General features: G+C 45.1%; 2 protein-coding genes across 3 annotated transcripts; one reads left to right on the top strand and one right to left on the bottom strand.

Annotated features, from left to right (window-relative positions):
• The first annotated feature begins 13,507 nt into the window (after positions 1-13,507).
• LOC140740328 (uncharacterized) lies at positions 13,508-88,115 on the top strand. Its single transcript, XM_073069479.1, has 17 exons — positions 13,508-13,639; positions 14,333-14,392; positions 21,374-22,856; positions 23,926-24,113; positions 26,487-26,658; positions 32,546-32,596; positions 34,118-34,226; positions 34,410-34,527; positions 36,814-36,984; positions 46,574-46,992; positions 53,495-54,246; positions 63,385-63,546; positions 77,764-77,909; positions 80,492-80,686; positions 82,972-83,143; positions 83,876-83,917; positions 84,930-88,115. The coding sequence occupies exons 3-17, from the start codon at positions 21,741-21,743 to the stop codon at positions 85,029-85,031; spliced, it is 3,915 nt and encodes a 1,304-aa protein (XP_072925580.1). The 5' UTR covers positions 13,508-13,639; positions 14,333-14,392; positions 21,374-21,740; the 3' UTR covers positions 85,032-88,115.
• A 1,511-nt stretch (positions 88,116-89,626) lies between these two features.
• Positions 89,627-110,664, bottom strand: tm6sf2b (transmembrane 6 superfamily member 2b). 2 transcript variants are annotated; one of them, XM_073068521.1, is made up of 10 exons: positions 110,018-110,663; positions 99,579-99,682; positions 99,113-99,210; positions 97,686-97,789; positions 96,745-96,827; positions 96,073-96,197; positions 94,915-95,016; positions 93,395-93,487; positions 91,483-91,602; positions 89,627-90,446 (listed from the first exon to the last, which is right to left on the bottom strand). In XM_073068521.1, exons 1-10 carry the CDS (start codon positions 110,107-110,109, stop codon positions 90,237-90,239), a joined length of 1,131 nt encoding a protein of 376 aa, XP_072924622.1. In that variant the 5' UTR covers positions 110,110-110,663; the 3' UTR covers positions 89,627-90,236. The 2 variants fall into 2 exon arrangements, with proteins under 2 accessions (XP_072924622.1, XP_072924623.1); XM_073068522.1 differs by lacking the exon at positions 94,915-95,016 and having other exon boundaries at positions 110,018-110,664.
• Between the last annotated feature and the right edge of the window lie 7,885 nt (positions 110,665-118,549).

Genomic DNA, 118,549 nt, shown 5'->3' with positions numbered 1-118,549 from the left:
ACTTTGAGAGCACGAGTTCCTGCTCCTCTAATCAATGTTCTATCTTCGTCAGAGTCAGGTCAGTCACCACTGACATACCACCCAACTGGAGGCAAAGTTCTGCCCTTCATCAAAACCAGTCAACAAACAGCAAGGAAAGCACGACCAAACCCACTCTCCCCCTCCTAAAAGTCGAAGGTAAATCAGAAAGCCTGAGACAATTACGGTGAACACGTTGCAACGAAGGCCGGCAATGTTAGAGAGTGCTGTACTGAGAGCTTTACACAGAGGCTGGGCTGTAGGCTGTAGTGAGAACCTTCCACTGAGTGCACAAAGTATGAGAGCGAGGAAAATTATGAAGCGTTATTCCGCACCATCATTCAATAAGGTCATGATTACCCTTTTACCGCAGTGCCAATTTTCTAACCATGTCACCTGATTCTCTGAAAATGTAACTATCTATTAATCTCTGACTTGAATACACTCAGCAACTAAGCCTTTACAATCTGCTTGTGTGGAGGAAGATTCACCGCCATTTGGGTGAAGAAATTTCTCTCCAGAATAGGCAACTCCTTACTTTGTGCTTATGACCAATATGCAATTACCTTTTTCATTTAATTTTATTATATATATATATATTTCTTATTGTAATTTATATTTTTTAATGCATTGCACTGTGCTTCTGCTGTGAATCAGCCAATTCCACAACATACTCTATCTCAGTGATATTGAAACCTGATTCTGATCCAGAGACCTATTAATTCTGCACCTGCCAGCTTGTACTCCCCCCGCCACTCCACCCAACTTCCTGTTCTGGTTTCTGCCCCCTTCTTTTACAATCCTAATGAAGCGTCTCAGCCCGGAATGTCGAACGTTCATTCCCCTCCAAAGCTGCTGTCTGACTTGCTGCGTTCCTCCAGCATTTTGTGCATGTTGCTTAACTCTGCACTTATCCTGTCAAACCCTGTAGGAACTTTGGTTAGTTCAGTGAGATTCCCCCTAATTTTCTAAACACAAAACAGCATTGGTCCAGTCTGCTTTAGCACTCCTAGGAATCCCTATCCCAGGAATTAATATTGTGAACCTCAGTTGCACTCTCTCCAAATATTTCCTTAGGTAGAGAGAATAAACATGTGAACGGCCAGTTTTCCAGATGTGGCCTCAGCAGGACCTATAGAACTGGAGCAACAGGTCTCCACTCTTGTACTCAAATCTTCTTGCAAAAGACAAAATCCCTTTTGCCTTCCTAATTACTTGTTGTACCTGCATTCTACCTTTCACCGTGCACAGGGACACACAGGTCCCACTCAACACCAGTGTATTTTAATTTCTCATTATATAAATAACAACTATCCTGCTGTTTGTTCTACCAATGTGGATGGCCTCACATTACTCTGTATGATATTAATTTACCAAGCCCGTGATATCTATATCCACTAAACACCCCTGAAGCCCCTACATCTTCCTGATAGCCCAAAAAGTCACATAGCTTTGGGTCATCCATAAACATAGATACATAGCACTTGATTCCCTTATCCAACTCATTGCTGTTGCGTTATGGACACCAACACCAGAACAACTCACATTTCTCCTTGATAACATTGTCCTCCACCTTTGCCTCATGTTGCTGAAATGCTCTTTCAAAAAATGCCTTCATTAATCGCACAATTTAACACTCTTCACTCTGCACGTTAAGGAGGTTTGGCTTGTCACTGAATGCTCTAAAAAACTTCTAAAGATATACTGTTCAAGGGATCCAAATTGGTTGCATCACGGTCTGCTACGACAATTTAAAGCCACAGGGATGTGAGAAGGTACAGAGAGTAGTGGACTCTCCCTAATAGATCACAATACATCATGGGCACATTCCACCCGAGCATCAGTAATATCTACAGAGGGCACTGCCTCAAGAAGGTAACATCTATCATCATCTTTACACAACTGGGAGTAACAGAACTTTGAAACCCAGCACCAGCTACTTCTCTTCGAGCATTTGGTTCTTGAACCAATATTTACCATGTATGGGGTTGGGCCGACTACTTTGATTGTTGAATCAAAAAGAGCAAAATGTATTTCTCAAGATTACCAGCAAGTTGATCATCCTGATTACACTTCTGAAGGAACTGCAGGGTGAACATTTGCCTTCCTCAGAAGAAGAAACATGAAATGACCCAGAAAGAGTGGAGCACATGCTCCGAAGTACAAAATGGAAACACAGAGTTTTACTCCCGGATGGAGACCATTCTGCCCTTCAAGCTTATACAGGTTACTAGTGGAAATCCCATATTTCGCATTGCTGCATACCCCTGAAAGTTATTTTCCTCCCCCAGTCAATTTCATCTTGAAAACCTAGATTGACTGATTCTACCATCAATTCAGATAGCTCCTGATCAAGATCACCTCTGCATGAAAATCTTTGATCAGGGATAAAAGAGGAAACATGTACCTCGAGTCAGAGGAGATCAGGAGGGTCCTTAATGAATACTTTGCTTCACCAGTAAGAGGGACTTTGATGAACAGCATAGAACAGTCTAATATTGACATTAAGAAAGAGGACGTGCTGGAACTTTTGAAAAAAACATTACAATAGTTAAATCTCCGGGGCTGGATAGGCTATACTCAAGGTTACTACAGGAAGTGAGGGAAGAGATTATAGCACCACAGGAGTAGTACCAGAGGATTGAAGTGTGGCAAATATTATTCCTTTGTTCAAGAAAGGTAATAGAGATGACTCTGGGAATTGTAGGGCAGTGAGTCTTACATCAGTGGTAGCCAAAATATTGGAAAAAAAATCTTAGAGACAGGATTTGTGAGCATTTTGAGAAACATGGTCTGATGAGGGATAGTCAGCATGGCTTTGGGAGGGTAGATCATGCTTCATGAGCCTTCAGGAAGTGGCAGGGCAAATTGGTGAAGGTAGGGCAGTGGATGTGGTATTGATGCATCATCAATAACTCTCGGAGACAGGAGGCAAACGATAGGCTTTTATTAGCTGCAAGAAACCACCACACAACATCCTGGAGACTGAGGGGGGGGAGCAGTGCCTCCAATCGCCTTTATACAGGGGTCTGTGGGAGGAGCCACAGGAGCTGTCAGTGGGAGGAGCCACAGGAGCAGTCAGCAGGGGTCTGTGGGAGGAGCCACAGGAGCAGTCAGCAGGGGGTCTGTGGGAGGAGCCACAGGAGCAGTCAGCAGGGGGGGGGTCTGTGGGAGGAGCCACAGAAGCAGTCAGCAGGGGTCTGTGGGAGGAGCCACAGGAGCAGTCAGCGGGGGTCTGTGGGAGGAGCCACAGGAGCAGTCAGCGGGGGGGGGAGGGGCGTGTCCAGACAGGTATATGTAGTTCACCACAGGTATAAATGGATCTTAGTAAGGCATTTGATAAGGTTCTCCATGCTAGGCCCATTCAGAAAATCAGGAGGCATAGGATCCAGGGAAAATTAACTTTGTGGATTCAGAATTGGCTTGAGTATATTTTGCCTGGAGGTCCCTGACTGGTAATATTGCAGAGGGATCTGTTCGGGATGGGGACCCCTGCTCTTGATGATTTTTATAAGTGTCCTGGATGAGTATGTGGAAGGGTGGGTTAGTAAGTTTGGAGATAACATGAGGGCTGGTAGTGTTGTGGATAACATACAAGGTTATTGTCGGCTACAGTTGGGCAATGATAGAGCTGATGGGTAGAGCTGATCAGGCTCCTCCCACCATGTACCTATCCAAATTTCTCTTTAAGTGTTGAAATCAATCTCACTTCCAGCACTTGCACTGGTAGCTCATTCCACACTCTCACCACCCTCTGAGTGAAGAAGTCCTCCCTCATGTTCCCCTTAAACATTTTATCTTTCACCTTTAACCTATAACCTCTAGTTCTAGTCTCACCCAACCTCAATGGAAAAAGCCAGCTTTTCCACTCTATCTATATCCCTCATAATTTTGTATACCTTTATCAAATCTCCTCTAAATCTTCTACATAGGACCATAAGATATAGGAGCATAATTAGGCCATTTGGCCCATCGAGTCTGCTCTGCCATTTCATCATGGCTGATCCATTTTCCTCTCAGCCCCAGTCTCCTGCCTTCTCCCCATATCTCTTCATGCCCTGACCAATCAAGAATCTATCAAAATCTGTCTTAAATATATGTAAAGTCTTGGCCTCCACAGCTGCCTGTGGCAAAGAATCCCACATTCACCACTCTCTGGTTAAAGAAATTCCTCCTTATTTCCATTCTAAAAGAATGCTCCTCTATTCTGAGGCTGTATCCTCTAGTCTTAGACTCTCCCAGCACAGGAAACATCCTCTCCACATCAATTCTATCAAGGCCTTTCACCATTCAATAGGTTTCAATGAAGTCACCCCTCATTCTTCTGAAGTCCAGCAAATACAGGCCCAGAGCCATCAAACACTCTTCATATGACAAGTGATTCGATCTTGAATCATTTTTGTGAACCTCCTTCGAACTCCTCTCCAGTTTCAGCACATCCTTTCGAAGAAGAGGGGCCCAAACCTGCTCACAATACCCCAAGAGAGGGCTCGCCAGTGCTTTATAAAGTCTCAAAATTGCATCCTTGCTTTTATATTCTAGTCCTCTCAAAATGAATGCCAACATCACATTTGCCTTCCTCACCTCAGACTCAACCTGCAGATTAACCTTCAGGGAATCCTGCACAAGGACTCCCAAGTTCTCTTTGCAACTCGGTTATTTGTATTCTTGCTCCATTTAGAAAATAGTCAAACTTTCATTTCTTCTACCAAAGTGCATGACCATACACTTCCCGACACTGACACTTCTTTGCCCATTCTCCTAATGTCTAAGTCCTTCTGTATCCTCTCTACCTCCTCAGAACTACCTGCCCCTCATCTATCTTCATGTTGTCTGCAAACATTGCATCAAAGCCATCAATTCCAATCATCTAAATCATTGTCATACAACTTAAAAAGAATTGGTCCCAACAGAGATCCCTGTGGAACACCTCTCACCGGCAGCCAACCAGAAAAGGCTCCCTTTATCCCCACTCTTTGGCTCCTGCCAATCAGCCTCTGCTTTATCCATGCTAGAATCTTTCCTGTAATAGCATGGGCCTGTGTCTTGTTAAGCAGCCTCATGTGTGACATCTTGTCAAAGGCCTTCTGAAAATCCAAGTACACAGCATCAGCTGATTCCCCTTTGTCTATCCTGCTTGTTATTTCTTCAAAGAATTCCAACAGATTCATCAGGCAAGACTTTCTCTTGAGGAAACCATGCTGACCATGGCCTATTTTATCATGTGTTTCCAAGTACCTTAAAACCACATGCTTAACAATCAACTCCAACATCTTTCCTATCACTGAGGTCAGACTAACTGGCCTATAGTTTCCTTTCTTCTGCTTCTCTCCCTTCTTGAAGAGTGGAGTGACTTTTGCCAGTTTCCAGGCTTCCAGGATCTAGTGATTCTTGAAAGAGCATTACTAATGCCTCCTCAATCTGGTCCAGGTGACTTATCCACCTTCAGACCTTTCCGTTTCCCAAGAACCTTCTCTCTAGTAATAGTACCTTCACACACTTCATGCCCCTTGACACATGGAGCTTCCACCATACTGCTAGTGTCTTTCACAGTGAAGACTGATGCAAAATACTTATTCAGTTCATCCATTATTTTGTTCTCCCCCATTACTACCTCTCCAGCATTATTTTCCAATGACCAGCTATCTACTCTTGTTCCTCTTTTACACTTCATGTATCTGAAGAAACTTCTGGTATCCTCTTTAATATTATTGGCTAGCTTACTTTTGTATTCCATCTTTACCTTCCTAATGTCCTTTTTAGTTGCCTTATGTTGGTTCTTAAAAGCTTCCCAATCCTCTAACTTCCCACTATGCCCTCTCTTTTCCACTTACGTTGGCTTTGACTTCTCTTGTTAGCCACAGTTGTGTCATCTTTCCTTTAGAATACTTCTTCCTCTTTGGGATGTATATATCCTGTACCTTCCAAATTGCCTCCAGAAATTCCAGCCATTGCTGCTCTGCCGTCATCCCTGCCAGTGTTCTTTTCCAATCAATTCTGGTCAATTCCTCTCTCATGCCTCTATAATTCTATTTCCTCCACTGTAATACTAATACATCTGACTTTAGCCTCTCCTTCTCAAATTTCAGGGTGAACTTACATCTTTCTTGTAGGTAGGTGAGCAAAACTGGATAGAATACTTTAAATTAGGCCACATGAATGTCTTACACAATTTCAACAAAACACCCCAACTTCTGTACTCAATAAATTGATTTATGAATGCCATTGTGCCCAAAGCTTTCTTTACAACCCTATCTAACTGTGACACCATTTTCAAGGGATTATGCATTTGTATCCGCAGATCCCTCTGTCCTACCACACACCTCAGTGCTTTGTTACTCACTGTGTAAGACCTACCATGGTTTGTCCTCCCAAAGTGCAACACCTCACACTTGTCTGCACTAAATTCCATCTGCCATTTTTCATCCGTTTTCCTGGCTGGTTCCACTGCAAGCTTTGATAGCCTTCCTCGCTATCCGCTACACCTCCAGTCTTGGTGTCATCCGCAAATTTGCTGGTCCAGTTCACCACGTTATCATCCAGATTGTTGATATAGATGACAAACAACAACGGACCCAGCCCCGATTCCTGTGGCATTCCACTAGTTGTAGGCCGCCAGTCACAGAGACGCTCGTCTACGACCACTCTGGCTTCTTCCATGAAGCCAATGTCTAATCCAGTTTACTAATTCATCCTTAATGCCAAGCGACTGAACCTTTCTGACCAACCTCCCATGCATGACCTTGTCAAAGGCCTTGCTAAAGTCAATGTAGGTATCATTCACTTCATCAGCTCTCCTGGTAACTTCATTGAAAAACTCTATAAGATTAGTTATACACGACCTACCACGCACAAAGCCATGCTGACTATCACTAACCAGTCCATGTCTATCCAAATACTCAGATATCTGGTCCCTCAGAATGACTTCCAGTAACTTTCCGACTACTGATATCAGGCTCACTGGCCCATAACTTTCTAGCTTATTCTTAGATCCTTCCTTAAAACATTAGCTATCCTCCAATCCTCCAGCACCTCACCCATGGCTAAGGATGTTTTAAATATCCCTGCTAGGGCCCCTGCAATTTCTGCTTTTGCCTCCCACAGGGTCCAAGGGACCCTGGGGATTTATCCACCCTAATTTGCTTCAAGACAGCAAACACCTCCTCCTCAGTAATCTACATAGGGCCTATGCCCTCGCTGCCACATTACCTCATAATATAGACTGTGTTTGTCTCCCAAGTAAATGCAGATGCAAATAAATTCCATTTAAGATCTTAACCCATCTCTTTCAGCTCCACGCATCGGTTACCAGTCTGATCTTCCAAAGGACCTGTTTTGTCCCTTGCTATCCTTTTGCTCTTACTGTATCTGTAGAAGCCCTTAGGATTCACCTTCACCTTATCTGCTCGGGCAACTTCACATCTTCTTTTAATGCTCCTGATTTCCTTCTCAAGTGTCCTCTTGCATTTCTTCTACTCCTCAAGTACTTCATTTGTTCCTACCTGCTATGCACCCCTTTCTTTTTCTGAATCAGGGCCTCAATATTTCTTGAAAACCAAGGTTTCCTAAACCTGATATCTTTACCTTTTTTATTCTGACAGGCACATACAAGTGTTGTATTCTCAAAGTTTCACTTTTGAAGACCTCCCACTTACCAAGTGTAGCTTTGCCAGAAAACAGCCTGTCCCAGTTTACACTTGCCAGACCCTTTATCATTCCATAAAAATTGGGCTTTCTCCTATTCAAAATCTCAACCTGAGGACCAGATCTATCCTTTTTCATATTTACTTTGAAACTAATGGCATTATGATCACTAGATGCAAAGTGTTCCCCTACACAAACTTCTGTCACCTGCCCTGTCTCGTTCCCTAGTAGGAGATCCAATATTACACTCCGTCTAGTTGGGACTTTTTTTAATCTAATTAAGAAACTTTCCAGAACACATTTGATAAGACTCTTTCTCATCCAGAGCTTTTACAGTATGGGAGTCCCAGTCAATACGTGAAAAGTTAAAATCACCAACTATAACAACCTTATGCTTCTTGCAACAGTCTGCGGACTCTACAAATTTGCTCCAGTAAATCCCACAGGCTCTTTGGTGATCTATAGTATAATCCCATTAACATGGTTATGCCTTTCTTATTTCTCAGTTCTACTCATAAAGCCCTCCAATCTGTCCTGACTGATCACTGCTGGGACATTTTCCCTGGCTAGTAATGCCATCCCTCTCCCTTTAATCAATCCCACTCTGTCACATCTAAATCAACTGAACCCCAGAATACTGAACTGCCAGTCCTGCCTCTCCTGCAAGCAAGTCTCACTAATGGCTACAATATATGGAGCTCGGAACACCATACTTGACCTTTCAATCACTGACTTTGTATGTAGGCTTAACAACATTTTTCTCCACAACCTCTCCATTCTGGCACTCTGGTTCCCATCCCTAACCACACCCCCCCCCCCCCCCACCCCTGACCTGTGCAGCACTACAAACCTTCCCACGAGGATATTAGTCCCCCTCCAGTTCAGCTGCAAACTATCCCTTCTGTACAGGTCCCACCTTCCTTGGAAGAGAGTCCAATGATCCAAAAACCTGAAGCCCTCCCTTCTGGACTAACTTCTTGGTCACTTGTTAAACTGTATGGTCTTCCTTGGCAGTACTTGGCACAGGTAGGAATCCTGAGATCAGAACCCTGAAGGTCCTGTCCTTTAACTTAGCTCCTAACTCCCTGAACTTACTTGGCAGGACCTCGTCACCCCTCCCACCCATGTCATTGGTACCAAAGTGAACCGCGACCACTTTCCCACTTAGGAATGCTAAAGATTCGATCAAAGATGTCCCTGACCCTGGCACCCAGGAGCCAAAAAACCATACGGAAATCTCATTCACAGCCACAGAATCTCTCTTCTGTTCCCCTTACCATTGAATCCCCTATCACTACAGTATGCCTCTTCTCCCCACTTCCCCTCTGTGCCACAGAGCCAGACTCAGTCTTAGAGACCTGACAGCTGTGGCTTTCTTCTGCTAGGTCTTTATCCGCAACCCCCCCCCCAAACAAATTCCAGGGCAATACTGTATTCGTATTGTTGAGGGGAACAGCCACAGGGGTACTCTACACAGCCTGCCTTTTTCTTTCCCGCTCCTGATTGCTACCCAGTTACCTATGTCCTGCACCTTGGGTGTAACTACAGCGCTGAGTGTCCAGCCTATCAGCCCCTCAGCCCCCCAAATGATCATCCAGTTCCAGCTTCAGCTCCTTAACACCGTCTGTTAGAAGCTTCTGCTGAATGCACTTCTTGCAGGTGTAGTCATCAGGGGCACTGGAGGTTTCCCTGCCTGCCCACGTTCCCGGATTCTGTCTGGCATCCACACTGCTCTAGATCGGCAATAAGAAATAACTAAAGAAAAAATCTACCAACGGCCTGTGCCTCTCCTCAATGAGCCAAAGCCTTAACTCCCACTCCAGCCCCAGTTCACCCACTCAATGGCCGCTCTGCTTAAACCTAAATTCTTTTTATTGGTGCCTAATTATGCGCAATTCAATGTCACCTCGGGAACTGTGGCACGCAAAATGTGCCGACTGCCCCCACTTGCTTCTTTTAAACTCTCTCTCTCCCTCTGCGTAATCCACTGTCTCCTCTGTCTTCCACTTCTCTGCCTCTTACTTCTTCCTCCCTCCCTTGCTAGATGATTATTTCTTCTCCTTTCATTCTCTGTGCTTTCCAATCTATCTCCATATCTTACGAGCAATTTCCTTTCTCTATCACTCTGGCCTGCTATCTCATCTCTCATCTCTCCAGTTTCTCTTTCTCGTTGATTAGCAATGCATCTCTGCATTCTCCTTCAGGCCAGCGAGCTGATACCCCGGCGCATTCAATCATTCCGACATTTCTCAAGGTGACTCTTCGAGCTTGTACCAGAAGATAAAAATACCAAGAATGCCCGCTCTGTGATGGACTAGTCACCAATCGTTGGTTCACACTGCCCCCTGCTGATCTTGGCTCCACAAGAATAACAGGTGGGAGGAGCAGTGCTGAAGGATTGCCACACAGTGGGGAAGACCGCACGAAGGGAGCACTGCATTGTGCCAGGGTCATGTGTTACACTGTGGGAGAAGTCCTGAGCTGCTCTTAATGGGGGAGCACTGGATCAGAGTGCCCAAAAAAGCCACTACAAGATTCCGCTTTCCATTTTTGTGATAATACTTTTATGGTAATTTTTTTTTTGGAAATGTTGAGTGAGGTATGTATATTAATCAGGGTACTATCCTGTTCTCCAAATTATTGCATTGGGCTCTTAGATCTACCACAGGCACTATCAAGGGATGATTTTTTTGTCAAAAGGCAGTTCTGAGAGACAGTCTCACCAGTGGAGAGGCTGTACAGAGGGAGCTCTGCTCTTACCTGCTTTGTAAGGTAAAAGTTATCATGGTCACTGTTTTGGAGAAGAACAAGACAGTTCTCCCAGCTGACCTGGAAGCAATATTAACCGCTTCAGCCAAACCTGAAATTAAAGATAATAACCTGTATCCACTAATCTATTCATTTTATTTCTGTGTTTTCACAGACATTCTCTTCCAAACTTCCTCTGAGCATCAACAACAAAGAATTGCATTTCTATGGAGCCTTTCCTAGGTTATCTCAGAATGTTTCACAGCCAATGAAGTTGCTTTGAATTGCAGTAGTGTAGGAAATGCCCCAAAAGGCACAGCAAGATCCCACCTTTCATATTTTGATAATACTGTCATGGCAATTTTTGTTCTGGAAATGTTGAGCGAGGGATGTATATTAATCAGGGCACTCTTTAGTAAGTGTCCTGTTCACCAGATTATTGCATTGGGATCTTAGATCTTCACCTATTACACCTAGGGTAAATGTCAAGTCCAAAATGAAACACTCCCTAAGTAGCAGCATCGGCGAGCCCTGCACCCGCTTAATACTGCCCCTCCAATAGGGCAATGCTATCTCGGAAATGGCCCTCCAACAATTCAGTGTTGCTAGTGGCACAGTGCAGTTCTCCCTCAGTACTGCCCCTCTCATGGTGCAGCGTGTTACCCATTGAGAATACCCTGCTCTCAGTACTGCCCCTCTCATGGCCCAGCGTGTTACCCATTGAGAATACCCTGCTCTCAGTACTGCCCCTCTCATGGCCCAGCGTGTTACCCATTGAGAATACCCTGCTCTCAGTACTGCCCCTCTCATGGCCCAGCGTGTTACCCATTGAGAATACCCTGCTCTCAGTACTGCCCCTCTCATGGCCCAGCGTGTTACCCATGGAGAATACCCTGCTCTCAGTACTGCCCCTCTCATGGCCCAGCGTGTTACCCATGGAGAATACCCTGCTCTCAGTACTGCCCCTCTCATGGTGCAGCGTTACCCATTGAGAATACCCTGCTCTCAGTACTGCCCCTCTCATGGCCCAGCGTGTTACCCATGGAGAATACCCTGCTCTCAGTACTGCCCCTCTCATGGTGCAGCGTTACCCATTGAGAATACCCTGCTCTCAGTACTGCCCCTCTCATGGCCCAGCGTGTTACCCATGGAGAATACCCTGCTCTCAGTACTGCCCCTCTCACGGCCCAGCGTGTTACCCATGGAGAATACCCTGCTCTCAGTACTGCCCCTCTCACGGCCCAGCGTGTTACCCATTGAGAATACCCTGCTCTCAGTACTGCCCCTCTCATGGCCCAGCGTGTTACCCATGGAGAATACCCTGCTCTCAGTACTGCCCCTCTCACGGCCCAGCGTGTTACCCATGGAGAATACCCTGCTCTCAATACTGCCCCTCTCATGGCCCAGCGTGTTACCCATTGAGAATACCCTGCTCTCAGTACTGCCCCTCTCACGGCCCAGCGTGTTACCCATTGAGAATACCCTGCTCTCAGTACTGCCCCTCTCATGGCGCAGCGTGTTACCCATTGAGAATACCCTGCTCTGGGAACGTTAGGTTAGAGAGGGTCAGGATGGCACTCGAACGCTTCACTCTTTGACTCAGAGGCAACAATTTACTTCTGATGCACATATCAGCACCGGTGTCACGCAGCATACAGACCACTGACTTCATATAGCATCAAAGGACAAGACAGCAGGTGAAACACACACAAAATGCTGGGAGAACTCCACAGATCTGGTAGCAGCTATGCAGGGGATTAAGTAGTTGTCGTTTTGGGCTGAGACCCTTCTTTTTTTATTCTTTTTCAACTCTTTATTCTTTTCCATGGATGCTGCCTCAGCTGTGGATTTCCAGTATCTAAAGAATCTCCTGTGTTTATGAGACAGCAAATGAATTACCGCAACAAAAAATATGAAATGACAGGTTCTTCAAATCCATTTAAAAGTAATTCCCAGAGTGTGTTAACACACAGTCTGTTCCTGCACAAGAATAAAATCAGAAAACTAATAAAGAAAGCCTATTTGTTACCGGTTTAAATTCTTTTTCACACATCTCACTGTAGGAAATCTGATTTATCAGCAAATATGTGTGGGTGTGCAGCATTCTAAAGGTTCCAGAGCTCCCTCAGTCTTCTTCAAAACACTGGAATTGGAAAGGGGGGGGGGGGGGGGGTCTGTTTAATGTCACACCTGAAAGGCAGAAGTGTCAGCGGTGAAAAAGCTCCAGTACCGTCCCTCCAATAATGCAGTCCTCTCTCAACACAATTCCCCCAATAAATGCAAACCTCTCGCAACACCCTCCCTCCAATAATGCAGTCTTCTCTCAACACAATTCCCCCAATAAATGCAAAACTCTCGCAACACCCTCCTTCCAATAATGCAGTCTTCTCTCAACACAATTCCCCCAATAAATGCAGACCTCTCGCAACACCCTCCCTCCAATAATGCAGTCCTCTCTCAACACAATTCCCCCAATAAATGCTCACTTTACACCGTGCATTTCACATTATGACATTCCCTCAGTTCTGTCTAATAATGCAGTCCTCTCTCTCTAAACCCTTCCTCTGACAATGCCCCTTTTATGCCCTCCGAAAATGAATTTCACTCCCAGTACTCCGAGTTTGGGACCATTCTTCCCCCCCAGAATACTCTTTATCCATACTTGCTATGGTAAATTAGAACATGCCATTTCTTCATTCATTTTACTAATCCAATCAATGCAGTTCAAAGCTCTTGGACCTGAATTTGAAGTCACAATCTTTTGTGTGGGAGCCATTGAAAATCATTCACTGTTCCCTGCCTTCATGATAAATATCCTGTATTCATAACAATCAAATACTGTACTGTGGTGGAACAAAACTCTGGAATTCCCTCCCTCTACCTGTCTCTCTGTCGCTCTCTTAAAACTCGTGACCAAACTTGGAGTCGCCACACTTAAAAGTTTCCTTACGCCTTACGGGATCAAATTTAGTTTGCTGATATTCTTATCTACGTCCTTGGACGGCGAGGGGCGCGTATAATTGAGGTTAATAACTATTTTTCCTCTAATCTGATCAGAAATCAGTTCTCTCTTTGACACTCTCTCTCCTGGTTAATATCTAACCCAGTATGCTGGTGTTTCAATAACCGGGCGTCACACTTGTGTCAGAGTTTCGCTCAGATATTGTGTGGTGTTCGAGTGCGACACGAAAGAACACGATCTAATCCGAGACCAGTGGACGAAAGGCAGGTTCGTATCTAGAACGGGATCGGAAATACATTAGGCAGGTGGGTAATCAGTCGCGGGGACACTACCGAGAAGAGACCATAGCCCCAACTTCTGATTATTAAACTGAGTCCAGCTGGTCTACTTTGTCTCTGCGTGCGTTAACGGTTCTCGCTAGAAGTCGATTTGACGAGAAGTAGACTCGGATCCGCCCATTTTGGGGAAACAGCCTGCCTGGGATGTTTGGTGAAGGGGGTGGGGCTCACCAACACCAACGAGCCTCTAACTGAGGGGAGGGGAGGAGGCTTCTGACCCTGAGGTGGAAATTTCCGAATCCTACAAGGGGTTAAATCGTGGAACCTGCTCACTGCTCCCTGTGTCCAGGAATTTTTACTTATAGGTGTCATGATCGAACTGTCCAAGGTTAATCTGACCGCTTTGGGATAAAACCTCCTTGAGTGGGCGTGGAAATTCTTTTTTAATGTATTTGTTTCATCCAGTACGTGTTGACAATAATGGGTAGCTGGAAGTGTGAGAGCGTGCTGGAAGCGCCAGGAAATTACCCAGCCCCAATTGAGAAAATGGTGAGCTTCCTTTGGGCACAGTGCTCCTGAGGTTGTGAGTTCAGGTCCAGGTCAGCATCCCTAATGCAGCATTGTGTGAATTGTTGACTTCCAGATGAAGCAACATTGAGAATTGTTTTTACTTATTTTTCAGGATGTGGGTGTTGCTGGCAAGATTGGCACCTATTGCCCATAGCTAATTGAGCTTGAGAAGGTGAGCTGCCTTTTTGAACCTCTGTAATACACGTTTAATGATTATGAGACAGAGTTCTGGATTGCTGATCTAGAGACAATCTCGGATCCCACCATGGCATTGGGGAGTTGAAATCCAAGTGATTCAATAAATATGGACTAAGCCTAACCACAAAACTATCAGAATGATGGAAACACTCACCTGTCTCAATAATATCAATAAAAAGAGCATTGTAAGAAAGGTGGATGAGCTTAGAGCATGGATTGATACCTGGAAATATGATGTTGTAGCTATTAGTGAAACATGGTTGCAAGAGGGGTGTGATTGGCAACTAAATATTCCTGGATTTTGTTGCTTCAGGTGTGATAGAATCGGAGGGGCAAGAGGGGGAGGTGTTGCATTGCTTGTCCGAGAAAATATTACAGTGGTACTTTGGCAGGATAGATTGGAGGGCTCGTCTAGGGAGGCTATTTGGGTGGAATTGAGGAATGGGAAAGGTGTAGTAACACTTATAGGGGTGTATTATAGACCACCTAATGGGGAGTGAGTATTGGAGGAGCAAATTTGTAAGGAGATAGCAGATATTTGTAGTAAGCACAAGGTTGTGATTGTAGGAGATTTTAATTTTCCACACATAGACTGGGAAGCCCATACTGTAAAAGGTCTGGATGGTTTGGAGTTTGTAAAATGTGTGCAGAATAGTTTTTTTGCAGCAATACATAGAGGTACCAACTAGAGAAGGGGCAGTGTTGGATCTCCTGTTATGGAATAAGATAGGTCAGGTGACAGAGGTATGTATTGGGGAGCATTTCGGGTCCAGTGATCACAATGCCATTAGTTTCAATATAATTATGGAGAAGGATAGGAATGGACCCAGGGTTGAGATTTTTGATTGGAGAAAGGCTAACTTGGAGGAGATGCAAAAGGATTTAGAAAGAGTGGAGTGGGACAATTTTTTTTTATGGGAAGGATGTAACAGAGAAATGAAGGTCATTTAAAGGTGAAATTTTGAGGATACAGAAACTTTATGTTCCTGTTAGGTTGAAAGGAAAGGTTAAAAGTTTGAGAGAGCCATGGTTTTCAAGGGATATTGGAAACTTGGTTCAGAAAAAGAGAAAGATCTACAATAAATATAGGCAGCATGGAGTAAATGAGGTGCTCGAGGAATATAAAGAATGTAAAAAGAATCTTAAGAAAGAAATTAGAAAAGCTAAAAGAAGATACAAGGTTGCTTTGGCAAGTAAGGTGAAAATAAATCCAAAGGGTTTCTACAGTTATATTAATAGCAAAAGGACAGTGAGGGATAAAATTGGCCCCTTAGAAAATCAGAGTGGACAGCTATGTGTGGAGCCAAAAGAGATGGGGGAGATTTTGAACAATATCTTTTCTTCGGTATTCACTAAGGAGAAGGATATTGAATTGTGTAAGGTAAGGGAAACAAGTAGGGAAGTTATGGAAACTATGACGATTAAAGAGGAGAAAGTACTGGCACTTTTAAAGGATCTAAAAGTGGATAAGTCTACAGGTCCTGACAGGATATTCCCTAGGACCTTGAGGGAAGTTAGTGTAGAAATGGCAGGGGCTCTGACAGAAATATTTCAAATGTCATTGGAAACGGGGATGGTGCCAGAGGATTGGCGTATTGCTCATGTGGTTCCATTGTTTAAAAAGGGTTCTAAGAGTAAACCTAGCAATTATTGGCCTGTAAGTTTGACATCAGTGGTGGGTAAATTAATGTAAAGTATTCTTAGAGATGGTATATATAACTATCTGGATAGACAGGGTCTGATTAGGAACAGTCAACATGGATTTGTGCGTGGAAGTTCATGTTTGACAAATCTTATTGAATTTTTTGAAGAGGTTACTAGGAAAGTTGACAAGGGTAAAACGGTGAATGCTGTCTATATGGACTTCAGTTCCACATGGAAGGTTAGTTAGGAAGGTTCAATCGTTAGGTATTAATATTAAAGTAGTAAAATGGATTCAACAGTGGCTGGATGGGAGATGCCAGAGAGTAGTGGTGGATAACTGTTTGTCAGGTTGGAGGCCAGTGACTAGTGGTGTGTCTCAAGGGTCTGTACTGGGTCCAATGTTGTTTGTCATATCCATTAATGATCTGGATGATAGGGTGGTAAATTGGATTAGTAAGTACACAGATGATACCAAGATGGGTGGTGTTGTGGATAATGAAGTAAGTTTTCAAAGCTTGCAGAGAGATTTAGGTCAGTTAGAAGAGTGGACTGAAAGATGGCAGATGGAGTTTAATGCTGATAAGTGTGAGGTGCTACATTTTGGTAGGAATAATCAAAAAAGGACATACATGGTAAATGGTAGGGCACTGAGGAATGCAGTAGAACAGAGTGATCTAAGAATAATGGTGCATAGTTTCCTGAAGGTGGAATCTCATGTCGATAGGGTGGTGAAGAAAGCTTTTGGTATGCTGGCCTTTATAAATCAGAGCATTGAGTATAGGAGTTGGGATGTAATGTTAAAATTGTACAAGGCATTGGTGAGGCCAAATTTGGAGTATTGTACACAGTTCTGGTCACCTAATTATAGGAAAGATGTCAACAAAATAGAGAGAGTACAGAGAAGATTTACTAGAATGTTACCTGGGTTTCAGCACCTAAGTTACAGAGAAAGGTTGAACAAATTAGGTCTTTATTCTTTGGAGTATAGAAGGTTGAGGGGTGACTTGATAGAGGTATTTAAAATTATGAGGGGGATAGATACAGTTGACGTGGATGGGCTTTTTCCATTGAGAGTAGGGGAGATTCAAACAAGAGGACATGAGTTGAGATTTAAGGGGCAAAGTTTAGGGGTAACACAAGGGGGAACTTCTTTACTCAGAAAGTGGTAGCTGTGTGGAACGAGCTTCCAGTAGAAGTGGTAGAGGCAGGTTCGATTTTCTCATTAAAAAAAAATTGTATAGGTATATGGACAGGAAAGGAATGGAGGGTTATGGGCTGAGTGCAGGTTGGTGGGACTAGGTGAGAGTAAGCGTTCGGCACGGACTAGAAGGGCCAAGGTGGCTTGTTTCCATGCTGTAATTGTTATATGGTTATATGGTTATCCTCAATCTATTGGCTTTATTCCGTCTGCACTATATGTGACTCCAGACCCATTAATGTGCTTGATGCTTGACTGCTTCTTCATAGGCAATTGTGCATGATGGTTTTTCAGCATGTTCATTGCTCCTGTTGTAGAGCTGAGTGCTAAAATTGAGAGAATATTGATGGGAATCTGGGGAGAATAATATGGGATTAGGGCATTAGGAATAACATGGCAGTAAGGCAAATGAAGGTCAGTGCAAGCTGGATGGGCCAAAGAGCCTGTTTCTGTACTGTGGGATACTATGGCTAAATGACAAAATCTTCTACAATGCTGTTGGCTCGGACATTCTAGGACTTAGACCCCAGTGCTGGTGAAAGAATGGTGATAAATTTCTACATCACTAAGTCTACTCTGTCAGGTAGATATAAACAAGTGCTTGGCCTAAAAAGGAAACGAGGGAAGTTTCCTGGTCTTCAGGCTAATATTTGCCCCTCTGCTGTTATTACCAAAGGCAGATTTCCGTTCTTTGCTATGTGTTGGGAGCTGTCTGCCCTACTTTCTCCTCCACGATAAGGACAGCCCTTCAAAACCACTGCTCTTTGAGACATTGTGAGAAGATACTATTTATGAAGTTCTGCCCTCTTGTGCAGAAGAACATAAGGACATAAGAAATAGGAGGGAGATTAGACAATCTGGCCCATCGGGTGTGCTGGGACATTCAATGAGATCATGGCTGATATGACCATGGATTCAGCTCCACCTATCTGCCTTTTCCTATAACCCTTAACTCTCCTGCTACGTAAAAGTACTCAATGAGGTAGCCTCTTGTGCTTCCCTGGCAGAGAATTCCACAGATTCGCTATTCTCTGGGGAAAAATTATTTTTCCTCAACTCCATCCTAAATCTATTCCCTCAAATCCTGAAACTATGTCCCCCGGTTCTAATCTCACTACCAGAAGAAGCAACTTTCCTGCCTCCATTGTATTATAATTCTATAAGATCCCCTCTCGTTCTTCTGAATTCCAGTGAGTATGGTCCCAGGCAACACAATCTGTCATAGGCAAATCCCCTCAATTTCAGAATCAACCTGGTGAACCTCTTCTGCACTGCCTCCAAAGCCTGTATACTGAATCTTCCCTCAAGAAGACCGGAACTGCATGCAGTTCTCCAGAACGCGGCCTCACCAGTACAGTTCAAAGTATGCATACGTTATACAGCCTGGAAATTCCTCTCCTTACTGGCAGCCATAAAACACAGAACCCCATGAGAACCCACATAAATAAGACTGTGAAACACCCAGTGCGCAGAGAGAGAAACACAAATCGTGCAAACAATAAAAGTAAGCAATTAGTATTCAGAACAAAAGTGAGTCCATAGACACAAAGCATAACCTCTCTGCTCTTACTGTAAGTCCAGTCTTTCCGGCAGTAAAGGTCAATGTTCCATTTGCCTTCGTGATAACGTGGGAATACTGTAAAATAACAATGTAATCTCACATTTTAAATGTTTTCTCTGAAGACCAGCCTAGAAATACATTGTTTGGGGATCTCTCAGTGGAAAATATCCCACAGTAATGCATAACTTTTAAACTGTTTGTAGCTTCAAAACCGGCTGCTTGCAAACTGTTTACCAATTAATGCATTCGATTCCAACTTCAACCTAGGCAAAACTAAGCAGGAAACAGCCATGTTCATATGACAGTCTATATCGAAATGTAATGCAAACAATATTTAGAAATAAATGTACAAGTAAACAAAGTTCCAGACTGCTAAGTTTTATAAGCAGACAATTATCCAATGAACTACAAGAAGCCTGCATTGGTCAATTTGAAAGTCACAGTAGAATAAAAAACTATTCCAACAGATGTCCTTTCAAGGATTTATGGTCACTGTGTCTTATCCAGGATTTAGCCAGAAACATGTTCCATTCCCATCCTATGTCACTTAAGTCAAACTCCAGAAACAAATACAACTTAAACATCCCCACCAGCCCTCGTCCCCCTCTGACTGTGAGTACCTAACAGCGAGCTTCACTCAGTCTGGGCTGTTTTCTGGCACGGTGGCAATCACCAACCAACAAACGGAGCGTGTGTCGCTTTTCCAAATTTTTTTCCCCTTTTCCAATGTGCCACCATCAACAGCAATATTTTCTGCTGCCGGATCCAAGTTCTACCTTCAACATCATCTGTACTAAAATCCATAATGTGTTGATTCTAATTGGCTGCATCACCATCTAATATGGGTGGGGAGGGGTACTGCACAGGATCTATATAAGCTGCGGAGAGTTGTAAACTTCACTCCATCATGGGCACCAGCCTCCTTAGTATCCAGGACATCTTCAAGGAGTGATGCCTCAAAAAGTTGGCATCCATCATTAAGGACCCCCACCAGCCAGGGCACGCCTTGTTCTCAGAGCTACCAACAGGAAGGAGGTACAGAAGGCTGAAGGCACACACACACACACACACACACACACACACACACACACACACACACACACACACACACACACACACACACACACACACACACACACATTGATGCACCATCAATAACTCACGCTGAGACGTAGGAAGCGAGGTATCGGCTTTTATTGACTGGAAGAATGAACAACACTACATCCTGGGGAATGAGGACGAGCAACAGCCCACAGTTGCCTTTATACAGGGGTCTGTGGGAGGAGCCACAGGAGCAGTCCAGACAGGTATATCTAGTTCAACACACACACACACACACACACACACACACACACACACACACACACACACACACACACACACACACACACACACACACACACACACACACACACACACACACACACACACACACACACACACACACACACACACACACACACACACACACCCGATTCAGGAACAGTTTCTTCCCCTCTGCTATCCGATTTCTGAATGGGCATTGAACCCATGAACACTACCTCACTACGTTTTATTTCAATTTTTGCACTACTTATTTCATGTAACTATTGTGTATATAAATATTGTACTGTAATTCATGTTTTTTTCTATTATTATGTATTACATTTACTGCTGCCAAAAGGAAACAAATTTCATGACATATGCCAATTCGGGTTCTATGAAACTTTTCAGAATACTTTACTACTTTGGAAGTTCAAATTGTTGTTAAATAGAACAAGTCCTTCTTTAACAACAACCATGGTGTAAACTAGATGCAGTGAGGTTGACCTGAGGCCAGGATCAGAGTCTCTGTGCCAGCAATAAACTACACTCTTAATAATTTCTGTGTGTGGGAGTCCTTCACTGTCATATTGGCCCATATCCCTCAACTTCTTTTCTATCCAAGTACACGTCTAACTGCCTTTTAAGTATTATAATTTTATGTGTCTCCAATATCTTACAGATAGTCACCAACCCTTGTGTGAATAACCTGCCCTTCAGATCATTAAATTTCTCCCTTTTCACCTTAAGATTCCCCAGCCCTGGGAAAAATATACCTGCCCTCAGACAGTGCTTCAAAGTGTATATCCCAGCATGTTTATCTAAGTGTGTGTGTGTGTGTGTGTGTGTGTGTGTGTGTGTGTGTGTGTGTGTGTGTGTGTGTGTGTGTGTGTGTGTGTGTGTGTGTGTGTGTGTGTGTGTGTGTGTGAGAGAGAGAGAGAGAGAGAGATCATTGTCCTGACTATCTGAGGTCTTTCTGTGAGGAAGTCCAGCACAGTGGGGTATTTAGACCGAGGAGTGGGTGTTTGTTCACTAAAGTCCGTGGGACAACAGTGTTGAATGCCAAACTAAAATCTAGAAACAGCATTCTTACATACCTAAGTGCCCTTGTTCTCTAGGTAGGTGTGTGTGTGTGTGTGCGTGCGTGCGTGTACCTGCCCATGTGTGTGTGTCCAGTGAGAATTACAAGTAAGAGGACTACAGGAGAAAAAAGCCCGAAGAGATTTAAGTTTGGATTGTATTCTGTTTAGGACTGGCTCTGCACTCACTGCTCTGTCCAAGGAAGTGAAGTCATTGAGGGCACCATGCCAATCCATGGAATGTTAAAACTACCCTCAGCTTTGAAGTAGGAAAGAACAGAAGTTCAATTCACACACTCGTAAAGCACAGAAGGAGGTCCTTAAAGCTCGCTGAGTCTGCTGCAGCTCTTTTGAAGATTCAGTTCACTACCCAGCTTTAGCCCTAAAATATCTTTCTCCTTCAAATGTTTATTCAATAGTTTTTGAAACCTAAGATGGTGAACTAAAGCTGCCAACAGCTTTGTTAAACAATCAGTACTTTTTGCACAGTCCTTTTGCAATTTCTCAGAGATAAAGAGATAAGGCAGATAGAAAGAGGATGTCGTCAGATCAGACTGATTATGACCGGGGCTGGCCAGCAACCAGTGCTGAACGTGTCGAGCGTCCTGGCCTACAGAGGCAGGTGCTGCCCACACACTTAATGTTACACGCAGGTGCCTGCACCAGCGAGGAAGAAGACTCTTATAGCTCAGTGGCCATACCACCACCACTCCCCCTGCAGCCGCCGGTGGGCTCGCCGGATGAGGAGCTGCCCATGACTGACATCAAGCCAAAGAGAAAGTTCATCCCCGACTCTTGGAAAAACTTCTGGAGGGGCCGCAAAGGGCGGGACAAGTTGCTGCTTGACCTCAGTTCCTCGTGGGGAGTAGAAGAGTGCTCGCCGCCGGTGTCGCCCTTCCTAAATCGCCGCCAGGACGCTTTGGCAAAGGGCGGCCTTTCGGAGGAGAAGCCCAGGGGTGAGGCTGAAGACGATGGTTGCGAGACGTCCAGATATGAACCAGAATCCATGCCGGCATTTTCAGAGAAGGAGCCCGAGACGGCCCAGAGCTACATGGAGCGGATGCACGTTTACCAGCTGAAACATGCCTACATGAAGTCATGGCCAGGGTTGCTGAGGGTACTGGGAGTGATGGAGCTACTGTTCGGAGCAATGGTCTTCGCTTGTATATGTGCATACATACAGAAAGACAGCCAGTGGTACAACTTTATTGGTGGATCTTTCCCATCCTACGGACTCGGGAACAATTATTACTATACTGGACCCAAAACACCTTTCGTTCTGGTCATGGTTGCTCTGGCCTGGGTTGTGACAATAGGCCTCCTGCTCTTGGGACTGTCCCTGTATTATAGAACTATTCTTCTCGACTCGGGCTGGTGGCCGCTGACAGAGTTCACCATGAACACCTGCCTCTTCTTTTTGTACATGGCAGCCGGCATTGTCTACGTCAACGGGTTAGGCCTGGGAGGCCTGTGCTACACCATGCTGGCCAACAATCCTCTCTACTACCAGCTGTGCCGTGTGGAGAGTGGACAGATTGCTGCCACGGCCTTCCTGTTTGTCAACATGCTCCTGTACCTGGTCAGCGCGGGTGTGTGTCTCAAGGTGTGGCGTCACGAGCTGAACAGAAAACAGCGGGAGGCTTTGGCAAGTAAGGTAGGCTGTGCCCCATCAGTGACCAAGACAAATATTCGCACAAACTCTTTCCTTCTGACCATTCAGGGAAGGTATTACCTCAGTCTAAAACCATGACTCATCTCTTCACAATGTATAAAAAAATTTCAACACAACTCTTATCAAAAACACAAAACATCCGGTGTGACTTTGACCCAATAATCCATTCTTTTCACTCATTCTCCTTAATCTGAGTAGTATTTACCATGGTGACCATGATCTCATCTTCCATTGTTTCCCCACTCTTATTCAGTCCTTTTCTTCTCGATTTAGTCACCATCAGAAGATCCACTGCAGTGGCTTCTCTTCCTGTTCCCATATCATTCACTTATGGATTGCTCCTTGGTCCCTCCTATTTCTGTCCCCCCCAAATACCCCCATGTCCACTGACAGTCCACAGCTCTATTTGACACCCTCCCTTGTTTTGTAGGTTACATAGACATTCGGGAGCAGGAATTTCTTCCTGTTAGGCATTGGTACATTCAAACCATTGTCCCTTTTCCCATCACCTTTTCACCAATCGATAGAAGCTGTTTGAAACTAAATCCATCTGCTCACAAACTTGGTCTTGTGCTTGAGCCTGGGATAAGTTTCTGATACCATCCCCAACCCCAAAGTGCTGCCTCTCTCCATCACTGCTTTGTCCCATCTGCTGCAGTAACTCCCGTCAGACTCCTGTCTTCCATCTACCCTAAGCTTAAACTCATGGGAAACCATGTCGAAACTTGTCCGAGTCCAGGCTCTCTGACTCAGACTGGTTCCTGTCCCTCAGTGTCTTCACTTGAAAATTTTCAACCTTGTTTTCAAATTGTATATCCTGTGTAGATCTGTAGCGATTGACTCCTGAGCACTATCCTTATGTGGTTCAAGAGGATCTGAAGGGTCCCCTGAACCCTGAGTATAGGGTGGGGGTGGGCAGAACACTGATTGGGTGGGGGCAGAACGTGATGAGGTGTGAGCAGAGCTCCGTCTCCCCACTCAGATGAAAAGATCAGATTTATTGGCCATGCCCGAGTTTTCCGCTGACGTGTCATTCTGTTGCTTTCTGTAGCGTGGAACGGTCCGGGTGATCACACAGAGGCGCCCGTTCTTATTCAAGCGCATGTCATTCCGGACAAAAGCATCACGACCTCCAGATGAAGAGAACATCCCATCAAGGTCCAATGGTGCACACACCCTGAAAAAGTCTATTCCAGCTGGATTTATTCCGAAGCCCCTCATTGTTCCTGATTATGTAACGTAAGGAAGATAGTCTTGTTGGTGAACACAAAACAATTATTTATATAAAAGAGTTAATGTTTCTGGCCAACGCATGGGAGACACAGTGGCATGAGTACAATCCCGTAGCCTCCATGTTGCAGGTTCGATCCCGACCTCCTCTGCTCTGTATGGAGGTTGTACGGTCCTCTTTAACTAACTGGAATTTCTCTGCGTGCTCTGATTTCCTCCTGTAGTCCAGGAAAGATGCAGGTTGTGAGTTGCCCCTAGTGTAGATACAATCTGGGCGGAGTTAATGGGGAGAATATGTTACAGAGAAAATTAGTGGGGAAATGAACATCTTTTTTAACATAATAGAACATGGAAGAACTGACACAGGAACAGATCCGTTTGGTTTATGGTGTCTACACCGACCATTGTGCCAGTCTAGATTAATCCCATCTGCCCGTACAAAGGTCCATGTCCCTCTGATCCCTTCCTGTTCGTGCCACTGTTTAAATGCTGCTACGTATCTGCTTTCACCACTAAAAGTGATTAGTGTGTGACAGCATAGACTCGATGGGCTGATTGTCCTCCTTTTTCCAATTTTTAGGGATTCTTGGAAATATAGTCCCACTTGGTAGTCATTTCTGTGAAGCAAGTTGTAATAATGTTAGAGGCTTAGGGGAGATTGCAGTAGAGTTTCACCAGGATGTTGCCTGATGTGGAGAGTATTAACTCTAAGGAGAGATTGAATAAATTTTGATTGTTTTCTCTGGTGTATCCAAAGTTGAGGAGTATACGGTTATCAGAGGCATTGTTAGGGTAGATGGTCAAATCTTTTTCCCAAAAATGGAAATGTCACATGCTCAAAGACGTAGCTTTAAGTTGAAAAGGGAAATATTTAAGGAGATTTAAAGAGGCAAGTTTATTTACACAGTGGTAGATGCCCGGTATGCACTGCCTTGGGAAGTGGTAGAAGCAGGTATGTGGCAACATTTAAGAAGATTTAGACAGTGGCACGAACAGGAAGGGATCAGAGGGACATGGACCTTGTACGGGCAGATGGGATTAATCTAGACTGGCACAGTGTCGGAGTAGACACCATAAACCAAAAGGATTTGTTCCTGTGTCAGTTCTTCCATGTTCTATATTTATGTTCTGTTACGTTAAAATGATGTATGGATATATGTTGAGTTGACATGACTCATGTCTCTTCTAATCAGTCAGTGCATGGAACTCAAATGAACCTCTGGTATTCAAGATTATTTATTGTCATTCCTCAGTAGACGAGTATAAAGGGGAGCAAAATGATTGTTACTCCGGATCCAAAGCAGCATAAAACACACAATAAGCATAAAGAACACAATTAAAAAATCACAATAAGTATAAATATAGAAGCAATGCTATAAACACAATGTACAAGTATCTATTATATACACAGACTGATTGTACATAAAATCACACTAGCTGATGAGTAAGTGGTGGTGTTGTGGCGAGTTAATGGGTTGAGGTATTGATCAGCCTAATGGTTTGGGTGAAGTAACTGTCTTTGAGTTAGTGGTCCTGGTGTGGACGTTAAGTTTCCTCTTCCCTGATGGGAGTGGGACAAGTTGTCCATGAGTCCTCCGTGATATTCCTGGCACCTTTCTATAGATAGGTCCTTGACGGTGGGTCTGCTGGTGCCACCCATCAAGGTCCAATGGTGCACACACCCTCAACAAGTCTATTCCAGCTGGATCTATTCCGAAGCCCCTCATCGATCCTGATTATGTAACGTAAGGAAGATAGTCTTGTTAGTGAACACAAAACAATTATTTATATAAAAGAGTTAATGTTTCTGGCCAACGCATGGGAGACACAGTGGCATGAGTACAATCCCGTAGCCTCCATGATGCAGGTTCGATCCCGACCTCCTCTGCTCTGTATGGAGGTTGTACGATCCTCTTTAACTAACTGGAATTTCTCTGAGTGCTCTGATTTCCTCCTGTAGTCCAGGAAAGATGCAGGTTGTGAGTTGCCCCTAGTGTAGATACAATCTGGGCGGAGTTAATGGGGAGAATATGTTACAGAGAAAATTAGTGGGGAAATGAACATCTTTTTTAACATAATAGAACATGGAAGAACTGACACAGGAACAGATCCGTTTGGTTTATGGTGTCTACACCGACCATTGTGCCAGTCTAGATTAATCCCATCTGCCCGTACAAGGTCCGTGTCCCTCTGATCCCTTCCTGTTCGTGCCACTGTTTAAATGCTGCTACGTATCTGCTTTCACCACTAAAAGTGATTGGTGTGTGACAGCATAGACTCGATGGGCATGTGCCTATGAAGGGCCAGAGAGGTTTCGCACAAAGTTCAGATCTGTCTCCATGCTAATTGCAACTCATTGCAAACTTGACTTCACTTTCGCAGGAAGTACCCGAAGATTGAGGCTGCAGATGAGAGAGAGCGCTACAAGGGAGTGTTCAACGACCAGTATGCAGAGTACAGAGAGCTGCACAGTGAGATCCACGCTGCCAACAGGAAGTTTGCAGAGCTGAAGACCCTGATAGAGAAACTGCCCCGTTACACAGAGACATCAGAGGTCAGCGAAAATTAGACATGCTGTACTGCCTCCAGAATAGGTTCACAACCCACTAGGACTGCCTGGGGTTTTTGAGAATCAAACATTAATCATTGGGACACTGCTGTGAGCCCATAGAACTTAGAGAGTTGTAGCAGTTATAGGCCATTCAGCCCTTTAAGACTATTCTATCATCAAACACGACCATCCACATTGGCACCTTGTTCCCACCTTCTCCCCGGATCCCTTGATCTGCTTAACATCAAGAAACATTGCTGCCTCCTTGGATATCTTTAATGGCTTGTCCTCCTTTGTTGTCTGAGTGGAGAATTCCACAGGTTCACCATCCCCTGAGTGAAGTGATTTCTCCTGATCTAGGCCCGTTATCCTGACATTTGTTAGCCCTGGTTCGAGACACCTCAGCCTTTGGAAATATCGTCCCTCTTTCCAGTCGGTCTCGTCCTGTTACAAAGACTAGAGGTTCCGACATTCCAAGGTTCATTTATTATAAAAGTATACAACTCTGAGAGTCTTTTTCTCCACATAGCCACAAAACTGAGAGAGAAAGAATAACAATAACAAGCCACCCTCCCCCCTCCCGCACGAAACGCAACAAGGACATCAACCCCCAAATCCCCCTCCCCCACACAAAATAAAATGAGAAAGAACCGGCGTAAACGCAGAATATGAAATCCCCTCTTATCTCTAAACTCCAAAGAATACGGGCCTGTCAGCTTGGCCATTCCAGGGAGCGGTGTGGTAAGCCTCCAGCGCACTCTCTCCGTGGTAAGAACACCTTTCATCAGGTAAGTGCCAAGGCTCTGTCCTCCTGTACTTGGTCCTCTTGCACCGAAGCCAACTGCTTACTGCACCCGGACACTTGCTTTCAGCGATGATGTGCAAGAGCACCCAGGTCACACTAATCTTCCCCCTTTCACACCCATCGCAGATAACAAATCGCCTTTCTCCTTTCAAAACCAAAGCTGATCACCTCTCATTGATCCATATTACACAGCGTCCGACTCGCACTTGGCCACTCACCCAACTTGTCTAATTCACGTTGTAGGTCTCTTGCGTCTTCTTCACAACTCACGTTGCACCCCTTTCCCCAAATCTGGCTCACCTACAAACTTGGAAATATTATATTTGGTTCCGCCAGTCAAATCATTAATCTGTATTGAATAGTTGGGGCCCCAGCACCGATCGCTGGGCCCACTAGACTATGCTCCCCCTGGAAGAAAGCTTGTTTATTCCTACCCTCTGTTTATCTGTCAGCCCATTCTCAATCTAAGACATGGCACAGATGGGATAAAATGAGCTTTATTTGCCTATGCACATGTAAACACACAGTGATACGTGTTGGGTTGTGTTGAGAACATGCTGGGGGCAACCTGCAAATATCGTCAAGCTTCTGGTGCCAATGTAGCATGCCCACAACCTACTAACACTAACTCTTAATTCTTCGGAATGTGGGAGGAAACCGGAGCACTCAGTGGAAACCACATTGTCACGGGGATAAAGTACAGACAACGGCCGGAATTGAACCCCAGACTTACAGTTGTAAAGTGTTGCACTAACCGCAATGCTGTCATAAGAAACATCGTTTTTTTTTATTAAACACGCCTGTTCCATTTTCATAGAGACTGCTGGGGCTGGGAGGCCATCTGATGAAATCTCCAGGAATACATTTTGACCAGGGTTGGTAAATCAGAGCCTGCTGCAATTGCAGGACATCTAATCTGGTTTTCTTGTGTATAAGGCCCCTCCTCAACAGCCTGGGAACACAGCAAGGGTCGGAGTGCCTCCCCAATAACCTGTCTCGGCAGCTAACGTGTCCACCTCCCTCCCTGTCAGCCTCTGGGGAGGAACGTCAAATTGAGCGAGGAGGGAGTGGTGGGGGAGAGAAAGGCGAGGTGGGAGGTGCGGAGAGAGGGAGGAGGGATGGAGCATGGAGGGCGAGAAGAGGGGGGTGAGGAGTGGAAGAGGAAGGGAATGGGGAAGAGGGATTGAGAAAAAGATGGATGGGGAGAGGAGAATAATGAAGGTAAAGTGGGTGTGGGATGAGCAGAGGAGGGGAATAGGAGGAGGATTGAGGAGGGATGTGGATTGTTGTAAAAACTGTCCTGGTTCACTAAAGGAACAGGTCTTATCACCCTCCCCCATCCCAGTCCATGTATGACTCCAGAACCACTCACAGGGTTAACTGCCTCCTCGGTTCAGGTCAGGAGCAGGATATGCTGTGGGTAAACATTCTCCAGCACCAACTGTTGACTGCAAATATTTAACAGCACTTGGCTTTTGTTTTCTTGAGCCTGAGTTGCTGATAAGTAGCTGACAGTCTGAGGAATGTTCCTCACGTTATAAAATCTCCACAATTCATCGCAAGTTTAGGAAAACACAAAGCCACCCCAGGGCCAGCTGCACCGACCGGGTAGACAACCTGATGTCTAAGGTACAGTTGCCGTCAGTGGCAGCAGCTCTTTGCTTAAAGGTCCTGGGGACATTACCATCCACCATCAGCTCTGTTCCTGGCCCACCACAACATCCACGCCTCTTTCAGAAAGGCCAACTTGGTTGATCAGAGAACCACAGGATCTCAGAAATTTACAGCACAGAAGGAAACCATTTGGCCCTTTGTGTCCATGATAGCCAAGAAGAGCTGTCCAATCCAGCCCAACCCCAGCTATTAGTCAATTACCTTGCAGAGCTTCAAGTGCTCATCTAATTAGATATACATGTGCTGAGAATTCTGCCCCTCCCTCTCTCTAGATTCCCCACCAATTCTTGGCTCTGGCTGAAAAATTTTTCTTCAACTTTCTAATGCTTCTACTAACGACTTTATGGGTGGCAGTGGAGCATTGGACCCATATCTGGTCATCACTGGCAGTTACGGGAGACGCCATTGGACCCATACCTGGTCATCGCTGGCAGTTACGGGAGACGCCTGTGGAGAGTAGGAGGGACACTGCAGTGAATGCAGAAGCCCAAGATGCAGATCCAGGTGGAGCCACCACAGGTGCAGATCCTGGTAGTATTAGCAAATGTTCAACAAAGAACCTTGAAGATTGAGGTGGAGAAGGGTTCTACGTAAACAACAGTTGAATGTAGGTCAGTCAGCTGTAACAATATGGCCTCTGATTGTGAACCTCTCCAGTAAAGTATCCACACTGTGCAGCCTTCTAGTAATTGTGGATTTTAAATTGTATCTACGCTTCATCTGTTCTAAAGACCCACCCAGTCCTTCCACATAATCAAATTTCTCCAGTCCTGCAGCACTTGCCAAACACAAGACCTCCACCACACTGACGGAGAGCAGCAGATCAGGCAGAATAACAATGAGTGTGCCGTTCCCTGAGACAAACCTCCAGAACTCACTACCCAAGAACCTCAGGAAGCTGGCTCGCCACCACCTCCTCACGTGAACGGGACTCAGAATCAGATTCATTTATTTATCGCAGGCACACTGAAACACACAGAGAAATGTGGCGTTTGATTTAACAACCAGCTCAAGTGTCACCACACATTCCAGTGCCAACGCTGCATGCCCACGGTGTTCAGCAAAACATTAACAGCAAAGCAAGCCCCTTTCCCACACACACACACACACACACACACACACACACACACACACACACACACACACACACACACACACACACACACACACACACACACACACACACACACACACACACACACAGGTCAGAGGTGGAGACCTGTGCAAGGAAGATATTAAAGTGCAGCAGGGTGTGTGCCATCCCCAGTAGCACTATCTTCACCATGATGAGGTAAATCCCGGTGGCAAGAGTGGTCCCAGGACAACCGGTCCTACATCTTGGCCGCAGGAGGCTGCCGGGTCCTTGGTTTGTTAAGGCCCGCCTATTGCGCACCGCCAGCACATTGCTTTTCTGTCCGGGTGTGCTCCCTTATCCTTGTCTCAGCTGACTTCCCACAAGGAAGTGGGGCTATTTAGCCATAGCTGAGGCAGTGGTTGACAGGCACCAGGGCGTATCCACACAGTGGTGGGCCTGCACACCACGTCTCTGGGGCCCACTGCTGCTCCGAGATCCCCTGTAGTTTAGCCTGGGACTGTAAGATACCCAGTTTCTGCGTGTGGCCCCGAGGAGGCAGTGCAGGAGTTTAGGTGGTGGAGAGGCTCTGTACTGGCAGGAGGACACACATGCACACACACACTCTCTCTCTCTCTCTCTCTCTCTCTCCCTCTCTCTCTCTCTCTCTCTCTCTCTCTCCCTCTCTCTCCCTCTCTCTCCCTCTCTCTCCCTCTCTCTCCCTCTCTCTCCCTCTCTCTCTCTCTCTCTCTCTCTCTCTCTCTCTCTCTCTCTCTCTCTCTCTCTCTCTCTCTCTCTCTCTCTCTCTCTCTCCCTCTCCCTCCCTCTCTCTCTCTCTCCCTCTCTCTCTCTCTCCCTCCCTCCCTCCCCTCCAACCCCAGGACAACCCTTGCCTCTAGCATCCATTGGACTCGCCAACTCACAGACATTGGCCTCTGACTTGACTCACAGACTGACTGCTTCAACCATCAGGCCTCGACCTCCAGTCTTTTGATCTTCAGTATCAACCACAGGATTCACTGATGATGGGACTCCGAACTCCGGTCCCTGAATTCCAGGCTTCTGTGGGAGGAAATAGGAACCTTGGTCTTGGTAGCAATGCTTACATTCCCATTAATGTTTTTTTAAATCCTGGAAATATTATATTGTAATTTACCCTTTACTGTGCCTATTGTCTTGTTTATTAACTATTGTACTGTCTTGCACTGTTTTGTGCCCTTTATGTAGTCCCGTGTAGGTCTGATGTCTAATGTAGTTTTGCATTGTTTCAGATAGTCTAGTGTAGTTTTGTGTTGTTTCACGTGGTCTAGTGTAGATTTGTGTTGTTTCACGTAGTCTAGTGTAGTTTTGTGTTGTTTCACGTGGTCTAGTGTAGTTTTGTGTTGTTTCACGTAGTCTAGTGTAGTTTTGTGTTGTTTCACGTGGTCTAGTGTAGTTTGTGTTGTTTCACGTAGTCTAATGTAGTTTTGTGTTGTTTCACGTAGTCTAGTGTAGTTCGTGTTGTTTCACGTAGTCTAGTGTAGTTTTGTGTTGTTTCACGTAGTCTAGTGTAGTTCGTGTTGTTTCACGTAGTCTAATGTAGTTTTGTGTTGTTTCACGTGGTCTAGTGTAGTTTTGTGTTGTTTCACGTAGTCTAGTGTAGTTTGTGTTGTTTCACGTAGTCTAATGTAGTTTTGTGTTGTTTCACGTAGTCTAGTGTAGTTCGTGTTGTTTCACGTAGTCTAGTGTAGTTCGTGTTGTTTCACGTAGTCTAGTGTAGTTCGTGTTGTTTCACGTAGTCTAGTGTAGTTCGTGTTGTTTCGTGTAGCACCAAGGTCCTGGAGGAACGTTGTTTCATTTTTACTGTGTACTGCACCGGCATTTATGGTTGAAATGACAATAAAAGTGACTTGACTTTACTTGACTTGACTAGACTTGACTTGTATAGTTTGTGTTCTTATTCCAGGAACTCTGAGTAGGTTGCCTTTCCACAATCCATAACCCATTGTAGCCATTCCAGTAATTCCCTGGCAGAGATCAGCTGATACAGCACAAACCAGGGATCAAAGCTGGGACTTTTCATTTACCCATTGTGTCTTTATGGAAACTAAGCCCCAATCATTAGGGTTCCTGCTTTGGACCATGAAGAGAAGGTTTTGCATGCATCTATGAGAGAGAGAGGTGGGGTAAAATGGAAATAAATACTCTTTTCAAGCAAAACCAACAGGGTTGAGGGAACTTGGGACGTGGAGGTAAACATGATGGTGAAATACTTGTGAGATAACTGAACTCTACTCAGAAACTGACTCACACAACACTCATCTCACTCTGACTTCCACCCTGTCCTCTTTTCTTCCCAGGAACACAAGCGGATCATGAAGATCATAGAAGATTATAAGGAGAAAAAAAACGTAAGTGATCCTCATTGCAATGGGAACACTGAATGTCTGGGAAAGAAAAATAAATTGGAATGGGAAGAGGCTACCCAACCCCTCGATCCAATTCCAACATTAAAATAGACTGTGGCTAGCTAATCTGTACTAATTCTAGAAAATTCTCAAAAAAAATCAAGTGACAAAATAGAAAAGGTTGAACAGAAAGATGAATGGTTGCGTGGTTATCTGCAATGATGGAAAATGTCACTAATTGATGAATTGGGTACAGGAGGTTGGAAATAAAATGTTGCTGATGCAACTCCTCATTCTCCCCACTTGACGAGTTCTTCACAAGGCTGATCAACTGGCTTAAACATCCAAGAAATTTGCCTCAAACTAGATTGGAAAAGGTTAGTTTCTTTGATGCTTAATGAGGAATAAATATTGTCCAGAACGTCCTGGAGACCCCCACAACCCCAGCTCTTCCTTGAAACAGTACTTGGAGGTGTTCTATATCCAGCACAGAACAATATTTCATCAGAAAGGTAGCATCTCCGACTGTGCAGCACCACTCAGTAGTGCGCTGAGTGTGTTAGCTGAGATTAGTTTCATTTCACTCATTCCTGGACTGGAATTTAAGAGTACGGGAGTTGGGACGTAATGTTGACATTATGTAAGATATTGGTGAGGCTTATTTTGGAGTAATTTTATGCAATTTTGGTCACCTACCTGCAGGGGAAATAGCAGTAAGATTGAAAGAGTGCAGTGAAAGTTTACAAGGATGTTGTCTGGGTATGAGGACCTGAGTTATAGGGAAAGGTTAAATAGATTAGGACTTTATTCCCTGGAGTGTAGGAGAATGAGTGGAGATTTGATAGAGGTATACAAAACTAGAAGGAGTAAAGATATGGCTGGTGCAAGCAGGCTTAGTCCACTGAGGTTAGGTGGAACTAGAACTAGGGGTCATAGCTTAAGGGTAAAAGGAGAAATGTTGAAGGGGAATTTTCGAGGGAACTTCTTTACTCAGAGGGTGGTGAGAGTGTGGAACGAGCTGCCAGCAGAAGCAGTGGATGCAGGTTTAATTTCAACATTTAGGAGACGTTTGGATAGGAGGGGCATGGAGGGCTGTGGGTTGATGGGACTAAGCAGAATAATGGGTTAGCATGGAGTAGATGGGCCAAAGGGCCTGTACCTGTGCTGTAGTGCTCTATGATTCTATACCTGTGAGGATTACTGACCGACTAACCATTTATTACCCAGTGCCCAGAAGACGGTGAGCCACTTTCTAGATTAGTCACAGTCAGTGCCATCGCAGCTCGTTTGCAATTGAATGAGCCATTTTAGTGGGCAGCTAGGGAGTCAGCTCATGGTTCTAGAGTCACATGTAGAACAGGACAAGTGTGGTTTCTAGCGTGGGACTTGAATCCACAACCCCCTGAAATACTATGGCCTGATGACCCCTTTCTCGAGATGGTCGAGCAATGGTCCTTGAGAAGTGTTTCCATGCTAACGGGAGAATAATTCTGTCACCTGACTGCAGCTCTTTCAAATCTACAGGACCCAGCATTTGTGGAGAAGAAACAACGATGCACCTACCTGAAAAACAAGCTCTCGTATATCAAGCAGCGGATCCAAGAGTATGATCTAAAATGTGATTCCTCTGGGAGTTGCTGAAAAACTGTTCATTACTATTTCATATGCTGTATGAAAATGTTCGCATTTTCTTACCAGAACCCACTTGGCCCGTCGATTGTTTGCCAGTACTCAGAGTAACGCCATCATCCCCCCCCCCCCCCCCCCACTTATTTCTCAGTAACTTATTCTGCCTCACACGCCCTGCTTCTCCTAGTACTCAGCACCTACACTCCAACTGCCAGGCTTTCGGGAAAGGGAAGATATCAGAGCGCTGGTGGAAAACTCGCGCAGTCACAGGAGAACACGCACTTCAAGCGGGGCATTCGCTGTCGGTATTTATTGATGTTGGTTGAGAGCTAAATGGCAATCGAATCAGAAACGAGAAGATCTGCAGAAGCTGGAAATCAGAGTAACATGCGCAAAATGCTGGAGGAACTCGGCATCTATGGAAAAGAGTCGACAGTCGACGTTACAGTCCCGATGAAGGGTCTCGGCCCGAAACGTCAACTTTTTACTCTTTTCCACAGATGCTGCCTGGCCTGCTGAGTTCCTCCAGCATTTTGTGTGTGTTACAATGATGTAAGTCCAGTGTGATCCCCTACTCTTCTGTCTAACGGAATGCTACATTACAATAAAAAATCTGTAGCAATCCATTCATTGGAAGAGAAGGAGATCGCAACAGACCTACACCATTATTTAGTTCTCAATCAACATTATTAAATACAGATTACCCAGTTATTACAACATCACTGTCTGTGGGAGTGTTCTATGTGTTAATTGACTGCTCTGTTTCCCACATTACAACAGAACTTCAACAGTATTTCATTAGGTGTGAAGTATCTCAAAGTGTCCTTGCTTTGTGAAAGGTGCCATAGAAGTATAAGCACAAGAGATTCTGCAGGTGCTGGAAATCCTGAGCAACACACACACAAAATGCCAGAGGAACTCAACAAGTCATCTTGGCTTCTACAAAAGGGAATAAATAAGCAGTCAATGATTTGGGCCGAGACCTTTCATCATGAAAATATGAGACTCTTTTTTGGGTTTGTTTGTTTGCATAGTGTGTCTGCAAAATAAAAGTACTTTTGCAACCAAACAGTGTAGAGGGAGCTTTACTCTGTGACCTGGATAATTTTTTGTGACGTGCTTTGTCTTGGGCTGTTTTGTGACCCAGGTCTGAATTCTGCATACTGCTGCAGAGTGTCTTCAGCCAAAGGGTGGTGAGTCTGGAATTCATTGCCACAGACGGCTGTGGAGGCCAGGTCATTGGGTATATTTAAAGCGGATGTTGATAGGTTCTTGATTAATAAAGGCGTCAACGATTACAGGGAGAAGGCAGGAGAAAGGGGTTGAGAGGGTTAATAAATCAGACCTGATCCAATGTTGGAGCTGACTCAAAGGGCCGAATGGCCTAATTCTTTATATGGTCTTGTTAAAAGTTAGCAAGTCCTTGAAAGTACTCCTTGGGAGGAGAGGATATCAGGGGTGCCCCGTGCATATCCATCTCTGTAGAAGCATTACTGTGTCCTTTCTGAAGGTTAGTGGGCTGGGAGCTTACCCTGATGACATGACCCATTTGACCAACAGAAGATGTGCAAGTGCAAGCAGTCATTTTGGCTGCGTCTTCCACATTGGGACGATCAGTCCATACTCCTAGTAGGATAGTGGATCCTTGCCAAAGAAGATGAGACCATCCACGTGGAGCATCATGGACCTTTCCTGTCTAGGAAACCTGAGGATGCTTGGTTGTTAAACTGGCAGGAGCTGGAGGCAAAAGTCTCTATTGGGCTGGATAGGAGTGCTGTCCTTCACCGACACCAGCTGTGCTTTTGCTGACCAAATGCAGAAGGAGCTGTGGATTTCTGCCCAGCACGAGGAGACACTAGGTCTCTGCAGGTTTGCAGGTGGGGAGGGTGGTCTGTTCCTGATTTAACTCACCTGCTGGAGTGGAGCTTATCTAGGAGACTAATGGAAAATACAAGGGATTTTACAGATGCTAGACATCCAGGGCAACGCACACAAAATGCAGGAGGATCTCAGCAGGTCAGGCAGCATCTATGGAGCAGATTAAGCATTCAACCTGTTGGGCCAAAACCCTTCATCAGGACTGGAAAGAAAGGGGGACGGAGCCAGAATAAAAAGGTGGCGGAGTTGAAAGAGTCCAAGCTGGCAGGTGATAGGTGAAGCCATGAATGGGGGGTGGTAGGTGGGTGGGGAAGGTAAATGAAGTAAGAAGCTTGGCTGTGATAGGTGGAAAAGGTAAAGGGCCGGAGAAGAAGGTATCTGATAGGAGAGGAGAATGGACCATGGGAGAAAGGGAAGAAGGAGGGGCACCAGGAGGAGGTCATAGGCAGGTAAGGAGAAGAGAAGAGGTAAGAGGGAATCCAGAATAAGGATAATTGGGAAATCGTTCCACCTACATCACCTCCCCAGCGTCAATAATCCACCTGCAGTGTACAGATGATGTTACATACACATAGATTTGAAGGAAGAGCTACAAGCCATCGTCAGCTTTTGCCATAGCGTTTGAGAGAATGGGCCTTATTCCAAACACAGGCAGAACAAAAGTTCTCCACCAACCTGCCCTAGTTACACAATTTTGCCCCCTAATAACACAGGTCCCTGGGAGGCATGGACTATTTTCCATATATCCAGAGCCACTTCTGTGAAAAGGACAGGGCTGATGATGAAGTTAACCCTTTCCTTTACCGTGACAGCACCGCAGTGTCTGAGGAGGAACTCAGCATGGTTGCTCGTGGTCGGCATGGATCGGTGATCCCTACCCTTCCGTAAGCTTCAGACAGGCATTTTACAGCACTGCAGAGATACAATCAACCAACCCTCCAAACCACGGCAAAGTTCAAAGCAAATTCATTATCAAAATATGCATATGTCACCATATACTACTCTGAGATTCATTTTCTTGCAGGCATTCTCAGTAGAAAAAAGAATTACAATGGAATCAGTGGAAAAACTACACACAAAGACTGACAAACAACCAGTGTTCAAAAGAAGACAAACTGTGCAAATACAAACAAAATCAAATGATAATAATGATAAATAAGTTATACTGAGTACATGAGTTGTGGAGTCCTTGGAAGCGTGGGGCTGGTAGCATCACAGCCTGATAGGAAACATCAGTCCCCAAAAACAGAAAAGCCTGCAAAAATTTGTAGATACAGATCAGTCCATCACAGGAAAAACCTTCCCCACCATTGAGCATGTCTTCAAGGAGCACTACCACAAGAAAGCAGCATCTCTCATCAAGGACTTCCATCATCTAGGCCATGCTCTCCTCTCACTGCTGGCATTGGGAGGGAGGTACAGGAGCCTTAGATCCCTCAGGTTCAGGAACGGTTATTACCTTTCAACCATCAGGCTCATGAATCAGCATGGATAACCTCACTCAGCTCAACACTGAACTGATGCCACAACCTATGGATAAATAGTTATCACCTTGTTCATGGCCCCAATATCAGACTCCCAAAATGCAGTCAAGACCGTGAGCTCTATGACAAACGTTGACTTCAAGAGACAATTTGTAATTGGACAGGAGATTAGACCACACTTGGAGTACCGTGTTCAGTTCTGGTCACTCATTATAGGAAGGCTGTGGAAGCTTTCAAGAGGGTGCAGAGCAGATTTAGCAGGATGCTGCCTGGATTAGAGAATGTGTTTTATGAGGACAGGTTGAGTGAGCTAGAGATTTTCTCTTTAGAGCAAAGGAGGATTAGAGGGGACTTGATAGAGATGTATAAGATGGTAAGAGTCATCAATGGAATGGACAGCCAGCAACATTTTCCCAGGGTGAAGGTTTCCAGAATGAGAGAGCATAAATTGAAGGTGATTGGAGGGAAGTATGTGTGGGGGGGGGCGGAATGTCAGAGAGAGATTTTTAGAGTCCCTGGAACACACTGCCGGGGGTGGTGGCAAAGATTAATATATTAGACACTTAAAAGACTCTTAGATAGGAACATGGATGAAAGAAAAATGGAAGACTATGCACAAGGGTAGCATTTGATTGATCTTGGAACAGGTTTAAATGTTGGCACAACATCATGGGCTAAGGGGCTTGTACTGTGCTGTACTGCTCTATGTTCTGTGTAAGCATGCCAACAGTATCCACATCACTGGATTAATACAAAACAGTTTTCATCACTGCCACTAACATTTCCCTCCATCAAACACTACCCAGGTGAGGGTGATGAGGCTGCCCTGGAGAAGTTCAGTCATATTCTGTGTCCCTGCAAAGATCTGGGGAGCAGAAGGGAATCCTTCCTCGTTCTATTTGCTTCTCATTTCCGACCGGGAGCATTTTGATAGTGAGGATGCAGGTGTGAGCCATCTGAATTCACGTTGCTTCTTTTTGATTCCACAGCCCATATAACCTGCTTTTTCTCTCAGTGAAAGCCCCAGTAAAAAGAGCAAACTTCCAGAGATCAGAACAACAAAGAGGTGGTTGCAGGAGACAGACGAGATGCTACAGGATTGCTTTGAGTCAGTGGACTGGACCATATTCAAGGACTCACCTGTAGATCTGAATGCAGACACCATGGTTGTCACAGACTTTATTACAACAGTTGTAGATAGGTGTTTCCCTACAAAATCGTTCAGTCTTCCCCAACGAGAAGCCCTGGATGAACCATAAGATGCACAATCTACCGAGGGCCAGATCAGAGGCATTCAAGGCTGGTGACCAAGAATGGTACAAGAGACCCAGGTATGATCTCCGGAAAGCCATCTCACAAGCAACATGGTGATTCCGGATTCAACTCGAATCAACAAAGGATGCTTGACAATTGTGGCAGAGCTTGAATGCTATCACCCTTTATAAAGTTAAATCAAATGTCAGGGCTTCGCTTCCCACTGAGCTCAATGCTTTATATACTCACTTTGACTGTCAACCATGGAGGAACCATCATCAACTCCCACAGCCAAGTACTAAAAACCTGTGCTGATCAGCTGACTGGAGTATTCATTGAGATCCTTAACTCCTGATTTGGCTGTCTGAGGTACCCACCTGCTTTGAGTAAGCTTCACTTGTACCGGTGCTTCAGAAGAACATGGTGATCTGCCTCAATGACTTTCGTCCCGTAGTACTTACATCCACAGTGATGAAGTGTTTTGAGAGGTTGGTGATGAAACATATCAACTCCTGCCTGAGAAATGACATGGATCCACTCCATGTTGTCTACCAGAGCAACAGGTCCCCAGCAGATGCCATCTCATTGGCTCTTCATTCAACCATGGAACATTTGGACAGTAAAAATGCATCGCTTTATCAACTACAGCTCAGCATTCAACACCATCATCTCCTCAAAACTAATCAATAAGCTTTAAGATGTTGGCCTCAATATCTCCTTGGGCAATTAGATCCTAGACTTGCTCACTTGTAGACCCCAGTCAGTTTGGACTGGAAACAACATCTCCTCCACAATCTCCAATAGCACTGGTGCACCACAAGGCTGTGTGCTCAGCCCCCTGCTCTACTCACTTTACACAGCTCCAATGCCATATTCAAATTTGCTGATGACATCACTGTGAATAAAAGGTGGTGACGAATTAGCATATAAAAGGGAGAATGTAAATATGGCCAAGTGCTGCCACAACAACCTCTCACTCAATGTCAGGACCAAGGAGCTGGTTATTGACTTCAGGAGAAGGAAACCAGAGGTCCATGAGCCAGTCCTCATCAGGGGATCAGAGGTAGAGAGGATTAACAACTTTAAATTCCTCACTGCTATTATTTCGGAGGACTTGTCCTTGCACGTAAGTGTAACTATGAAGAAAACATAGGAGCCCATCTACTTCCTTAGGAGTCTGCGAAGATTCAGATGACATCTAAAACTTTGACAAACTTCTATAGATATGTGGTGGAGAGTATATTGGCTGGTTCTATCGCAGCCTGGCATGGAGACGCCAATGCCCTAGAATGAGAAACCCTACAAAACGTAATGGATAGCAGCCCAGTCCATCACCGGGTAAAGCCTTCCCCACCGCTGAGCACATCTACATGGAGCGTTGTCGCAGGACAACAGCATCTATCATCAGGGAGCCCCCTCCACCCAGTTCATGCTCTCTCCTCGCTGCTACCAGCAGGAAGAAGGCACAGGAGCCTCGGAACTCACACACCAGATTCAGGAACAGTTATTACCCCTCAACCATCAGGCTCTTGAACCAAAGGGGATAACCACTCAATTCCAATTGAAATGTTCCCTCAACCAATGGACTCACTTTCAAAGACTCCTCATTTCATGTTCTCAAAATTTATTGGTTAATTATTTATTATTATTATTTCTTTTCTTTTTGTATTTGCAGAGTTTGTTGTCTTCTGCACACTGGTTACAAATGTTTCACCATATACAGCCTTGAGATTTCTTTTCTTGCAGGCATTTACAAGAAAATAAAGAACTACAATAGAAATATTTTTTTTAAAAGTATACATAAACAAAGACTGACAGACAACCATTGTGGAAAGAAGACAAAAATGTGAAAATAAAAAGAAATAAAAATAATACTGAAACTATGAGTTGTAGAGTCTTCAAAAGTGAATCTGTAGATTGTAGAATCAATTCAGAGTTGAGGCGAGTGAAATTATCCACACTGGATTAGAAGCCTGTTGGTTGTAAGGCAATAACTGCTCCAGAACCTGGTGGTGTAGGACCTAAGACTCCTGTGATTCTGCCCAATGGTAGTAGCGAGAAGAGATCATGGCCTGGATGGTGGGGGGGGTTCATTGATGATGGATAAGGGGGAGACTATTTAGGTCTGTAATGAGGAAACTTTCTTCTCACAGAGGATGGTGAACTTTTAGAAGTCTCTAACCCAGAGAACTGTGGAAACGAGGTCATTGAGTTTTGTTGGAAACAGAGATTTAACGCACTCAGGGGACCAGTACAGGAAAATGGAGCTGAGGTAGGTCAGTCATGAATGACCTTGATGAATGGTGTAGCTGGCTCAAAGAGTCCACCCGCTTTATATCCTGTCTTGTTATAATGTCTTGTAACTAAATTTTCAAACTGTCCCACTCGTTAATTTGAACAGACAGTAATTCAAAGGCAAAAGCATTACACTGCCACCCACACCTGTTGCTCAGGGCCTGCGTATGCCTGCAGTTGACATTAAACCAGCAGGCCACATTCAAAACAACTGTGTGTAATCTGCACTTGTTTTCAATGTGACCTCATCCACTGGTTTAAGGTCACCTCCAGGCACGTCCAGGCCCCGAGCGGTAGAAGGATTACTGAACTCTTCTTCCACCGCCTACGTCTCCGAGCCTACTAATTCAACAAGGATTCCCCCTCCCCCCAGTGATGATTCATTCTCCCGGCTTCTACGCTCCTCCTCCTCCTGGACACCCCCATCGGGCCTTCTACCTGCTCTCGACCTTTCCATCTCTAACTGTCGCCGAGACATCGACCGTCTCAACTTCACCACCCCCTCTCCTATTCTAACCTCACTCCCTCTGAACACACTGCCCTCCACTCTCTCCGCACTAACCCCAACCTCACCATCAAACCTGCAGACAAAGGTGGTGCTGTAGTAGTCTGGCGGACGGACCTCTACCTCACTGAGGCCAAACGGCAGCTCTCCGACACCTCCTCCTACTTACCCCTGCCACAGAACCCCACCAAAAAACATCAATCCACTGTCTCCTGCACCATCTCCACCCTCATCAACTCTGGACACCTTCCTCCCTCAGCCAAAAAACTCATAATTCCCACACCCCGCACAGCTCAGTTTTACCTCCTCCCCAAGATACACAAGCCTGACTGTCCCGGCAGACCCATAGTTTCGGCCTGCTCCTGCCCCACCGAACTTGTGTCTGCCTACTCGGACTCCATTTTATCCCCCATAGTTCAGACTCTCCCCACCTACATCCAGGATACATCCCATGCCCTTCTCCTCTTCAATAACTTCCAATTCCCCAGCCCCGACCGCTTCATTTTTACCATGGATGTTCAATCCTTATACACCTCCATCCCACATCAAGAAGGCCTCAAAGCCCTCCGCTACTTTTTGGATAACAGACCCCACCAGGTCCCCAGCACCACCACACTTCTCCGGTTGGCGGAGCTTGTTCTAACTCTCAATAACTTCTCCTTTGGTTCTTCCCACTTTCTCCAGATCAAGGGTGTAGCCATGGGCACTCACATGGGCCCCAGCTATGCCTGCCTCTTTGTGGGTTATGTGGAACAGTCTATGCTCCAAATCTATACTGGCACCACTCCCCAACTTTTCCTTCGCTACATCGACGACTACATTTGTGCTGCTTCCTGCACCCATGCTGAGCTCGTCAATTTCATCAACTTTGCTTCCAACTTTCACCCAGCCCTTAATTTCACTTGGTCCATCTCGGACACTTCTCTCCCCTTTCTTGATCTCTCGGTCTCCATCTCCGGAGACAGACTATCCACTGACATCTTCTACAAACCCACTGACTCCCATAACTATCTTGACTATACCTCTTCCCACCCTACCCAATGCAAAAATGCCATTCCCTATTCCCAGTTCCTCTGTCTCCGCCACATCTGCTCCCAGGATGAGGCTTTCCGTTCCAGGACTTTTCAAATGTCCTCTTTCTTTCAGGATCGTGGTTTCCCTTCTGGCGTCATCAAAGATGCCCTCACCCGCATCTCCTCCACTTCCTGCACTTCAGCCCTTAACCCATCCTCCCGTCACCACAACAGGGACAGGGTTCCCCTTGTCCTCACCTACCACCCCACCTGCCCGGGGGATCCAACACGTTATCCTCTGCAACTTCCACCACCTTCAACAGGACCCCACCACCCAGCACATCTTTCCCTCCCTACCCCTCTCAGCTTTTCGCAGGGATCGTTCCCTCCACGACTACCTGGTCCACACGCTCCTCCCCACAGAACTCCCACCTGGCACTTATCCCTCCAAGCGCAAATGCTACACCTGTCCCCACACCTCCCCCCTTACCACTATTCCGGGCCCCAGACAGTCCTTCCAGGTGAGGCAACACTTCACCTGCGAGTCTGCTGGAGTCGTCTATTGCATCCGGTGCTCCCAGTCCAGCCTCCTCTACATCGGCGAGACCCGACGCAGATTGGGGGACCGCTTCATCGAGCACCTCCGCTCCATCCGTCACAATAGACAGGACCTCCCGGTTGCCACCCACTTCAACTCTGCCTCTTATTCCCATCTAGATATGTCCATACATGGCCTCCTCTACTGCCATGATGAGGCCAAACTCAGGTTGGAGGAGCAACACCTCATCTACCGTCTGGGTAGCCTCCAGCCTGGTGGTACGAACATTGAATTCTCCAATTTCCGGTAATTCCCTCCCCCTCCCCCCATCCTAGGTCCCTCTCTGCCTCTCTCCACTTTCAACTTTCTGCTCCTTTATCTCTACAGTTCTTTCATGCTTATCCCCTCCCCCCTTTATCCTTCCTCTGATTGGTTTTCCACCTGGCGCCACTAGCCCTTCCCCCTCCCCTCAGCCCGAAACGTTGGCTACTCTTTTCTCACGGATGCTGCCTGACCTGCTGAGTTCTTCCAGCGTCGTGTACGTATTCTAGAAGGATTACTCATGTGTAAGGTTTCGACCAAGCACACGAATGCTGAGTCCCGCTTTGGTGACTCAGCACAGAGGATGCTGAAGCTGTCCTTGAAAAGACTCAAAGAAAATCAACACGATAGAAAAGAGCTCTGTTTCAGAACAGGCTGAGAGCTGACTATTTCTATATGAAAGAATCAAGGGATGGAGAAAGAGAGAGACAGGGAGAGACAAAGAAAGAGTTCGTAAGAAAGACTAGCATCCTCATAATGCCATTCCCAACTCTCCTGTGAAAGGGTTTAGCATCCAATCGCATATCAATGGTGTGGCTACTGTTGTAATGTAAAAACCATTCACTCAGCAAGATATCACAAATGGCAATGACCAAATGGAGTAAAATTCCAATAATCCAGCGATTTCGGGACTTTGGAGGTGCCAAACGGGAAGATTTTCTGGACCACTGAATATTATTCCTATAATAACCCAACACACTTTTAATTCACTTTTGTTTTAAGAGGTTACACAGCAATATAATCATTGAACCTGGTGAGATTAAACACAGCAAGAGAAACAGAACACAAATGAGTTTAACGGGAGTGCAATAAATAGGGTGCAGTGTGTTTAGTGATACGTGAGAGATGGGGTTTGGGCAAGTCAAAAGGGAATACACGAAACAGCACCCGGTGTATTTAAAGGAACATAGGAAACAAGGTCCTGGTGACTTTAAAGGGACATGCAGGAAATGGAAAAAGGTGAACCTGGTGCCAGACAATTGTGACTTCTGAGTTACGAGATAGCAGATTATCAGGGTTTTAATGCAATTTTTAGAAAATCATGCTTTTTTTTGCCATATTTAACATTGACCCCCAAAAAACAAGGCCAAAATCATGCCATGGGAACTTTAATACATACTTCACAGTAGAGGGATGATTCAGCATCTTATCTGAAAGGTGGCAGGCAGCCCTCACTGCGCAATGCTCCTTCAGTATTGTGCTAGAACATCAGTACAGGCTTTTGTGCTCAGTTGTCTGGGCTAAGAAGTGAACTCACAACCTTTTGACTCAGATTACTGTGCAGTACTCTGAGGCATTGCTTCACCTTCAGGATCTTCGATTCACAACTTTGAAAAAACTAGGGAAAATATTTAGACAAGTATTCAGGAAGGATTAGAGAGATCATGCCATTTATCTTCCCCCTCACCTGGCTTCACCTATCACCTGCCATCTTGTAGTTCTTCCCCTCCCCCACCCCCACCTTCTTATTCTGACTTCTTCCCCCTTCCTTTCCAGTCCTGATAAAGGGTTTTGGCCTGAAGCATTGACTCTTTATTCCTTTCCATAGATGCTGCCCCATCTGCTGAGTTCCTCCAGCATTTTGAATGTGTTAGAGAAATTATCAAAAATTAGATAAGGAGATAAGTGGGTCTGTGTTTTTTTCAAGATTCCCTGGAGATTTTTTGTGTTTGTGGATTTAGAAATTCACTTTGTCTGTTTCAGTTGCTTGATGTTCTCCAGTTCTTGAATGGTCTATCCAATTTCATTCTTGGGGGAGTACTGAGGTTGTAAGGGGATAGCATAGAGTCAAGGGTGTTCTCATCAAAGGCAGGGTGTGGTGCATGGCCAAGTGGTTAAGGTGTTGGACTAGTGATCTGAAGGTCGTGAGTCCGAGCCTCAGCTGAGGTAAAGTGTTGTGTCCTTGGGCAAGGCACTTAACCACACACTGCTCCAGTCAGTCCACCCAGCTGAAAACCGGCAAAATGTTGTGGGTTAACCTCGCGATAGATTGGTGTCCTATCTGGGTGGGTGAGTCTCGCAGTCACTTCACACCTCGGAAACCAACATAAGACTTTAACTTATTTTTTTCATCAAAGGCAGAGTCTCAATGGAGTTCTTCAAAGATATCCTTCCAGTGCTCAGTTCCTGTTTGAGCTCTCTCTCAGCTCCCTCTCTGAGGCAAGTACTTTGACAGTAAATGGTCTTAGCAGCACTAAATAATCCATTCATCTCATCTTTAGGTCACAAGTTTCTTGTTGGTCCATAGCTTTCAGGCATCTGTATGTTGTTTCTTTCTTTCAGTTGTGGGTTTTAAGAAAGGAACCATGACCACTTATGGTAATTACAGTGAAAACGCCCTCAGCTCTGCCCATTGATCCATTTGCATCAATGTCAAAGCCATCATTTATTGCCTATCCTTTGATTCTTTTGAACTGAGCACTTTCTTGAGAGGCATTTAAGAGTTAACCTCATTGCTGGGTTAAGTGTCACCTATGGACCAGACTGGGTAAGTATAGCAGATTACATGTCAAAGGCATTGCTGAACCATATGGGCTCGCAATAACTGGCTGAAACTAGAAAACTAAAGCCACCCTAGGGTAAGTGAAAGGATAAAAGGGTGGATAGATACGTGCTTTTTTAAAAATTCAGGCCTAAACTGAATTCAAATTCCACAACTTCCAAGGTGGAGTATGAACTCACAAAAATGCTGGAGGACTCAGCGGGCCAGACAGCGTCAATGGAAAAGAGTAAACAGTCGACATTTCGAGCTCCTCCAGCATTTTGTGTGTGTTGCTCAGATTTCCAGCATCTGCGGATTTTCTCTTGTTAGTTGTATGAACTCACTTCTCTGGATCATTAGTCGAAGCCTTTGGATCGGCTATACCCCAAAATCCACCCCGTCCTAGTGCCGAACTGCTCCCCCAGCATCACAATGCCAGCTCCTCTATCAAGAGGGACAATGGACGTGATCTCCAGCAAGTGAGCGCGCCAAGAAAAACGCAGGAACGTGGCCTTTTCTGACATCACATCCATCAGTTCAAGCGGGATTATGGAAGATCCTTCTCGTGTGGCTCTCCTCAGGAGTTCACCAGCTTCTCTTGGTGACATGCAAGCCATCATCCTCCTCAAAGGCACCACCTCCGTGCAAACTGGGACCAACCAAAGCTGTGCCTCAGCACTTGTCCTCACCCCCGACCGCCTCGCTGGATATCTGCTTCCCAGCTCCAATACTGCAGCGGAACCAAATCACACCATGAGCGGAAAACAGTTTCAGGTCCAAGCTCAGCCATCGTTTTACAGTGCCCGGGTGGCACCCGCATTCCGCACACGGGCACCGAGCTCTCCTGAAGTGGATAAAGTTACACTAAAAATTTGGGAGGCAAAGGTCCTCCAACAGCCCATCCTCTTGGTGCACACCCTCCCTCCTCCTGACATTCAGATCCATGGGAGGACCCTACTCAACAGGGATCAGTTCCTTTTACCCAGGGAGCCGTCTCTCAGTGAGAGAAACATCAATAATGGAATGTACCACACCCTTCAAAAATATGTCACCAAGTTCATGGTCGCTAAGCACCAGGGGCTCCTCCCCCACCATCCTGTACCCTTTGGAGACAAGGACAACTCCGAATGATAAAACCAGTGCTGCCTCAGCAAAGAATTTTATCCATTTTATTTAGAAATGCAGTACGGTAACAGGTCCTTCTGACTCAACGTGTCCGCAGCACCCAATTGCACCCATGTGACTACTAGCCCATAATCTTTGGAATGCGGGAGGAAACCGGACCGCCGGAAGGAAACCAATGTGGTCATGGGGAGAACATACGAACCATTTAGAATTAGCAGTAGATTTGACCGCGGGTCGCTGTCACTGTAATAGTGTCAGGCTAACCCACTAACGAGCCACTCCAAAACGCCACCTCATTTTCTAATCCACTGGCTCTGATCATGGTGGGTGTGTGACCCGTCTGACACCAGACGCGCTGCTCGGAGTTCCAAAGTGGCGAGAGATTTTCAGGATGACAGAGGAAGCTTAGAAAGTCGCGATGCCCTCTTTGATTCAAGGAAATCGCTAGCCCGGGAGGTGTGAGGCATCCAGGAAGGCACTGAGCACTCGAAATCCTTCTGGACACAGGTGGAGGCGAAGCTCAGCTTGCGGGATTACCGTCGGAATAATCCACCACCTGTCCTGTCCAGCTCCGCCTGCCCTCCTACTGCACCACCACCATGCCCCAAGGAGCCCCCACAACCACCACTGGGCAAAGAACTCGCCCCAGAGTCACAGCACAATTCCTGCACGGGTCTCTTCAGCCACTCAGACTGGATGCGTGTCACCCTCAGTGCTGAGGACCTGGCTGGGAAGAAGAATATTTAAAAGAAGAACAGAAAGCACTGCAAACACTCCACAGGTCAGGCTAAATTGTGGAGAGGGAAACGGGGGTCGACGTTCCTAGTGGATGGCCGTCCGATGAGAAGTCACTGGCCCGGAAGCTGTATCTGCAGTACCTACTGAATACTGAAGGGCCTTAGACAGAGTGGAAGTGCAGGGGATAGTGGGAGAGTCTAAAACGAGAGGGCACAGCCTCGGAATAGAAAGGCAACCCTTTGGAACGGATGGAGAAGGAATTTCTTTAGCCAGAGGGTGGTGAATCTGTGGAATTCATTGCCACAGGCAGCTGTGGAGGCCAAGTCATTGGGTATATTTTAAGTGGGGGTGGGGGGGGGTTAGTAGGTATTTAATTAGTAAGGTATCAAAGATCACGGGAAGAAGGCAAGAGAATGGGGTTGAGAGGGATAATAAATCAGCCATGATGGGATAGCAGAGCAGACTCGATGGGCTGAATGGCTGTGATTGTTATATGGTTATGGAAATGTTAATTGTCTCTTCACCGCTGCTCCCTGACCTGCTGAGTATTTCAGCATTTCCTTATTTTAAATTTCAGATTTCCTACTTCTACCGTCCTTTAAGAGCAGCCCTAAAACCATGTTTACCCTCCTTTGTTTATAAGTGTGTGTTTGTACTAGAAAGCGACTTTGATCCACCTGTTTCTTTTTATTAGCACTTTGACTCATTTATTTTTGGAACCAGTAATCAAACATCAATTGCTAACTGGGTCGCTGTAGCATAAATACATAAAAACTACAAATGAGTAAAGACTCATCGTTGGGGGAGTGTTTCCCGAGTTTCAGTTGGGAGAGGTGGGTTTTCTACCAGTTTCGGTAGGTTTTCCATTTCCCGTTCTGCCCAATAGCGCTGGGGGGGGTTTAATTTAATCACTTCCACCGATTTCACAGCGAAAGGCCCTTGTTACGAGTGAGGGCAGTCGGAGTTAATGAAGCTGAACTTTCGCCTTGGACTCCAGTTTGTTTATCTCAGTTGAATGATTAAACCTCCTCGCTGCCATTTTTCCTTCTCAGTAACTGGCCGAAACCGTACCAACCTGGAGGGAGAGCGCGGGCAAATGGGTGGTTAGTTTAATTCTCGGGATCCTGTGGCACCGAGTGGTAGTGGAGATCACTTCTGGATCCAGAGAGAGAGAGAGAGAGGACAGAGAGGAAACAATACAGATATAGTTTTTGGAATAAATTGCGTAAAGCGAGAACTCCAGACACCACACCGGTGAGCGGACTGAGAATTGAAAGGTAAGGCACTTTCAGGGTTACTTTGAAGTAGACACGTTGGGTCTCCGTTTTGCAACTATTTCGTTCCACAGATGATCTCCGATACTTTTTTTAAAAGGTGTTTTTATATTACTTTCGAAAGTTGTGTGTTAATTAAATTCAACCTTTGGAACAAAAAACGTGCAAGGTGATTGCGAGTGGTGTTGAACTGTAGGTGAATAATCCGGAGAAGTTTGTGGGGGGGTCTGTAGAGAGAAAGAGGCGCACAGAGGAAAGGAACCTTACACCTTGGTAAAATACTACGTGTTTCTCAGTCTAATCACCCTGAATAAAAGCTCTTTAATTTTTGCAGCAAGTCTAAACGTGTGTTAAGGTGGGGGAGGTGTAACTCGCAGAAAAAAATTGTTAAGGATTGATTTTTCGTTAAAAAAATTAGTTTTATTTATTTCAGATTTGAAGCACGTGATTTGCTATTTAAATAGTTCCCACCACCCCGGTAAAGGACAATGCGAGCGAATATGGGAATACATCTTCTATAGTTCTGAAATTTATCACTGGTTTTCGTGTATCCCTGCTTTAAACTGTCCTAATTGATCAAATCCCTGGAGCGTTAATGTCATGCGCAATTGTTAGTTCTATTTGCATTTCTTCAGAAGGTGGGGGAGCTCATGCCTGCGTGCGTTAAAAGCGGACTACATTTACCTATTGTCGTTTAGAACATTAAGGCACAAACACAGGCCACTCGGCCCTTAACGTTGTGCTGACCTTTTAACCTACTCCATGATCAACCTAACCCTTCTTTCCTGCATAAATAACCTCCATTTTTTCTATCATCTACGTGCCTGTCTAAGAGTTTGTTAAATGCCGCTAATATATTAGCCTTGAGCGCTACCTTGTTCGGGCGTTCCACATACACACCACGCTGTTTTTAAAAAACAACCACATATCCTACCTCTGACGACCCCCCCCCCCCAAAATTTCCTCTAGTCATCTTAAAATTGTCCCGGTATTAATAATTTCTTCTCTGGGGGAAAAGGTCTCCGACTATCCACTATCTATGCCTCTAATCATCTTGTAGATTCCATCAGGTCACCTCTCATCCATCTTTGCTCCAAAGAGAAAAGCCCTAACTGCTTAACCTGTCTTCATAAGACATGGTCTTTGGTCCTGATGGCATTCTGGTCAATTTCCTGTGTCCTCTCTAAGTTTTCCACATCCTTTCTATATTGAACACAATGTTCCAAGTGTGGTCTAACCAGGACTTGGAGCTGTAAATCTTCCACTCAAATGCAAACTAATGAAGACCAACACACCATATGACGCCTTAACAACCTTATCAACTTCCGCAGCAACCTTTGAGAGACCTATGGACATGGACCGCAAGATCCCTCTGTTCCGCCACACTGCTACAAATTAACCATTAACCCTGTATTTTGCCTCCAAATTCAACTATCCAAAATGAATCACTTCACACTTTTCTGGGTTGAACTCCATCTACCGCATCTCAGCCTGGCTCCTTCTCCTGTCAGTATCCAAACAACCCTCACACAACCCACAAACGTGGTATTATCTGCAAAATTACTAACCTGCCCTTCCTTTCTCATCCCAGGCATTTATACAATAACATTTAGAACAAACTATCACCTTTCACCTGCTATGTTACCATAGCTGGGGGACTCGCCCCCCAATATCCTGGGGATAAGCATTACTATTCACTAGAAACTCCACTGGATAGCTGAGAGACCTGTGCAGCAAGTAACGTGCCTCTTGACTTCCAAAATTCTTTGCATCATCTACAAGCCGCAGATCAGGAGGAGGATGAAATTATATCCACTTCCCTAGACGAATGCAACACTTACAACACTGGAAAAGCTTATCCCCATCTCGGAGAAAGCTGTCAATGTGACTGGCAACTTTCCGACCTCCCGAAACGCTCCTCCTTCAAACATGGTTGCAGTGCGTGCCATCTACAAAATGCACTTTTTCATGACCGTGATTGTTCTTGGCAATTCTTTCTACAGAGGTGGTTTGCCACTGCTGCCTTCTGAGTGACCCTGCCTCTCTCCAGAGGTTATTTGCCTGGTGTCAGTGGTCATAACCGGGACTTGTCATGTGCACCAGCTGCTCAAATGAACATCCACTACCTGTTCCCATGGCCTCGTGCAACCCTGATTGGGGAGGAGGTTTACGCACGCGCTACACCTTGTCCAAGGGTGACCTGCAGGCTAGCAGAGGGAAGGACACCTTTGGTGGAGACATATCGCCACCCACACTTAATGACATCCTTCCAACAGCAGAGTGATCAGAGCTGAGCACAGTGCTCCTGATGTGACCTTACCAGCATCTTGTACAGCTGAAACGTGATGTCCCAGCTCCTCCACTCAGTGCCAAACCCAGTAAAGGCGAGCGTGCCCAGTGCCCTCTTCACCTCTCTGTCTACCCATGTCATTACTTTCAAGGGACTGTGTACCTGCACCCCCTGGGTATCTCTGTCCTACAACACTTTCCAGGGTCTTGCCTTTTGCTACACTGGATTGGTTGAGGGACCCAACATCCTTAACATTAGGTCTAGGAGATTTTCTCCCCCACCCTCCCCAAGCAGTCATCACATGGTACTGAAACAATTGATGCTATGTTCACGGTATCCAGCACTGTGTTCCAAGGGTATGCCATTTTACAAGATCACTGTTCCATTAGTAATTTGCCCTCCTCAAACGAGCTGCCCAAACAATTGCTTCAGTTGGGTGCTGCTGTAAGAAATTGAGTTGTGTTGTTCAGAACCTGCCTTGTCAGGTTTCAGCAGCCCTGCTAACTTTGCTGCCGTGTGACTTGAAAGCCTTTGAGCAGCCTGACTGGTTCTGGTTTATTCATTGACAAGCTTTCCATCGTGCCCTCTCTTCTTGGGTCCCACCCCACCGTCCCTTCCGAATTAATTAATAACCTTTGGCTAACACATCCATCTTAACACCAATCTCCCAAGCCTGCCTCTAAATTCATCTAATGGTTGCCCTGACTACCTTTCCTGCCCCTCTTCTCTAACCCCTGGCCTCTCTTCCCCGAGGCCCAGACACCTGGCTTCCTCCTGGCACTTCACGCGGGTGTGATATACAGATGAAAGCCCTGTCCTCCTGTAAGACTGGCTCAGTAGCTCCAGATACAGCACTGTGCAAAAGTCTTGGGTATAGATGCCTAGGAGCTACTGAGCTGGTCTTACAGGAGGACAGGCTTTCATTCATGTATGTAGCACCTAAGCCTTTTGCCCAGTAGTGCTTTTGTCAATGAAGAGTGGAGATTGAGTTTATAATTCTGGCGGGAGCAAAGGATGTTGGGAATGGCGGAGGTGGAACTCCGTGGGAAGAGTGTGGGGTAGTTGGCAGTCAAGAGGTGCCAGGGCTGTGGATGCAGAGGTACCCAGCTCTGAGACAGCAGGGAAGGTCATTTGATTCCAAGCAAGACATTACAGAATGTCTCTCTGGTGCTTCCTTCTCCCTTCCCCTCTCCCTTCCCCTCTCCCTTCCCCTCTCCCTTCCCCTCTCCCTTCCCCTCTCCCTTCCCCTCTCCCTTCCCCTCTCCCTTCCCCTCTCCCTTCCCCTCTCCCTTCCCCTCTCCCTTCCCCTCTCCCTTCCCCTCTCCCTTCCCCTCTCCCTTCCCCTCTCCCTTCCCCTCTCCCTTCCCCTCTCCCTTCCCCTCTCCCTTCCCCTCTCCCTTCCCCTCTCCCTTCCCCTCTCCCTTCCCCTCTCCCTTCCCCTCTCCCTTCACTATAGAGACCCATATCAGAATCGGGTTTATCATCACTCACAACTGTCGTGAAATTAGTTCTTTGTATTGTGGCAGCAGAACAGTGCAATACATAAAATTACTACAGTACTGTGTGAAAGTCTTGGGCACCCTAGCCATATACATGTGTCTGAGACGTTTGCACAGTACTGTATATTGAGCCTTGGATCACGTGAAATTTTTAAGCATCGTGACCAGACTGGTTATTAACACACCTCAACACAAACAGTTGAAGCCTGCACTATGGCCAGCAAAGACTGACTTGTTCTGATTTACTCTAACCCTGCTTGAAAGCCGCTGATTGCTGCATGCCTGGTCACATTCCAGTGCCATCTCAGAGCCTGAGGTCTCGCCTCTGTGATAGTGATCAGAACTGTGTTCGTGCGTGTGCCTCTGATGGTTATGTAGTTGGATGTGTAAACACTCCCACCCAGCATCGAAAAATGCAAGAGTAAACTGAAGCAGAGAGAGTCTGAATTAAAAGTGCGTTTGGCTGAGTGGTGGCTGCCTGGGTGTTCATCAGATATGTAGAGCTCTGAGCACAGTAAGGCTTCCATTGGCTGTTCCACGATCACCGTCACTATGTGATTTTGTTTTCTCTCCTAGGTCGTTTTGCCAGCATCATGTATGAGAGTCGACCTCTCGGCAGCCCGCCTGCTTACAGCCCTACACAGTACAGCCAGCCGGTGGCCTACAGACCCTCGATGGGCAGCTTTGAATTTGACGTGCATTCGCCCCCGCCGGGCTCTTACTACATTGAGGATAAGCCGCAGCACTTTTACAAGTGGAGCTCCCCGCCGGGCATCGTCCGCATTTTAGAAGGGATTGTTATCATCTTGTGCCTGGCTATTTTTGCCTGCGTGGCGTCCACGTTGCAGTGGCAGTACGGTTACGGTTATGGCATGGGCTATGGTGGACTCGGAATGGGTGGTGGCATGTACCCTGGGTTAGGAGGTGGGAGCTATTACCCAGGAATGGGAGGAAGCTATTATCCTGGGATGGGTGGTTATGGTGCAGGTGTCACCGACCCCAGGGCAGCCAGTGGCTTCATGATCGCAATGGCGGCGATCTCGTTTATCGTCGTCCTAGCCTTCTTCATTACCAGTGTCAGCAAGTCCCAAAACTCCAGGAGTCGGAAGTTTTACCTGTTGGTGCTGGTGTTTAGCGCTATCCTGGGAGGGATGGAGCTGATCGCCAGTATCGTTTACATCATGGGCGTGAACCCCACGGCTGGCGGCGGTGGGTCCACGTACTACAGCCAGATCAGAGTGATATGCAGCCAGTTCTACACAGGAGGAGCAGGGTTGATGATGGGCAATCAGTACCTCTATCACTACTGTGTTGTGGATCCTCAGGAGGTGAGTCACACTTTCCTCTTACCGTGTCCTGGCCTTTCTTAGAGCTTTCTTTAGATTGTGCGTAGAGTGAAATATGAACACCTTCATGATCTCTAACTATCTTGGCTCTCAAATGCACTGTGTCGTAAATATAAAGCTTTCTGGTATGGTTCTGCTCTTTGAGTGACTCAAAGGAACACGGCAACAAGAGGAGACCACCGTGTTCCTCACCATACTTGGCTGATTTGTATTTGCACTCTGTTTAATCTCTTCGGCTCCGTTCTGTTCGATATGATCGCATGAAAAGTCGTTATCAATCACTCTCAAATTCTTCAAGTGCATCCCGGCATCTGCAAGTTTTGGAGGTGGTGGGTTGGGAGTGAGATTGGGAGAGAAACACCTCCCTTCTGCGTGATAACATTCATCCTGACAGCACTCTTAAACAACCAGGCTCTAGTTTTGTTCTGAGCTGCTTCGTTGGGGGGAATAGCTGGTCTTTCTCTACCACATCAGTCAATTCAGTTGGAATCATCCTCTCTGTGTTCTTTATGCATCTTCCCTCCTAATTTATTCCTTTCAAGCCCAAAGTCCTCCAAGACCTGCTTCTCATTCCTTTGGCTTGAGGCCCAGAACGGAACAGTCTGCTCTGGGGGTGGGTGGGGGGAGGTGTCACTGAAGAATCACTGCTTCAGAATTATAACTCCCTTCTGTTTGCATTCCAACCACCTTATGATAAGGTAAGCGTACTGAAACGCTGCAGGTTGTTTTTCACTAGTTAGTCTGTGTATAACCAAGACACTCCCTCAGAGCTGGGGGGAGGGCGTAGCAGGACAAAGGTTCACCAACGATGAAGGAGCAGTGAAATGTTTTCTAGTCAAGCTCGTGTGTTTCTGGGAGGAACCCATCAGTTGGTCACATTTCATGTGCCAACCCCCTCTTCGTCTTGGCTCCAGAGACCGTGAATCTGGGAAACGCTGGCGAAAGTCCAGACGAGCAACTGTGGATTGGCTTTCCTTGTTACATGTGTATCGGATCATTCAGTGGGTCGTTTGTGCCAACGAACAGCACAGTCCGAGGAATGTGCTGGGGCAAATGTCGCCATGCTCCCGGTGCCAACTTAGCATGCCTAGAAGACACCAACCCTAACCATACATCTTTGGAATGTGAGAGGAAACGGGGTCACCCAAGGAAACCCATATGGTCACAAGGAGAGCATACAAACTCCTCACAGACTGCAGTGAGAGTTGAACCCTGCTCGGTGATCAACACACACAAAATGCTGGAGGAACTCAGCAGGCCAGGCCACATCTGTGGAAAAGAGAACAGAAACCCTTCAGCAGGACTGGAGGAAATAAGCTGAGGAGTAGATTTAAAAGATGGGGTGGGAGGGGAGAGAGAGAAGCACCAGGTGACTAGGGCAGTAAAGCAACAGTGCTAACCACAAAGGTACTTCTAAGTTCAAAGTACATTTATTATCAAAGTATATGTAAAGTATACATCCGTGAGATTTGTCTGCATGCAGGCAGCCACAAAACAAGAAACCTGAAATAACCCTTTTTAAAAATGCCTATAGAGAGAGGAAGGAAAAAATACACTTTTTAGGAGCACCTTGTAGATGGTGCACTGGTGATACAGGAGTGAATGTTTTGGGTGGTGAAAGGGTCAGTCCAAAAGATTGATTTGGCCTGTTGAACTTCAAGTATGTAGTTGAAGTTCCATTCATCCAGATAAGTGGATCGCATTCCTGCCCTTTTGCTTTTTTTTTTAAGCACACCTCTCACGTGGGAACATAGAATGCTTCTTGAAATCCCAATTGGATAGAAACTATAAACACTCCTTAATACAGTATTTAATAGCCAATAGTCAATAGCCTCATTTAAATTATAAATTTCAGTTAGGTTAGTCAGATATGACCCTCTCTTCAGATTTATCCAAGTATTAAGTCATTTGGTGTATAATGACAGAAATTCTCCAGAAAACTGAGGCCAGGATTTAAAGAATGTCCTCCAATTTTTTTTTAAATGATACAGGGTTTCTTATCGCTACCTGGGGATTGACCATAACACCACTAATTTCTAAAAATTTCTAGAAGACACATATTAGACCAAAGAAACATGAAAGTATTGCTGTATTCTTCAAACAATTTTGTGTAATTTAAGATTTTAAAAATCAGACGTGGAGGGGACTAGTGATGGACAATGGTAGGCAAACAGGGATGATCCTGGTGTAAGAGTCTGTTTGCTTTAAGGCTGGAAAAGATGGTTGACAGTATCAGACAGTATAACAACAAGTATTGCAAGTGCTGGAAGTTTGAGAAAGACACAACCAGTCAGGCAGCATCTGTGAAGAGAGGGGAAAAAAACCCAAAACTAGCATTTCAGATTGAGGACTCATTTGGAAGAGAGTCAGCCTGCTGAACCAGCCTTGACTGTTCTACGTGTCAGCGATACACAAGAGATACTTAGATCAGACCAATCGGGCTCTGTGGTATGGTAGCTAAATTTGGAGGCCTGACCTGTTGACCAAGCCTATAGCTCATTGAAAATTGAATAAATATTTAATGTTTGAAATATAAAGCTGGTCTCAATAGTGGTGATTGTGGAATCTCTAGATCATATATGTCAAACTCAAGGCCCGTGGGCCAAATCCGGCCCGCGGTGGAATTATCTTTAGCCCGCGAGATAATATCTAATTACTATTAAAGCTGGCCCCAGTAATCGAAGCGCCTATGGTGTATGATATGGCTAATGCTGAGTTTATTCAGGTACCAGGTTTTCAGGGTTTTTAGTGTTTATTCGGCAGTCTTCTTCATAAGAAACGGAATTTGTAAAGTGAAACACTTTGTAGTTATAGCAGAGACTGAGACACATGAGAGCAGGCTGAAAAAACGGAGGCAACGAAAGCTGCGTTCGCACGCGTCTGACTGATCCGGCCCGCATGAAGCTGCATTTTGCTCAATCCGGCCCGTGACCTAAAATGAGTTTGACACCCCTGCTAGTAAACCAGCAGACTTTTAATTACTGATACTCTTCATGGAATGAAATCTGCCATGTTTGCCCAGTCTGGACTACAGGTAGCTTCACACCACCCCTCACCCTGACATTGTCTAGTAAGCATGGATAGATAGAGATTTAGCAATAAATGTTATCCTTGCCAGTGACACCTACTGCCAATGAATTAAAATCAGCTAAGATAAATGTAGAATAAAATTGGCTTCTTATCAATATTCCAATGGAGTTTATGATTGAAAGTTGATGCTGTAATTTCCATATTCAAATTACGGGAGTACAGGCGGGTTGTAGGTGGAAAAATCTGAAGACTACCTCAGGAGATTCTGTCAGCATTTTTTTCGAACATTGATAGATTCAAAGATTCATTTATTATCAAAGAATGTATAAATTATACAACCTTGAGATTTGTTTGCTGATGAGCAGCCACAAAGCAAGAAACTCAAAAGAACCCACTTAAAGAAAAAATGATGAAAGACCAACACCCAGTGCACAAGAGAAAGGAAAAAAAAATCCAAATCGCGCAAACAATTGAAGTGAACAACAACATTCCAAACCAAAGTTGAGCCCTCAGATCTGAGCCCCGGAGTAGGCCCAAAGCCTCTCTTATCAGTTCATCATGTTAGCTGGCACAGAGTATAGCAGCCGGGGCAATTTCCATAGTCTCAGTGCCCTGGAGAAAGGAGTAACCTTTGTGGACAGCGTGCAAAATCGGCTCTCGCCTCGCTGGCGCTTAATTTGGTTACGATCTGGAGGAAAAGGGAGTTTGATGGAATTTTGGTCAGGCTTCACAACTCTCTTGGGAATTTATTGTGGAAATGAATGAACCAACCCACAGAAACTAATTGTTCAGATTCATCTAACTGCTGTTGGATCTGGTGATATTGATCCGTAGGTTCTTCAGAAGTCAAGAATAAGGCATAAAACTTGGTGATTATGGCCATTTTATTAATGTTACAAGTATTATGGGTTTGTAACTCCAGAAATTAATTGTAAGAAAAAACCCAGGAGCCCGGGTTACGTCTGTACTCACTTTGTTTCCTTTAGCGAGGTGCGCATGTATGACATGATGCCATAATACCGTATGCCATTCACATACTTTTTACATCTAACCCGTAATGAATTATGCAAACAAACAATGCTTAATCAAACAATATATTTACAGTATAACTGAAATATTAATTACACAACAAAAAGAGCAAAGAGAAGGAATTTTGGTTGTCTTGTGCTCAGACTCGAGAGAAAGTACATTCTGTGGTTGAGATGAGACCTATGACATTCAAATGGCTTGACATCTGCTGCAGAAAGGCTAAGCAGGTTCTAGGAAATACAGAACCAGCTACACAATTACTGAAAATTCACTGAACAATTGCATATATATAAGTGATTGTATAAGAATTATAAGCAAGCATAGGAGGTTGAAACTACAAGCGCTATTTCACGCCCTAGTCCAATACTGTCCAGTCGTATAAATAATTTTAGATCAGAGATTAGGCGTCCCTACAGGTGGCTTACTTTCAGTCTCCCAAACCTTTCCAGCACCTACAAGGCACAGGTCAGGAGGATGACAGAATACCCAGGCTCTCAAAGATAAATGCAGCTCCAAAACGCTCTCAAAGCCGGAACAAAGCAAACTACTTGTTTGGCATCCTATCCACTACCATAAAAGATGATTCCTGTTGTGTCGCATGTATGCAGTTGTCTATCATCTGCTGTTGCTAGTCTGGGTGAATGTGAGGCACCTCCCAAATCCAGGACCTCCACTGCCCGGATGGTCAAGAGTAGCAAGCATGCAAAATGACTTTTGGCAATTGCTCAAGTAGGCAGCTCACCCTGTGCAGTTGAATTGGGATTGGGCAATGAATACTTTACCAGAAAGGCCTTTGCTCCTGTGAAAGAAATAAAAATTGGTTCATAAAAAGCCGCACCTTATAGTTCCTTCATAAAGGCACACCATAACACCGGGTACTGTTCTGGATGGAACCAAGGGGTATAGTAACCTATGTGAGAGACGGCACAAGAGGCCAAAAAGCTCATTCCTCTTCCTATTTCTTGTGGGAACACCCGTGGTGAAGCATCAAAAGTATTGCAAAGAGCAAATGCAGGAAAGTGTCAGCTCTGTGGGATGAGTGCACATCTCACCCCTCTGCCCCCTCTCCCTCTCCCCCACAATACACTGCCTGCGTTTACAGCTTCCAATTACGCTTTCTATCTAAGGGGCTTCCTCACTTTGGAGCTCCCTCCCATCTGAGTATAGGTCCTGTTTACAATGTGGGAAATGTATTCCATATAGCAAACAGACTTGTTCTCAAGTTAATTAACTGTTTTTTTCAAAAGAAGTCAGTTAAGAGTCACTTTGGCAGAATGGAAGATATATTGGGTAACATTTCGCTGACGTTCAGAAAGTCGTGGATTTGAGTTTGGCTCCAAGAGTTGAGCATGTGGTTCAGGCCGACCCTCCCAGTACAATAACAAGGGTGAGCTACAGTATCAGAAGTGCCATCTTTCAGATGGGAGTTTCAACTGAGATCCCACATATACTTTCACTCAAAGAAGCATTCCACAGTCTCTGGACGAGTGCGCGAGCCAAATTATGATGATAATTTAAAAGATAAATTTAAAAGGTAGTTTGATAACTGCTCAGCGCCCCATGTCCTGACTCTCACCGAGTCCTATTCAGTCATTAGCCTAGTTCTGGCCAGTCTATCCATACATTGCCCTGTTAAACAATATCTCAAATCTGAAAATCTTATCTTTGTTTATGTGTTCTCCTCTTTCCTTTTTATGAGCCCTCCCATGCTAATCTTTTCATCGCTGTACCTTCACCTCTCATGTAAAATGTCCTTTAAACTCTGTCTCTCTCGCCCCCCCCCCCCCCCCCCCCCCGGTCTCCCTATCTCTCTCACCGCATTCAATTAGATACTAATTAAAAACCCACTCACCAAGCTCTGTCAATGTGCCCTACTATCTCCTCCTGTGATTATTTTTGGATAATTCTCCATTAAAGACTTGGTGATGATTTCCTGTTTTTATCTCATCCCTGTCTACCGTGCAGATTGGCTGCTATACTTTCTGCACTGCAACAATCACTACTCTGAATTTTCTGTAACTTGGTTTCAGACAACCTGGAGATTTTGACGATGTAACATAAATTCCAGTTCTACACGAGCCTTTTGTGCAACCATGTGACTGGTGCCATTGCGTGACTGAACTGAGGGCAGAGAGTTCTTTTTATTTTGTTAGCTTTGCACTGGAAATCCTGCTGTTAATGTTGCATATAAATATTACTTTGCCTGGGTGCATTCTCTGTTGTTGGCTGTAACTGGAGGTATACAAGCTATCAAGTGTGCAGATTTAAATGGTGTTTATAGACTTGAGCCTGGAGTTTGAGTTGTATGTTGCAAGCTCTCCCAGGGCAACTCAGAAACGATCTGGAATTAACCTTTTGGGGATGGCTGGGAGCAAAGCCCTGGGAAATAAAAACTAGTGCTTTTTGGAACATCCCTCCGAGCTAATTTTGTTTCAGAAGTGTTGGCAAATATGAGGCTGCTCAAGTCGAAGGTGGGAGGTCACTGCGTTGCCCACCCTGTGCTGGATGGACCTGGCTGTGACTAAATGCAGAGCCTTATTGCATATCAGTTCAATGTATAGGGAGGTGTTGTCCTAACTTTGTGGATGGAGTCAAGAGATCCTAACCTTTGAACTCTGGGATCATGCCTTGTAATCCACCCCAGGCAGATCTTCTCCAAACAGAAAAGTCACCAAAGCAATCATCACCCTGGGGGGAAGAAAAAAAATCATAGATGGGTCACTTTGAGTATCCCAAGGCTACCAAAGACCTGGGAATTTTAGGCTCTCAGCTTAAAAGAAAAAAAACAAATTGTAGAAAATAAATCAGAAACGCCAGCAATGATGACCTTAGACAAAAGGTCTTTAGTTCATCCATAGTTTGGTGAGCAACATGTTCACCTCTGTCAAAACGTTAGGGTTAGGGTTTGTGTCTCACTGAGGGATTTCAGCAGTCAGACAGGTCAAGTTTTGCCCTGTTCATCAAGCCAGGGGTTTGTCTGGTTTCCAAGGTGGCCCGAAAAATTCCATGGATTTGTTCTTCAAAGCAGGTGGGAGTTTCTCACTATCCTGGGGTCAATAGTTATCCTTCAATTAATTTCGCCTAAATAGCCAATCCTGCCATTTACATGTTGTTGTGTGTGGGAGCTTGCTTTACACGTTCACTGGGACGGTGCGGTCTTGTAGCTGTTACAGAGCTAGAGACTCCGGTTCAGTTCCGCTGCTGTCTGGAAGGAGTTGGTACGTTCTCCGGCTCCCCTGGTTTCCTCCCACATTCCTGAGACGTGTAGTTTGGAAGGTTAACTGGTCAAGTGGCACGAGCCTGTTGAGCTATTCGGGCCTGTTATGGTGCTGTATCTCGGAACAAAAACAAATTGGATCACGTGCACACGAGTGAATCTGCAGATGCTGGAAATAAATAAAAACACAAAATGCTGGCAGAACTCAGCAGGCCAGACATCTATGGGAGGAGGTAGTGACGACGTTTTGGGCTGAAACCCTTCATCAGGAGTGAAGTAACATGGGATGGTGGGGAGGGATGAAGTAGAGAGCTGGGGAGTGATAGGCTGGAGGGAAATGGGCTAGGGGGAAGGTGGAGAATTATGGGAAATAAAAGAGAAAGAAAGGTAGGGCTGGGGGGAGATTATAGTGAGGGGGGAAGAAAGAGAGAGAAAGAGAACCAGACTAAAATAATAGATAGGGATGGGGTAAGGGGGGGGGCAGGGGTATCAACGGAGGTCTGCGAGTTGGATGTTCATGCCGGCAGGTAGGAGGCTACCTAGGTGGGAGATAAGGTATTGCTCCATCGACCTGCGTGTGGCCTCATCTTGACGGTAGAGGAGGCCATGGACAGACATATCGGAGTGGGAGTGGTCTGTGGAACTGAAGTGTGTGACCACAGGGAGATCCCAGCACTGCTGGAGGACTGAGCGCCGGTGTTCGGCGAAACCGTCTCCCAGTCTGCGGCGGGTCTCCCCAATGTATAAATGGCCACAGCGGGAGCACCAGATACAGTATATCACCCCAGTTGACTCGCAGGTGAAGTGGTGCCTCACCTGAAAGGACTGTCTGGGGCCTGGGATGGTGGTGAGGGAAGAAGTGTGGGGGCAGGTGTAGCACTTCTTCCGTTTGCAGGGATGAGTGCCCGGAGGGAGGTCGGTGGGAATGAAGGGACAAGGGAGTCGCGTAGGGAGCGATCCCTGCGGAAAGCCGAGAGTGGGGGGGAGGGGAAGATGTGGCTGGTGGTGGGATCACATAGGAGGTGGTGGAATTTATGGAGGATTACACATTGGATCTGTAGGCTGGTAGGGTGATAGGTGAGGACCAGGGGGACTCTATCCCTGGTGGGCTGGCGGGGGGATGGGGTGAGGGCAGAGGTGCGTGAAATACGGGAGACGCGATGGAGGACAGAGTTGATAGTAGACGAAGGGAAGCCCCTTTCTTTAAAAAAGGAAGACATCTTCTTTGTCCTAGAATGAAAGGCCTCATCCTGAGAGCAGATGCGACAGAGGCAGAGGAATTGAGAGAAAGGGATAGCATCTTTGCAGGAGACAGGGTGGGAGGAGGAATAGTCTAGGTAGCTGTGGGAGTTAGTAGGTTTGTAGTAGACGTCAGTAGATAGGCTGTCTCCAGAGATAGAAACAGAGAGATCTAGAAAGGGGAGGGAGGTGTTGGAAATAGACCAAATTGGATCAAGTGTTCCCAAGGGCTGAATATTGGTTGTGAAGGACCGAGAGAAGTCCTAAAGTTGTGAAATGTGCTAAAAATGTAGGGTATGGACGCTCCCAGTCCAGAGTGTGCTCAGACTTGGACAGAAAGAGAAAGCTAAACTGTTGGGTCAGTCTTGTTCCAGTAAACCCCAACGAACGCTGGCTGAGAGAAGCAGAGTGAGAAAGAGAAAGAGACAAATCAAGGTGGAGAGTGCAGAACAGAGCAGAGGAATGATAGAGACAAACACACGAGCTGTCTGAGAAGGTGAAGCTCACCTACGTAGGCTGAGCACTGAAGCAGGCTGAACTGCGTAGTGATTTCTGATAACCCAGCAACGAGCTGATGCTAATCCCACTTCTCTCTGTTTCCGTAGGCCGTGGCCATTGTCTGCGGGTTTCTGGCGGCGCTGACGTTTTGTATCATTGCGTTCTTTGCTCAAAAAGTCCGGCACAAAATATGGAAGTACGGGAAGCCCAATATCATCTGGGATAAGAACTTTGCTGAAGTAGAGCTGGGGCCGAACGTGGAAGAGTGGGTAAGTGGACGTGTTGGGCGTCACTGGTTCAATCACCGGTCAGTGAACTACAGAATCTTGGCTGAACCGTCTGGGTGGAGCATCTAACTGTATGAGGTCAGTGGAATTTGACCAGGACAATCTGATGTACTGTCTTCAACCCAGTCACAACAGAGAAGAGGGTGGATAAACAATGAGGTTGAGTAGGTCTCATGCTTTGGGAGACACTGGACACTGAAGGAACGTCCTCAATTAACCAGGGGTGAATATTTTGACTTGTTTCCCTTTGGGATTGCACGCTATTTACACCCAACCTTGTCGTACACTGTAAATTACAGGGATATGACTGAGTTTGCTAGCCAGCTGAAATTAGTCAGTGAGACAAGTCCGTGATGGGAGGCTACAGCTGGAGTTTCAATGGGGCAGAAAAGTGTGCAAGAGGGAGAAGAGAGGCTTTTCTTAAGCTGTGTTTCCTGCTGCTTTCTTAGTGTGATCTAGGCAGGCTTTCCAAACAGTGCACGGCAGGACTGGGTAGGAGTTATTTTTTCATTCAGAATTCTCACTGTCAGGAGGAAAAGGGAATTTTCATCCTGTTTGTGTGATTATTTCATAACCAAGGTTTCAGAAGAGGTGGATTTTGCTGTTTGATTTGTCACTTGTACAAAGTGGAACAGTCAGGCAGACCTGCTATCATCTAGATGAAGGCTCCGTTGTCTGATCTCTGTCGATAACTGTTACTCTGCTTCTCACGCTCACAAGGCTGGAAATAAAAGGCATCTCTTCCCCAGAAACACATTTGTGGTGTTTCCACAAAGCAATCACCGACACTGATGGACTGATCTTTCCATAAGACATGGGAGCAGAATCAGGCCATTCAGCCCATCGAGTCCTGTCTGGCACTTGCTGAGATTGGTTTCTCAGACCTTCATAGAGTTACTTCCTAAAATATTACTTCACAGCCCCAGGCAACCTTCTGATTGCTCACTGTGAAGGTACTCTGAGATACTGGGGGGGATTATTCAACCCCCAATTATGAACAATTTTGCATTCCTTTAACATCCTTAACATGGTTTAAAAAAAGAAAATCCCCCGAGACAACTTCATGGGATTAAGATTCTGCAAATGCAGGCACAGAGCCACATTAGGAACAATCAGTGCAGGTAATCAAAGCTTCACCAAAAGCTTTTAAGAAACATATTATTAGAGATGTTTCTCCGTGTCCAAGAGAGAGGATTTGGTAGGTTAACTTGCCCTGAGTGTTGATGAATTTTAGAACCTGGGGATCCTGGTTTACGATGAGACAAACAGTTTTTTGCTGTCCGCAAGCATCACTATTGACTACTTAATTACACACATTTCTCCTCAAAGCTATCACTGCCATCAGTAATCCGTAGCTTTCCTTCCGGAGTCGATCTTTTGAGGCCGCCTGTGCGACCTGGCACTTGTACAGTGTGAACTGAAGGCTCAAAGGTTGCAAGGTGGTTGCGGAGTGGCGTGTACAGGCTGAATCGAAGCGGCAGGGCCCGGGACCGAGAGCAAGGAGTGAGCCAACCTGCCTTGCTGCTGGAGCGGACTTGGAGGGGATCCGAAGCGGCAGAACCGAGGCACTGCAGGTCTTGGAGCCAAGAGCAAGCTGATGCTTGACCGATTTAGCCGCCAGGCCAAACTGGGCCGAATTGAGGTGGTAGGGCCTCAAGTCTGAGAGCAAGGAATGACTGATTTAAGCTCCAGACCAGATTGAAAAGGTGAGGGCGTTGAGGGTGAATCAGCTCACTGCTCCGTCAGGTGTACTTGTCTCTGCATTGAACTGAGGCTGTGGCCTGCAACTAACAGGATCCTGGATTGGCTGTGAACTCAATTTTGTGAACGTCAGCTCTGAGTGTTATTTGTTTTTATTGTTTACACAATTTGTCTTTTGTTCTGCACATTGGGTGTTTGACAGCTTTTTGTATGGCTTCTATTGGGTTGTGTGTAAGGAAACAAATCTCAGGGTTGTATATAGAATACATACTTCAATAATAAATGTACTTCAAACTTTGAATTGAAAAGCCACATGTGCATCATCTTCTTGAAGACGATGGAGGCCAAGCATTTTATCTAGGTTTTGGTCATGGGGATCTTCACCACTGCCTGCTGTCCATACTTGCAGATATTTTCCAGAATGTTGGTGCTAGGAAGTTGGGAAAACTCTACTGCTTTATGCAGGCAGGATAATGAGTAACTGCGGTGTGGTGGAGCTGGCAATTCAAGTGTCCTGGTGTCACTCGGGCGATGTATTTAATAGTGAGAAGTAATCCCTAGGGGCTTGTACTAGCAACCCCTGGTTGTACTGTGGTTGTATCACAGCAACAACAGTCACTATGTCAGTGGTCTTCTGTTTATGTTGGGTGGGCCAGCAATTAGCTCCTGTACCTAATAAACTGGTCAGTGAGTGTCTGTTCATGGTCTTCTGCTGCTGTGGCCCATCCACTTCAGGGCTTGACGTGCTGTACGTTCAGAGATGCTCCCCTGCACACCACTGTTGTAACGTGTGGTTATTTGAGTTACTGTTGGCTTCCTGTCAGCTTCAACCGGTTTGGCCATTCTCCTCTGATCTCGTTAACAAGGCATTTTCACCCACAGAACTGGCACTCACTGGGTGTTTTTTGTTTTGCGCACCATTCTCTGTAAACTCCGGAGACTGTTGTGCATGAAAATCCCAGGAGATCAGCAGTTACTGTGATACTCAAACCACCCCATCTGTCACCAAAAATAATTCCACGGTCAAAGTCACTTACATCACATTTCTTCCCCATTCTGATGTTTGGTCTGAACAACAACTGAACCTCGTGACAATGTCTGCGTGCTTTTATGCATTGAGTTGCTGCCACGTGATTGGCTGATTAAACAATTGCATTAATGAACAGGTTACAGGTGTATTTAATAAATGGCCACAGAGTGTATATTGTGTGAATAGTAATGTTAAGTGTAGTATGATACTGAGAAAACATGGGGCACTGATGAACTTCTTGTCTGGCCCATGCCAGTTTCCCATTGGCATAATTTCACCCAGATTGCCAGTGTCATCCACTCCAAATATTGTTTCATTTATTTTCATGATTAGCATGAAAATGGTCTAATCTAGTTTCCAGGCATGGGCATCCTGGAGTATACAGTATAACACTGCCCTGAGTGACGTCAAGAGACCAACATAAGACCATAAGATATAGGAGAAGTAGGCCATTCGGCCCATTGCGTCTGTTCCGCCTTTCAATCATGGGCTGATCCAATTCTTCCAGTCATCCCCACTCCCCTGCCTTTACCCCATACCCTTTGATGCCCTGGCTAATCAAGAACCTATCTATCTCTGCCTTAAATGCACCCAATGACTTGGACTCCACAGCCGCTCGTGGCAACAAATTCTACAGATTTACCACCCTCTGCCTAAAGTAACTTCTCCGCATCTCAGTTCTAAAAGGACATCCTACAATCCTGAAGTCGTGCCCTCTTGTCCTAGACTTCCCTACCATGGGAAATAACTTTGCTGTATCTAATCTGTTCAGGCCTTTTAACATTGGGAATGTTTCTATGAGATCCCTCCTCATTCTCCTGAACTCTAGGGAATACAGCCCAAGAGCTGCCAGATGTTCCTTATACAGTAACCCTCTCATTCCTGGAATCATTCTTGTGAATCTTCTCTGAACCCCCTCCAACGTCAGTATATCCTTTCTAAAATAAGGAGCCCAAAACTGCACATAATACTCCAGGTGTGGTCTCACGAGTGCCTTATAGAGCCTCAACATCACACCCCTGCTCTTATATTCTGTTCTATTCTATTCCATATTCTATATTCTATTCTATACCTGAAGAAATGAATGCCAACATGCCTGACTGCCTTTATGAACTATCAGGACAAGTTGTCAAGTCTGTCCTTGTGCCCTTGTCTCCTTAACCTGGCACATTCTTCCATCACTCCTGGACAATCAGCGGCAAATATTGACTCAAGTCCAATCTCCAGGCCAGAGACAGGAGAGGCTCCTTCATGAGCAGCCTGTATACTTTTGTGAGATATCAAGCAGTGTCCGTGTTAATGGTGCTTGTTCTTGCCACCCAGTTTTATCAGCTTCTAGTGGAATGCTCGGCCGATTGCTCCATTGTGCCACCAAGCTCTGTTTGCTTTTTGATAAAATTGCTTTCGGTTGAATTACTGATTAACTTAATTGTTGTTGCTGGTTTAGTTTCGCTCACTCAGTCCTGCTTCAAAACCACTGCCAAAATTAACCCAGCCGCCAACCCATACAGCGTGAGTACCTAGAGGCTAAATCAAAATATCTTCATCGTCAGATTTCTGAATGGGCAGTGAAACTACCCATGAACATTGTCTCACTATTTTTGCTCTCGTATTTAATTTATATTTTAAAATATATTTCTTATTGCCATTTATAGCTTTCTATGTATCGCCCTGTAACACTGCCACAAAACAACAAATTTTATGACGTCAGTGATGTTAAACCTAGTTCTGATTCAATGATTCACTGTTTAAAAGTGAAATAGGGAAAAGAAAATAAGTTTCTTGTCCAAAGTGCTTGGCATTCATTAAAATAATAAACTATAGTAATTGTTGTTACAAATATAGCAGTCAATTTATGGACATCAAGGTTCTCACAAACTGTACTCTTCATGATCGGGTAATCAATTTGTCATTGTGGGATAAATGTTGGTTTGATCACCAGAACTCCCCTTCAAAGTAGCCCATGGAATCTGAGGGAGCAGTCAAAACCTTTGTTTAAATTCTCAAATGAATTTGACCTCTTTCCGTGTGGCATCTCTCCAACACTGCAGAAAACGTTGGCTTGACTACTGATTCGCAGTTTGCAGTGCCTGGCTACTCACTGGTTGCTTCTGTTAGGAAAGGGTCACGTGTAGGCAAGGGAGCGTTAACAATGTTGGATTATTGGGAAAGGCACAAATGATTGGGTGAAAGTAGGCATTTGTTTGAAAACCCCTAGATCGCTGGTTACAGGAAAGATGAGAGAAGGTGAAGGGTTCTACGGCTTTAAAAGTTACCAGCACAATAACTTGTTTTTAATATTGGTAGCACTGTCACAGTTAAATATAAGACCATAATACATAAGAGCAGAACTAGGCCATTCAGCCCATCGACTCTGTGCTGCCATTCCATCATGGCTGATTTATTATTCCTCTCAAACCCATTCTTCTGCCTTCTCCCTGTAACTAATTGCTAATGGACTAGGTTCAGCACAACATTGTAAGTCAAAGGGCCTGTTTCTGTGCTCCACTGTTATATGTTCCAACTTTTGACGCCCTTGCTAATCAAGAACCTATCAACCTCCGCCTTAAATATACCCAATGATTTGTTCGCCTCAACTGTCCGTGGCAATGAACCACAGAATCTCCACCCCCTGGCTAAAGAAAGTCCTCCTCGTCTCTGTCCTAAAGGGACATTTTTCACTCTGAGACTGTGTGCTCTGGTCCTAAACATCCGAGGAACTTTGCAGGTCTTCACGTGGTCAAGTAATGTTTTACGCAAGTTATACAGGAAATGTTAAGATAGGTGACCTAAAGCTTAGTCAAATAAAATTGAGAAGTGCTATAAAGGGAAAGAGGAAAATAAAGTATTCTGTACTTTGATCTGGGCACCTGAACCCAGGCCTGCCTGTGGTGAGGTAATGGTGCAGAACTGGAGATGTACGGGATGCCTGAGGTTTGTAGGACTAGATACATTACAGGACGCGGAAGGCAGGAGGGGTTTGAAAACTGGCATGAGTCAGAGATAGGCCAATAAACTATTGATATCAATGCTGGGTGGAGGAAATGCGCAGACAGTAGGGAATTTTACTAAGAGGGAAGAGTTTTAATGGAACCTTGAAATTGCACTGGAAGAGTTGGGGTGGGTGGAGAAGCTCTATCACAGAGATAGAGTTGATTTACTCATCAAAATATTCATCAGTTTGCATTGTGTCAGATGGCTGCTGGTTAGGCCTGGCTCTGTAAGGCCTTTGTCCTGTTGTGAAGAGGAGTCATAGACTTGTAGAGTTGCATCCAGACCCTTCAGCCCGAGTTCTCCTTGCCAACCAAGTTGCTGAACTGAACCAGTTCCATTCCCTCCCATTTGGCCCAAATCCCTCAATACCTTTCCCATCCTTGTACCTGCCAAAATGCCTTTTAAGGTTGTAATTGTACCTGTGTCTGCTGCTGCTTCTAGTAGCTCATTCCATATACTCACTCTATTCTGAGCCAAAAAGTTGCCCTCAGATCTCTTATAAATCTTTCACTCCTCTTCTTCAATGTAATTCAAATAGTTTTACACTCATCTACCATGGGGGAAAAAGATTGTGAATATTTGCCCTATCTATGACCATTGTGATTTTTATAAACCTTATAAGGTCACCCCCAACCTCCTGCACTCCAGGGAAAAAGACCCAGCCTACCCAGTCTCTCCTTGTAGCTCAAGACCTCAGCCCTTGTCACATCTTCCTGAATCGTTTCTGCTCCCTCCCCAGTTTAACAATATCTCTCCTGTACCCAGGAGACCAGAACTCCACGCAGTACCCGGGTATAGATGTGCAGGAAAGTAGTGAACAGCTTGCATTGCTGTGGCAAAGTTCTACACGGAGTTCGCGTCTTGTTTCTGCATCCCCAGGAAGCAGTTTGTTTTAATGCTTTCTGTTGATGATGACATTCAAAGAGAGTGTTATCATCTAATTGCTCCCTGAAGCTAATTAGTCGAAGATCCGATCAACAGTCCAGGGGCAGCGTCGGTAGCTGGAGGGGGTTGCTTGGTATATCTAAGAGAGATGAGGCTATTAGCTTTATTTGTCACGTGTATGTCGGAGGGTACACTGTAACAGCCTGTTTTTTTTTTGGCATGGTTCTGTCTCTGTCTGTCTGGGGTGCCTCGTTAGTTTGGATGTCATATTTCAGTTTTTTCTGCTTCAGGAAGACTTGGCACCTTTGTCAGCTCAATTGGCTCCTACAGAGCAGTGCAAATGGTTTAACCTGCTTATGCGTTAACACTCTATCATTCTAACTCGTTCTTTCTCTGGGATGCAAAGCCCCTAGACCAGAGGTTCCCAGCCTGGGGTCCATGGACTCCTTGGTTAATGGTAGGGGCCTGTAGTGTAAAAAAAGGTTGGGACCCCCTGATTTTTATCCGGCCTTGAGTTTTTCCCTCGCCCATATGCATGTTTACAATTTGCTTTGGGGTGTCTGGTACTTTGGGATTATAAACGTGGCTCAGTGTATAGTCTCACCTCTTGAGGCAGAATGTTGTGTAAGGGGTTCCCACTCAGGTGAGCAGCTCCCACTCAGAAACATGAGGCCTGTAATCCGGTGTGAAATTCCAGCTGGCGTTACTGAGCCAGTGCGGAACTGTTGGAGATGGTATCCTTTGGTGAGAGATTTGAACCACTCAGCTGGGTATAAGAGGTCATATTGCGGCCATTTTGAAGAAGAGCAGATTATTTCTCCTCGTGTCGCCCTGGCCAATAGTTATTCCTCAATCAATATCATTCAGACAAAGTGTCTGGTCATTATCATTGTGTTCTCTATGGGATCCTACGATGTGTAAAATAGTCGAATGCTAACTCTTCATTAAAAAATGTCATTGTTACTATTGGATGCCCTGAACTCTTGCAGGAGAGACGTGAATTCTCCAGAGATCCTTTCCTTCTTAATTTAAACCACTTGCTCCTCTACTCCTCTATAGTTGCTTATATCTGTGCAATCAATCACTTGGCATTGAATACCACACACAAGACAGTGTGGATTCACTTTGGAAGGCATTTTTCTCTATTTCTGTCCTTTAGCTATTCACCCCTGAGGGTATTTAATCGATAACCTTCCCACCTTTGGTTGAAATTTCTTGATAACAACATCATCCATTTATCTAGCACAGTTAATGTAACAGGATGTCCTAAGATGCTTTATACTTGGAATTGTTATTTGACACTGCAAAGTTGGAACATGATGCATTGGTATGAGGCCTCTATAATAATATCTTCTTATGAAATGTTGGGATGTGTGAGCAAAACCATGGTCCTATACTTAGGTTTTTAAGTAGCTACTGAGTGTTTGTGGGCTGGGAGCCAGCATGGATCAGCATTGATTGGAATAATCAACACGTACAAACAAGCTGGATGAACTCAGCAGGTCGGGCAGCATCCGTGGAAACGAGCAGTCAACTTTTTGGGCCGAGACCCTTTGTCAGGACTGAAGAAGGAGGGGGCAGGGGCCCCATAAAGAAGGTGGGGGGAGGGTAGAAAACCAATCAGAGGAAAGATCAAGGGGTGGGGGTGGGGAAGCAGGGAGGGGATAGGCAGGAGAGGTGAAGAAGGAATGTAAGGGGAAAGCACTATGGGTAGAAGAAGAAGGCAGAATCGTGAGAGAGGTGATAGGCAGCTAGAAGAGGAGACAGAGTGAAAGTGGGATGGAGGAAGGGAGAGGGAGGGAATTACCGTAAGTTGGAGAATTCAATGTTCATACACTAGCTTGTTTGTATGTGTTGATTTGACCACAGCATCTGCAGAATACTTTTTGTTTTTGATTGGAATGAGAAGTGAACAACTGAGCCTGTTGTACAGAATGAATAGTGGGTTGGAAGATTTGAGTCAATGCGAAGGCATGGATGAGAATTTCATCTGAGGGTGGGCTGCAAGTGGGTGGAGTTGGCTGATCCTATGGATAGATTCCCCACATAAACTGTTGATACCCCAGTACTAAAGAACTTAAACTGGGGGTTGGCAGCTTAAGAGTTAAGAGTCTGAAGTGGAATCTTGGGCAGTCCTTTCACACAGAGAATTAGAAATCTCTGAGCGTTCTCAAGTCCAGTCACTGGGGACACGTGGCAAGGACAAACGATTTTGTTTTGTAATGTTACAGAAGGACTCAGAATTCAGACTGAAGTTGAATAAATCTAATTGAATAGAGGGGTTCACAGTGACACAGGAGGGAGAGCTGTTGTCTCAACAGCTTCAGTGGCCTGCGTTCAACCCTGACCTCTGAAGCTGACTGTATGGACATTCTCTCTGTGATCACAAATACTTCCCCATCAAAATAAGCTCCTGTTTCCTCACATATCCCAAAGACGTGGTTTAGCAGTTTAATTGGTCCCTGTAAGTTACCTCCAGTACAAGGAAAACCTGGAAGGCAGTTTCTGGGTATGTGGTGGAGAATGTTGTAGGGTAGCCCATGGATGGATGGAATTGTAAGCTTGCTCTGAGAGAGAGTACAATGGGCTAAAATGCATCAGATGTTAATGATTGGGAATCCATTCAGTCTTCTCCTGTCCCTTCCCTTGAGGGAAATTTTCATTCATGGAGTTAACTGCTTGCAGAGACTATGCTAACATAGACTGACAACTGATTGGAAGATAAAAGGAAAGTGTGGTAAATAGGGATACAGGAAGGAAAGTGGGATATGGGGAAGGTGGAGATAGGGAAAGTGAGGTGGAGGAATATGGGAAGAAAGTGGGGTGGATGGAGATGACACTCCAGCCATGAGTTGTTTGGGGAAATCAGGGAGAGGGCAGTATGGGGGATAGGTGAGAAGTCATAGAGGTTACTCAGATTCAGGCACTTGCACAAACAGAACTTTAAAGCAGAAGAAAGTAAAGTTTTTGGAGACACGAGACAGTAGATGCCAGGATCAAACTGCCAGATGCAAAAGATTGGTTGATGTTTTGTAGAGGCAGTGCATCAGGATCCTTGACAAGCAAGTGATGAAAAGTTACCTGAGTAGACAGGACCGTCATGTTGGGGTCACATTCCAAGGTGAACTTGTTAAATGGTTAGCCAGGCTTGAGGGGCAGAGTGGCCTACTACTCCTAATTTGTATGTCTACACCAACTAATCCTTCACACAGAGCAAACCCCGTCCATGCCAATGAATAATAGCTTAATTTATTGTGGAGTGAAAACTTCCCCCATGGTTGACCTAATTAACGCATCTGTGGGGATAGAGCCAGCTTCATTCTCTATTAGACCAGCTAGTCTCATTGAGTTGTGGGAATGTGCAAGAAGAGAATTGGCCATGTTCCCTGTTGCCGAGCGCCCTCCACTGAAGTTTGGCTGAAAGTGCAGATTGAACTTGGCACTGATGCACCATGCAGTCAAATAGTCTGTTGCCATGGGGACTCTGGACAGGAATTCATGCACAGGAATTGGCTTCAGTTGACCACTGTTGTTGGAAGCAGATCCTGGTAGGATTCCAGAGCCAAGGGGAGAAAATGTTAATGAGAAAGAGAACTTATTAAGCCTCAAACTTAAAATTCCCAATCCTGTTTTCAAATCCTCCCCTTACCGCCAACTCCAGCCACCCCGTTACCCTCCTTGTCCTTGCAATTTCCTCCACTGCTACATTTGGGTGGTGTGGTACAATAGGGGTTAGTGCCTCCCGTAAGACTGGGGTTCGATTCCCATCACAGTCTGTAAGGACTTTGTGCATTCCTCTCGGGACTGCACAAGTTTCTCTGGGTGCCCCACATTCCAAAGACGTATGGACTATGCTTAGTGAGTTGTCTGCATGCTTTTTTTGGTGCCAGAAGCACAGCAACGTTTGAGGGCTGTCTGACACAGTCCTTGCTGATTTGATTTGACACAAGCGACGCACCTCACTATATGCTTCAATGTACATGTGACAAATAAAGGTAGACTCTAAATTTTATCCCTCAGCCGCATAAGCTCTTTTCTGGCTTCCAGCCAGGTACAAGTACCAATTTTAACCAACATTTTGATGATGGACTCTGCCATCTTCATCAGGGAAGATGCCTAGGCACGTCTAGTCCAGTGATATATACACTACGATCATCTGTCTGTCCCTCCTGATTGGTTAGTCCTCAGCCAATCAGGTTCCTGCTGTCCCACCTTGTTTACGATCAAATTCCAGTTTCTACTAAGAATGAGCTGGGATCACCTGTCTTGTAAAGACACTGCCCAGAAGAAGACGATGGCAAACCACTTCTGTAGAATTTGCCAGGGACAATCATGGTTATGATCACCTATGTCATCCGACACAGCACATGATGATGATTAAATTTGCTATAATAAGGCAGACGACAAATTCACAGAATTCTTGCTGAGGAACTAACAAGGGAAAACATTATTTTGGATTCCATTCTGTGCCATGAGTAAGAGGTAATTGACAATATGATTATAAAGGAGTCTTGAGGAAGAGTGACCATTAAAAAAAAAACTTTACGTTGAGTTTGGAGCGTCGAAAATTGAACAATACAGCACTGGAGTAGGATCTTTCGATATATTTTCTATTCCCTGCCTGTTCATTAGTCTGTAAATGTTGCTGTTGGATTTACTTCTACCCCGACCCCCTGGCAACTCATACTAAGCACCTACACTTTTTAATACTAAAAAAAACCTTGCTTTGCAAATCTCCTTTAAATTTCCCTCTCCCCCCCCCCCACCATAAATGTATGCCTCTGATGTTGGACATTTCCACCCTGGGATCTGTCTATCTACACCTATCTATACATGTCGTAATTTTACATAGTTCCAGCAGGTCATCCTTCAACTTCTGACACTCGGGAAGGAGTGATGTAGTTCTTGAAAGTAAACCAAGGAAGTAATGAAGATATGAGGGGAGAGTTGATTAATTGAGAGGATGCATGGCAACCAATCAGCAGTGATTAGTATTTAAAATAGATAGTGCAGAAGCTTGTTGTGGCACAAAAACACAAAAGCAAAAATGATTCATCTCCGCATGACAAGAGAAATTTTCAAAAATATATTAAATCTAAGAAGGGGTTTACTAGCTTGCCAGAAACAGCTGTAAGCATGCCGATTGGGAACATCTTTGAACTCAGCAAAGAAAGAGCAAGAAATTCGTAAAGAATGACAAGACAGATAGTGGTGAGGAACGCTCCAGCAGTCTGTTTTGAAGACTGAATGAAGAGAAAGACTAGCGAAGGCGAAAGCTGCACGGATATGGGAGAATTTATAGTGGCGTAACAGGCAAGTGGCACAAAAGATAAAGAATGAGTTTTTATTTGCTTTAACACGATTGATGAACTCAGGGGACTATTAGTCAAAAAAATGGTACCAGGTAAGATATTGAGTTCCAAACCTGATAAATCCCAATATCTCAAGGTTTGAAGGAAGTGGCTTTAGAGATGGCAGATGTTCCTATGGGTCAAGGAGCAGCAAATGTGACCCCACTCTTTAAAAAATTAGGAAGAGAGAAGACTTAAAATGAAGCTGTTATTGGAACATGTAACAAAAGAAACACACTACTGAATCCTATCATTCTTCTTAAAAATGCTAGAATTGAGTAGGGTCTTGGTGAATTGTTCTATTTATTTATTTCGGGATACAATGCAGAACAAGCCCTTCTGGCCCAATGAGCTGTACTGCCAGGCAACCCACCTATTTAGCCCTGGTCTAATCATAGTACAATTTACAACGGCCAGTTAACCCTCTAACAGGTACAGCTTTGGTCTTTGGGAAGAAACCGGAGCACGTGGAGGAAACCCACCCAGTCGCGGGAAGAAATGACAGAATTCTTACCGGTGGCATCAGAATTGAACTCCCAACCCCTGACGCTCCGAGCTATAATAGTGTTGCGTGAGCCGCTATGCTACCGTAGTGCCCCATGAGGGAGTCACGATAGCATAGCGGTTAGGGTAGCGCTTTGCAGTGCCAGCAATCAGAGTTCGATTCCTGCCACTATATGCTGCAAGGAGTTTGTACATTATCCTTGTGACCGTGTGGGTTTCCTCCCAATTGCAAACACGCCAGCGTTTGTAGGTTGCGGGCATGCTATGCTGGTACTGGAAGCATCGTGACACTTGCAGCACGTCTTTGAAATACGTCGGTTTTTGATGGATGAAGGAAAAATTGTTTGGTTAACCTGATGGAGGTTTTTTTGAGGTTGAGTCTAGTTAAAATAGATAAGAGAGATCTAGTGTGTATGATGTTTCAGGAGGCTTTTGATGAGGTCCCACACAGGAGACTGGTTGAGAAGGTCCGGTTGGGAGTTAATGTACTAACGTGGATTAACAATTAGTTATTGGATAGAAAGCAGGCAGTGGGAATAAACAGATCTTTCCCAGGTTTGCATGCTGAGGTGCCACATGGGAACCAAGTATCATATTTCCAACCTTGCTAACAATACGAACAAAGGTGGAGTTATTCGCAAGGGGATATAAAGGGGCTTCAAGGTGATATGGACGAGCAGAGTGAGTGGATAAGAACATGGCAGATATAGTATAATGGGGAAATCTATGGAGATATCTCCTATGGTGCACATGATCAAAAAGCAGAGTATTTGTCAAAAGATGAGAGATTGAGTAGTGGTGATGTTCAAAGGTACTAGGTGTCCTTGTACACAAGTTACTGAAGGCAACGTTTAGTTGCAACAAGCATTTAGGATGACAAATGGTAAGCGGGTCTTACTGCAATTGCACAGGGTCTTGGTGATATCATTGCTGAAGTTAAATGTAGAGGTTTCGGCCCCTGAGCTAAGCAGGAATATATTTGACCCAGAGAATATACAGCAAAGATTCACTGGACTGGGTTCAGGGGTGGCAGGTTTGCTGTACGAGGAGAGGTTGAATAAACTGGCACCGTCTTCTCTAGATTTTAGAAGAATGAGAGATAATCCCATCAAAACTTAGAAATTACTTGAAGAACATAAGCAGGTGAGAAGCAGGAAAAGTTTTTCTCATGGTTGCCAAATTTAGAACTACGGTCACAGTTTCAGAAAAATTGAGTAAAGAAATTTCTCTTCATCTGGCATGCAGAGGGTGGTGACTCTTTGCAACTCTCAACCCTGGAAGTCTGTGGAGGTTCAAAAACATTGATCAAAACAGAGATCAGTTCTGGACACTGGTGGAGTCAAGTGGGGATAGTATTGGGAAATAGTGTTTGAAGCAAAGGATTCGCTGTAGTTTTGTATAATGCAAGAGCAGGCCAAATGCCCTTCTCCTCCCTCTTATTTTCCCAATCCTGAAGCTATCTCCCACCAGTCAAATCCCAAACTCTCAATCCCCACATGATCCAATCGTTCCTAACTTCTGCGCCTTTTAATGTCCTGTATAATCTCATTTGCCCCTTTCTAATATCGCACCCAGTCCAAACCAGTCAGACTGCCACTTTTGTCTTCTTTATGTATACCCCAGCCTCTTAAGAATTCACCCCAGTCACACAGCACCAGACTAGCCCCTAAGGTAAACAAATGATGTTGTGATGAGGCAAGATGCTGACCCCCTTGCATTCTCTGATTGTTTCAGGTGAAGACGGTTCCAGCGGAAATTAATGATGATAATGAGACACTTCAGTACTCTGATAAACCAGCCAATGGAATCAATGTAATGAGTGCCGCGGATTATAACTCACAACCAACCACGTACACCTTGGAGAGTCAAACTGATAGTCAGTAAGTGTGATTACACCGTGGGGACTGTTTACGGGCTGCTGAGTAGTGGGAAGGATGTCGGGAACTTGCAAGGAAATTCCAGAGATATAATTAAGGTACAAACTAGTGATGATAGGATGCTTCAACTGTTCAAATCCCAACTGGGATAGTGATGAGATGGAGGGGGAGGAGATTCTGGGCAACACATACAAAATGCTGGAGCAACTCAGCAGGTCAGGTAGCATCTACGGAAATGAATGAACCATCGACATTTCAGGCCGAGGCCCTTCATCAGGGCAGAAGAGGAAGGGGGAAGATGCTAGAATAAGAAGGCAGGAGAAGGAGTACAAACAAGATAGGGGAAGCCAGGTGGGTGGGAGAGGAGGGATGAAGTAAGAAGCTGGGGAGGTGATGGGTGAAAAAGGTAAAGGGCTGGAGAAGGAAGAACGTGATAGGAAAAAAGTGGGGTTGACCATGGGTGAAAGTGAAGGAGAAGGGGCACCGGGGGAGGTGATGGGCAAGTGACGCGAAGAGGTAAGAGGGGCGCCATGGAAACAAAGGGAAGGGAGAGGAGGAAAAATTTATTGGAATTTGGAGAAATCAATGTTTATGCCATCAGATTGGAGGCCGTCTAGATAGAATTTAAGATGTTACTCCTCCAGTCTGGGAGTGGACTCGTCATGGCAGAAGAGGAGGCTGTGGAACAACAGATAGAATGGGAATGGGGATAAGAATTGAAGTGGTTGACCACGGGGAAATTCTGCATTTTGCAGATGGAGCAAAGGTGCTCAATGAAGCAGCGCCCCCAGTCTACCTTTGGATCTCACCACTGTAGAGGGGGCCCCATCAAGAGCACGAGATACAGTAGATAACCCCAACAAATTCGCAGGTGAAGTGTTGCCTCACATGGAAGGACTATTTGGGCCTGGCATGGAGGTGAGGGAGGGAGGGATGAGTGCCAAGAAGGAGATTAGTGGGGAGGGATCATGAGGTCATCACCTCGTGAGGAATGGACAAGATAATCACGAAGGGAGCCATCCCAGCAGACAGCAGAGAGTGGGTGGAGGTGGTAAAGATGTGAAGGTGGCGAATATTGCAATGCAAGATGTGTTGGATGCGGAGGCTCATGGAGTGGGAGGTGAGGACAAGAGGAACTTTATCCCTGCTATGGCCTCTAGAAGATGGGGTGAGCGCGAATGTCCAGGGAATGGAAGAAATGCGGGCGAGGGCAGCATCAGTGGTGGAGGAAGGGACAGCTCACTCTTTGAAGAATGAGGGCGTCTCTGATGTCCTGGTAAGGAAAGCCTCAACTTGGGAACAGGTGTGGCGGAGACAACGAGACTGTGAAAAGGGAATGGCACTCTTACAGGAGATGGGGTCGGAAGAGGTATTGCCAAGATAGCCATGGGAATCAGTAGATTTATGAAAGATGTAGGTACACAATTTGTTTCCAGAGATGGAGATTCTGAATTCTGTTCAGGAAAACTTTCTTGTTCAATACACTTGTGGTACAGCTAGACATGCTTCTAGGACGTGAGCCAAATAGAGCAAGTGTTAATGGGGAAACCTCAGGAGAATGGTAATCATAGTATCGGCAAGAAATTACAGACCCTTCCAAGATAAACTGTCCGTGTGAGGGCAGGTATTTTCATAGCATTTACACAAGTATCTGGACCTGAATCACCAATGTAGAAGGCAAAGGACAACTGCTGATAATGGGGATTAGTATAGACGGTGCTTGGTGGGCCAAAGGACTTGTGTTGTTTTTCTCGACTCATAGAGAAAGCCAAGTTTCAGTGGGTAAATAGAGGTCACAGCATGGTACTTGAAAAGGGGAGGTCTTTATAACAGAAATGTTGCAGCCACAGTAAATGTTCATTCCCACAAGGGAGATAGGGTAGGGAAATTAACTCAAGAGCTCCCAGGATAACTATGGAATAGAGATTGAAATAAAGCAGAAAACAAAAGAGCCAATGCCGCTGGATCAGAAGGAACAGTGATATCCATTAGAAATGTATGGACATACTAGATTCACTACAACCCATTGGCCCTATTGTCTTGTTTATTATTTATTGTAATGCCGGCACTATTTTGTGCACTTTATGCCGTCCTGGGTAGGTCTGTAGTCTAGTGTAGTTTTTTTTTGTGTTTCTTTTACATAGTTCAGTCTAGTTTTTGTACTGTCATGTAACACCATGGTCCTGAAAAAACATTGTCTCATTTTTACTATGTACTGTACCAGCAGTTATGGTCAAAATGACAATAAAAGTGACTTAACTTGATAATGTTATCCCATTAAATGGACACAAGTTACTTCTGATCAAGTTATCTTGAGGCTATCATAAGCAGTGTGTATGCAACTTTATGAATGCATTCTTGGTGCAAGCATTTAATTGGTTCCTCAATTTCATCGACACTCCATATAAGGATTTGTGAGTTCTTGTAGTGACAATCTAATAGGGTTAATTAGAATCTTCAGTGGTAGTCAACCCTGAAGATGGAGGAGAGAAATAAAGAATGTATCTGGAGTAGATTCAGTCAGATTCTTTATTCTGGGTTTCTGAAGATCGTGTGATTGGTCTCTCTGTGTGTTCTGTTGCCAGGTATCGGCCTGCCTCTTACCCCTCGAGGAACTTCAACTCTACTCCATCGGAAGACATGCCGAGGAAGCCTCCAGCTGGTCGGAGGAAGGGCAAGAGGAGACGACGCAGATCGGAAATGGAGGAGTCTCAGTATGAGACAGATTACACAACAGGAGCAGAGTCTGGTGAAGACATGGATGAGGACGAATGGGAGAGGTGAGCAGTACAGAGGATGTTGGGCTCCTCACATTCCCTGCCTTACCCTTCCACCCTTAAAACAAGCTTGGGGCCTTTTGGCAGACCCTTCCCTACTGCTCGTTCATCGGGCTTGCCCTCACTCCCAGCCATGGTTCAACAGGGGAACAAAGATTAGAGTCAAAGTGTTTGAGCCCACTCGGGGATTTGAACCCATAATCAAGGCTGGCTTTCCTGGAGAGCAGTGTGTTCAGAGTGGGAGAGGTTCGAGGAGAAGTGAGGAGAGCTGAGGTCGAGCCAGTTGATGCCTCGTTGGCAATTAGAGATGGAGAGATCCAGAGCAGTGTGTCTGGGAAGAGGAGGAGGGTTTGGAGACAGGGCAACACTTCACCTGCAGATCAGTGTGGTTGTCTGCTGTATCTGGTCCTTCCGATACCACCACCTCTGCTTTGGTAAAACCAGATGTAAATTGGGGTTCGCTTTGTCGAGCACCTCTGCTCCATCTGGCAAGCAGAATTTCCTAGTGGTCATTAATTTTCAATCCTATCTCCGTTCCCATTCTGACATGCCAGTCTCAGGCCTCCCCTTTCGCCGCGATGAGGCCAGTCAGGCTGGAGGAACAACACCTCCTGTTCCAGCTGGGTAGCCTTCAACCTGATGACGTGAACATCAGTTTCTCCTTCCAGTAAAGAGTACACTCACCCTTCCCTCTTCTATTCCCCACTCTGGCTTCTTACCTCTTCTCCACACCTGCCTCTCACCCCCACCCAGTACCCCATCCCCTTCCCTTCCTCCCATGGTCCACTCTCCTCTCCTATCAAATTCCTTCTGCTCCAGCCCTTCACCTTTCCCGCCCACCTGGGTCACCTATCATCTTCTACCTAGTCCTCCTTCCCTTATTCCAGCGTCTTCCCCCTTCCTTTCCAGTCCTGAAGAAGGATCTCATCCCAAAACATCAACTGTTCATTCATTTCCATAGATGCTGCCTGGCCTGCTGAGTTCCTCTAGCATTCTGTGTGCGTTTCTTTGGCAGTCTGATGGGGTAGGTGATGAGTGTAGAGGCTAGAACCAGTCTCCAGTTAGGGAGCCGCTGATTTAGTATTGAGATGAAGAGATACTTGTTTACTTGGAGGATTGTGAGGTTTAGAAATCTCCCTCTCAGGGTTGTGGGCTCTCAGATGTTAAGTATAGACGTGAACACTACCTCACTATCTTGTTCTTCTTTTCCATTATTTATTTTAACATTTTGTTTTGTAATTTTTGTGTGTTGTACTGTACTGCTGTTGTGATACAACAAATTTTGTGACGTGTGTCAGTCATGATAAAGGTGGCTGAGAGTGATAGAATTTAGATTGCTGAGGAAATGCAGGAATATTGGGATGAATTGAACAACCTGAGTTAAGGCCAATGTTCAACCGTGACATCAGGATTGGTGGGACAAGCTTAAGGGGCTGAATGGCCTACTGCTGCTGAGATTAGAAACAAAGAAAAAAAAACCTACAGCACAATACAGGCCCTTCGGCCCACAATGCTGTGCCGAACATGTCCTTACCTTAGAAGCAAGTGGAAGCTTAATGTTAATGGGCACTCCATGCTTGACGTGGACTCTGAGCAAAAGTACCTGTGTCCTTGCTTTCTGGCTCTATGATCCAATATCTTGTGTTGAATCTCATACTGTACGGCGTGAAGTTTGTTGTTTTGAGGCAGCAGGACGGTGCTAAATATAAAAATAATAATTTTTCATAATGGAAAAGAGGGATAATGTGGTAGTTGTATCCACAGGCTCGCGGACCGTTCAGAAATCTGAAGGCGGAAAAGAAGCTGCTCCTAAAATGGGAGATTATACAGGGGATCGATGTAACTTCTCTGCAACAAGGCAGCCCTGATACATGGTGTAATCATAAAGGGAGCCATTTAAAAAGGAAGGACCTGAGTGAGGAGAGAGGGGATTGAGGGAAAGGGGAAGATAAGGGAGGTACAGTTAGGGGAAAGGTAACAAGAGGAGGGATAATTGAGGCAGAGTATATGTGTGCAAGTGCGTATCCCTGTTTGTGAGTGTGCGTTTGTGCTAATTCTGGCACAGAGCCTGGTCCTGGGCTATCTTGGACATCGTTTCCATTGGACCGAGACCTCACTCTGTCAAGCTGGTGAACTCCCTCATTAAAAGAATTCTTGCAAAGGCACCCTCCACTCCTCAGTCAGCTATCCTCAATCCCTAGGAAACGGATACAAACACAAACCTTTAATAAGATTCAGCCTTAACCCTCCAGGTCGTGCACTAACCCTGCCCTTCCTTGTCTTACCAGCTTGTATCCTCCCATTACCTCTGACCCCATACGGCAGGAATACAAGCACGAATTCGATGCTGACCATCAGGAATATAAACAACTTTGTGCTGAAATGAAAGAAGTCAACGACCAGATTAATTACCTGAATAAACGACTCGATGTCTTAACCGAAGATGACCCTAACTACCAGGTATGGAGGCACTTCATTTCCTCCCCAATATCATCAGACCATAAGAAACAGAAGCATTTAGTAGGATCGTCTCTGATTTTTTTTTTGTTTCAAGGCCATTTTCCTTTACTAACCCCGCATCCCTTGATTGCCTCAGTATCCGAAGATACACTGAAATCCGTCCAGAAAATACTCAGCACACAGCCTGCTCACCCCCCCCCCCCCCGCCCCAGCTTGGGCAGTGGGGTAATGGAGCTACAGTATAAATGCTGGCCAGAAGATCACCCACAAATCCAGATCCAGGCCCCAAGAAACTCTAAACAATTCCTGTTTTTCCTTTGTCTTCTGTCCTTATACCGGTGTTTAATGGGACATGGGGTTCGTGATGGGGGTAGTTGGTGTTTGTTTGGTGAGATAAATGTGAGTCTGTTTGTATCAAAAGCCCAATATATTTTTAAACGGATGGGGCTTCCTCCATTTAACCCAGCTCCTGTTACCCAACGTATCACATTGTGTCCTATATTACAGCACTAAGCGCCCTTTGGAGCTCAGTGTAATGGTGTATTTTCCACTTGCCTTAATAAGTGTAGCTCAAGAACATTCAGGACCTGATCACACCCAGCCATAACCAACCGTTCGCTCCCTGGGCCGGTGACACAGAATGATACGTTTAATTTTATGTTTGGATGTACGTGTGACAAATCAAGCTGATCGTCAGATAATCTTCATCTGTTGCATTTTGTTTTGTTTCAGGGAGTTGCTGAGGAATACAACAGGTTAAAGGATTTTAAACAGGTGAGTGAGTTACTGTAATCAGTGTACAATCAATAGATTAATCTGCGGCCATGTCAGATCCCAGTAACGACTCTCCCTCATGTATAGCTCAGCCTGCTGTTTCTGTGCTTTATGCATCACAGAACCCTGGGGCAACAGCTGTTTCACACTTGAAGGCTCTGTATGACACATTTAGTAGCATTCTACAGTAATCAGTACTCTAGACTTGCAGACTGAAGTCCTGGCTGACAACCGGTGCTGTACTGAGGGAGTGTAGCACTGAGCTGAGATATTAAATCTCTCTCATTATTCACAGGAGTCTTTTCCCTGAAGTTCTAAGAAAAACATTTGTCCATCAACAAACAATAGAAAAACAAAATCTTGTAACTCTTTAATGTGACTCTTTAATTTTTAAAGTATCTACATTGACTACAAATCCAGAAATCTAATTGTGCTGGCTCTTCTGGAAATATTTGACTGGACAATAAAGGAGTTTTTACCCTGTGTCTAACTGGGGTAGAAGTCCTCTCTCTGTCCAGCCAAGTGCCCTGCGAATGAGTGATGGGACTGTGGAAGGGGAGCTTTACTCTCTGCCCCATCCATATTTTACCTGCCCTGAGTGTGTCTGGTGTTGGAGTTTTGTTCCAGAATGAAAGGTGCTTTGTTCTCCAGTTCTGACGTGCTTCTCTTGACAAAGAAGGTAGCCAGTAAAGGCAGAACGAGACTGTACTAGTTAGTTAAGCCCATCTGCCCCACTGGGGGCTTAGACTGTCAACAGTTGCTCACCAGAGTCTTCTGTCCTCAGCAAGTCTTTCAAGTTGTCCCCAGGTTTACCCCATCTTTTAGATCCTTCTTCTCCCAGGAATGGGCTCTTTGGAGCTTTGTAGCTCTGGGGTCTTACAGGCTGTGGTTCTTAGCCCCATGCCCAACCCTCCTCCTTTCACAACCAAGCACGAGACCGTCCGGGGGGTGGAGTTAACAAAACTGCATGCTGGGCGAATCTTGTTACCTCTGTGGCTCATGTTGCTTTCAGACACCCGAGTACCAGAGCAAGCGGCAGAGGAGCAGGCAACTGAAGAGCAAGCTGTCCCACATCAAGCGGATGGTCAACGATTATGACCGTCAGCGAGAGTAAGGCCGAGCGCGGACGCAGATCCTTCCTCCCCTCCCCCACCCAGCCGAACACAAAAAACGGAGAATAAACTGCGGTCATTATTGAAAATTCCAAACTCCAGTTGGAAGCTCCCCCATGGACTTTAATCTGGATCACAGTGAGTTAGAATGCTGCCGAGCCCTCGGCTCCAGTATTAGTCTGGAGAAGAGCCCCGTATCTTCTGTTCCTTTGTTACTTCAATGGATATTTTGTTCTAAATGCATATGGACAAGCATTTATGTCTGATGTTCAATATGTGGTTAACTGGTTAACCAATGGTTGATATCGGGGGGCGGGGGGAAGGAGCCAATCCATGGCATCAAACAATGAGAGAAGTTAATCCACATCATGTGGTCTGTGGGAGGAATCTGAATGGGACGTGGAACGTATCCACGAGCATGTGAATGACTGTAATCAGTCAGGATGTTGCAGTAAATGAAAACTTTTTTAAAAAACTGCAGATAATAGAAACCTAAGATAAAGTTATTTTAGGTTGATGATAATCCATGATCAAAAATACTTTTTTAAAATCCTAGCTTTGTTCCCGGGTCCAGGAAGAAAATTGCATTTAGAAACCACTTTATAGTATAATTAAAATATTCCAAGGAGCCCTATCAAATTAAACTTGAAGCTGAGCCGTGGAAGAATGGTGACCAAAAGATCCAAGAAGTTAGGTTTGTGGAATACTGTAAAGGGGAGGGGAGGAAGAAAAGTGGGGAAGTTACGGAGGGAATTCCAGAGCTCAGGACATCAGCAGCCGAAGGCATTGCCAGTGATGGAGGGCTGGAAATCAAAGGTGCAAAGAGGCCACTTGGAGGAGAATTAGGATCCTAGGGAATTGCAAAACTGGAGAACATTGCAGAGATGGAGAGATGCGAGGAACATGAAGATATTTGAAATTTTAAGAGTTGCCTGGTAGGTCTCTGAGATCAATGGGTGATGGCCGACCAAGAGCATGTGAGAAGGGCTATGGGGCAGAAGGTTTAGGATGAACTCATTTATGGAGAATAGTTCAAGGGAATGCGACCAGGAAAAGAAGGCAAAAATTGAATCTGAAGAGGAAAATCTTTTCAATGGCCCTTGGCTGAAGCAGCTACTGTGATTTTCTGGAGGCGATTGAACAATTGAAGTGTTAGAAGGTTGACTTGCAAATGGTAGAATGCAGAGATTATAAGTGGTGCAGTTTAGCGTTGGTGTCCAGGGAGAGGGGTGGAAGGTTGGAGAGGGGAGAATAAGGTTGGAGATGCAAGAGACTGCAGATAATGGAATCTGGATAAACAATCTGCCGGAGGAACTCTGTGTGTCAAGTAGTATCTGTGGGAAGAAAGCAATTGTTGGTATTTCAGGTTAAAACCTTGCATCAGCACAGAGGGAGAGGGGAGATAGCCAGTATAAAGAGAGGGAGAATGGTGAAACAAGAGTCTGAAGTGATTGGTGTACTGAGGAGGGGTGAAAGATGACGGGCAGGTAAGGGGGGTGAGAAGGAGAGAGTGACAGGTGAATGATAGGTAGAAGTAGAGAAACAGATACAATGGAGTAATATGGGGCTGAGAAGTGTGAATGAGGTTCATACTGGACTCTAACATCCACAATTTTCTCTAAATGGATTTATTGAATACCAGACAAGTGACCCAAACATGGGGCAGTGCCAACCAGACTCCATGTTGTGAGTGGACAGAATTTGGGGTCTAAAGAAATCAGTCACAAGGTCAGAACTTTGGGCTAATGGAGAGGGCAGCCTGTGATCAGTCTAGGTGCCTGGCGACTTGTAATGTTCCAGCCCTCTCGCCCCGAGTGTATCCAAATGGAGCAGCTCCGTCAGACTTGCTAGTGATACAGGACTATTTTTATTTGGATTTTTAAAAAAAATTGCATCTCTAGTTTTGTTTGCGCTTCGTGATTATTTACTTTATCAGTACTGAAATTTGCAAATTCAGAAATAATTATGTGTTTAATTAAGTCAACAGTATCAAGTAATTTAGTCTGAACGTTGCCATCTTCGGCAAAAGGGCCTTGTTTACATTTATGGGTTATTCGCTGATTTGTCTTGCGTGGAATCAGAGGGTCTGGACATTTGGAAAGGGTGGTTCTCACTGTTAGGTACGTGTTAATTCAGAGCACCAAGGTTTGTAACTTTTGACAGTTTCTGTACAAAATTAATGGTAAATAGGAGTGAAATAATACATGTTCATTTAAACTCCCAAAATATTGGGCTGGATTTTGGGGGTCAGTAGAAAGCTGTTTATTTTTTCTCTGTCTGCATACATTTTCTATGGGATTTTCCATTCTAATAAGTACATATTAATTATTGAATTACAGGGCTGTCTGGGCGGCCTGGGGTTTGTGTGCTCAGTCGGACTAGACTATCATTGGTGAATACTGCAGAGTCCGAACCACACATCTCAGTTAAATCAAAGTCAAATCAGCCACGAAAGTAAAACTGAGGGAAAGGAGGGAATTAGAAAAAGAAAAAAATTCGAATATCCAATAATCAAAATTTGATAACGTTATTTAGAGAGTCGGAATTTGTTAGGCAGTTGTTAAAATGTTACACTGATATAAACTTGCCTACAAGGAAAAGAACAAGCTCCATTTGTTTCTGAGGAGACTTATGGATCAGGACTATAATTTCACTCCTCGTGGTGTGTTTGAATGCTGAGTTTCTCAGCAGGATATAGCAAAATCTCTGGAAGAGCCTGGTACCTTCAGTGAGTATATTTTGGGGTATTTTTTGTATAACTGTGCAAATATTAGATATTGTCCAGGTTAAAAATGGCAAGCATAAATATCCTTGTGATAAGTCATACTGTAAATCAGACTCTGTGGAGATGTTAAACCATTTTAACGCTTTTTCTAATATTTCTCTGGTCTAATTCCATCATCTGACTGTATAAATTAATCACATTCCATTGGTTTCTTGTGAAAGTAATTCTATTACAGATTTTGTATAGATTAACACCCAATTATTGTAAAAATAATGCTTTAATCTGTTTCAATATGAAATTTTTTTAATTCTTTGTATTTTGTGAATGGTTTGTATCTTAAATATTTAATATCGTTTGGTAACCAGCAGTGACGGAGTCTTATTATGCAGGAAAGCTAAGTTCTTGTCCACTGGCGAGTTTACCTGTAAATCAACCAGATCATATCATGGACAGACAGACTTGGGAGGAGTCCATTCAGCCTATTATGTCTGTGGCAGCTCTTTGGAAGAACTTCGATCTCTAAATTGTCCTGCGAAGTTCTTTCGTTAAGTAAATATCCAGTTTGTATTTCTCTGGTGTAATTTCATCTTTCTTCCACTTTATTTCAATCTCTTATTTATGGTTATGCTGGGAGCTGTTGGTTAAATTTCCCCTACCCTTGCTCACTCATGGAGTTGCATTGAGTTACTTTCCACTGCCCTTTCAGACAGTACCTTCCAGCTAACACTGACATAGAAAATCTCTGCTTTGTCCCCTCTAGGTCTGATGCCGGTTTCTTTAAATCCATGCCCTTCTCTGCACTGGAAGCATGTCTCTTCATATATACTGAAACTTTTCTCTGCATTTCAATCCCCCTGAGTTAAAATTTTCTATTACCGTTCCATGCAGTACAGTGAAAACAGAGCTTCTGCAGTCTGTCTGTGATTAGCTTCTCACTCCTGCAACCTTTACAGTAAATCCCCAGTGCACCCTCTCCTGGACTTAAAATCTCATTGTTGGCCCCATAAATGGACTGAAGATGGGGCCTGATGATTGTTTGATAACGCTGGGGTTAAGTCTAGAACTTGTTCGTAGTTGGGACCAATTAGCCATCATCTTCCACTAACGGGAGGTACAGTGCTGTGGAGCATGCCGGTTGGTGATAGCAGGATCCCTTCCCTGTATTCTATAATCTAAGGGCTGATTATTGAGCAAAGTTAGGCTGATTTATTTTCCCTCAATCCCATTACATAGAAAACCTACAGCACAATAAAGGCCCTTCGGCCCACAAAGCAGAGCCAAACAGTCCTTCCCTGAGAAATTACCTAGCGTTACCCATAGCCCTCTATTTTTCTGAGCTCCATGTACCTGTCCAGGAGTCTCTTAAAAGACCCTATCGTTGCCGGCAGCCCATTCCACGCACTCACCGCTCTCTGTGTAAAAACAAAAAACTTACCCCTGACATCTCCTCTGTACCTACTTCCAAACACCTTAAAACTATGCCCTCTCATGCTAGCCATTTCAGCCCTGGGGAAAAAGCCTCTGACTATCCACATGATCAATGCCTCTCATCATCTTATACACCTCTATCAGGTCAACTCTCATCCTCCGTTGCTCCAAGGAAAAAAGGCCGAGTTCACTCAACCTATTCTCATAAGGCACGCCACAGCGTCACCACCCTCTGGCTAAAGAAATTCCCTCATCTCTATTCTAAAAGGACATCCTCCTGTTGTAAGGTTGTACCCTCTGGTCCTAGCTTCTGTACCATCAATCAATACTGAAACCAGGTATTAATCAAGTGCCTGGGGTAGGTTGTGACTAGCTTTATCATCAGATGAACATCTTAATGTGGTCTGCCTGAGTGGATTTCGAACTGATAACACTGAGTAAGTATTTTTGTACAAAATGTAATTAACTTTATTGTTTCTATTTTACAAAATATTAAGCCAGGGTAGGCAAGGTAAAAATTAAGAGATCGTATATTAAAAAAAAACATTTTACAAACATATATACAATAAAGTTGATTGCTAGAGCAAACCTTGAATTAAAGAATTGTTTATAGCACAAGGGAGGCAATTTGGTCTATTAACCCCGTACAGTTCGTAAGACTAATCCAGTTTGGTGCAGCTTCTGTTACCCTGAAATGTACTTTTTCTTGAACTACTTATCCAATTCCTAGAACAATTCAACTGTCTGGCTTAAATGAAACCAGCCACACTGAGTCTTAACTGCTTTTGGTTCTGGGGCAATTGGGAAGGGATGGGAGGCAGCAATACGTGTGCGTGCCAGCAAACAAATAAACTAAGAGGAACTTCTGACTCTCGGACAGGGGTCCCAAACCTTTTTTATGCCGTTGACCCCTCCCATTAACCAAAAGGTCTGTGGATGCCAGGTTGGGAACTCCCTACTCTAGGTGATAGAAAGAGGGAGATACCCTGAGGCAGGTTTGCCATTCCATTTGAGATCTTTTCAGTGGCCTCCCCTCAGCAGTTAGGCCAGGTCCTCAGTTCACTTTCTTCTCCATTTCCTCGTTACTTCTGGGCACGCCTTTGAGAAAGAAACTGGAGCAAATAGCGCAGCGAAACGCCAGGAGCTGAGCACCGACAGCGAAGAAGACATTGACATAGAGGAACGAGGCCGCAGCGTTGTCTGGGACCCGGTACGTAAAGGAGGTGCGTGGGTGTAAAGATGAACCAATGTGGGAAAACTGGGCCTGGAAAAGTAAAACCAGAATTATCAGATGCTGAGTTCCATAACATTTGGAGTACTGTGTACAGTTCTGGTCACCAGTCGACAAAATAGAGAGAGTACAGAGGAGATTTACTAGAATGTTACCTGGGTTTCAGCACCTAAGTTACAGAGAAAGGTTGAACAAGTTAGGTCTTTATTCTTTGGAGCGTAGAAGGTTGAGGGGGGACTTGATAGAGGCATTTAAAATTATGAGGGGGATAGATAGAGTTGACGTGGATAGGCTTTTTCCATTGAGAGTAGGGGAGATTCAAACAAGAGGACATGAGTTGAGAGTTAGAGGGAAAAAGTTTAGGGGTAATATGAGGGGGAACTTCTTTACTCAGAGAGTGGTAGCTGTGTGGAACGAGCTTCCAGTAGAAGTGGTAGAGGCAGGTTCAAATTTGTCATTTAAAGTAAAATTGGATAGGTATATGGACAGGAAAGGAATGGAGGGTTATGGGCTGAGTGCAGGTAGGTGGGACTAGGTGAGAGTAAGCGTTCGGCACGGACTAGAAGGGCCGAGATGGCCTGTTTCCGTGCTGTAATGGTTGTATGGTTATAACCCACTGCTACAAAACAACAGCTGATATACCAGGGTGACTGACAGGAGTGATCACACCAAATACCATTTCAAGCCAAATGAGGGGAGGTCTTGTCAAAGAGAGTTTTTAGGAAATGGATGGAGAGGAGTTTAGGGAAGGAATTCCGAAGGGTGGGACTGTAGCAGCAGAAGGTAGCGATAGGCTTCTGAAAAATCGAGGATGGACGAGGAAGTGGAGTTAGAGAGCCACAGGATCTCAGATGGGTGGAGGAGGTGCTAGAGATACCGGTACAAGCAGTTGTCAGCGGGGAAGTCTGGCTGGGAATGGCAAATTAGGAAGGCACATTGTGCTTGGACTTCTTCCCCTCCTCCAATGTGATTTTTGATGGCGTCCATGGATGGGACCTGACCCTTGGCTGAACTGCTGTTTCAGTTGTAAAGAATCCCAATGCTACCGCCTTGAGTGCCTGTTACTCACCTGGGCTATGGCTCCAGCAAATATCATGGTCAAATCGAGCATCCACATACAGCCGGGCACTATCAGGCCATATAGGGCCAGGCCAAAGAAGGGCAGGAGGTAGAACATATTAACCAGCATCTAAGAAAGAGAGGTGTTAATGTTAAGTGCCTGCCATGGAAACTCTCAACATCCCTCTCCTTAAAAAAAAACACGAACGTGCCTTTGCTGCATTCACGTGAAAGTCAGCAATGCATTCGGGCATGCAGGTGATGAAATGATTAGGAGGCAGTGTTATGGGGAGGGCAGTTCTGCCAACACAGTAATCATTTTGTATCCTACACGGCGCTGCTGCCACAAATCAATGAATTTCATGATGTGTCAATGAGAATAAATCATGATTCTGAACTGCCTCGAGATGGAGATTTTTTTTAGTGCTTGAAGATTAACGTTGCCATGCGTACATCAAAACGGTGAAATCTGTTGTTTCGTGTCAGATCAGAGGGGTTCGCTCTGGTCAGCTGCGAGTACTGCCACTCTTCTGGCGCCGACGTAGCACGCCCACAACTCACGAACCCCAACCCCGACTTTGGAATGGGGGAGGAAACCCACGCGGGCCCGAGGAGGACGTGCAGCGGAGGGAGCTGAACTTGGCGATGGCTAGCGCTGTACCAGCGTTACGCTGACCACTCTGTTGCCGTCTGTTATTAGCGATTTAAAGTAGCAACCGATCCCAAAGCACCTTGTGGGATCAGCAAAGGCTGACACAGAACGATGAGTGACTGCAAGCGTCAGCTTTACCTACTTTGTCTGGGGGGTGGGGGTCGAGGCTTCACTGAACAGGTATTGCAATATTCCCATCAATGTGCGCCACATTTCACCCAACCTGTGAGGCTGCCAATTACAAACAAAACCAGGGTCCGTGGTTGGCGGCAGGGCAGGGCAGGGCAGGGCTCCTGGGATGGGAAACATTTGTTCCCCGTGGCCGAAGAATAGAAGGCGAGCAGGGCCCTCATCTGACTGGTGCTTCAGAATGGCCGAGATTGTCACTCGTAAGATAACGTAGTCTAATTTCCCCCCACAAACCTTCAAAAGGGACAGTAAATGGCATCATTAGATAGACGTCCCATCACATCAGATCTGCAAACGAAATGTCCCAGAAGGTGCCCAGTTGAATTTCTAGACCACCTGGGAATTCTCATTATGATGTTTCACTTCCATGAAGATGATTTTTTTTCCCCCCCAGTTTGGTAGAGGTGAAACCCTCTCCGATTTCTCAGCTGTGGTTTCTGAGGCAGGTGACGGTGTTCGCTCAGAGGGCGAGGAAGGTGAGCTTGGGGAGTGAGCAGCTCAAGGCAAACCCACCCGTGACTGGGTGAAGGTGGGAGGGGTCCACGAGGCCAGAATTGGAGGGGCACATCTCTGAGTGGTGCAAGTCCAGTAGGGGTTTTTATTATAGAGATACAGTGCGGATTAGGCCATTTCCAACCCTTTCAGACGTGCCGCCCAGTAACACCTGACACCCTGATTTAACCCTCACCCTATCATGGGATAATTTACAATGACCAATTAACCTACTAACCTGTAGGACAGTGGGAGGAAACTGGAGAAAATGACGCATTCCACAGACTCCTTAATTCAACTAAGCTGGAACTGAACTCCGAACTCCCCAGTGCCCTGAGCTGTAATAGCACACTAACCGCTATGCTGCTGCAGTGGTACAACTGAAGCTGGTGGGGTTTGAACAATTGGTTGAGAATTCCAATCCCAGGCATTGAAAGAATGCACCCTATCTTGGCGTCTATCATCCACGTGGTCCCAGCTTTGGGACAATTGCACACCTTAGATGCCCTCCCACAGCTGGAGGATAATAACATTCAAGTCGGCAGTAGCCCACGTTCCATTCAGCGTTTACCCAGAAACTGGATCTTACCTGGATTCTGGGATACATCACTGGATCCAATAGATAAGGCTCCTGTTCGTATTTGTAACTGTCACAGAAATCGAAGGGACAGTCGAGGGTGACCTGAATCAAGGAACCACATGTCAGAAACAGCACAAGTTCCACAAACTTCCCGGAAGTGAATCTAACCCACTGAGCGAGGGCAGGGAAATGTAGAAAAACAATTAAATCTGAATTTATGCCAGTTTTGCCCTTCAATGATTGCCAAGGAAGGTAATATTATACAGGATTTTGATTCAAAGTACTTTTATTATCAAAGAATGTATGAATTATACATGAGATTTGTTTTGCTTGCAAGCAGTCACAAAGCAAGAAACCTGAAAGAACCCAATTTAAAAAAAATAAAAGGCAGACACATTGCACAAGAGGAAAAAAAACATAAATCAAACAAACAACTGAAGCGAGCAACAGTATTCCGAACCAGACCGAGTCCCCAGATCTCGCTTCGCCGTTCACCATATTAGCGGGCATGGTGCACAGCAGCCAGGGCAGTCTCCGTAGCCTCAGCGCCACAGAGAGAGGAGGAACCATCACGGAGAGCGAGCTGAATTGGCTCTCAGCTCAGATCTCGACACCCCGTCTCTTCAGTCTATCTGGGCCAGCGTTTACATTGACCAAACAACAGAACAGCGGATGGCTCCGTCGCCCTGGAGAGAGGAGTGAACCTCATCTTGCCTCCAATCTGGGCTGGCGTTTAAGTTGCCCCAGTCTTAAGACTTGTGTTGTCAACCCCATCAGCCTCATTCTGGAAGTCTCCCCCACTCTATAGTGATCAGCTAGCTGATGGAGAGAGGGAAATTCGACACTGCTCATGGATAGCATTCCAATAATCCGGCACATCTTCCATGGAGGTGGCCAGAACCAAGATGGCCTTTGAGGAATTATCAGAGGTCGAAGGGGAAATGGACTTGTGCTGGTGCAGAATGAGAAAACTATTCTCACTGGACTTGCATGATGCAGATTCTTGTGACGTTAATGCCTTAAATCCCACATTTTGTTGGTGATTTGTGGCCATGGGTTGGCCAGAACTTCCCAATATGGCCAGAGGCCCTCACCATCCTTCTGAGCTACAGGTCAACTTTTTATCTGAAACAGTCGCTAGTGTGGACCTGCTTTAGAACTCCCTCCTTCCACCACCAACAGCTCCCTCCTCAGTGACCCAACATTGTGACACACTCTCAAACTGTCCCCCCCCCCCCCCACCTTCCACAAGAAATATGACTCATCGTCTGATCTGCTGTCCCTCCTTGACAGCGCAGCACGTCCTCAGAGGGGCGTGCACGGCAGGACTGCTGAAGGAGAGTGCAGAGTCACAGCTAACGCCCAAGTTAAAGTGTTCGTCACAACTTCCATGGGGGTTCCGGACACCCAGCTCCAATACTAGGGCCTGAGGAGGGTTGGTGTGGGAGTAAGGGTTGTTTAGAAGGGTTGAAACAGTCTGCGTCAAGTCAGTCAAAGGATATCCGTTCACGAACGTAGTCAAAACTTACAATGCCTCTGAGCAGTGTGTAAGGGATGGCAAACAACAGGTAAAGCACAAGACACAAGTCCAGAGGCCGTCGATACAACCACTTCCTCTGCTCCATGGCAACCTGAGGAAATGACAACAGCACGGCCAAAGTAAGTAACCAGTTCAGGTTAGCAACCAATAGGCCATCCAACACATGTTTAATCACAATCAATAGCAAGTCATCAGGTGATAATTAGCAAGTAATAATGAGAAAATAGTTAATATTCTTGTTAATGAACTGATCAGTAACACTGACAGAATTAAGAATTATGGAATTAACACGTGGGGAGTCTCGTGATGAGTGGAGCCACAGTCTAGCCGTGCTGTCAGTTTTTTTAGTGGAAGTTGATGCGTGTGTTTATAATGCAGTGTAGTCTGTGCAGAGCAAGGACGTGATGCACCGGCAAAGGGGGCGAAGACAAATGGAGATCAGGCTCTTCAGTATGTGTATTAATGCCCCTCTGCAGAGTTTTTAAACTCAGGCCAAAGGGGTCCTTGCCCACGGCCTCATTCCTCGCTGCACACCCAGTCACCAACTTGAGCCAGACCACAGTCCAGTCCCACCCGGACAGACAGCTGGCCCACTTTTCCAATCCCTAGACCACATTTCAGCTCCCTTACTTCACCTACACACCTAGTCCATGTTCCAGACACTCACACGTACCCAAACTTTAGATTGGGGGGGGGGGGGGGAGGCTTAGAAGAAAAGATTTAGACACGAGTTAAAGTTCTCTCCACCCGTCCTATGCAACAGTTCCAGGGCAGGGGCAGCATCGGTTTGAGATGTTAGGAGAGAGTATGGCACTATATCAAATCCATGCTACTTTGCTCTAGGAGCTTTGGCAGAACAACGTAGAAGTGCGACTTTCTATTAAATCTGTCATCCATCACTAGGAGTCTACTGAGGAAGCTATATTCTGTCACCGCTGTCTCATCACTGCCAGAAATAGGCCAGTAGCTACTTGATACAACGTTGAGCTCCCTCTGCACTATTCCATCAGGCACTCCCAGTACAAGGTCAGCTACAGAAATAAAGCTTCCTCCACACAGTAACTGTAGCCTCATGGAAACCTCCCAGTTCTCGAGAAAACCAGTGCTGTGATTTCTCCAGATCCTTTTCGATCCACGTTTTCCTCACCTGATCAGCCGTTGCCTGCGACAAAGGTCTAGGGCTCCCCAAAATTTTCTTCCCAGCCCAAAGTGGGATCAGCACATATGGTATGTTCAGCAGGAAGGCAGGACGAATCTCACTTCCGAATTTACCTTCCGGATTGGAGACAAAACACATTACAGGCACAGCTTTCAGAAAAGCAGCAAATATGTTTGTATTATGCACATCTCTGCTCATTTGTATAATTGACGACATGCCGAATTCCACAAGAGTTCCCATCTACATCCCGAATTAAACTTATCAGGTCAGGCAGAGCACAGGACAGGGAAAAAGTTAAACTCCCTCTAACAGGGGTTCCCAATCTCTGGTCCACAGACCCATTACTTAATGGTTTTAGTCCATGGTATAAAAAAGGTCAGGAACTGCTGCCCTACACTACGGTGTCAAGCACTGCCAGGACAGAGGCATAATGGAAAAACAGGAATAAGCCAAATTACACTCGTTTAGTGCACCATTCCACAGGATCACAGCTGATCTGGTTGTTAGATGCTCTCCAGTCACACCAAGTATTTCAAGGTAGCAACGCACTTTCGCAGACTGAAGGCCTTTGTGATTTACTGCCATTATTTAGCACCTGGTTACGTTTCCTTCTGCATGGCAGCTCCCAGACGGTGGGAATGAAAGTCGAGCGATACTCACCCACAGAAGTTCCAAGTAAAAGGGTGATGAGACTCATCGCCAGGGAGCCCAGCCAGTACAGGCCGACATTCCGGTAATTCCTCCTGTGGGGAAACCATGGGGCTTTGTTATCATGTGTACCTTCCATCTCCGTCGCTGCACGTGCTTCTGATCCAATACAAGCTCATTCCGCTAACCTTTTCACCCCCCAGTATCACTGTGGTGAAGCTAACTCCATCATCAAGGACACCTTCAAAAGGCAGCTCCTCAAGAAAGGTGGCATCCATCATTACAAACCCTTTCCATCTGGGTCATGTCCTTCTTACTACCTTCAGGGGAGAGGTACAGGAGCCTGAAGACACACTTTACATTTTAGGAACAGCTTCTTCCCCTCTGCCATCAGATTTCTGACAGGTCCATGAACCCAAATACACTACCTCACTATTTCTCTTTTGCACTATTTGTTGTAACTTGTAGTAATTTTTATTACTGTACTGCTGCCACAACAAATTTCACGACATACAGTTTGTCGGTGATAATAAACCAGATTCAAATAGCCTGCACCCTTCCAAAGCCAGCCTCCACATTCTCTATCAATGTAGGCCTCCGTTAGTCTTGATAGACCATGGATTTGCGCCTCGGAAAGTTTCCAGGGCGTAAGCCCGGGCAAGGTTTTTATGGAAGACCGGAAGTTGCCCAAGCTGTAAGTCTCCCCTCTCCATGCCACCAATGTTGTCCAAGGGAAGGGCATTAGGACCCATACAGCTTGGCGCCGGTGTCATCGCAGAGCAATGTGTGGTTAAGTGCCTTGCTCAAAGACACAAGCAGCCTCAGCCAAGGCTCGAACTAGCGACCTTCAGATCACTAGACGAACGCCTTAACCACTTGGCCACGCGCCAACACACTATCATTAGCCGGCATCTGGATCAGCGGTCAAGGTGTATTTCTATTTGGTGTCTTACCCAAGGGTAATTGCAGCTATCATGGTCAGGTAGAGCACATAATGGACGGTGCCATCCCAGTAGCAGATGAGAGTTCCGTAGGCACTGCGGAGATACGGCTCCCCCTGTGAAGGGAGAACAGAATCAGCACCTTAGTTCACCACCGGCCAGAACACCTCTGCTCCGAACCGTCTCCTGTGCTCCACTCCGCAGCAACTACCCTGCCGAGTTATACAGGTAGGAAAAGACGCAGCGGTTCATCAAGCTTTCTCCACACCGTGACGGGCAGAGCGTCAGGGAGAGATGCCCCCACACCACATCATCCATTCACCTACGCAATCGGTAGGGAGGCAAAGCAAAACTCTGACAATAAGGGAACACGAGTGAATCTGCAGATGCTGGAAATAAATAAAAACACAAAATGCTGGCAGAACTCAGCAGGCCAGACAGCATCTATGGGAGGAGGTAGTGACGACGTTTCGGGCCGAAACCTTTCATCAGGAGTAATGAAGGGTTTCAGCCCGAAACTTCGTCACTACCTCCTCCCATAGATGCTGTCTGGCCTGCTGAGTTCTGCCAGCATTTTGTGTTTTTACTGACAATAAGGGAAATGGCTTTCTACACACCCCTCGACCCACAGTTTGAAAACCACATTCCCAGTGCAGGCTCAAACCTGCTATTGGTTGTGAGGTCAGTGACACATTCCAGAGTCTCCCTGTGCTCCAGAAATGGGAAGAATCCTCAGACCTCCAGGTGATCCTACTCTTAGTGAGATTAAACTCACGTTGCCCTCTCGTTCCTCAGACTGCAAGCTGGCTGGGACCCAAGGAGCACAGGAGGTGGCACACTGCGCGGATCATCCAGAGAACAGGTAGCATGCTAGTGGTTCATCGCAATCCCGAGCACAATGACCTCCGTGCTATTGTTGTTGCGTTTCCAAAACAGCAACAGAAATGCCTGCACCCCCCACCCCCCCCATCATTGGCCAAACATCTCTGACCTACTCAGAAAGGACTGGATTCTCTGCTGCCTAACACCCATTGCCCACTACGTCAAGATGCACTGGGTGATGCGTGTGTGGATCCTAGTCTCTTGACACTGGACAACTGAATACAATCAGAAGAAAATGAAGGGTGTCATTTCTACAGCCCTTCACAACCTCAAGGTATTCAAAGCTATTTCCTATTGTATTGTAAAGAACATGCCAGATGTTGGCCGTAACCGCCCAGAAAACAGCAATGACCAGACAACATTTCAGTGTTTGTGGTTGGAGGAAGTTATTGATAATAACTCCTATTTCTTGTTCATGCACCTCAGGGGGCAGTCAGGCATTGCTTTAATCTCCTCTGAAAGGCCATAAAAGCTAAAGTCAGAGACAGGCAGGAATGCTAGAGCACTAGAATGAAGCCAGCAGAAGATTAACTAACTGTGATTCCAATCGAACCCACCTCTTTCAAGTAAAATGCCATGAATCCTTTGATGTAACCATCTTGCTCCAGGGAGATAACCAAATCGATGACACTCGTGAATGAGAACACTGCAAAAACTGCAACAAAATTCAAGAGTTACTCAATAACCCACCGCCATTCCCCTGCTTGTCACACCCCCACCTGCAATCTCACCTCCTATCTAGGGTCACATCATTTCAAGGACAATATGAAGCTGACATGCATAATTTTGACTGATTCACCAGCTAGGATTTACTACTTTTCAATGCTTCCAACTCTGAAGCCAAGGGGTCCATCAATAACAGAGGCTTGCTGATTCAGTCTGACGCAGTTCATGTAGATTCAGTTCTATCCAGGCGTGAACATAAATAGCTGATGATTCTCTTTTGGATGCAAGCGTCAATGAAGGCTCCTGCTACTCTGTTCTGAAGCTGCAGATCTAGAACTCTCCAAGAGGATCCCTTACCGTAAAACAGGGGGTCCTTAGGGCGATTTCCTCGAACCAGAAGGTACAGCACGAGCAGCAGGCCCAGGAGAACGCCAGCACCAGCAGCGAAGACCACCACAGGGCTTTGAAAGAGAAAGGGAATGGTCAGCCAGTCTAGAGCGCTTTAGGGTTAGTGTCTATCCTGGGTCATAATCAAGGAAAGGACATGATGCCAGTTGTCCAATTTCCACAAACCAATGGGGGGGGGGCATGATGGTTATGTTTTGCAGATCAAGATTCTCAGTTAAATAGTTGACAGGTTTAGTATGGTGCCTCCTTAGTGAGTCAGAGCGTGGAAACAGGCAATTTAGACCACTAAGCCCTTACCAATTGTAAAGCACCCATTTACACAAATCTCTTTCTTTTTCCCCTCCACATTCCCTTCAAACCCCTAGGTTCCAACACTCATCTCAACATTAGGGGCAGTTTTACGATAGCCAATTAAACACAAGCCTGCATGCGATTCAGATGCAGGAAGGAACACATGCAGCCACGGGGAGGATCCGCAAACCCCACAAAGAAAGCATTGGAGATTATTAGCGAATGTGGGTCGCTGGAGCTGTGAGGCAGTAGCTCTACGAGCTGCACCTCTCTGGAGCTCCATGTTCCTCGTCAAGGCAGTGCACACACCATCCCTCCACAGCATTACATGTGGCATCTACAGGAAAACTTTCCAGTTTATGTCGAACACCTTTTCACTACATCTTATAACAAAGAACAGTTAACTCAGACTGGATCAATCAGAAAAGCATTTATTTGACTTGTTGCAAGGGAAGGCATCACCACACAAGAGCTGGAGGTAGCTTCAACAAAACAAACAGTGTAGTCATTCCATTATACACTAATGCCACTACACTACCCATGCGAGTTCAGTGGACAAGGTGCATTCTGTTAGTCTGCTTAATTCGTGCATTTGGCATTCTTCCAGGAGCCGAATCACTTGTCTTTCTGCAGTTTTTCCATGTACTCAAGGTCCATCCGCATAATGTTGCACAAACACTATTAGCAAAGCACTCTGGTACAATACAGGTTCCATTTTGTTACTACAAGTACACTTCCGCATTTACCAGGCTCAGCCTGTGCCCATGCGGTGATTTGGTAGAGTAGTGGTTAGCATAATGCTTTACAGCACCAGCTGTAAGATCAGGGTTCAATTCCCTCCACTGTTTGTAAAGAGTTTACATTCTCCCCGAAACCGTGCGGGTTTCCTCCAGGTGCTCCAGTTTCCCCCTACATCCCAAAGACGTCCAAGTTAAGTTAGTAATTTATGGGCATGCTACATTGGTGCTGGAACCATGGTGACCCTTGCAGGTTGCCCCCAGCACATTCTCAATGCAAGCTTACACATTCCGCCATATACTTTGATGTACATAGTCAAATAAAATTCATCTTTTGAAAACAGTGTGGGCAGCTGTAAATTAAAGCACCGTGAGGTCTGATCATTGGCATAGCAGCAATGAGCATTTCTACGGGAAGTTTCTGATGATGGATGACGCAGGAAAGCAGCAAGGCTTCGTGTAGACGTACTCAATGGAGGGGAGCGTGTTATGTTTTCAACTCCAAAACAAATTCAAAGGAAACAAGGAGAAGGGGATAACTCGTGTAAGCTTATTTATCACTTTGAGTGAGGCATGCATCTATCATGTAGTGGCATGTGAATTGTATACATCATCTTTTTACATATAACCCAAGTAACTTATTTAAACGAAGAATCCTTAACTAAACAATACTTACAATATTACTCAAATATTACATACACAGAGGGCTTTGCCCGTGATGGACTGGGCCATATCCATTACTTTTTGTAGGATTTTCCAAAGGCATTGGTGTTTCCATACCAGGCGATGATACATTCATGACAGAGTTGGACATAATGCTTTATGCAAAACGGTAGAATTTCTTCTTCAAACCTCAATTTGTTGCTGCATTGCTTACCCACGTACAACACGGTAAAATGCCAATTGTCAGTCTTGTGACTGTGTGCTGAAGGTGTCAGCACTATCCAGATGATTATGCACACTAGGCTAAACCCTGCTGCAGATGAACCACCGTCAGTAGTGTTTGCTGTTATCTTTCAGAGTTAAGGACAGGTCCTGCTTCCCGGTTACCACCAATACAACAAACAAAGACAATCTAAAACCTATTCATTGTTCACGTCCCCAGTATCTCAAGATAAGCTGCTGAATTTACACAAAAACAGATTCCAGAGTCTAAAGCCAACACACTTCTTGGGGGGGGGGGGGGGGGGGGAGAATACTTGCAACTCTCACACTAGGCTGGTCAAAGTCTTTTTTTGGGTGCCAACAATGCAAATGTTAATTACAGGTTAATCTGTGTACCGGTGCTGGAAGGTGGTGGATGAAAACGTCATAGCACTCCACTGCAGGTTAGCAAAGCTCTACAAGCGGTTTCTAAAATATTGGCGATTAAGACACCTAAACATTTCAGTAGTTCTACTGAATGGCTACAGGTTTTGGACACACTGAGTAAACTGATTGGCTACAACACAGCTCAGCATGCTGAGCCGTTATTTCCCCAGTAACAGACACACTAGCCTACAGACACCCACGGAGCTGTCCAGAGCAACCTTTACCAAATGTGACTGCTGAGAATGAGCACGGTGAAGACAGCCAGGAGCTTCACCGCGGTTTCTTACCGATTACACTCGGTGTTCAGGATACTTTGAACTGTTTGAAGGATTTGGCTGTGTCTGTGCATGAAGTATGTGGTCTATAACTGTAAAGCAAAAGTCACCTGTTGTTTGTGTTGTGTTTTTAATACTTCAGTGATATTTGAGTACTATTGTAAATGCAGTTTGATTAAGTATTCTTTGTTATTTACATAATTCATTACAGGTTATATGTAAAAATATATGAATGGCATATGTTATTACACCACCTTGATACAAGTGCATGCTTCCCTTTTTTTCCCTTTGCAAGAGGACATTGACATTTGAGTTTTATTTTTAAAAAAGGAAGAAAACAAACAAAATTCACAGGTTCATAAACAGTGAGTACTGGGTGATAATAAGCATAAAAAAAGCAGAAGTGGCTGGCTACATTGGAGAGATAGATGTGTTCAATTGCACAAAAGATATCTGGGTGATGGAGACGTATTATAAAGCAAATGGAAAAGTTGACGAGCAATGAGTGCCAGTTTTGCTGAGTGCAATTGGTGGAAGAGCATGCAGTTTGCTTAAAAGTTCAAAAACAGCCAAAATGATTTTAATCAGCACTGGGATGAACTTGCCCTTGATGGGGGGTTGCCTTATTTGGGCATTGAGAGTGTTGGAGGAGTTACATGTCGATCATCTAGCTGTGGTCAAAATGAAAGCGTTGGCTCAAAGTTTTGTCTGGTGGCCTGGGATAGATCAGCAACTGAGCAGCTTGCCGTGCACTGTACAGGATGACAACACATCCAGAAGATGCCAAGAGCAGCACCTCTCCATCCCTGAGAATGGCCCGCATTGCCCTGGCAGAGGATTCATGTGGATTTTGACATACCATTCATGGGCACAAGTTTCTTGGTAGTGGTAGGTGCAGCTAAAAAGTGGCTATAAGCGTGTCCAATGACCCCCACTAAAGCCTTGCATGCTATTGATGGATTGAGAAGCCACCTGGAGGTCTGTGTACCAAAGGCAGTTAGTGACAATGAACCATTTGTTGCAAAACAATTTCAGACATTCCTGAACATGAATGGAATAAGACATATTGTATTTGCACAGTACCACCCAGCTACAAATGGCTTGGTGAAAAGGTTTGTCCAGAGTTTTAAAAATATGCACTGTGAGCATTTTCAGCAGAACAACTTTTATAATGTTGCAACTTTATAAAACTCTGGTTAGGCCACATCCGGAGTACTGCATACAGTTCTGGTCGCTCCACCATAGGACGGATGTTGGGGCTTTGGAGAGGGTGCAGAAGAGGTTTACTTGGATGCTGCCTGGTTTAGAGGACATGTGCTATCATGAGAGGCTGGATAAACTGGAGTGTTTTCTCTGGAGCAACAGAGGCTGGGAGGGGAGATCTGCTAGAGGTTTATGAGATTATGAGAGACATAGCTAGAGTAGACAGGAAGTATCTGTTTCCCAGGGATGAATGTCTTTGAAGGTAAGAGAGGTAGCTTCAAAGGAGATGAGAGGGGCAAACATATTTATTCAGAGAGTCTTGGATGTCTGGAATGTGCTGCCTGGTACGGTGGTAGAGGCAAATACATTAGAGGCTTTGAAGAGATGTTTAGATAGGCATATGGACGCAAGGAAAATGAAGGGATTTGAGTCCTGATGAAGGGTCTCATGCCAAAACATCGACTGTTTAAATTTTTCCATAGATGCTGCCTAGCCTGCTGCGCTCCTCCAGCATTTTGTGTGTTACCTTGGAGGGACATCTTTCAACCTGAATGGGGCAATTTAAAATTTGCTATGCTGTGGATGTCTGTATATACGTTTGTAGTAGTTGTATTATATAGTACACTGTGTATATAGTTGAGATGCATTCTATATTGAGTTGGAGTTTATAACTAAGTAGTGACAAGTGTTGTGTAGTTAATATTTCAGTAATATTATAAATATATTTAATTAAACATTATGCCACCATGTCATAAATATATGCCTCACTAAAGTAAAAAAGACAAAACATACACATTATCCTTGGCTCCATGTTTTTCTTATTGATTACATTTATGTTTTGGAGTTACAAAACAACAGTTTGGAGTGGCATATTTAACTGCACAAGACCTTTATTGGAACTTTACCACATTTTATGTGGAATACCTGGAGACATCCTGTAGATTCTCTTGCACGTGTACAATTTCTGTATTTCAGTACTGGACAAACACAATAACCATTAACTTAAAGTAATTCTAAACTTTGTTCTGTCTGAGAAAACAGTAAAACATTTGAAACTATGAAATGCTGGCTTAGGTGGTCACTGTACCTCTAATCTTCCTAACAATGAATATGATTTTATTCACATGAAATGCACTGGTCTGAATGTTCATGCAGTGAGCGTATTTTCAGTTATTATGGGCAGAGCAACTGGAAAGAGGAAAAGTAGTATTCAGCTGATGTCTAAAATACAAGTGAAAATTATTATGTGTTACAGAGAGCTCTACAGTCACATAAACAACAGAAAGGTTGCCTTGTGCACATCATATAAAAAACAAGAAACTATTGGTATGGAGAGCCACTGAACAAAACATTTTGTTACTTTAACTGGAAATAGGTTTCTGTTTTATTCCCCCACACACTGTTTGGGCATCCCAAATCAAGCAAGCCGCCTGAGGAGGAAAAAGCTAATAAAATGGGTTATATTCCTTGGATACAAGAACCATGACATTATTATGGCATTAAAGGAAGCTATATGGCCCGTTAGATTTATGCCATCTAGATCAGGGGCTCCTAACCTGGGGTCCACAGACCCCTTGCTTAATGGTTTTTGTCCATGGCATAAAAAAGGTCTAGACCAATCCCTTGTGACATCATGCTTCCCTTTCACCAAAGCCATAAAGATATTCTCCCTCCATTTGTTGGTGAAGGGAGCAAGTGATTCAATTCCCAACACTACTTCAGGAAATGAATTCCATAGGTTCCACAACAGATAAGGTTAAGAGGAGACCAAACAGAGAGTTTCATTTCTGAAACCTCACCTTGAGTATAGTGAACAGTTTTGGGCCCCTCGTCTTAGAAAAGATGTGCTGGCATTGGAGAGGATCCAGAGGAGGTTCACAAGGATGATTCCAGGAATTTAAGGGTTATCATACAAGGAACGTTTGATGGCCCTGGGCCTGTAGTCGCTGGGATTCAGAAGGATGAGGGCGGCATCTCATTGAAGCCTTTTGAATGTTGGAAGGCCTGGACAGAGGAGATGTGGAAAGATGTTTCCCATGGTGGGAGAGTCTAGGACAAGAGAGCAGAGCCTCAGGATAGAGGGGCACCCTTTCAAAACAGAGATGCGGAGAAATTTCTTTACCCAAAGGGTGGTGCATTTGTGGAATTTGTTGCCACATGCAGCTGTGGAGGCCAGGCCATTGGGTGTATTTAAGGCAGAGATTGATAGGTTCTTGATTGGACATGGCATCAAAGGTTATGGGAGAAGGCCAGGAACTGTGGTTGAGGAGGAGGGGAAAAAAAAGGATCAGAACAGACTCGATGGGCTAGATGGCCTAATTCTCCTCCTATGTCTTATGGTCTTAAAACGATGAAGGTATTTGACAAGGAAAACAGAGAAAATTCATCCACATGTGATTTAGCCTCTTCAGAGGAGTGGTTAAGTGTCAAAAAAACAGAAGAAATAAACAGGTTATAAAGATTTTTTTTTACTGCATGCTGATAGATTATTAGGATGGAAGTGCCACAGAGATCAGAAACAAGCCTAAGCTACTTCCAATCTATATCAATGACTTCAAAGTTCAAATGGAAACTTATTCTCAAAGTATGTACAAGTTACCATATACTACCCTGCAATTCATTTCTTTGCAGGTATCTACAGAGAAGAAATACAATAGAAATTATGTAAAACTATATATAAACAAAGAATAACAAACAGCCAACATGCAAAGACAATCTACGAAAAAAAACAGAGAACATGAGTTGTAAGGGGACCGTGAAAGTGAATCTGGAGGATGTAGAATCAGTTCAGAGTTGTCAATGAAGTTATCCTCACTGATGGAGCCTGATGGTTGTAGGGTAATAACTAGTCCTGAACCAGATGGTGTGGGACCTAAGGCTTCCATACTTTCTGCCAGATGGTCGTAATGAGCAGAGAGCTTAGCTTCGATGGTGGGGGTCTTCAATAATGAATGCTGTTTATGGATGCTGTCCATGGAAACGTACTCAGTGGTGGGGAGGACTATGCCTATGATGGATTGAGCTGTAGCCACCACTTTCTGTAGCATTTTCTATTCCTGGGCATTGGTGTTTCCATACCCGACCTTGATGGAACCTGTCCACAGTGCATCTACAGAAGTTTGTCAGATTAGTTGGTGGCATACCAAATCTAAGCAAACTCCTAAGAAAGCAGAGATGCTGCCGGGCCTTTTTATTATGATGACTCTTAGGTAGTGGTCCTAGGTCAGATCTCTTGATATGTTAATGCCAAGGAACTTAAAGCTACTGACCATCGCCACCAATGCTCCCCTATAGAGGACTGGCTCAAGGATCTCTGCCTTCCTCCTCCTGTCGTTGACAATCAGCTCTTTGGTTTTGCTGATGTTGAGTGAGAGGTGGTTGTTGTGGCAGCACTCAACTAGATTTTCAGTCTCCCTCCGACTGTATGTGCCAATTTGTCACCACCTTTGATTCAGCCAACAACAGTGATGTCGTCAGCAATCTTAAATATGGCATTGGAACTGCACCAATAAATATAAAGACAACATACATAAAGCAAGGCAGTTGAACATGAATTGAGGGGGAGCAAAGGAATGGACACCAAATAAATGAACAAAAAGTTTCAATTAGAGTATGATGTGGGAGAAATGCGCAAGTCATTCACACTAGAAGGAAGTCTAGAAAAAATTAAGTAATGCAAATTTTAATGAATGTTAATGTTCAAATGACTCTGGTTACATCCACATACAGCAAACAATCTAGATGGAATCCTAGTGAAGGGACTTGGCCCGAAACATCAACTGCTTATTCATCTCCATAGTTGCTGTCTGATCTTCTGAGCTCCTCCAGGTTTGTATGTGGGTGTGGCATTTGGAAGGTGGACACATCAATGGCATTTGCTGAAAGGGGATGAGAATATGAGAGTAACACAATCTTGCTGTGAATGTGCAGGGTTACGATGAGAGCACACTTTTGGAGGCAGTGCAATGAAGGATCACCAAATTACTGGGATAAATGGATTATCCCTGGAAGGAGAGGTGGTAGAGGGTCTTAACTATTTGGATTATTACAAAACAATCTCATTGAAATATTAGATTCTGAAAGAGAGTGGCATGGCAGATGACGAGAAGTCTCGAGAGCCTAGAACTAGTGAGGCATCACCTCAGCCTGGGGATTCAGCCATTTAGGTCAAAAGGGAAGAGGAATTTACTGAGGGTGTGAATCTTTGCAATTCTTCACTCCAAACACTGTGGGTCACTCCTGCCAGTCACCAACCAAGTCTGTTCAACTGAGATTCATAGCATCAAGATGATCCAGGGTTATAGGAACCAAGAGGAAGATGAAAGTGATGTGGTGGATCAGCCATTCTCTTCATGAAAGATAGAACAGGCTCAAGGATCTGTATCCTTCCTTTCCTCCTCTCCACTCCACACTAATACTACTCTTAACTATGAACATCAGTCTCTAATAAATAATTCAGGGTGACTGCCTTAGAGAGAGGCAAGAACCTTGAAGTCACTCCTAACTGAGACAACCAACAAAGATGCCTTCAAAGAAGCACCAGACAAATAGAAGGATATTGTGATGGGGGGGGGGGGGGGTGAGGTGAGAGGAGGGTTAGTGCACAATATAAACACTGTAATGGACTCAATGTGCTACCAATTTTTAAATTTCAACCACAATTGAACTTGTCACGGCACTCAGAAAAAGGGTAAAATACAGGCACCCAAGAGTTGCACTGGTATCCTTTCACAGATTTTGTGCACATTCATGGTTATGGCTTCTGACAAAAAAGTGATAAAGAAATAAAATCACAGCTCATTTGCCTCTGAGGCTAACAATCTCCCAGATACCAGCCTCAGTCAGTATCCAAAACCCTGACCAATCTCTGCTCAACAAGGAAAACCACGTCAGAGCAAAATGATCAAACTAAACACAGATAACCAGAGTGCAAAGATTGAGAGCAACATCAGAGAGCAAAGAGCAAAAGAGGGCGTAAACATCAAGGGTGACACATGCAGAACGTGGTGCTAAATCAATCCAGGCATCTGAGAGAACGGAGGAAATTTCTATGAGGCACATGGATGGTGGAGAAATGGATAGCCACATAGGAGGGAATGGCTACATTGATCTTAGTGTATGTTAGAAGGCCAGCACAACATAATGGGCTGAAGGGCCTTACTGTGCTATGATTGATTTAAACGTTCCTATCACTTCCTGGGGAACGACGTTCCTTGTGAATTCTGTCTTGGATTTATTGGTCATAGAACACTACAACACTGAAGCAGGCTTTTTGGCCAATCGAGTCTGTGTCAAACTATTAATCTGCCTAGTCCAATTGACCTGCACCATAGCCCTCCATGCCCCTCTCTTCCATGCACCTATCCAAAGTTCTCTTAAATGTTGAAATCGAACCTACATCCACAACTTTTGCAGGCAGATTGTTCCACACTCTCACCACTCTCTGAATGAAGAGGTTCCCCCTTATGTTCCCCTTAAACATTTCACCTTTCATCCTTAGCCCATGGCCTCTAGTTCCAAACTGGGGGGGGGGGGGGGGAAATAACTGCTTACATTTATCCTATCTATATTCCCCATAATTGTGTATGCCTCTATCAATCTCCCCTCATTCTCTTCCACTCTAGGGAATAGAAGTCCTAACCTGCTCCATCTTCCCTGATGACTCAAGTCCTGAAACATCCTTGTAAATTATCTCTGCACTCTTACAATCTTACTGACACATTTCCTGTACGTAGGTAACTAGAACTGCACACAATACTCCAAATTAGGCCTCACCAATGTCTGATACAACTTCAACATAATATCCCAACGGCTGTACTCGATACTTTGACTTATGAAGGCCAATGTGGCAAAAGCTCTCTTCACCATCCAAAATACCTGCGACGCCAGTTCAAGGAATTTGGAACTGTATTCACAGATCCCTCTGTCCTACTACACTTCTCAGAGCCCGTGTTAGTCCTCCCAAAGTACACCACCTCACACTTGTCTGCATTAAATGACACCTGCAGTTTTTCAGCCCGTGTTTACAGCTGGCCCAGATCCCGGGGCAAGCCCTGATAGGGTAACAGGATAAAACTTAACCCCCTGTTTCTGGTTTCTATGAGAATGTAAAAGTTAGGAGCAGGATGCCGTTCTCCCATTCAGAGACCATGACGTTGGACGTCATCACAATGTTCCCCTCAGTTCTCGTCACCCTGAACTCTCTCGGAACTCGGGTCTGCTCTCTCACTGGGTGACTCCAGTACCCTACAATCTTCCCATTGAGGTCACTTGTACCCTAGAACTTGCTGACAATAAATGGCTTTCAATCACCAGTCTAACATTGTTCCTTCTCCACTCTCTTACCAGGGGCTGACTCTCACTGAGATTCGGGCCCCTCCTTTCCCCATGGCGCTGACTTTCAGTAGCTACCGTCCCTCCTCCCCTTAAGTTTCTGCCAAGGAAAACTTGCTCGTCTCCCTGTAAGGCAAGAGCTGATCTAATTCAATCACTTCCACAGATAGTGACTCACGGGCCCTTACTTTCCGACTCACAAGCCCCCTGCACACAATCACTCGCACAGGCGACTCACCTTTCCATGGCCGAATGGCTGTTGAGCAGGCGAGAGACGGGGATAGCGCTCAGAGACGCGAGAAACGCTGCGAATCCCGCACCGGGACGCATGGTTGCTGGTCCCGAAGTTCAGTGCCGCGCCAGGTGTTCGCAGTATCTTTTGACAAGGATTCAGACTAGGACGAGACAAAATTCACAGAATACACGGAACACCGGCACAAGGCACCCCGGAAGGTTTAAGCGCGTCTAGCAACACAGCCTGTCGATCCCAGCGATTTTTCTCCGCCTTCCAGAGGCCTAAGGAGCCAATGAAAAACTTCGGAAATGTTGTCATGGCTCTCAGATTAAACCGAGCAGTCATCTAGGCTCCCAAAAGGAATTGCGACAATGATCCGATTTATCTATACTGAAGGATAAACCTTGGCCCCGGAGAGAATTCTGGCGTTCCACTTTGAACTGTATTATGGAACTACTTCACCTGAGAGCGCAATTACGACCTGGGTTAAACATCTGATCTGAATGTCGGCACTTCCAACAGCCCCTGCCCTGAATCGTATAGCACTCCCTCAGTATATCTGCTCCAACGATGCAGATCTCCCTCAGGACCGACCCTCGTAGGCTGATGCACCTCCTCGTGCTTTTTACAATTCATTCTTTTGGGGATCTGTTTTTATTGCTGTGGTGAACTACATATACCTGTCTGGACACGCCCCCCCCCCCCCGCTGACAGCTCCTGTGGCTCCTCCCACTGACCCCCTGTATAAAGGCGGTTGGAGGCACTGCTCCTCCCTCAGTCTCCAGGATGTTGTGTGGTGGTCTCTTGCAGCTAATACAAGCCTGTCGTTTGCCTCCCGTCTCCGAGAGTTATTGATGGTGCATCAATTGCCCATTCCTATTTGCCGTTAAACTGAGCTGTTTCGCTTTCAGACAGGTGGGTCAGAATTCAGATACAAGTGGAGTAAATCAGGCACAAATGGCAATTTTCCTAAACTGCAAGGCGATATGGGGGGGGTGGGTGGTGGTTGGAGATGGTTTCTTACAAAAACCTGTCTTTTCTGGTAAAATTTTCCCAATGATTTAATTTTAATTCCAAATTATTAACATAATTCAAATTTCACCAGGACCAAGGTTGATTTAATTATCAAACCTCTGCATTACTAGTGAAGAACCCGAACCAAATCACCGCTATTCCTCCGTCTGGGTCTCACGCGTGGAAACGTGGTCGTTTGGGGTGACATTACTGAGTAACAAGAAGTAGATGGGGGGGGGGTGATCTTGGATAGATTTTTGAAAGAACAGGAAGTTTCTGCTATTGGTTCTCTGGCTATACCTGGACAGATAAGAGCTGATTAAGGTGTGAGTGATTCCATCAGTTACGGTGCCTGGGTGGAGGAGGATGAAGTCGCCAACTGCGTCAAAGCATGACGAACAGGTTGGAATAGTATAGATGATCTTTTCAACAATCACATGAGATGGGAGAGAGAAGCAGGGCCAGTCCTCTTACAGACACAAAAAATGAGATAAGCAAACTCTTTGTGACTGTCCAAATCTCTATACAGGTATACACGTGATGCACCATCAATAACTCTCGGAGATGTGAGGCGAGATATAGGCTTTTATTGTCTGGAAGAAAGAACAAGCAGCAATTGACCACCATACTACATCCTGGAGACTGAGGGCAGGGCCCAGGCTCCAATCGCCTTTATACAGGGGGTCTGTGGGAGGAGCCACAGGAGCAGTCAGCGGGGGGGGGGGGGGGGGGGCGTGTCCAGACAGGTAAAAGTAGTTCACCACAACACGAGACCCCAAATAAAATCCGCACTCCCTGCCTCTTGAGGAACAGGCTCCGCATTGGGTAAGAAGTATAGCAGAAGTGGGATCCCGATTGCAATTCTGGGAAAGATTCCCAATGACCGAGACGTTACAATATTTTCAAAGACTGACGAGGGAAGTGCGGTTGGAGCTCAAGTGTAGTTTGCAAGGCCGGGAAGTTCAAGGGTATTATTTTATGAAGGGGACTGATGGCAGGGTGGATGGGGAGGGGAGGGATAGTATTGCTAACAATAGAGAAACATTGATTTCAGTAGGGTTTTGATAAAGTTCCCCATGCAAGGCTCCTTCAGAAAGTAAGGAGGCATGGGATCCAAGGAGACTTTGCTTTGTGGATCCAGAATTGGCTTGCCTACAGAAGCCAATTGGTTGTAGATGGTTCATATTCTGCATGGAGGTCGGTGACCAGTGGTGTTCCGCAAGGATCTGTTCTGGGACCCCTCCTCTTTGTGATTTTTATAAATGACCTGGATGAAGAAGTAGAAGGGTGGGTTAGTAAATTTGCTGATGACACAAAGGTTAGGGATGTTGTGGATAGTCTGAAGGGTTGTCAGAGGTTACAGCAGCACGTTGATAGGATGCAGAACTGGGCTGAGAAGCGGCAGATTGTCTTCAACCCAGATTAGTGTGAAGTGGTTCATGTTGGTAGGTCCAGTTGAAGACAGAGTATAATATAAATGATAAGACTCTTGATAGTGTGGAGTATTTGAGAGATCATCTTGAGGTCCATGTCAATAGGACACTCAACTCTGCTGTGCAGGTTGACAGTGGTGTAATGTTCAGTGGTGTAGTGTAAGGTCAAGGTGTGTTGGCATTCATCAGCTGTGGGATTGAGTTCAAGAGCCATGAGGTAATGTTACAGCTATGAAAGACCTTGGGCAGACCACTTGGAGTACTGTGTTGAGTTTTGGTCACTTCACTACAGGAAGGACGTGGATACTATAGAGGGAGTTGAATAGAATGAATAGACCTGATGGACAATGGGGTACAGAGTTAACCATTCCCCTCCTGAGAAACATGAACTATTATTGCTGCTATGCTGACCATGAGAAAGAGAGACGGAAAAACAGGCAAGAACATCGGCGACAGATAAGAGAGAGGGGGAAATTGCTGATTAACCGTATTGTGACTCCTTTTTGAATTATTTACTGTTTCGCTGCAAGGACAATAGTTTGTTCATAAACATTCCTCAGTGGACTGAAGGAGTGGCCTTATTTGATGGACACAGTTATTCAGGAGTGATGGATAGCTGAGTCCCCGTGAGTAGGGATAAAAGACAGGTCTGGAGAGACACCCTCCAGACACGCCAGTGGACACTGATTGAGTGTTGGAACCCACAAGAAAGGTGGGGGCTTCAAAGACCGAACCAGGAGGTCGGTCATTAAGGCTATCAGTGTTAAAGCAGGGCCGGTGGGGACTTGTGTGTGTTTCCACTCATGCCAGAGTGACGAGTCCACCACAGAAGAACGGAGAGGTCATAACTGAATGACCACACCGATACGACGGATTAAGAAAGCAAAGGAAGGTTTGCCTGACTGTAGCTGTTACATCTCACTCGCTCTCTCTCTCTCTCTCCAATGATTACAATACAACAACTATAACTACATCAGCACTCATGAACTGAACTGAACTTTATACTTTTCTATGACAATTTATTTACCCCTAGACATCGATAGAGCTTGTTTATTATTCATTATTATTATTATTCCTACACTTTAAGGTTTATTACTGCTAACTGGTTTTTATGTATATTTGCATTATTGATATGGTTTTGCTTATTTTTATTAATAAACACCTTTAGTATAGTACCACCAGACTCCAACGAATTCTTCTTTCTCTGCTGGTTAGACACCCAGTTACGGGGTACGTAACAGAGTGCAGAGATTTACAAGGATGTTGCCTGGATTGGAGGGTGAGAATAGGTTGAGTGCATTTGACCTGATAGAGGCGTATAAGATGATGAGGGCCATTGATTGTGTGGATAGCCAGAGGCTTTTTCCCAGAGCCAAAATGGCTAACACGAGGGGGCGTAGTTTTAAGGTTTTTGGAAATAGGTACTGAGGGGATCTCAGGGGTAAGTTTTTCACACTGAGAGTGGTGGGTGCGTGGAATGCAGTGCCAGTGGCGGTGGTGGAGGTGGATACGACAGGGTCTTTTAAGACCCTCTCAGATAAGTACATGGAGCTTAGAAAAATAGAGGGCTGTGCACTAGGGAGATTCTAGGCAGTTTCTAGAGAAGGTTTCGTGGTCAGCACAGCATTGTGGGCTGAAGGGCCTGTAACGTGCTGTGAATTTCTATGTTCTATGTACATATCAATGCGTTCAGCACTGATCTCCCTATCCTCCATGTCCTTCTCCTTGCTAAATATTGATGTACTCATTAAGAACCTCACCCACATCCTCCACGTCAAAGCAAATGTTCTCCCCTTTATCCTTGAGTGGTCCTATTTGCTCCCGTTATCCTCTTGTTCTTGATGTATGTATAGAATGCCCTGCATTTCACTTTAATCCTACTTACCAAGGATTTCTTTTGTCTACTCCTGGCTTTCCTAGTTCCCTTCTTGAGATCTTTTCTGACTTCTTTATAATCCTCCAGGGGTCTGCTTGACCTTCCTGACTAAATTCATCACCTCTTTGAACATCGAAGATTCTCTGACTTTGACATCTTTATCCTTTCTTCTGACTGGAACATACCTGTCCTGTACTCTGTATAGTTGGTCTTCAAACACTTGTCGGATGTAGACTTGCCCCAAAACACCTGTTTCTAATAAACATCCAAGGCTGTCATAATTTGCCCTATACACTCCCACTAGCTCCATGTTTATTCTTATCTACAACTACTTTAAAACTTGGCCACTGTTCTCTAACTCCTCACCCACTGAAAGGTCAGTCTCCTGACCAGGCTCAATTTCCTACATCTAGTCCAATACAGCCCTTCCTTTTGTTGGACTATTTACATATTGATTTAAGAAACCCTTCTGGGTGCACCTGACAAATTCTGACCCATCTACATTTTTTGTGCTAAGAAGATCCAGTTTATATCAGGGAAGTCACATCTTTCCGAAATTCTGAAAAAGGATCCATTGCTTTCCCGGCATATCACCGAGTACAAGTATCGATATTAACCGATACTTCAACGATAAACTCCGCCACCTTCATCAGGGATGGTCTCTCCTGGTTGGTTAGTCCTCGTCCAATCAGGTTTCCACTCTCCCACCTTGTTTCTAAAATCCCTTTCCTCTAGTTTTGTTTCCACGGCTTCCTTTACAAAGCGGTCCCCAAAGCCTTTGGCTCAGCACAGTAGCTTTGTGCCGTTCAAGTCAATCCAATTGTATTGTGTGCAGTTTTGGTCTCCAAATTTGAGGAAGGCCATTCTTGCTACTGAGGGAGTGCAGCGCAGGTTCACAAGGTTAATTCCCGGAATGGCGGGACTGTCATATGTTGAAAGATTGGAGCGACTGGGCTTGTATACACTGGAATTTAGAAGGATGAGAAGGGATCTGATTGAAACATATAAGGTTATTAAGGGATTGGACACGCTGGAGGCAGGAAGTATGTTCCCGCTGATGGGTGAGTCCAGAACTAGAGGCCACAGTTTAAGAATAAGGGGTAGGCCATTTAGAACAGAGATGCGGAAAAACTTTGTGGAATGCTCTGCCCCAGAAGGCAGTGGAGGCCAAGTCTCTGGATGCTTTCAAGAGAGAGTTAGATAGAGCTCTTATAGATAGCGGGGTCAAGGGATATGGGGAGAGGGCAGGAACGGGGTACTGACTGTGTATGATCAGCCATGATCACAGTGAATGGCGGTGCTGGCTAGAAGGGCCGAATGGCCTACTCCTGCACCTACTGTCTATTGTCTATGGCCATTGCGAAAGCAATATTCTGCTACCGCCTATTTCTCCGGCTAACCCAAATCACAGCGTATGCGGGTCAAAGATAAGCTGGAACTCAGGACGGCTGGCGTTTGCGGGATTCCCTGTGAATTCGGCGCCGCATTTATCGGTCACGGTAGAACCCGCATCAAGGAACACACAGGTGTATCCGTTTGGGTTGCCTGGAGAAAAACATTGCACTCGCAATGGCCAGCGGATTAACTTCGACGGCACAGAAATACTGTGCCACGCCAATGGCTTTTGGAACAGCTTGGCGATGGAAGCCATTGAAATAAAACTATAAGAAAAGAATCTTAACAAAGACGAAGGTCCCGCCCTAAGAAAGATCTGAAATTTGATTGGAAACAAGGTGGGACAGCGTAAACCTGATTGGATGAGGACTAGCCAATCAGGAGGGGCGGACGATGAGCTTTTACCACTAACTAGACGTGCCTAGGTCTCACCCCTGATGAAGATGGCAGTTTGTCATTAAATGATCGGTTAAAATCGATACCTGTGCCTGGCTGGAAGCTCAAGAGGAGTTTATTCACTTTCTCAATCTGTTTGCATATGTTCCTCAATTTCTGGCACTTTTGTTTAACACTATTTCCCCTTTATAAAACAATGTTGACTCTGCTTGATCATATAATTTCCTAAATGTTCTTCTGTTACCTACTTGGTAATAGATTCTGGGATTTTTTAAAAAAACAATGACGGATGTTGGACTTTCTGTTCTGATTTATGATTTTCTGCTTCTTGAGCACCTCTATTTCTCTGGAACCTCTCACAATCCAGGATATTTGGTATCTTACAGCTAAAGTACTCATATCCTTTTCTCCACTTCCTTTTAAGATTCTATAATTCAGGATTTTGGGTCAGTCTTTAACCCCATTAGTTTGCCTGGTACTTTTTCCCCACTGTAGACTGTCAAACAACTTCCCTTCCAATGGCTCATTCATTATTAATGCATGTGTTTAGTTTCCTTTATGAAAATTAATTAGTTAGAATCAGTCACAGCTTTATTTGTCATAATAGGAAGGCACTATTATTTGTAATGCCTGGTTAAGAAACCATTTTATTGTATTTCTGTTGCTATGCTATTAAGTATTTTATTATAGAGTATTAAGAATTATAGTTTATAGGCATCCATTAGTCTCGTGAGACCATGGATTTCCGCCTTGGAAGGTTTTTCCAGGGCACAGGCCTGGCAGGGTTGTATGGGAGACCAGCAGTTGCCTTCCCCTCTCCACGCCACCGATGTTGTCCAAGGGAAGGGCACTACGACCCACACAGCTTGGCACCAGTGTCGTCGCAGAGCAATGTGTTGTTAAGTGCCTTGCTCAAGGACACAACGCGCTGCCTCAGCTGAGGTTCGAACCAGTAACCTTCAGATCACTAGACTGATGCCTTATCCACTAGATCATATATGTCAAACTCAAGGCCCGCGGGCCGGAATTATCTTTGGCCCGTGAGATAATATCTAATTACTATTAAAGCTGGCCCCAGTAATCGAAGCGCCTATGGCATATGATATGGCTAATGCTGAGTTTATTCAGGTACCAGGTTTTCAGGGTTTTTAGTGTTTATTCAGCAGTCTTCTTCATAAGAAACGGAATTTGTAAAGTGAGACACTTTGTAGTTATAGCAGAGATTGAGACACATGAGAGCAGGCTGAAAAAACGGAGGCAACGAAAGCTGCGTTCACACTCGTCCGACTGCTCCGGCCCGCATGAAGCTGCATTTTGCTCAATCCGGCCCGTGACCTAAAATGAGTTTGACACCCCTGCACTAGATATTAAGAATACTCCTTCCAGTAATGCCACCCCCCCTTCATTCCCCATCCCCTTTTCCTTATCTCCTTGCATCCCTCTGTTGTTCCTCCCCCTTCATCCTTCTGTCCTCTCCTATCAGACTCCCCCTTCTTTAGCCCTGTATCTCTTCTACCAATCAACTTCCCAACTCTTTACTTAATCCCTCTCCCTCCTGGTTTCACCTATCACCTTGTGTTTCTCTCCCCCCTCCTCCTTTAAAATCTACTTATTTTTTACCTCCATCCTGCCCAAAACATTGATTGTACTTTTATCCATAGATGTTGCCTGGCCTGCTGAGTTCCCCCAGCATTTTGTGTGTGTTAATAAGAAAAAGGAAGTGCATTGCTTTGGCATAAGTAGGCAGTCTGGACCTACATTCTACTGAACTTAAATGAATGAGGGGCAAATTGAACTGAAATCTACAAAAATTTGCAGCATAACTCAGCAGGTCAGATTCTGATGAAGAGTTTCCACCAGAAACGTCGACTGTACTCTTTTCCATAGACGCTGCCTGGGTTGCTGAGTTGCTCCAGCATTTTGTGTGTGTTGATTGGATTTCCAGCATCTGCAGATTTTCTTGTGTTTGTGAAGAACTTAACAAGGATTGATGTGGAGTCAGTGTTTCTGCTGGCTGGGATGTGATCTTCAAGACAGAGAAGAGAAAAAAAAGAAATCTTCACCCAGAGTCATTAAATCTTTGTAAGTTGCTTAGCATATTCAAGAGAGCAATACATTTTGGCCATATATTAATGCAGGAAAATGGCAAAGACAAAATATCCAAATGCCCACTCCTGCTTCTACTTTTCATCTCGAATGTAAGGTGTTTTTCTTACAAACTTGGCCAAAGCTTACTGTTCAATCAGACCGGTTATCAGGATATCATGGCAATCAAAATGGCGCTGATAAGTGGCAACTCGTTGTGTGCAGCTGTTCAGTGCCTAGCAAATTTCTACAGATGTACTGTGGAGAGCATTCTAACTGGCTGCATCATCATCTGGTATGGAGGGATCAGTGCACAGGATCAGAAAAAGTTGCAGA

This window comes from Hemitrygon akajei, chromosome 16 (assembly GCF_048418815.1).
Source record: "Hemitrygon akajei chromosome 16, sHemAka1.3, whole genome shotgun sequence".
Taxonomy (NCBI): domain Eukaryota; kingdom Metazoa; phylum Chordata; class Chondrichthyes; order Myliobatiformes; family Dasyatidae; genus Hemitrygon; species Hemitrygon akajei.
This window is presented reverse-complemented; position numbering and strand designations above follow the sequence as displayed.

Coding starts and splice junctions, on each gene's coding strand:
- tm6sf2b (XM_073068521.1), bottom strand. CDS start 110,109: ATGCGTCCCGGTGCGGGATTCGCAGCGTTTCTCGCGTCTCTGAGCGCT. Junction 99,683..110,017: donor AGCCATTCGGCCATGGAAAG/GTGAGTCGCCTG, acceptor TCTCTTTCAAAG/CCCTGTGGTGGTCTTCGCTG. Junction 96,198..96,744: donor TTTACTTGGAACTTCTGTGG/GTGAGTATCGCT, acceptor CCAATCCGGAAG/GTAAATTCGGAAGTGAGATT.
- LOC140740328 (XM_073069479.1), top strand. CDS start 21,741: ATGTCGTCAGATCAGACTGATTATGACCGGGGCTGGCCAGCAACCAGT. Junction 32,597..34,117: donor ATTATAAGGAGAAAAAAAAC/GTAAGTGATCCT, acceptor TCAAATCTACAG/GACCCAGCATTTGTGGAGAA. Junction 54,247..63,384: donor GTGTTGTGGATCCTCAGGAG/GTGAGTCACACT, acceptor CTGTTTCCGTAG/GCCGTGGCCATTGTCTGCGG.